The 144179-nt window shown below is 39.1% G+C and overlaps 2 protein-coding genes across 5 annotated transcripts; one reads left to right on the forward strand and one right to left on the reverse strand.

The window, feature by feature from the left end:
• Positions 1–16283: 16283 nt before the first annotated feature.
• On the reverse strand, positions 16284–35055 carry Fancb (FA complementation group B). 4 transcript variants are annotated; one of them, XM_013116392.3, is made up of 10 exons: positions 34774–34892; positions 33048–33217; positions 30738–31745; positions 27646–27798; positions 26671–26763; positions 23395–23523; positions 22299–22462; positions 17859–18286; positions 17512–17746; positions 16284–17038 (listed from the first exon to the last, which is right to left on the reverse strand). In XM_013116392.3, the coding sequence occupies exons 3-10, from the start codon at positions 31674–31676 to the stop codon at positions 16630–16632; spliced, it is 2550 nt and encodes an 849-aa protein (XP_012971846.1). In that variant the 5' UTR covers positions 31677–31745; positions 33048–33217; positions 34774–34892; the 3' UTR covers positions 16284–16629. The 4 variants fall into 4 exon arrangements, with proteins under 4 accessions (XP_012971846.1, XP_021085225.1, XP_021085224.1 ...); XM_021229566.2 differs by lacking the exon at positions 23395–23523; XM_021229565.2 differs by lacking the exon at positions 33048–33217 and having other exon boundaries at positions 34774–34881.
• A 133-nt stretch (positions 35056–35188) lies between these two features.
• On the forward strand, positions 35189–77552 carry Mospd2 (motile sperm domain containing 2). Its single transcript, XM_040744066.1, has 15 exons — positions 35189–35342; positions 35496–35565; positions 49457–49612; positions 51798–51884; positions 53683–53837; positions 56718–56778; positions 59507–59545; positions 63321–63445; positions 66923–67099; positions 67811–67923; positions 70749–70845; positions 71649–71745; positions 72162–72291; positions 74993–75095; positions 75988–77552. The coding sequence occupies exons 1-15, from the start codon at positions 35334–35336 to the stop codon at positions 76123–76125; spliced, it is 1557 nt and encodes a 518-aa protein (XP_040600000.1). The 5' UTR covers positions 35189–35333; the 3' UTR covers positions 76126–77552.
• The last annotated feature ends 66627 nt before the right edge of the window (positions 77553–144179 follow it).

The raw sequence follows: 144179 nt of genomic DNA on the forward strand, positions 1-144179 counted from the left end.
AGAAATAGATTCATTGACCAAAGAAAATCTTAAGTCCAACACATCCCTAACACAAATGTCCAGAAAATATGGGACACCATGAAAAGACCAAACCTAAGAATAATACATATAGAAGAAAGTGAAGAAACCCAACTCAAAGGTGCAGAAAACATATTCAGCAAAATCATAGAAGAAAATTTTCCCAACCTAAAGAAAGACATGCCAATGAAAGTACACTAAGCTTATAGAACACAAAATAGAGTGTATCACAAAAAAATAGGCCCTTTGACACCTAATAATCAAAACACCGAACATAATCAAAGCACCAAACATACAGAATAAAGACAGAATATTAAGAGCAGCAAAGGAAAAAGGTCAAGTAACATATAAAAGCAAATCTAACAAAATCACACCTGACTTCTCCATGGAAACTCTGAAAACCAGAAGATATTGAATAGATATTCTATAAACAGTAAGAGACCACATATGATAGCCCAGACTACTATAACCAGCAAAGCTTTAAATCAGTATAGATGGAGAAAACAAACAAGGTATTCCATGACAAAACCAGATTTAAATGATACATATCCACAAATCCAGCCCTACAGAAAGTACTGGAAGGAAAACTTCAACCTAAGGAAGTTAATTACACTCACAAAAACACAGGCAATAGATAATACCACTTTACCAAAAAAGAAAAGAAAAAGTAGGGTAAATCCACACACATTATCACTACCAGCAACAAATACAAAACTAACAATAATTAACACTCAATGGTACTTAATTTCCCTCTATATTGTCTTAACATGCCTATAAAAAGCGATATGAAGAAAGAATGCATCATTCCGCTGCATAGAAGAAACACACATCAAATTCAAAGACAGAGGGTACCTCAGAGTAAAGGGATGGGAAAAGATTTTCCAATCAAATGGGCCCAAGAAACAAGCTGGTTTAGCAATCCTAATATCTAACAATTTGCACTTCAAACTAAAATCAAACAAAAGAGATGAGATGAAGAAGGTCATTTCATATTCATCACAGGAAAAAACTGTCAGGATGAAGTCTCAATTCTGAACATCTATGCCGCAAGTACAAAGGCACTCGAGTTCTTAAAAGAAATGTTACTAAAATTCAAATCACATATAAAACCTCACATACTTATAATGGGAGACTTCAACACCCCACTCTCACCACTAGACAGGACCACCAGACAGAAACTTAACAAAGAAACAAAAGAACTAACAGAAGTTATGATCCAATGGGGTTTAATAGACATCTATAGAACATTCCATCCAAACACAAAAGAATATAGATTCTTCTGAGTGCCACGTGAAACCTTCTCTAAAATCAACCATATAGTTGACAACATAGCAAACCTCAACAAATACAAAAAAAAATTGGAATAACCCCCTGTGTCTTATGAGATCCATGATTTAAAGTTAGAATTCAACAACAACACATATTGCAGAAACACTCCAAGCTCATTGAAATTGAACAATCACAATTTGCCTCATTCCTGGGTCAAGGAAGAAATGAAGAAAGAAATTAAAGACTTCTAGAATTCGGTGAAAATGAAGACACAGAATACTTAAACGTATGGGACACTTTGAAAGCAGTGCTAAGAGTAAAGTTCATAGCACTAAGTGACCACATGAAGAAACCGGGGAATACTCACATGAGAGAATTAACAGCACAACTGAAAGCTCTAGAACAAAAAGAAGCAAACTCACCCTGGAGAAGTAGACGCCAGGAAATAATTAAATTGAGGACTGAATAATAAAGAGAAAACAAAGAAAACAATACAAAGAATCAATGTAACAAATAGTTGATTCTTTGAAAAAAATCAACAAGATAGACAAACCTTTATCCAACTAAACAAAAGGTAGAGAGAGAACATGCAAATTAAGAAAACCAGAATTGAAAAGAGGGACATAACAACAGACACTGGGGAAATCCAGAGAATCAGCAGATCATACTTTGAAAACCTGTACTCCTCAGGAAATTTTAAGGAAATGGACAATTTTCTGGATAGATAACACTTCCCAAAATTAAATCGAGAACAGATAAGCAATTGAAATAGACCTATAACCCATAAAGAAATAGAAGGAGTCATCAAAAGTCTCTCAACCAAAAAAAAGCCCAGGGCCAATGGGTTTCAGTGCAGAATTCTACCAGAAATTCAAAGAAGAACTAATACCAATACTCCTCAAATGACTCCACACAATAGAAGCAGAAGGTTAATTGTGAAACTCATTTTATGATGCTATAATTACCCAAGCCACACAAAGACACAACTAAAAAAGAGAACTACAGGCCTGCATCCCTCAGGAACATTGATGAAAAAATACTCAATAAAATACTGGCAGATTGAATCCAAGATCACATCAGAAAAATCATCTATGATCAAGTAGTCTTCATCCAGGGCTGCAGGAATGGTTCAACATATGACTATCTATCAATGAAATCCACCAAAGAAAAAAACTAAAAAAGAAAAACCACATGATCATCTCACTAGATGCTGAAAAAAATCCCTTGACAAAATCTACCACCCATTCATGATAAAGATCTTAGATCAGGGATAATAGGAACATACCTAAACATAATAAAAAACAATATACAATAAACCAACATCAAACATCAAACTAAATGAAGAGAAATTCAATGCGATTCCGCTAAAATCAGGAAAAAGACAAGTCTGTCCACTCTCTCCAGATCTCTTCAATATTGTACTTGAAATTCTAGCTAGAGCAATAAGACAACAAAAGGAGATCAAGGGGCTACACATTGGAAAGGAATAAGTGAAACTTTCACTATTTGCAGATGATATGATAGTTTACATAAGTGACCTGAAAAACTCTACCATGGAACTCCTACAGCTGATAAACACCTTCAAATAAGTGGTGGGATACAGGACTAACTCAAAAAAATCAGTAGCTGGCTGGGCATTGGTGGCACAAGCCTTTAATCACAACACTCCGGAGGCAGAGGCAAGCAGATCTCTGTGAGTTCGAGGCCAGCCTGGTCTACAGAGCGAGTTCCAGTATAGCATCCAAAACAATACAGAGAAACCCTGTCTCTAAAAAGCAAAAAAAAAAAAAAAAAAAAAAAATCAGTAGCCCTACTATATACAGACAATAAATGGGTTGAGAAAAAAAATCAGAGAAACATTACCCTTTAAATAGTCAAAAACGACACAAAAATATTTTGTGGTAACGCTAACCAAACAAGAGAAATACTGGTATAGCAAGAACTTTGAGTCTTTAAAGAACGAAGTTAAAGAAGATACCAGAAAATAGAAAGTTTTCCCATGTTCTTGGATAGGTAGGATCAAGAGAGTAAAAATGGCAATCTTACTAAAAGCAATCTACAGATTTAATACAATCCCCATCAAAATACTGTCACAATTCTTCACAGAACGTGAAAGAATAAGAAGACTGCAGATAGATCCATGTCTATCACCATGCAAAAAACTTAAGTCCAAATGGATCAATGACCTGAGCATAAATCCATCCACACTGAACCTCTTAGAAATGACACTTAGAAGTACCCTTGAATGAATTGGCTCAGGAGACTGCTTCCTGACTGTAGCACAGACACAGATCGACAATTAGTAAATGGGACCTCCTGAAACTGAGAAGCTTCTGTATGGCAAAGGACACAGTCAACAAGACAACATGGCAGTTCTCAGAATGGGAAAAGATCTTCAACAACCCTCCATCTGACAGAGGGCTGATCTCCAAAATTTACAAAGAACTCAAGAAGTTAGTCTCCAAAACACCAAATAATGCAATCAAACAGTGGGGCACAGAACATAAAGAGAATTCTTAATAGAGGAATCTAAAATGGCTGAAAGACACACAAGAAAGTGCTCCACATTCCTAGCCATCAGGGAAATGCAAATCAAAACCACTCTGAGATACTATCTTACTCCTGTAAGAATTGCTAAAATCAAAAACAACAATGACAGTTTATGCGAGAGAGGTTGTGGAGAAAGGCAAACACTCTTCCACTTTGTAAATCAGCATGGTGGTTCCTCAGGAAAATGCAAATCAGTCTACCACAATATCCAGCAATTCCACTCTTAGACATATACCCAAAAGATGCACATTTATACAACAAGGACATCTGTTCAATCATGTTCATAGCAGCATTATTTGTAATAGCCAGAACCTGGAAGCAACCTAGATGCCCCTCACTGAGGAGTGGATAGATAATATGGTACATGGATTTACACAATGGAGTACTATTCAGAGGAAAAAAAACAATAGAATCTTGAAATTTGCAGACAAATGGATGGCACTAGAAGATACCATCATGAGTGAGATAACCCAGTCACAAAAAGACAAACATGGTATGTACTCACTCATATATGGATTATAGACATGAAGCAGAAGAGTGCCAGCCTGCAATCCTACTGCCAGTGACTATGGGAAACAGGGAGGTCCCTAAGAGAGATATGAATGGTTCCCAGAGAAGGGGAATGGGAGTATGGGGGAGAGGCAGGGTGCTGGGATAATGTGAGGGGGAGAGGAGAAGGAGAGAGGAGCACATGGGGGAGCAGGAATGTTGAGTTGGGGGAAGAATAGAGGAGAGCTGGATGAGAGATACCATAGTAGAGGGAGTCATTATAGGCTTGAGGAAAGACCTGGCACTAATGAGATTTCCAGAGATCTACAAGGATGACACCAACTGGCAATCTAAGCAACAGTGGAGAGACTAATTTAAATGCCCTTCCCGGATATGGAGATTGACATCTACCTTGTATGCTGTCCTAGAGCCTTCATCCAGTGGCTGATGGAAACATAGGCAGACACGCACAGCTAAACACTGAACTGAACTCCTGGAATCCAGTTGTAGAGAGCGAGGAGTGATGAGCAAAGGTGTCATGACCAGGCAAGTGAAACCCACAGAAGGAGCTGACCTGAACAAGGGGGAGCTCATCGACCTCAGACTGATGGCTGAGAGGCCAGCATGAGACTGATCCAGACCCCCTGAACATGGGTGTCAGTGAGGAGGCCTCAGTAATCTTTGGGGCCTTGGGTACTAGATCAGTACTTATCCTTGTCATCTGAATGGACTTTTGGAGTCCATTCCACATGGGGGAGGGCCTAGGCCCTGCCCAGGACTATATGACAGACTTTGGAGATCCCCCATGAAGGACCTCAACTTCCCTGGAGAGTCGAATTGGGGTTGAATGGGGGGTAGGGGAGGGATAGTGAGCTGGGATAGATATGTGAAGCAAGCTTGTTTCTAATTTAAGTTAATTTTTTAAAAAGACACATAAGAAAGTACACAACATCTTTAGCCATTAGGGAAATGCAAATCCAAACAATTCTGAGATACCATCTCATTCCTGTCAGAATGGCTAAAATCAAAAACACCAATGACAGTTTATGTTGGAGAGGATGTGGAGACAGGGGAACACTCCTCCACTGCTGGTGGGAGTGCAAACTTGAACAGCCACTTTGGAAATCAGTATGGTGGTTCCTCAGGAAAACGGAAATCAGTCTACCACAAGATTCAGCAGTTCCACTCTTAGGAATATACCCAAAAGATGCACATTCATACAACAAGGACATCTGTTCAACCACGTTCATAGCAGCATTATTTGTAATTGCCAGAACCTGGAAGCAACCTAGATGCCTCTCAACTGAAGAATGCATGTGTAAAATGTGGTACATTTACACAATGGAGTACTACTCAGTGGAAAAAAAACACAGTATCTTGAAATTTGAAGTCCAATGGATGGAATTAGAAGAAACTATCCTGAGTGAGATAACCCAGTCACAAAAAGACAAATACGGTATGTAGTCACTCATTATGAATTTTAGACATAGAGCAAAGCCTACTATCTACAATGCAAGAGAAGTTATGAAACAAGGAGGACCCTAAGAGAGACCTACATGGTCCCCCAGAGAAGGCAAAAGGGATAAGATCTCCTAAGCTAATTGGGAGCATGGGGGAAGGGGAAAGGGAATTAGGAGAAAAAGAAAGGGAGAAGAGGGGGAGAGAGGAGGACAGGAGAAAGTAGTAAGATTGAGTTGTGGGAAGAATAGAGGAAACTAAGAAAAGAGATAACCATAACAGAGGGAGCCATTATAGGTTTAAAGAGAAATCTGGCACTAGGGAAATGTCCAGAGATCTACACAGAGGATCCCAACTAACAATCTAAGCAATAGTGGAGTGGTTACCTTAAATGCCCTTCCCCAGTGAGATTGATGACTACCTTAAATGCCATCCTAGAGCCTTCATCCAGTAGCTGATGGAAGCAGAAGCAGACACCCACAGCTAAGCACTGAGCCAAACTCCTGGAATCCAGTTGCAGAGAGGGAGGACTGATGAGCCAAGGGGTGAAGACCAGGCTGGAGAAACACACAGTAACAGCTGACCTGAACAAGGGAGAGCTCATGGACCCCAGACTGATAGTGGGGGACTAGCATAGGACCGACCCAGACTCCCTGAATGTGTGTGTCAGTTAGGAGGCCTGGAAATCTATATGGCTTCTGGTGGTGAATCAGTATTTATCCCTAGTATATGAATGGACTTTGGGAGCCCATTCCACATAGAGGGATACTCTTTCAGCCTAGACACATGGGGGAGGGCCTAGGCCCTGCTCCAAATGATATGACAGACTTTGAAGATCCCCCATGGAAGGCCTCACCCTCCCTGAGGAGCATAAATGTGATGGGATAGTGGGTCGGTTGGTGTCAGGGGATGAGATGAGGGAGGGGGAACTGGAACTTGGATTGACATATAAAGCAAGCTTGTTTCTAATTTAAATTTTAAAAAGGAACAAATAATGACAAATACTTCTGATACTGGAAGACTTAGGTGAGGTGCAAAAAGAAGTTACTTAAGGGTTAAAGATTTGACTCTCATTTAAGAAATTCCCAAATATGATCCAACAATACTAGTACAATTGTTCTGTAAAGTGATACTCCTAACAAAGACAACTGACATAAAACATGGCACTGATAGTCTGCAGTAGAGATATTGCTGGAGAGAAGAAGTTAAGTGAAAAAACTTGGGTGATTCTATCACTGAACCCTGAGATTATAACCACTGCAAGATTTATACACAGTCTACCTGTTTGCTCATATCTGAATTATATTAATAAAGGTATAGTTTTAGTGATTATGTATTTATAATTCCATCTTTTAAAAATAATAAATATAATTTGCCAGTAAAAACTGCCAGGTCATGACTGTTTTTACTAATAAACTGGTTACAAGCAGGAAACCACACTATTGATAGAGTAAAGGTTATGGCTACTGGAGGCTTAAAATATTTGGCTCTGTTCCTTACTGGCCATGTGACCTTAGGAATATTATTTCACCTGTGTTCCTTACTGGCCATGTGACTTTGGGAATATTATTTCACCTGTGTGTCAGTTTCTTTACAGGTAAACAAGTGTTAGTGAATAGTACACACCTTAAAGCAGCACCACAGCAGGAAACATTCTGTGACTGTGTCCTCCACTGTGCTGATCAAATGCTAGGCACTAGCCAGTAGCCAGTAGACACATGGGAGTATTAAATCTTGTTAGATCCAGTAAGAAACTCAATTTAAATTTTTTATTCTTTTTTAACTAATGTAAATTGGGATGGCAACACAGGGCTAGTGGCCACTCTCCTGAGAAGCAGTTTTAGAATGAACAAAGCATTTGGTTCAATAAATGGTATAAATATTACCCAGAAATTCATACCACAGAAAAGTGGTATGCAGCATGGGATAGTTTCTGCCAATCTTATTCTATGATTTGCTTTCAGACTAATATCCTTCTTGCAGGTGGCATGGGTTTCAGAAGACAACAGACTACTCGACACATCACCCCCACTTCTTTGGGGACCAATGTATATACCGCATAGTTCACCTATTTTAAAGGATTTTTCTACCAGTAATGGATCCTGGATCCATTCAGATTCTAACACTACAATGTTTTCTCTACTTTTATCATAATTTAAAAAGTATAAAATTATAGAATACATGTCCTATTTGGATAAAAAATTTACAAGAGGATTTTATTAATGCACTTGACATAAATTACTCAATCATTTCGTGGTTTAAACCTTAAAGCATCTCATATCCTCTCAAAATCACACTAACACCTTGCTTTATGAGAGAAATAGAAAAGGTTAGAAAGGGTTAATGTTTCACTCATTACTATATACTTTGGAAAGGGTGTAAGCTGAACATTAATAACCCTGCATCTATCTCAATATAGCAATGCCACTCTACTTTGTAAACTGTCCTATGACATCAAAACAGCTTTTTTTTCCAACAGACTCAGTGAACAACAAAAAGGATCAAGGTTTCTTCTTTTGTTACAGGACAGGTATAGTCCTTCCACTTAACATTCTGTATGCTAAAACAGGAAATACAGAGATATAACTGAAATAGTCTGACATACAGCGCTCCTCAGTGAGGATGGCATAAAGGAAACTGGCCTGCTGTAACAGAGGTAGCAGATGATATGGGGTGGTGGCCTACACATGTGATCTCAGGAAGCTAAAGGAGAGATCATTGTCTTTTAGTTTAAGGTCAGCCTGGGCTATGCAGCAAGCCCATACTAGTTTAGACCACACAAACCAGTCTCTGTTTTAGAGACTTACAGACAGACACAGACAGACAGACAGACAGACAGAGGCAGAGGAGATAATTAAATCAAGTTTTTCAATCACGTGCTGGTATCAAAGCTAGCAACTAGAAACAATTCAGCTGTAACAGAACCTTTTATTTTTGGCAAGAGGATTTTTTTCTGAAGTACTTGGCAGTGCAGTTAAAATAGCATTTGGTTTGACTGGAATGTAACAATTAAAATGCTGTCTACTTTTAATCTCATTCCAAGGCTTAATTTCCTGTGATTATAACTCTCAGCTTTGAAAATTAAGACTAGCCACTTCAAGCAAGATCTACACAGAGTCCTTTCCTCCATGGAGAACCAAGTTCTCTCTCTCTCAATCTGATTAAGTCTACCTCCCCAAACACTTCAACTGGGGGAAACAGAGCTTTCTAAACAAAAGAAAGCTGTGTTACAGCAAAAGGAGATGGGTATACAAGAAGTAGTTGATAGAGCACAAGGTACTTCTAACTCCTGACTGAACTCGGAAGGACTAAGGTTAAGCATTTTGATGACAAGTGCTGCGCTTTACTGACAGTTAAACTATTTATGATTTGTCCTAAGTGACTACTACTATGAGGAAATGAACAATTAAAGACAGAGTTAAAGGCGGGAAAGAATTTCTTGGCTGAACTAAGGGCCATGATATTGAACTACTTAGAAGCCCAGGTACTTTCTTTTTAAAATTTATTCTTCTTTCATACAATACATTCCAACTGCAATTTCCCCTCCATCCAATACTCCTAGGCCCCTCCCACACATACCGCCTCCGAAACACAAGAACTTTCATCCAGCAAAGTGTACATGGCCAATATCCAAACAGTGAGAGCACGGTGGGTGTTTGGCTTACTACCCTTACCAAACGTCAGTATCTAAACAGGACCTGGTCCCTATTGAATAAAACAGGCAGGATAGATTACCGAAATGACGTCCTAAAAGGGGACAAAGGGACTGAAGCCAGAGAATTTTTGTTTCAGTGGTACTGTAAGGATTCAGGCATTATGCTGGCCTGCCCCTGTCACCTGGCAGAATGCACTCAGGCAGTACCCTGGTCAGCCCAGGGTTCCATGGTTGCATAGTCTGTATACAGGTACAAAGGACCCGTTTAAGAGCAAAATCCCTACCCACTAACACTCTCTTTCCCACTGTTCCCCTGGGGCAGACAGAACTTTTCCTCTTTTCTCCCTCTTCTGTCCTTTCTCTGTCTTTGTCTCTCTTTACCTCTTTTCTCTTTCCTTTCCCTCTTTCCTTTTTAATAAAACTTCTCACTAAGCTCTATCTGCCTGGCATGTTTATCCTCTGCCTCTGTCACCCACTCCTGCCATGGAATCTGCCAAGGTTCACCATGAGCTTTACCATAACAGGCACAATGTTATCAGCATGTAAAATGCAAAATACCTATGGACTATAAATTAAGACTTTTCTTTTAATATACCAATAAAAATTAGAGGTATTTAGAATATATGATCATGCCATTAGCATTCCAATAATATAGACCAATGGGAAATAAGGCTTTTGTTGTTGTTGAGGCAGTAAGCAACTCAAATCACAGATACAGATAACTTCAAGTGGCAAACAGAACAAGCCCTTGGAAGAACTCAATGAAGTATAGTTTGTCTTTCTTCTGTATCAACTGTCCTTAAAAGTAAGCATGCCATGTTCTTCAAATGGGAAAAAATGACTGCGGGGGGAAAATGTGTGTATTCACAAATTCTAAAAAGAAGAGGTAATGTTTCTGCAGGTTAAACTTATAGAACATGGAATAAAAAGTACTTTCTCCATGTCTAGTACTGTACAAGAGGAAAGAGGAAGGGAAGGGGAGGAAGAAAAGGGAAAAACCAAAGATTTACTAGGTTTCTAGTTTAAATGGCTTTTTTATTTTATTAGGAGAAAAAGATGGACAGAGAAGTTGATTATATTTCTTTTTTTCCCCTGAGACTGGCAGAGAGGAAGCTTAGCCAATTCTAAATGGTATAAAGAGATATCAAGACAATAAAATATCCACTTGCATATTGTTAATTTTTAAAGTGTTTACAAGGGTGTAAGATCAAGATGTTTGTGTGTCTCACTCTAATTTGATTTAAATTTTCCCCCTAAGTAGGTGACAATACTAATTACTATACTTTATGAGTTTATGTGCAGAACTAACCCTATGTGGTCAGGCCAGGTAACACGAAACCAATAATTGCAGCCACTTGGGAGACTGGGGCTGGAAGATCATAAGTTTCAATGCCTACTAGGCTACAGAGTGAGTTCAAGATCATCAAGGTCCTGAGGTGCTGCCACAGGACCATTACAGAAAACCACAACTGGATACACTGCAGAGATCAACAGATCATGTGGTTCCCAGCCCCAACAGAGACAACTTCAACATATCTCCTGCACCTAGACTCTGGGAACATGAAAGATGGGACAGAAAAGTTGGAAGAGCCAGAGGGCCAAGAAGTCTCTTAGTCATGATTGCCTAAAAAATGATAATAACAACAGATACGCTAATGCAGAAAGGAGAAAATCTCACAGGAGCCCACCCTTAGACAAAGTACTATAGGCAAGTAGCCACTCCCAGAGATGAGTCCCCTAATGTGTTATACAAAACAGAGTAGTCAGGCCAGAACTCACATACACACAAACAACAAAAATAGACTCAGCAGGCTGTATTTATATCTTTGCTGTATGTGTGCTCACACACACACACACACTACCACCACCACCACCAACAACCACCACCACAGCTCTACCACCACCAAAAATAATTTTTAAAATAGAAGCCATCAGGTTGAGAGGGAGACAGGTGTGGGAACATAGGGGGGTTTGGGAGGAGGAGATATGGGAGAGGTTGGAGGAAGGAAAGGGAGAAGTAAATGATATAATTATATTTTAATTAAAAATATTTTTTAAAGTCAGAGAGCTGGGTATATATAGTTAAGTGGTACAGCATTTGCTTAGCTGATATAGGAAACTAGGCTTAACCCCTAATACTGAAAAACAAACTAACCTTATGTATGCACAAATATGCATAGAAGCGTTGTTATGATAATGCGAGAGGGGAACTTTGTCAGATTCCAAGGCAGGCAAGGGTTACATGCCAGGAAGACAGAGCATAAGTGAGAAGTTTTATAAGAAAGGGGAGGGAGATGGGAAGGAAAGAGAAAACAAGTAAAGAGACACAGAGACAGAGTGAGGACAGAAGAGAAGAGGGAGACAGGAAAAGTCCTATCTGCCCCAGGGGAACAGCAGGAAAGAGAGACAGCATTAAGTGGGCAGGGGTCTTTCTTTCAAAGGTGTTCTTTGCACTTGCATGCAGACTAGTAGTCATGGAGTCCTGGGCTGACCAGGGTACTGCCTGAGTGCGTTCTGTCAGGTAGCAGGAGCGGGCCAGAATAATGCTAGAATCTTTATAAATGTATGTATATGTACTTTGAGATTATTGGATAGATATCACTTGCCAAAACTCAATCAAGAACAGATAAACAATTTAAACAGACCTATAACCCTTAATGAAATAGAAGCTGTCATCAAAAGTCTCCTAACCAAAAAAAGCCCAGGCCCAGATGGCTTCAATGCAGAATTCTACCAGAAATTCAAAGAAGAGCTAATTCCAATACTCCTCAAAGTATTCCACACAATAGAAGCGGGAGGCTCACTGCCACTCTTTTTACGAGGCTACAATTACCTTGGTACCCAAGCCACACAAAGACACAACTAAGAAAGAGAACTATAGACCAATTTCCCTCATGAACATCGATGAAAAAATACTCAATATAATACTAGCAAAATGGGTTCAAGAACACATCAGAAAAATCATCTACCATGATCAAGTAGGCTTCATCCCAGGAATGCAGGGATGGTTCAACATTAGAAAATCTATCAGTGTAATCCACCATATAAACAAACTGCAAAAGAAAAACCACATGACCATCTCACTAGATGCTGAAAAAGCCTTTGACAAAATCCAGCACCTTTTCATGATAAAGGTCCTAGAGAGATCAGGGATAACAGGAACATACCTGAACATAACAAAAGCAATATACAGTAAACCAACAGCAAACAGCAAACTAAATGGAGAGAAACTCAATGCAATTCCTCTAAAATCAGGAACAAGACAAGGCTGTCCACTCTCTCCATATCTCTTCAATATTGTACTTGAAGTTCTAGCTAGAGCAAGTGTAAAGAGAAGCCTTTTCCTTGCCAGAGGCTTTGTTTTTCACCCGCCAGTCGCCTGGGCTCTGCCGCGTTGTAGTCCCCAAATAACACACAAGACACTGTTTTAATTATGAAACTGTTGGCCTTGCTTGTTTCTTACTGGCTAGCTCTGACTTAAGTATTTACCCCATAATTGTTAATCTAAGTATTTCTTTTACCGGAGCAAAGTTCCGGACATCTTATTTCTCTGGCGGGCTACATCGTTGATTCCGTGTGTTTCTCCTACCCAGAGTCCTCCTGGACTCCTAGTCCCACTTATCTTACTTCCCTATTGGCCAACAGTGCTTTATTAACATATACACAGGACTTCCCCAATCAAGCAAGAAGACAACAAAAGGAGATCAAGGGGATACAAATAGGAAAAGAAGAAGTCAAGCTAACACTATTTGCAGATGATATGATAGTTTACATAAAGTGACCCTAAAAACTCTGCAAGGGAACTCCTAGAGCTGATAAACACTTTCAGCAAAGTGGCAGGATAGAAGGTTAACTCAAAAAAAATTTGTGGCCCTATTATATACAGATGATACAGTGGCTGAGAAAGAAATCAGAGAAACATCACACTTTACAATAGCCATAAAATAAACAGCATCAAATTTCTGGGGATAACATTAACCAAAGAAGTAAAAGACCTGTGTATCAAGAACTTTGAGTCACTAAAGAAAGAAATCAAAGAGGATACCAGAAAATGGAAAGACCTCCCATCCTCTTGGATTGGTAGGATCCAAGGATAATAAAAATGGCAATCTTGCCAAAAGCAGTCTACAGATTCAATGCAATCCCTATCAAAATTCCATCACAATTCTTCAAGGACCTGGAAAGAATATTAATCAACTTTATATGGAAAAACAAAAAGCCCAGGATAGCCAAAACATCCCTATACAATAAAGGAACTTCAGGAGGCATCACCATACCTGACTTCAAGCTCTATTATAGAGCTACAGTCCTGAAAACAGCTTGGTATTGGCACAAAAAAGACAGGTAGATCAATGGAACTGAGTTGAAAACCCTGCTTTTAACCCACACACCTATGAACACTTGATTTTTGACAAAGAAGCTAAAATTATACAATGGAAAAAAGAAAGCATCTTCAACAAATGGTGCTGGCATGCAGAAGACTGCAGATAGATCCATGTCTATCGCCATGCACAAAACTTAAGTCCAAATGGATCACAGACCGCAACATAAATCCAACCACACTGAACCTCTTAGAAGAGAAAGTGGGAGATACTCTTCAACAAATTGGTACAGGAGACAGCTTCCTGAACATAACACCACTAGCACAGACACTGAGATCAACAATTAACAAATGGGACCTCCTGAAACTAAGAAGCTTCTGTAAAGCAAAGGACACAGTCAACAAGGCAAAAAGGCAGTCCACAGAATGGGAAAAGATATTCACTAACCCCACATCTGACAGAGGGCTGATCTCCAAAATTTACAAAGAACTCAAGAAGCAAGTCTCCAAAACACCAAAGGATCCAATTAAAAAGTGGGGTATAGAACTAAATAGAGAATTCTCAATAGAGGAGTCTAAAATGGCTGAGAGACACTTGAGAAATTGCTCAACATCCTTAGCCATCAGGGAAATGCAAATCAAAACAACTCTGAGATACCATCTTACTCCTGTCAGAATGTCTAAAACCAAAAACACCTAAGACAACTTATGATGGAGAGGATGTGGAGAAAGGGGAACACTCCTCCACTGCTAGTGGGAGTGTCAAACTGTACACCCACTTTGGAAATCAGTATGGAGATTCCTCAGGAAAATGGAATCAGCCTACCACAAGACCCAGCAATTCCACTCTTAGGCATATATCCAAAAGATGCAAATTCACACAAGGACATCTGCTCCACTATGTTCATAGCAGCATTATTTGTAATAGCCAGAACCTGGAAGCAACCTAGATGCCCCTCAACTGAAGAGTGGATAGAGAAAATGTGGTATATTTACACAATGGAGTACTATACCGTGGAGAAAACAATGGAATCTTGAAATTTGCAGGCAAATGGATGGCACTAAAAGAAACCATCCTGAGTGAGGTAACCCAGTCACAATAAGACAAACATGGTATGTACTCTCTCATACATGGATTTTAGACATGGATCAGGATAGTGCCAGTCTGCACTTACACTGACAGAGAGTCTGGGAAACAGGAAAGAACCCCAGAGAAGAGGAATGAGGCAAGATCTCCTGAACAGATTGGGAACAGGGTGAGAGGTGGGGGGAGGAGTGGGAGCTGGGAGATTACTGATAGGCATAGAGATACCTGTCAATATATATATTTCTTGATCTTTCACTAAATCTAGGCCCAGATCTAAACAAGTCTCACACCTCAAAATTTTTCTCTAGAGGATTTAGGCAAACTGACAGCTGTCAAGAAAATAACCTCTATTCTTTTCAAACTAGTTACATGCCCAGATCATTAGTTACAAGGAAAGTATCAGAGCAATTAGTACTTCATGCAAGCAAACATAAGGTAGCACTTTCTACAATCATCTTTAGCTGTTTCAACTAAATAGGCAATCAGCATCTTAGTCAAAAGAACTTTTTTTCACGGTTAGCAAGATGGCTCAGTGGGTATAGGCCCTAGCCACCAAGCCTGATGACCTGAGTCCAATCCCCTGGACTGACACATTGGAAGGAGGATGACTCCCAAAAGTGTTCTCTGAAGTTTACATGTATACCATGGCACTTGCATGCCCAACACATACTACATGTTTTACAATTCTTTTTCAGAAATAGAAAGTCGATTGAATTTTATATATTTCAAATGTCTCTCTCTAGATATTAAACATCAGTTCTTTAATGAATTTTCACTTATTTTAAAAGTTCTGTCTCAACTGAGAACCATATTCTTTAGTTAGAATTTTGTATTTCAGTTGTTGCCCACAGTTGAAATTTCAGAAGGCATCAGAAGCATTTGCAGTTGTTTTGCATGTGCAGTGTGTGTGCTCACAGGAACTTGTGTGGCACACCTTCCAACGTGTTTGAGATGGAGCTTCTTTTTGTTTGCCATTTCAAGTATCAAGCTACCCCAGTGAGCTTCCACGAATTCTCTCTCCACTTCTCATCTCACTGTAGAACTGCATTATAGCTGTAGGATCTCAAGATCAGAACTCAGCTCCCCAGCCTTGTAGGGCAAATGCTTACCCACTAAGATCTCTGCCCAGCCCCAGGATTTGACTTTTGATAGTATAATAGCTTGGGAGGTACACTTAGCCCTTTGAGAGAGATGTACTTTTAAGAAAAACATCCCAAGTTCTTTACATTCCTGCAGAGTTGTATAATTTCAGAGCAGCTGTCTAGTACAATATAACCAGAGCTTCACAAATTGGTCTCCCTCAACACTACATTTAATTTTCTCAAAGAGCTAGGTATATAAAGAAGTGACTGTTGACAACCCAATTTCTACATCCATTTGAAGTTGTTTTTTTACATACCATGTTTTACTAAGCAGAACAAACAAAAAGAATCAAGTTTTAAAATAGAGCAATATATTTTTTATTTAAGTGGTAAATTTAAGAAAAGATTTCTCAATCTAAGTTATTGACATTTTAGTTCTTTGGATTTAGTTCTTTGCTATGTGGGCCGTCCTTGCATAGCGAAGGTTTCATAGGACCCTGGCCTTAACTACACTGCAAAGGCAGGTTTGGAAAGTTATGGGCATCATCTAGTAGGTAGATGAGGTCAAAGATGCTGCTAAACCTCCAACTAACATAAAACAAAGCCCCAAACAAACAGCCATCCATTCCAAAGTGTCACTAACACAGATTCTCATTTTGTCTCACTGAAACCTTTTAAAACAAGATTTTTGAAAGTGCAATTAAAAATTGGCCAGTTTCTCTACAATAAGGTCTGATATCAACTGAGTCTCAGCTAATGCCAAAGTCATCTCCACATAACTGCCACCATTCACTTTCAGATTCAAGTCCTTTATCATTCTTTCTCTCTGTACTTCTCGCTTGTGCAGACAGATTTTGTCCTTTATCTCTGAAGCAGTTGCGTCACAACTATTTGTTTCACTTGTCTCACACTGATGCATAAATCCATCTCTAACATATTCAAAGGCAGAAGTAGAAAGAGAACAAAAAGTAACTAGTTCCTTCTCCAACGTGGATGACAAGCGATCAATTAGGAAATCCTCATTTCCTAATTTCAGATATTTGAAGAAACACTTTTCCGGGAGAACTTTGAACAGGTGATCAAGGCACTGGAACAAAACTCCTTGACTCCTGAAATAAAAATTTAAGACAAACAATGTTACACAACTGCAAAGGCACATAATAGTCACATGCAAAATATTAGAGCAGTTAATAGTCATTCATAATCATGAAGATCAATAGTAAAATACATGCTTTATTAATAAAATTCTGATAATATCAGTACACACATCCTGTACTAATTAACTTAGTAGCAGTCAGGTTACTGACCTGATTATGTATCTTTTGCTCAGTAATAACAACAGCATAATATTTACTGAAAATTCACTATAGGGAAGGGGCAAACTCTAAAATAACTGCAAGGCTCTAAAAAAGACAAAACAAAAAACTAAAGCAAATACATTAAATTTCTATCCATTCAAGCAATACCAGGCCATGACTGTAACATATCCTAGCACAGAGCATGGAATTCTACACAGAGATAGTTATTACACGACTCAGACACACAAACTTCTCTGAACAGGTTTGAACTGAATGTACATTACCTGCAATATACTGTTAAAATTCCTTCAAATGTTCTTCTTGGCTCCCAAGAGAAGAGTGCCCCACAATTTCGTAGCTTTTTATAAAGGTATATTTCTTGAAATCCATTGATTATTTCACATTTCATGTGTTTCAAGAGCCATACCTTCATTAAATTCAGGGTACCAGTAGGCGATGTGACATGAAAACAATATTTATGCAATATTGCAAGAAGTGATAAAAGATCTTCCATATGTTCTACAAGAAAAACACATCACAAATTCTGTCCTTAAATTCTACTATCAACCGATTTTCAAATCTTCTGATTCAATTAAGCATACAATAAAGAATTACCCCTGCCTGAAATTACCTATCGATTGCTTCGGGAATTCCAGTAGGTGGTTCATACTAAAAAGATCTTGTAGATTGAACTCAAGGTTGCCACATACGATGAAATCATGCACAGTATTTTCATCATTATCTCTGTCGTTAATGTTTAACAGCAAAGTGCAACACAATTTGTTGAATACTAAAAGTGGTGAAAGAGATGTGACAGCAGAAATTATGTGTGTGGATTCTGTCTTAGATGAGTGTTCACAAAAAGAGTTTTCCTCTTCCTTGCTACTAAAGGTCAACTTGATCCTTTTTATCTCTGGTCCTGTTTCCACTGGCATCAAATATGTTTCTGGAAAAGAATTCATACTCAGCCTAGTCACCTGACTTTGACACTTCATAAGGTGAAAGCTGGACCTGTTGCCGTGATCCATTATCAGTGATAAAGTCATTCCAGTAGGAGATCTATGGAAAAACAAGAACTTGGTTTATGTTGCACATTCTTTTAAAAGAATCAAATAAATGATTAAAGGTTTACAAAAACAAGAAAACCATTACTCTCTCCTTCCCTAGGAAAAATCATTTCAATGTAAAAAAAATGTAAAGAGTTGGGAGTAAAAGCCACACAGACTTGAAAAGGTCTGTGATGTCAGGCTTATCAACCACATTCCTGGTAGTCCACACACACAAGACGAGCTGACCAACACAAACTAGATTTCCAGGGTTTTAAAATATAAAAAGAGTCGGGCAGTGGTGGCACATGCCTTTAATCCCAGCACTTGGGAGGCAGGTGGATCTCTGTGAGTTCGAGGCCAGCCTGGTCTATAAGAGCGAGTTCCAGGACAGCCTCCAAAACAATACAGAGAAACCCTGTCTCAAAAAACAACAACAACAACAAAAATAAAATAAAATAAAAGGAAATAACATAAACTTGGGTAGGTAGGAAAGTGATGGTAGATTTTGGAGGAGGGTTAATATGATGAAAATACATATTAACGTAAAATTTAAGAAATAATTTAGAATAAAAAACCTCTGAAGCAAACTTCTGCTTACACTTCTCTAAGTAACTTAAAATGTAACTTTTTTTTGTTTTTTTTTTTGAGACTGACCTGAAACTTGCTCTGTAGACCAGGCTGGCTTCAAACTCACAGAGATCCACCTGCCTCTGCCTCCCAAGTGCTGGAATAAAGGCATGAGCCCCCAACGCCCAGCTTAACTTTTAAATATAGATTATTTCTTATCTTTTAGAAATTTTTCTCTGATTGATATTCCTCAGACTTGACAAATATGACTCAGATTTATTTAGGCACATTCCAACTCTATCAACATTATCAAGTAATGGTAATGCATCCCAAAGAGAGGAATTTCACTACCTACTGGGGTATACTAAAGATTACACAAAGAACTTTAAAGTAGGAAAAGAACTTTAAAGAAACAACTTGTAATAATCATACTGTTGATATTTTGATTCTGTGACTATCATATACAGATTGTAGAATGAAGAAAAGAGAAATATTGTTAATGTAACTAAGAACTGGGATTTGCAGCAAGGGGGAAGAAACCGAGATATAACACAAGTAGTGATAAGACTGCAAAGTTTTTACTCCAAATTGAAAGAATCAGCATGGATTTATGTTGGGTTTTATCACTTAGAATCAACCAACCAGCCAAAGACAGCTCCTATCTCTGCATTTCAAAAATACCCAGAAACCACAATCCACCCAGGTACGAACAAGCACCTTGTTATGACCAGGCTTTTGTTTCTAATCATGTATCACATGATTTACAGACATAAGTATATACCTACTGAAGAAATTCTCTTAACAATGCTATTCTAGCTGATAAATCCCAAAGCATTTTTACATGCTTCCTATGGGAGAAGTCAATATCTATTAAGTATTCTTTTAACATAAATTCAAACATTTATTCAATGACTCAGCCTTGAGATCTAGCTTCTGACTTAGGAGACATAAAGGTGACAGGGAAACATGTTAAGAGATATCATGGGATGATTTCAGCAAAGTCTATCCCATCGAACTTTACAGGAAAAAATGTTTAGGGTGTGTGTGTGTGTATATAAATTTATATACATACATACATACATACATATATATATATATGTAGTCAAGTCCAATTTATAAATATTATTTGGTCTATGTTTTAAATTTTTTAAAATTCAAGACAAGTGGTAAATATGAGCATTGTACAGGAGAATTACTGTTAATCTTTGAGAAGGGTAGTCACGCACAATTTTAATGTTCTCACTGTGTGAGTGTGTGGTGGAATACTTACAGATGACATACTTTTGCTTCAAAATAATCTGGGGAGTTCTGAATAAAAGTGCATATTTAACAAGATTAGCAATGATTTAATGATTATTGGAATTAAGTCATAAGAAGATGAGATTACCACACTGGTTATGTTCGAAATTTTCTATACATAAAAACATTTAAAATGTAAGTATGTTCAGCATATTAAGGAAATAAAAGTTTGAAAATTATGAGACAATCAAAATTGTCCAGGTGGACCTAGAAAGCGGTAAGTAGAACAAATATAAATGAAAAATGACAACTACAGAGACTGGAATAAGCAGTTGACTAAGAAACTGGAGCTAAAATGAGTGAATAGACTAGATCAGAAGACATGACCTAGGAGTCAACGAGATGAAAAGAAGGCATGGAGGTAAGCTATGAAACAGAGTAGAATGAACAAGTATAACACCACTTCTAGCCCCTTTCCTGGACTGCTTTAAAAACAAGTCAATTCTCAGAGTGTGCAAGTTTAGCAACCTAATTGAGAATATTAAGAAATCCACATCCAATCACACCTTGATGAAATAGTTAGAAAAATAATAACAGTATAAGAAAATGAAGGACTAGAATTTTTTTAAAAAATTAGAAAAAATTTAAAATCATAAATCATCAAAACAAAATTATTAGATTGAAAAGTCTAATAAAATGAATGAAATTCTGGAAAATTAATAATGAACAGATGCACAATTTTGATTGAAAAACTACTAACAACACAGTTGATAAATATTTATAACTATCAGCATTAGATTGCTATAAAATATAAGCAAATGATTTTGAAGAATAAAATCTGAATTATCCACAACTCATAAGAAAATGCCAGGTATCCACAGCTTTCCAGATGAGTATGACCGAATAGTTTGGATTTTAAACAATCTTCCATAGAACAGGAAAAACAAAACAAAAACAGCCCAGTTCCTAAGGAGGTTGAGCTGACAGGATGACTTGAGCTCAGGAATTCTGGGCCAGCCTTGGCAGCAAACCAAGACTCAACTCAAATAAATGAATGAGCTTTGGTACTAAAACCAAGAAAATATTATTGAGGGAAATTTTAAAGCTGACTTTACTCATGTTCACAATTGTGAATATTCTTGACCAAACATGAAACAACCAAATCTATCATTAATGCACCAAAATTATATAATGAATTTGGATTAAAAAACTCAGGATTGCAAAATTAGTTTTATATTAAAAAAAGCATTCACCTAACTCACCACATGAAACAAACAAGCCCAAAACCTTTAAGATACATCACCTAAAACACCTTAGGAAGTCGGTGAACAGGCAGGCATGGTAATACACTTGGTACCCTGGTGCTGGGATGGCTGGGACACAAGGATCAAGAGTTTAAGGCTAGGCTGGGCAAAACAGTTCTAGATTAACTTAGGCTACAGTGAGATATTTCATCATGAAATAAAAAGAAACTCACTGAAACAAGATCAAGTAGAAAGTTCAAATCACTAGGTAAGTTGTTTGAACTCCATAGTGTTATAGTCAAATAAACTAGTGGAGTCTCTCTAATTTGACTGCATGCACATTTTTGGTTCACTGTTTTGGTGGGAAATCTCTTTGCTAGGATTCAGACAATAGAGATGTTATTTTCCTCTCCATGATTTCAACAGTGCAAGGAGAAAAATCTCCTATCAGAGACTTAGTTACTTAACTAAACTTTCTCCAGTCCGTGCTATTTAAAGTTTCTCCATGCTTCCAATTCTTCTCAATGCTTTGATAAAAAAGTTGCATGTGCCCTTTAATTATCTCCATCCTAAGAACACCACCTTAACTTTGTAAGTTTCATACTCCTCAAATAAACTCAGTGCATTTGTATAAAATGGATACTTATAGAGCATTGCTAGCTAGTCACATATAGCTACTAAACAGTAGAAACGTGGCAAGTGGTAATTAAAATGTGTTAGACAATCGAAGTTTCAAAAACTCAATATGAAAACAAATATCTCATTAATACTGTTGATACTGATTATGTGTGGAAATCAAACTTTGGATGGAGGGTACCCAATAAAATATTGAAATTAAATGCACTTGCTTTTATTTCAGTTTGTAATATGGCTACTAGAATAATCAAAATTACCCATGCCTTTCATTAATTTCTATTAGACAGTACTGGTGTGCAGCATTAACATAGCATTATTATATTAAAGTTTACTCACGGTTTCAAAGATGTGACTTTCATTCCAACAACTAAGTCATCATCTAGCACATGACACCATGTCTGCTCTACAGTATGTTCTGGCTCTTGAAAATTCTCTGAAAGCTTTGCCTCAGGGGTATGGATACTGTTTTCATCTTCATCACAGAATGGAACAAGACAGTCCTTAACAACAAATATGTTAAAATAGGTGACTAAAAAATGCACTGAAACAACTAAAAGCATATAGGGAAATTAGCTCTGTGGCTTTATAGTGTAAAGAAGTATGCTCAACCTGAGACCCATAGACCACACACTTCCCAAGGTAGCTATGAATGCATTTGTAGATGATTATATAATGCTGATGTCAAAAGGCTCGACACTACAGAAGCATTTAAACATTATAATATGGTATAATAATGATAAAAGAATACAATAAAAAGTTATAGGTTACACATAACTTACTAAATTACATTCATGAAACATATATTCAGGTCAAGAATCATGACTGGAAGATTAGTTATCTGATATAGAACCAGTGGGAACAAAAATTGGATTTTAATAAAGACTGATAATATATACCGCAAGTATAATAAAAACAATCCAGTCTGGAACTTGCACTGAGCTCAAATCTAAACTTCTGCATTAATAAAATTGATTAAATTATAATTTTGCTGAAATGTTATTGTTACTGTCCAGGCCATTCTCATGTCATTACAATAAACACGGGATTATAGCAACAATAGAAGGCACGGAATTAGGGGAAATAACTCTATTGCTTATTGAATCTTTCCTGTTATGTCTAAATACCATTTGTACACCAATCCACTGAACCCACACAATAACCACAGCATTCTTTGTTGGTTGTATTCTTCTCTACATTTTACAGATAAGAAAAATGAGCTACAGAGAGGTTAAGTAACTCGTCTGAAGTCACACAGCTACAAAGTGGCAGAGCTGGTACTGACTCCTTAATCAAATGTTTTTCAATATTACAAAAGTCTATCATTTTTAATCCTGTAAGCAATATTTTCTACTTAATTCTAATTCAAATAACTTCAGCAGATTGCACACTGTCAATTGCTTAAATGATAAAATAGTCACATGATTAACTTTACCTCCCCATTACTTGACGTACTATCAAATTTCCCATAAATTGAGTTTAAAAAAGCCTTCCAAGAGTTTGCAATAATTGTATCCTTAAGTGAGATATGCTTCTGTAATTTGTTAAGAAACACAATTGAAGCCTGTAAAATAGGAAGAAAAAGTTACCAGAGACACTTTCAAATGAAATTGGACATATCATTAATTCAGGAAGTACTTTCTGCAGATAGGCTCTGCAGAGATCACTTTCAGAGAAAAGCTTTTTTGTTTATAGATTCTGTTTCTCTCACAAAAAGTGCCTTGGACTCACAGGAAGATAAGGAAGTAACTGCTAAGGGGTTTATCCACCAAACTGAGCATACGGATACATTAGTATCCATTCCAATGCTGAGTTAGATAACATGTATCACTATGAATAAAACTGAGGCCTTCCCCCAGAACATTGGCCACAATCTATTTTAGGGATTTTTTTCCTACTAAACTCTATTGGCAAAAAAAAAATCTACTGAAAACTATTGAAGGAACTAACTTTGGCTCAGAACAGGGAATAGAGCAATACATTTCTGTCACTGTACAAGACAATTAGATTTCAGTTGTAAGGATGAAAAAAAAATCATTGGATATATTTTGCTACTAAAAGTATAAATAGTCTTATTGAATTGACAGAAATTGTTTCATTTAGATAGACATGTGAGGCTGTTTAAATATTCATCCAGCTTCTAATAAAATGTCTTTCCATATTTAAACACCTTTTGGGTTCCTTTCTTTGGAAATAAACTTTTTTTAAACAATAAGTTGGAGGAGGAAAAGAGAATTATTTCTCTTACATCATTTCCAACAACGTGTAAAGTGTTGCTACTATTTTGAAACATCTCATGTCGGCCTCAATCTACTGGCTTCATTGTGCTCATTCCATTGCTCAAGTACATGTTTGCTTGTGATTTGGGTGGGAGTAGATGTGTCCACTCAGGGTGGACGGACTGAAAATGGCCTCTGGCAGTGCTTTCTCTTATCATGTCCCCTGTGCTCCAGGACAAAATAGCAAATCTCTAGTTTAAAATATTGTGAAGTTAGGTTATTAAATCATAAACTTAAAGCAAGCTCACTGTGAGGAATCTAGTCAATAAAGTATTCCCATCCTTTTCTTATATACATAGTCCGGTAACCAACAGATGGTTTGCCTTTCCAGACTTTCCCATGTATATTAAGAACTATTTTCATTCATCTCCTTAAAACCAGAAAACTTAACAAAAACCCAATATAGGGACAAACTGCCCTGCTCAACACTGAACCTTGCTTTAGTATTCCTTATTGTGAGTGCTACTATAAATGCCCCAAATTCTATAATCTGGAAAAGTTTGAAGACTAAAAATGATTTCAGCACCCACAAAAACTATATCCAAGTAAACGGAAGCACTCTAGGAGCTGCCTGGTAGGCCTAAATAATCACAAATGTCTTTTTCTAGCCGGAAGGCAACTCTACCTGGACTCTTAACTTCCTTGGTTGTCTTCTGAGTTTACCATTTTTTTCTACATTTTCCTAAAGGGTGTTTTTAGTTTTGTGTGTTTTCTGAACACTTCCTAAATTGAATCACTCTGTGTACATCAGATTTTGAAGTTAGCCATGTTGTCCCTAACAGCTGTATATCTTTTCTTTTCAGTGTTCTACAGCACCCCATCCCATGAGCACAATTCACTTCTGTTGATGAGCATTTGTGTTACATCTAGTTGTGGGGCATTACAATGATTATCATCAACATCTTGCTACATGCTCACAAGTTTCTTCAAGGTGTGGGTCTTCCATTTTATTCCCTACTAACTATGTTGATGCAATGAACTCCAAGGCACTTACTCTTTTTGGGTCTGCATATTTCATAATGTGCAAAATGAGGTGTGGGGGAGGAATAGTTAATCTCTAAAAGACCTTCCTGGCTTTTGTTAAGTTGACAAAAAACTAAAAAGTACAGTATCTGTGAGGGTATTTACAAAAATAGTACACTAAAGGGACAAGCCCCATTCTGGATGTGAGGCAGCATTCATCACCCCATAGACTAGGAGTATGGAAATTAAAAGGGGCAGAAAGACTCACATTAACACAAGCAGACTCTCTCTGCTTTATACCCTGAGATAACTCATGGCCACCATGACATGCACACCTGTGCTCCACCACACTCCTGCTGTCACGATATTCTGCCTCACCTCAAGTGCTAATCAACTGTGGCTGGCCAGCCAAGAACTGAAATGTCTGAAACTGTGATTCAAAAGAAATCCTTCCCTTAGATCAGTGGTTCTCAATCTTCCTAATACTGTGACCCTTTAATACAGTTTTTCATGTTGTGATGACCCCCAACCATAACATTATTTCGTTGCCACTTCATAGCTTTAATTTTACTACTGTTCTGAATCATAGTGTAAATATTTGATATGTAGGATATCTGATATGTAACCCCTGTGAAAGAGTCGTTTTACTTCCCAAAGGGGTCACATCCCACAGGTTGAGAAATGCTGTCTTAGATATTATGTTAGGAAATTTGTCAGTAATGAAAATTAATACAGTACAATACAGTTGGTATATTTAGCCAAAACCAATAAATCTTTTACGGAAATTTTCATGATCTTTCTGAGAAAGTCTCATCTATGCGGCTTGGAACTTGGTATGTATTAACTTTAAACTCTTGTTCCCCGCCAATGCTATGGTTATAGGCATGTGCCACCATGCCTGGTTTTTGTAGAGAAGTTTATTAGGGAAAAATTGAGAATAGATTGTTACATGTCTCTTAATGTGCTATACCCTATTATATCCACTGCCATTTTAAGAGAGATGATGTGACATATTGATTCTATAGGTCAGTATCCTTTTAAAACTGGGTTTCTGTTGTTTTCATTCATATAGCTTGTTAAGCCCACTAAATTCTACTACAAAAAGTTTTCATTTCAAAACAATATAGTTACATGTCACATCACAATAGTTTGGGTTATTATTTTTGAGACAGGTCTTGCTGTGTTGCCTGTCCTGTCCTGGAACTGTGTATAGCCAAAATTGGACTCTAACAACTGGCCTGCCTCAACCTCTCAAGTGCTAAAATCAGAGGCCCTGCAACAACACATTCACCTTCATAATATTAATAGTTTTTCACTGCAGTGCAAAAAACAGAGAGCTCTCTGAAACACCCCCTTTTTCCTACACACTGAGTTGCTGAATACTGTAAACATCCCTTTTCAATGTTATTTTACTCAGTCAGAACTTGTTAATCAAAAAGCAGAAGGAAACAGCAGACAGAGACACTAACTTCTAATTGAGCTTCTAGTGCTGGAAGCACCAAATAGTAATTTTCGTGCTCTTCTTCAGCAAAAGGTTCCTCACTGTAATCCAGTGGTTCGGTCTAATAACAGAAAAAATCAAGACAAATTTTGAAATAACCTGGAAATTCAGAGGATCAAAAAAATACAATCACTATTTGTGCAAAGGGCAGTTCTTTGTAAAAAAAAAAACAAATTATGTATTATCAACATCTGGGAATTCGGCAAGTATCACTATGTTACCACCTAAAATTTGTGTACTGTACCATTATTTTCTATAAAACACTAGAGCAAAGAGAAATCATCTTCATTTTACAAAAGAAAAAAATGGAGAGATTCTGATTCTACTTAGATCTGAAATTTTGGGGAAAATCATTTCTCGTATGATAAAGACTTCAAGAACACTTCAAGTCTTTCTTAGACTTTCAAACATGCATTACATTTCCTTTCTTCTTGGATCGGGAGTGTTCGGAAGCGTGTGTCCGCGCATGTGTGTGGAGGTCAGAGGACAACCTGGGGAAATCAGCTTTCTCCTTCCACCGTGTGGTTCTAGCCATACAACTCAGGTCACCAGGCTTGGCAACAAAGTACTGGTGCCACTGAGCCATTTCATGCTCACGTATTTCCTCTTTCAAGAAGAAGTTTCACCTCCTTTTATTCCTTAATTAATGCAATATTTACGGACATAAAATGATATTTCAGAAGCAACAAGAAAGTTCGCTTACAGCATTACCATCATTGGAGTGACCCTTAGATACACCACAATACAAGTTTCTATGAAAAGTATGGTCAATTTCTATAATATTTATTGAAAAGGACAATGTATACATTTAAAGGATTCAATCTATAAACTTTAAAGTTAAAGTATGAAGTCACTTAGATAGAGGATTTGGATAGAGAAAGAAACTGTTTAGATTGGGGGTCAAGCTTTTTAAGTACTAAAATGGCTCTTAAACAGAACTTACTGAATAGCTTATTCTAACAAAATCTGTTATTGCAAATGAAGTCAGCTGATCTGTGTTCAGAACGTCCTCAAAAATGACCAGTACTTGTTCAGTTCCAACTCCAACAAAGTCATTTACCAGGACTAAGCTAAGTTTTTCCCACTTAGCAACAACCTGAAAGAATGGGGATATTACAGGAGGAATACAGAAAGGAAAAATGTGAACCAAGTAGTAAGTCTTTTTGTTTCAAGCACATATAATCTGTTAACTTCATCCTTACAAATGACTGATGAATGTCATAATACAAAAGCTAAAGATAGAGCTACTATGCAATCTAAAACCATAAGGAACTATGACAATTTTGTAAACAGCAAGATATTTATGTCATATTTTATTAATGCTTATCTAGAGACTATCACAGTCCTTATCTCTGTATTCAAATCTTATGATCTATGTACAAATTCACACACTTCTCATCTAAAACTTTGGCAAGCCTAACATTTAGCATAAGTAAAACTCTAGTGAAGATTTTTTGTCTAGCATGGATAATTTAAGGATGACCCTATTCCTCATAAGCCTCAGTGGACATGCTGTTTACAATTAGACCAACTACCCAGGGAATTCAGTGGCACTGGATAACCAAAAGGTACCAGTACATGTTTCAAGTCTTCTCCAAGTAGAATAAGCTCAAGATGAATTTAATAGCTTAACTCCGGTGATGGTGGTACAGGCATTGTTATCAGGGACACAAAGGGAAATGAATGGATCTTTAAAAGCAGAACTCCTAGAAACATTCTACTTAAATAGAAGGATTTGTTAAGTTTATAATAGAATAGGAGACACAGAGTTTAAAATAGATTCCTTAAAGATTCATAGAGCTAAAGGCTTTTAACACAAGTATCAGATCACCACCTTAAGGCAGAAGAGCTACATTCCCACTCAGAATACAAGGATCAGACTCCTTATAGAGATTACACAGGAAGGTTGCTTATACTTTGGAAAGACTGTAAGTAAGGCACTTATTTCAATCTACATAATAAAATATCAGTCCTGGCCCTACAAAATTAATTCCTAGAGTTGTGATTCTTTACTTTTACAGGGAGGGAGGATATCTGAAAACCCATATGTCTCCCGACAATTGTGGGGCATAATGAACTACAAGAGAGGAGACACTGGTCATCAAAATGTGCTTAACATGATCAACTCATGTTTAAGGAGTCAAGTTGGTGTAGCTTCTCACATTACTAGAACATGTAAAAATCAAAGAACTACGCATGTATCTACATGCATATTTGTAATTAATATCTTTCCAACAGTGCTATTTAATGCAAATACAAGTGAACCAAAAAAATGGGAAACACACATTCAACTTTAAACTTTCAGTAAAAATGTAAAAGTAATATAGTTATCTCTCAATGTAAGTGGAAGATTAGCTCATAGACCCTCTGTAGATTCAAGACTCTGTGGATGTTTATCATTTATATATAATATACAGCCAAGCACGGTGGTGCATGCCATTAATCCAGCACCTGGAAGGCAGAGGCAGGTAGATCTCTGAGTTCAAGGCCAGCCTGGTCTACGTAGTGAGTTCCAGGACATTTAGGACTATTACACAGAGAAAATCCATCTCAGGAAAACCAATAATAATAATAATAACAGTAATAAAAATGATTTACCCTTATTTTGCCATATACTTTAAAACAATCTCTAGATTATTCATAGTATCAAATACAATGGAAGTACAATATTACAGTAGTTATACTGTACTTGTTAGGGCATAAAGGTAAGGAAAAAGGTTGTGCATACTCAATACAAACCCCAGGCTTTGTCAAATATTTTAAATCTGCCGTTGGCAGAATCATTGTTTTCAGAACACTTAAATATGAAGGGCTGACTATTTAACTCAGTATGTCCAGAACATTGCCATTTCAATTCAATAGAATCAAATGAATCAAAATATTTTACTGCATTTTTACGAAATCTTTTTTTCAAAGACAGGGTCTCACTAGCTCTGCTTTAGTTTTCCCAGTGTTGGCATTACAATGCGGCACCATACTTTACTAAGTCTGAAATCTCAGGTCGACTTGGGATTTTTAATATATTTTAATTCAGACAACTCATATTTCAGATACTCCATAACTCCCTAAGTCTAGTAGCTATATTAACCAGTACAACCACAGAACATATGAATCTCTTGTATTGAAAACACAAGTATCTGTGCATGCCTGACAACGACCTCAAATTTGAAATGGTCACTAAACAGATTCTTGTCAAAACTTGCAGAGACAGTTTCTCCTTGACAGAAAGCCTAAAAGAGAATATAGCCCTATCACTGAATCAAATATCTCTGGGGCTTTTATGAAGGGCTGGTCTGGGAGCATGATGACTTAGATTTCCATTATTTACTTGAATTTACGCTTGCTTGGATTTTTGTAAGCTACCTCAATTCCTTCTTGGAATGAATGAGAATGAACAGATTCATAGCTTCCACAGAAAAAGATTGTTACTTTCTATATGGGGACCAAATTGACATTAAAATATTATTTTATTTAATAAATATTCATTCTATTATCTAAAACTTCTCACTGAAGTTCATCAATAGTATTCAATATTAGAAAATGTTTCATTCCATTTTAATTCCTACTATGTTTACTGGTTTGTCTTAACTGCTAAGTATACTTGTTCAAATATAATCACTGTACTTCTTGTAAGTTAGGTACTCCAATATGATTGCATTAATACAAACTCAAAAGTTTTATGACTTCAAACACCAAGGCTCCAAACCATTATCAGGTAGAATTCAGATACCTTCAAGAAAGAAAAACCAAAATAAAAACAAAAAAACAAACATACAATGAAACATCTAAAACATTAATGCTAAAACCTGACTGATAAAATAGGAATGCTTAGAAAGTCTAAAAATAGCTGGACACGATGCTAGCACAAGGCTATAATCATAGGACACAGGACAGAAGGTTGGAAAATTTAAAGCCATCTGAACTACATATAAAGATCCAGCCTTGTTTCAAAAACCAAAACAAAGCAAAACACAGAAAAAGAAAAGCCCAAGAGCAGCAACTGAATTACTATGAGAATGAGATGAAGCGTGGTACCTTAAATGTCTTTTCTGAAACAGCACAAGCCTTGGAGTTGAATGACACGATGAAATATCGGTTTCTTTTACCTGAATCTAGAATCTGAACTGAACATGGATCTAGAAATGGAAGCTGGCATACCCTTACAGGAATGCCATCTTGGAACAAGACGAGCTGATTCTTTCGTGTAAGGACAATCAGAGACATTCTTAACTTGTTGTCAACCATCTCAGCTGCATAGACATGCACATGAGTTACTACACTACTGTAAGCAAGAGGAATAAGATAATTATTGCTTAATATTTCTTGAGTTGTAAGAGCATATACACAAAGGTTGGAATTGGAAAATTCATAATCTGATTCTGAAAGCTTATGAGTACATTTAGCCTCAGGGGGTTCTGGTAACCCCAAAAATACTAAACCAAAATTTTCTACCTCACCTACCCACTCAATGGAGGAAAGATTAACTGATATATTAGTAACTTTCCCAAATTGGGAAGAGATATAGAAGAATTTGTTGAGATGTTGCCAAAAAACCATAGGGCCATCAAAGATCTTTAAGCTCTCATCCAATTCATAGTTGAGTTTAAAACTCAAATACTTTTCAAACTTGTTCGGATTGTGAAGAAACAGTATATAGTAATTGAAAGCTTTATTATTATATTTTGTATTTTGTATCAAAATGCAAGGGAGGTTAATTCTAGTTCTGAAATCTGACACACATTTACAGCACAAAATTTTTAAATGAGAAGCTTTCTCCTTAATGTTTAAAAATCCCTTGGATAGCAAAACAAATGTTCCTGTTTCTCTGTCAAATACCATCCTTTTGACATACAATACAGAGGTATCTGTACACATTTCAAAATCTCCTTTGGACAAATGAAAAACAAGGATTTCCCCATTATAACATAAGCATTTTGCTTGCTCATTAAATGGTATTGCTTGGTTGCCAGCCATACTAATATATCAGGTCTCTGAGTTGATCCAGTTCCAAATGCAAATGGATTACAGTTGAGGTCTTTAATCCTAAGGGGGAAAAAGGAAGAAAGAAAGACTAAATGGAACAGGCAGAGCAGAAAACCTATTTTGTTAGAAAATGATCACACACATTTCATTTTAAGTAAACATATTAAAAAATTTTATACAACTGTGACAACATTTCATGGAGAAGGCCTTGCTATATAATAGACCTTTGCCGTCCTAATAATCCCTCTGCCTCTGTCTCTGAAGTTCTGGGATTATAGGAATGTGTCATGTACCTGGTGACAATGCCATAGTTACTTAAACAATTCTAAAACTGTGAATAACTAAGTCAGAAAAGACACCTGCGTGTGCTATCAGCATGGCAAGCTTTATTTAGATGTTCTACTGAAAGTACCATCCATCAGGAGAGTAAAGGTGCTAGCTGTACAAGGCTGCACAAACTGGAGGACCAGACTTCAGGAAGTAAAAAGCAGCTTGATATAGTAGTATGCCCTGTAATCCCAGCATTCCTTTGGTGAGATGGGAAGCAGAGATAGCAGAACCTCCTGAAAGTCCACAAGCCATCTAAGCCTGGAATGTGCAAAGCAGCAGCAGCAACCAGACTCTGTCTAAGCAGCGTAGAAAGTAAGAAGCAACACCAGAAAACTGTCCTCTGACATTCATATGTACACCATAGGCACATACACACACACACTCACACACGCACACGCACACACACACACGCACACACACAACCATACACCATATTTAAATTAAAAGTACCTGGAGGCTAGATGTAGTAGACTGTACCTATAATGCCAGCATTCTAGGAAGATGGTGAGCTCTAGGCCAGCCTGGGCTGGAGAGACCCTGAGAGCACTAAAAACATGACTTCAGATATTTTTCTGGCTCAGGAAATTTTTTATGAGTTCTACATCTATCATTTTCTGACCATCTAACTAATCTCATCTGGGTTTATATTAGCATGTTTAGAATGACATTCAGTTAATCAATGGTTTACTTGTCTTGAAACTCAGACTTCCCTAAATATGTTGATTGTTTCCCACAGCTAAGGCACTTGGGCCCCTCCTTGCTAAAGACAAAGTTCATACACGATGCATAATTAAAGAAAACTCTTAAATAAAGCTTACAAATCTCTAGAAAAAAACAGAAATACTTATTTTACAATATATTTTTATGATCTGAGGAAAACTATTACTATTCAAAATAGGGGGATTAAGGGTGAATACAACTAACTATAATGTACAGAAGAATTAAGTAATTGCAATCAATCACTTGTGCTTAGTATCTCTGTCCATTACAATCCATGCACTGTATCATTTCTCTCAAAATAAACAATCTTACCATTGCTTTGTGTAAATCCAGATCCCTTCTTTAATGAAGGTAAACTGTCCCAAGGTTTCAGCATTAATCCAAGCTTATAATAGTAATCAGCATTGATGCCAGATTTAGACTAGAGTCACTTTGCCTCTTGAGCCAACCCTGTGAATCATATTGCCATGGCACGAATTTCCCTATTAAGTGTGAGAGAATGAGTAAAGTCGGTGCAATCAAAGGAACATCTGCTAAATTCAATAGGCACAAAAATGTTCTCTCTTTTTTCAGCGGCTATCCATACAGAGTCACTCTTTTAAGTGACTACAATACATGGAATGACTCAAAAATACAGAAATCCCAGAATGGTACCTCTGCACCTGAGTGACAGTATTGAAATATGTGAATGAGGAACAAAGTTCATGACTAGGGGATAATTAATAATTTATGAAAGAGAGAGGTGACTGTAGAATTTAATCTGGCAATAAATTGAAATGTGTATCTTTGGCAATTGCATTTCTGACTTGACCCCAGAGAAACAGAGCCACATATGGAAAGATACTCTAAAATATATACTGCACTATTATTTGCAATATAAAAATTACAAATTTGAACGATTAGCAGTAGGAAAATAAACAGATGGAATATCACACTGCAGTTAAAAGGAATGCATTGCATGTCATCATGGCTAATTTTTAATACGGAAAATGGGTACCAAAGTAGGGGAGTGGACTCTAGGGGAGCTTTTAGCTATTCAAATATTTGTATGAATATTTTCCAAACAAGTTTTAAACAATGTGTTCAATTTTTCTCATAAAAGTGTAAATATAGGACACGATGTGGGGAAAGATGCTAAGAGCCTTATTATGGTGAACCAGCTACAGATGAGGGATTTATGAGGGGAGAGTTGGGTTTCCTCTTTGGTGGAGGGGAAGGGCTGCTGGGGATTGAACATCAGGCCTCCAACACGCACCATGCCACTGAATCTTAGTCCCAATACCTAGGGTAACATTTTTAAACAATTTTTACAAGTAGTCTTCAGTATCTGTTATTTTTAAGAAAGGCAGCATTGCTATGTTCAACTAAACCACCAAAGCTAAAGTTTGTGCCAGTGCTTTATAAATCTAAACTTTTAGCAACCTTGGCAATACTTGCATTTTGCCCTGGATAAGCACTGTGAGTTGTCTTGCCAAGTTTGGCAGCATCCCTGGCTTTTAACCATTAGAAATCAGATGCACCCAAGCTGTGACAATCATAAATGTTACTTACGTGGCAGAAACAAAAGCCCTACCCCCACCTCATTAAGAACAAATACCTCAATATAACGCCTTTCCTTTTAACTTTCTTTTGCTGTAGTTGTTTTTGGAGAGAGTGTTTCTCTGTGTGTAGCTCTGGCTGTCCTGGAACTCACTCAGTAGACCAGGCTGGCCTTGAACTCACAGAGATCCGCCTGCCTCTGCCTCCCGAGTGCTGGGATTAAAGGCGTGCGCCACCACCGCCCGTTCTCCTTTTAACTTACTATACCCACTTGAACTTCCAATTCAAAGACATTTGCCTTGTATGCGGCTCACACTGCTCAACCGAGAGTGGTGGCTATACCTGTAATCTCCATCAGAGAGACAGCAATGGGAGCATGTCTGCTAGTTGAGGCCAACCTGGTCTACAGACCAAGTTTCAGGCCCGTCAGCACTATAATGAGAGACACTACAACAAAAAGTCCTAACAGAAATAATCGCTGGATATAGGGAGCACTCACAATCCACACTATCCGCGACGGGTCAGAAGAATACAAACAGTTCTCCAAGGCAGCCAAATCGCCATGTTCCAGAAGCGCCAAATGACTCCAAACCTCCCGCCCGCGCATTGCACGCTGGGACACCCAGCCTAATAGTTGAGTGAAAAGGAGGCGAAGCCTGATCCTAGCGGTTGCCAGGGGAGACCTGAGAGGGCGGAGCCTCCGAGTGCTGGAAGCGAATGACCTGCGGAGCTGTCAGGGGCTGTGCTGCAGGGGAATGCTCCAGATGGCTGAGGGCAGGGCAGCAGTACCAGGGACGACGTCGGAGGGCGGGGTTTCTCCTTAGAGAAGCAAGTGGGAGCCAGGGAGAGCACTTATTCCCGCCTCTACCCCGGACGACAGTATGGGATTGGACAGTATGGAGGCACTTCCTTCTACCTTCCGGTGTCACGCGACCGCCTCCTCCTCCTCCCTCCCATCTCTGTCTACCTTTGGGCTGGGCTGGCCGGTGATGAGACACTTGGCTGCCGACTGTGGAAGGAGCGAACGCTACAACTACGATCAAGTCCACGACTGTGACTATGGCCGAGGTGAGCAGCACAGTAGCACTTCTGGGTCCCCAGACCGGGAAGCTTGTCTTCCAGGCCCAGGGCCCCTGCGCTCCGGTGCAGGTGCTCTGTGCAGAGAGTGATCTGAGTAAAAAGACCTTAAGCATCTAAGGTTCTGTTATGTCTCCCATCCAGAATAACGCTCAGAATAAAGCCAAGCTAATCTCTGAGACCCGGCGGAGATTCGAAGCTGAGTATGTGACAGGTGAGCATGTATTCTAGGGGTTGAAGCTGGGTGTTCAGTGAGCATATCCAACTTTTGCTGGGATGTTTGTGGTGTTTTTGCTGGCAGATGTTAAAGAACTTTCCAACCCTCACTGGAAAAATGCTGTACGTGTTTCAAGGGTTTTGCCATGCAGTTTTCATTGCTTCAGCTGGGCAGATGGTGTGCTCGCTTCTTCTTTTAAAAGGTTAATGTAAGTTAGAAATCAGAATGTGGAGCATCTCGTGTTCATAGGCCTGGCGGACGACTTGGTCAATGGCATAAGTGACACTGTGCAGTTCATGGTCCTTTGCGGGGCTTTCACCAGAAAATGAACCTGGAAGCTGTCATTGTACTTTTGCTATATACTTTGTAAGTAATTTGGCAATCCAGTTCCTTTTATTTAGCTTAATTCCGCTTCTTAAAACCAAAAGTGCCACTCACAAGTTCTTATCACACTCTGTACTTGAAAGTTTCTGTAAGTGCAGAATCGATTTATTGGCTGAACATTCAATGTCTCAGTGCCATAGATGCTTGAGTTGTCAAGTACTTATCTGATCAGTACTTCTAAACATTTAGAGTAAGTTATACAGAATTTTAAATGCTCAAGTTGCCATCTGCATTTGATTGATGCTAATCTAGACCCTTACAGTAAATAGTTTACTTACATGTTCTGAGTTCCTGTTTCCATATCTGTGAAATGTAAATAAGGTTAAAGGATTAAGTGAAGAAACATATATCAGATTGTCAAGTGTGGAAGTAAAAACTACTAGTTTGTCAATATAGATTTTGCCTCAGTCATTTGGTTGCTGTGGAAGGAAGTAAACATTTGTATTTTGGTTTTAGTGCTTACCAGAAGATTCCTATACCCTTCTACTCTTCTGTATTGTACATCAGTTGATGAACAAATAAGGAAATATGTTCCAAATAGCCTGGTCAGTAAATCTTTTTCTACCTCCTCTCCAATTTTCTTCACGCACCAAACTTTATACTAGAGAGTTGCAAAAGCACTCCATTCACTTTTAACACAGAGATCTCACTCATGCCTATTATCATATCCGGTTGTAGTAAGGAGATAATTCTAAAATAGCTTCTATATGAATAGAATCATTTATAGTATGTTAAGATGTAACTCATAACTAAGAATTGATGATTCTATAATAGTCATTTACTTATGCTCAAAGGATCAATCAGAAGATGGATAAGTTATGCAATCTCCAAAGTCTTAAAGGTCATCTTGATTCAGTCTTCTCATTTTTAAAATGAGGGAAGTGAAGTGTAGTAAGATTAAGCAATTTGCTCGGAATCCCTGGTGTTAAGAGTTATGGCCTGGCCTTTGCATTTCACTATAGTAATCTTTCAGCAACATCGAAATGTCAGATTAGATCATGTCACTCCCTAGCTTGAAACCCTTCAGTGTCTTTCCACTGCATGTATTTAGAATAAAGTTCCAGTTCTTCTTGATGGCCTACAAATGCAAGGCCATATATTGCCTAGCCCTTGGCTATCTGTCCATCCTCACTTGTTACTACTCTTCTTGCTTACTGCAGATTTGACCACTCCCTGCATTAAGAAACATAGAGATGGCAACCCAGTACGTACATACATACACACACACACACACACACACACACACACACACACACACACACACAAAGCAAAAGTTCATTAAAGAATATTTAGTCTAAAAATATGTGGCTGATGTATTTTCTATTGGACTTCCTTTTTAAAAATGCATTGACCCACAAAATTGACATCACACTCCAAAACATGACCCACAGTTTGAAAAATATATCTACCCTGCTTCATTTGTGTTCTTCAAACAGAATGCATCTGTTTGCATCTTGGGGTATTTCCATTTCTCTTAGCCTGGGATGCTTCTTACCAGTTAGTGTGTATGGTTAGGCCTATTTTGTTGTTTTGTTTTTGTCTTTTCAGGGTTAAAATGTATCTGAGAGACCTTCGCTGGTTATTAAGTAGCTTCCTGTCTAGCGTACTTTCCCTCCTACCCTGTAATTGTCCTGTTCTTTATTGTTCATTTCCTCCAGTAGATGATAGATGGGTTTAGTTAGTAGTAGCAGTCTGTAGAAGTTGAAGGCACAATATTCATGTATTTTTCTCACTCATCAATACCTTTCCTGCAGTTCAATACATAATCATTGAATTAATATAGCACTACTTGAAGATATGCATTAGAAGATGATTGGGAAAATTGACATTCCAATTTAAGAACTGACCTAACCAGTTCCCCTTTCCTACCAAAAGTCTGAAAGAGCAGTCTTTATAAAGACAATTTTTTTTCAGAGACAGGTACTGTATATGTCATGGTGTGGTTTTAACCTTAAATATATACACTTAGGTGTAGGTGAACTGGTATGTGAGTTATCTACACAAGAGTTGTAAATAGACTCTATGGGCAATGAAAGTAGAAACCACGAAAGACTTTCTCACCTGAAAGTTACAGGTGTACCCTGAACTCTAATAAGGCTTTTTAGTTTGTCTGTATTCTCCCCTGTAAGGTTGTTTTTTAGAAAATTAACCTTGGGAAAGCCAATGTGGTTCTTAGTGTATGTAATCCTAGAACTTAGGAAGTTGAGGCAGAAGGGCATTTGAATTCCAAGGTGGCACGATCTGTTATAGGGAGTACCAGGTAAGCATGAACTAAAAGTGAAATTCTGTCTTTAAAAATATAAATAGTAGTCGGGCAGTGTTGGTGGGGCAGGCCTTTATCCCAGCACTCAGGAGACAGAGGGAGGTAGATCTCTGTGAGTTCAGGACAGCCTGGTCTACGGAGTGAGTTCTAGAACAGCCAGAGCTACACAGAGAAACCCTGTATTGAAATATCAAAAATATTATATATTTATATACATATGCATATAGAGAGATAAAATAGATGAAAATTTAACTTTGTGTTTGGAACATCTACTTCACCTTTGTCTTTCACAGTTTCAGTTGTAATTAATATTTTTTTTCATAAAAGATTTAAGGCGTACAAGCTATAATGGTGTTTTTCCTGCAGAAAAATATTTATTATCCCCAAGTATCTCTCTTCAGACATTCATGTGAAATCAGATTCTTGTGAATTCCAAGCTCAGTTTTGGTTCCTGTAGAAAATATTACCAAATATGGGTAGGTTTTTGAGCAGAAAAGGAAGAAAGTACAGGTCCATAATTATGGTGCTTTTCTCTGTCATTGTTACTGTGGAAAGTTCCACTCTGAGTCTCAAATGAGAAACATTTCCTTCTCTTTTCTTCTTTTTCTTTGTGACAATAATTTATTCAGCTCTGAAAGTGCTCATTATGTGCTTAATTCTGGAAGTCAGGTTGTCAGTATTAGGGAAAGGTGAGTGATAGAGCCATTTTCCTAACTTGTACAATCTAGTGACAGCATTAGAACAAGGTGAACTGGACCACAAGGAATAAGAACCAAAGGAATCCGTTGGCATGGTGGCATACACCTATAATCCCAGAAAGCGGGAAGTGAAAGCAGGAGGATTATAAGTTAAAAAAGGTTAGCCTTGACTACCTAGTGATTTTTCAGTCCAGCCTATACATGAGACCCTTTCTCAAAGACTGATGAGTGCTCCCTCAGACAAAGAAAGATACTTACTTCTTGGTGATGGGGGTTAAGTATTGGGTTAAAGTCAATGTCATGAAAAGGCTCAGCAGCTCCCAACCCTTAGAAAACCTTGCTCTAAAACATGCTGCTATTGGGAAATAACAGATTCTTTAAGAGCAGGTTGCAGGCAGGCAGTGGCAGTGCACGCCTTTAATCCCAGCACTCAGGAGGCAGAAGCAGGCGATTCCCTGTGAGTTCAAGGCCAGCCTGGCCTACAGAGTGACTTCCAGGGCAGCCAGGGCTGTTAAGTCAGAGAAGCCTGTCTTGAAAACCCAAAACTGCCGGGTGGTTGTGGTGCACGCCTTTAATCCCAGCACACGGAAGGCAGAGGCAGGCGGATCTCTGCGAGTTTGAGGAGGGGCTGGACCGACAGCCTCCAAAACAATACAGAGAAACCCTGTCTCATAAAACCAAAAAAGAAAAAAGATAAAAGTAAACCCAAAACCAAAGCCAAACAAAAAAGGGGCTGATGACCTAGTAAGAGGTTTTGGGAATGGTGCCTTTAAAGATGATCCTCGAACCATGGTTCCTGCCTCTTCCTGTTGTTCCCTGGCCATGATGTTAGCAGCGTGGGCCTGCTACATGCCACCTGCATGATTCCCCTCCTCACCACAGCTTCAACAGCAACTGGGCCAACTGATCACAGACTGAACCTCTAACACTCTGAGCCAAAATAAACCTTTACTCTTTTGATCTCTGGTATTTGTTGTGGTGACAGAAAGCTGACTAACCCAGGTGGTATTTCTTATGAACTTAGGTGGAACTTGGCCAGATAGAGAAGGTGATCTAGGTGGGTCAGACAGTCTGAGCAAAGGCACTGAGGTGAAAAGCTATGCAGCATGCTCAGAAAGCATAAGAAACTTGCTGTTGTAAGCCTCAAAGAGACGTGTGCACATGAATGGAAACAGTAGAAGTGCAGTGTAGAGAACTGTGGAGGTCCAGGTGATGGGTTTGTACTTCAGTACGTGTGGAGAGCTCGCTGTGCTCACGGGGTTTGTCTGATCTTACAGCTATAGTAACATTTAAATAAGCTTAGTTGATGACAGAAAAGTAAAAAAGCCTCCATACCGTCTAAAAATAGTTAACAATGGTAGAGATTTTTCTAATCTTTTCTATATATCCTTATGAAAGCAAAAAAGACGTTCCTGATTACCATTTATATGTTACATTTCTATTGACAGGATCTTAGTTCCCCATTTTATAAAGTAGACAATACTGTATATATATTTTTCATATTTGGATTTATTAGTAAAAGACAATTGCCATTTTATTTACACAGTCCCTTTTTGGACATTTAGATTAATTCCATGTTTTTGTTAGTACAACTTTATGAAGCACTTAAGATTACTTCCTTTAGATTCATGTCTTAGAATCAAATTATTGTTTTCACAAGTAAATACTTGGGACCCATTTGATAGTATATATCAAACTGCCACCATACAAGCTGGCCCTGTTGAATAATGTTTGCCTCCTACACCTTATCCATGTTTAGTTTCATGATTTCTTAACTAATAGTTTTTTGTAGTTTGCATTCGATTGCTAGTTTGGCTAAACTACTTTCATATGATTATATTCATCTATACATATACCTTTTTTGTTTATGGCACTATTACTGATTTTGGCAGTTTCTTAATATATTCAAAATTACCCATTGTTTCATGGTTTCTTCAGTTTCTATTTACGTTGATTACTCTCACCCAATGACGTTTCTGCCCTCGTAATTTTTATTTTGTTTTAGTTGAATCTTGATGTTTTTAATGGACATAATGTATAAAGCATGAAAGAATGCACAACTGTGTATTTGCTATTCAGCCATATTATGTTAAATGCTTCCCATGCACTGTGACATTTGGGAGACACTTTTCCTGCATTTTGCTGTTACTTATTATCTTGTTTTTCATTAGTTTTATCACCTAAGAAATCTCCTCCATCAAAACTTTATTACAATTTTGTTTCATTTTTTTTACCTTTATATAAGGACTAGACATACTTTCTAATGATTTGCCTCAGTTTGGAACTCCTTCGTATTGTGTAATATAACTAATTTTGGAATTGTGTAATAGTTCATAGAATGTATAAACCAATTGATTAATTTTAGGCTCAATATTTGTATAGTGCTGCTCTAAACAAAGTCTATACATTTCTGCACACACAAAGATGTGGTCTTTTCATTAGCTTGAATTGTATTTTCCACAATGTATGAATGAGAACATTACATATGCCATAGATGTATATAATTATTTGTCAATCAGTTTTTGGAAAGGATATATTTTTATCCTTATGATAGATCTAAAATTACCAAGTCTGTGCTTTAAAGGACATGAAATGTGACTTTCTACAAAGGCTTGAGTCAATCTTGTGAGAATGAAGAATTGATAGTCCTGCTTACTTTTTAATCGATAGTCTCAGTAATGACCCTTCAAATATTCTTTTATCTTTCAGTGGGTTTTAAAAATTCATATCTCTATTTAATTTATCCCTAATCATATATCTTCATTCTTAATGTTTAATGATATTTGCAGTTTTAAGCCACCTGCTAATGAATCACTGCCAGTACTAGGCTAGCGATTTTGTTTTAGTCACAGCTATTTCAATAGCTTAGACAATAATAGTACAGTCTGTTTATCTAATTTATACTGTACTCTTCACTGTTTTGTGGTACTAGAGAGCCAGGCCCTTACTTGGACTACATCTTTGACTGTAACATGTGCTCTTTCTTGAGAATAGGATACAGGAGTGAATTATCATTACTAAAAATTTAATCACTAATAATAATTCTGATTATGATAAAACACCCTAACCAAAAGACAATTGAGGGGAGAAATTTATTTCATTTACAATCCAGTATTATGGGAAATGGAGATGTGAACTGCAAATAGTAAATCACACTACATCTACAATCAAGAGAAGAGAGAAATGTATGCATATAGGCTCATTTGCTTACTTGCATGTACTCCATTCCTCTATTCATTTAGTTCTGGACTTCTTGTCAAGGGAATGGTGCTGCCTTCAGTGGACTAGGCCTTGATACATCAATTATCTTGATTAAGACAATCCTCTGCAGACATGCCGACAGTCCAACACAATGTAGACAATCCCTCATTGAGACTCTTCCTAGATGGTTCTAGGTTGTATCTAGATGACAACTAAAGTTAACCATCACAATAAAATACCTGAAAAAAACCAAGTGTGGTAGCTCAAGTCTGTAATCCCAGCACTTGAGGTGAAGATTGGAAGATCAGGAAGTGAAGGCCATCCTCAGCTCCATATTGTGTCTGAGGCCAACCTGGGCTACGTGGATCCCTGTCTCAAAATCAAAAATAGAACAAAACAAAACACAAAAAACAGAAACAACAATAAACAATCTCTAGACTGTTGAATACAATCGTATAAAAATTCCTAATAACTTTTCTCCTTAAGTCACCATTTTACAAAGAATGAGAGAACATAAATTTGATACATGTCACTAAACAATGTTAGGAAATTTACGTTCATTGTAGAACTTTTTTTTTTTTCCGAAACAAGATTTCTCTCTGTTCTCTCTGGCTTTGGAGGCTGTCCTGGAACTAGCTCTTGTAGACCAGGCTGACCTTGAACTCACAGAGATCCCACTGCCTCTGCCTCCCAAGTGCTGGGATTAAAGGCGTGCGCCACTACCACCGCCTGGCTTCATTGTAGAACTTAATATCACCTACTTTTTCTAGTTGGCTATGGTTCTTTTTTTCATTGTACTGTTGTATATTTTCTTTTTTTAACTTATTTTTCAGTTTAAATTTAGATAAGAAACAAGGTTGCTTCACAAGTCAGTTCTAGGTCCCTCTCCCTTTCCCTCCCCTCCTCCCATGCCCTTCCCCCAACCCACCCCCATTATCCCTTCATTTCCCCAGGGAGGGTGAGGCCCTCCATGGGGGTGTCCATAGTCTGTCATTTCATCCAGGGCAGGGCTTAGACCCTCCCCCAAGAGTTCAGGGTGAGAGTGCACCTCACATTGTTGGATGGAAGTCCAAAGTCCGTGTGTATACTCTGGATGGGTACTGATCTGCTGCCCAAGGCTCAGTAGATTACCTAGGCCTCCTCACTGACACCCACATTCAGGGTGGGTCTTGATCAGTCCCATGCTGGATTCCCAGGCTGATGCCTGGGATTCAAGAGTTAACCTTTGTCAGGTCAGCTGTTTCTGGGGGTTAAACCAGCCCAGTCTTAATCCCTTTGGTCATCAGTCCTCCCTCTCTGTTACTGGCTTTCTTGAGTTCAGCTCAGTACTTAACCGAGGGAGTCTGCCTCTTCTTCGATCAGCCACTAAATGAAGTTTCTGTTTCTCAGACTCTCTGGCCATGAGATTGTAGGCTGGCACTCCCCAGATCTATGTCTAAAATCCATATATGAGAGAGTACATGCCAAGTTTCTCTTTTTGTGACTGTGTTACCTCACTCAGGATGGTTTCTTCTAGTATCATCCATTTGCCTGCGAATCTCAGGATTCCATTGTTTTTTTTCTGCTGAATAGTACTCCATTGTGTAAATGTACCACATTTTCTCTATCCACTCTTCTGTTGAGGGACATCTAGGTTGCTTCCAAGTTCTGGCTATTACAAATAATGCTGCTATGAACATAGTGGAACAGACATCTTTGTTGTATGAATGGGCCTGTTATATATTTTCAGTGAACAAGACATTAAACAACTCAAAAACTACTTAAGGCAATATGTAGCCTTCAAATGCAAGTTCTCAGAGTTATAAAAGAAACTCAGGAAATCTGTAAACATGTAAAGGATTCCATTCCAGCAAATTTCTTTCACAACTAGAATAAAGCAGGTAAAAATATCCTTACAATTTTAGATGTTAATAACACAGTGAACAAACTTGATTATAGAAACACAGATGAGTAGGTTTGTGTGTGTGTTTGAGTGTATAGGTTTTCCTACCCAAAAAGTAGAAAATAGATACTTTTAAAATCTATTTTTTACTTTTGGAGCTTTTGCAAGCACTTCTCATGTGATAAGTAATAAAAGAAGTCTTAGAAAATTCTAAAGCAGCTGGATCATAAAGGCCAGGTTCTCACACTATTAGGCAACTATATTTGGAGTCATAATAAACAGGTACTTAAAAGCAAATTAAATTTTAGGAAGCCAAAACAACTACCTCTATGGATTAATAACTTCCCAGCAATGTGTGTAATTCTTACTTCTGCTAAATAACCCGTGGTTTAATGATGGTATCACAATGGAAAGTACCAAAAAAATGTTAAAACTAATAGAAAGCTTTGTGGAAAGATTAGGGGTAATTTTAGTCAAAGCCAGTAAGCTAGGTTGGTTTTGTTTTATTAATTTTTTTTCAATTCTGGGTCTTTGCTGCCTCGGTATTTGATAACTTTATTTTCTGTTCTGTAAATTTTTAACTTTTCAAAAGGGCAAGAACAATGCAATCTATTATTGGAGATCTGGACTCTGAGAAATGTCAGGGTTGGTGGAGAGGGGAGCAGATTTACATGGGAATACTCATTCTGATTAAAAAATGTAATGCGACACTAGGGAGCCTAGGCCCTTACTTGAGCTAGGAAGGCACTGTACCAATAAACTACATCTCCAGCCCTAACATGTGCTCTTGACAATAGGGGAAGGAGCGATTTAGCAGCACAGTAGCGCAGCATTAGCCCCACTCCCGCATGCCCTCTCCCGCATTACACAGGGACTCTGACATTTGCAGCTGTGGTTTAAGGAGCTATTTCCTTAAAATGAATGTTTGTTGCTTATTTTTCATGAATAGTATTTCCCTATGGGTGTGTGTGAGAGAGAGAGAGACAGAGAGACAGAGACAGAAAGAGACAGAGAGACAGAGAGAGACAGAGAGAGAGAGAGAGAGAGAGAGAGAGAGAGAGAGAGAGAGAGAGAGAGAGAGAGAGAGAGAATTGGAGATTGAACCCAGGATTCATACAGGCTAAGCTATCACACTACCATTCTACCATTGAGTTGTATTACTTAGCCTTTCTTTTTCTCAGTTTTTAGTTTGAAAAAGTATCTAGTTAAGTTGCCTGGCTATCCTTGAATTCACTGTGTAGCTGGGGTAGGCCTTTAGGCCTTGTACTTGTGATCTTGCAGTCCTGGCCTCTGAATAACTGCAGTTACAGGCTTGTGTCACCAGGCTTGGATTTTTAATGAGGTGAGCCCCACATTGTCCCATTTGACTTGGACTAAGTAGAGCAAATGCCAAATTGTATATAATGAGTCTGCACTGAGGCCTTGACACAGGCCATAATATGTATGAATGGACAAAATCCATGAAGTCTGTTTAGCCTGGATAAACTGGTAAAAATTTAGTCTTTGGTGCTCTTGAAGGAAAGCAAATGAAGCACAAAATTCCACCTTCCCTGCAACTGACTAGAGATCATCCAAGGCCTGTTTCTATACAGCTCTCACCTGACAATTATTTTGGTTTGGTTTGTATTTTAAAGCGCTTTTAAATACACATACAAGGAATTGGCAACGGGGTATCTGTGTCCCTCAAGGTTTAAGATATTTACCATCTGACCCTACATGGGGTGGGGTGGTGGGAATTGCCAAACCTTGCAGCCAACCAGAGGTTCACTAGATATGGTCCTTATTCCAGCTTGCTGATTCTTGGATCTCCTCCAAAATTCACCATCTAGGTAGGGAACCCAAGAGTGCCTGTGTTAACAGCCCTTAGTGGTTCTGATGCATGCTACAACTCGAGACTTTGTTCATCATAGAAGATCACCTTTCACTCAGTCTTCCACATAGCTCGACGGAGGAGGAGAGATTCAGAGTAGATTGTGGCCAACTGCTAAGGGAGTGGGTTTTTTGTTTTTTCCCAATGACTTCCATACTTAACACATCCACAGTCTGTACTTCTCTCGCAAATCCCTGTCAGGACTTTCATCCGATCTGTCATAAAGATTCATGGGGGGAATCTAAGACCTATGTATGAAAACAGGAGATTGTGGAGGTTAGCAAAATGGCTTAATGGGTAAAGGTGTGTACCACCAATTCTGACAAACTGAGTTCACTTCCTAGAACACACATGGCAGAAGGAGAGGGCTAGCTCGAGAAAGTTGTCCTCTGACCACCACACATACACACGTGCTCACTATAAACATCCAAGTAAATAGATGAATAACATAATGATTTCAAAAGAAAAGAGTGGATTTTGTTGTAGTAAGTATAGTTAATGATGTCCCTTAACTGTGCGATCCAAAGCTACAGAATGGTGACTGTTCACCTTCTTCTCTGTTCTCGTTCTCCTCCTCCCATCTGCCTTATGTCCCACATCTCTCATCTTGTGTTCACCCCCTCCTTCCTCCCTTGGCCCTTTCCCTATTTCCTCTTGTTCTTTATCCCTGTTTCGACTTTTCTCCTGCCTCTCTCTGCTAAACCCTACCTCTTCTCCTCTCCAGCTATCTCTTTCTCATTTCTTTCCCTTCTCTGATTTCATTTCTGCTTGTCCAGGGCTAAATGGTTAAAACAGCAACAACAGCATTTCCTGTGTAAATACATTCCTATTAATAATAACGTTAATGGAAACTTCTGATTGCAGAGATTGGTATCCATGAAAACTATCACAGGAAGAGGGTGGTGGTAGTACACGCCTTTAATCCCAGCACTTGGGAGGCAGAGGCAGGCAGATCTGTGAGTTCGAGGCCTGCTTGATCTACAAAGTGAGTTCCAGGTCAGCCAGAACTGTAACACAGAGAAACCCTATCTTGGAAAACCAAAAAGAAAAAGAAGAAAATTCTAGTATGGGTCAGTGTCTTATGATAGTGTTACCAGTAGTAATAACTAATGTTAGCAATAATGGTTCCTCATTTTTATTTTGGTTATTTTTTACTGAGCATGTATCACTTACAAATGTCTTTCTAAGAAAGTACTTTTCAATATAGTCTAAGACCCAAGTGGATGCCCAAGACACTTCCAGAAACCTGTGAGGTCAAATGGCTTTCATTATAGTTCTAAGGTATCATTTGCTTTTTTTCATTGTGCTGACATGTGTACTGATTATACAAAAGCAATAGCAGGTAAAACTGCTGACTATGACCAGAGCCAAGAAAAGTATTCATTGTGCTTATCGTGCTCAGGAAAAAAGAAGAGAGAAAAGCCAGACTTATTTTAGAATGACTTTAATGATACAGTGTATTTTATTAACCATTAACCTTTGAAGACATGTGCCTTTAATCTTCTGTGAGAAAAAAAGGGGGTGTACGCGTATAACATACTAAGTGTGTTTGACTTGGGAAATTACTTGTTCCCTTTTCACTGACCACCATTTTTAATTTTTATTCGAAGAAGAACTGACAAATAAACTGTGCTTATGCTAACTTGGATATGTGGCAGACATTTTCCTGCAAGTGGATGAAGGCAGCTGTAATTTTAAGGAAAATATCCTATGGGTACAACGGCCAACGACATGATCCCTCCTTAATAAGACAGAGCCTATATTAACTCTTTTAAAGTCATCTTATGCTCTCAAATGTCAATTATAATTAAAGGAAAATGTGCTTGGAATACTAATGAATTTTCAAATTACAGAGCTAAAACTATTTCCTAAAGTTTATGTACTATGGAACCACTCATTTTATAGATTAGAAAAATAGGACCCATATATTAAAATCGATACCCCAGATGACATTCCACAAATGTGTGATTTATGATCTCATATTTTATGGTGTTTTAAATTTCCAAGTACTTCATACATTCTTTTTCATCTGACCCTCACACAGCCCTCTGAGTAGATAAAACAGTTTGCAGATGAAAAAAGGGGAGACCTAAATAGGTTAATTGTCTCAATGCACTTTGTACTTTTCCTGCCCTTTCATCTATTATCTAAGGGCCCTGAACTAAAGGCAGTGCAAGTGGAGAGGAGGTAGACACTGCACAACTTAGCAACTAAATACTTGCGAAAGAAAATGATTGTAGAAGCCAGAGAAATTTCTAAAACTGTTTGCTTTAGCACTGAAGAAGAAGCTAAAAGTAAAGACAGAATAGAGTCTGTCAATAACTGTTGTGTCATCTGCTCTGGAGAATTCATAAGATGTACAGGCTGTGAACCTTACTGTTGATTTGGGAAAGATGGAATGCATACCAGTAACTCGATTTCAAGATAAATATTGTTGAATGCCTTAAGAAAAACTTAAATGAAGATCCGTTGCTGCTCACTGAAGAATGACCTTTGGTCACAGGAAGTATTTGTGAGAAGAAGAAGTATCTGAAAAGAGTGCTGCTACATGTTTGAATTTGATGTGTAGGGGTGATTCCAGAGAGACAAGAAGAATTCACTTACAGTAAACTAGTGAGAATAGCATGCAAGGAAGAATATCTGGCAGAGAAGTTAGTGGGGAATATGACATCTGTATGAAAACACACAATTATAATTATTATTGGCAATGTTGGCCTCAGAGTCTGCAAACATGATGATGCTGCGTGTTATGGTTTAAATGGGAAATAGTCCCTGAAAAAGCTTGTGCGTTGAAGGCCTTGATCCCCAGCTGGTAGCAGATGAGAAGTGACTGGATCATGAGGGCACTGACTTCGTCAGTGGACCAATCTATCAATGAGTCCATAGCTGAGAGACAGCCTTGCTGGAAGAAGTTAGTCACTGGGAGGACGTGCAGTTGAATAGTATACCCATTCCCTGGCCCCTTGCTGGCTCTCTTTCTGCTTCCCGTCTGCCTTGTTATGAGTGGTTTTGTTCTCTAGTACCATTCTGCCATGACATACTACCTCATCACTGGTCAAGTTGGCACAGAGTAAAACATCTGAAACTGTGACCCCAAATCGCTGCTTCCTTAGCTGGTCTCCTTGGTGCACCCCTGTAATCCCAGTACTTGGGATACCAAGGAAGAAGAGCCACAAGTAGGAGACCACCTTAGAATTCACAAAAACTCTTTCCTTCTGGTAATGGACAGTTTTCCCCTTGACTTTTTTAAAAAACGACGTTCTGTGCCATGTACACAAGTACACACCTGTGACTCTAGCTACTAAGACTGAGGCAGGAGGATCGCTTGAACTCCAAGAATTCAAAGACATCCTGAACAATATAGTTACACATCTTCTCCAATCTGTAGTCTTTAGATAACTTTACTCTGTTCTCACTTAGGAATACAGTCAGTTCGTTAGATTGAGTTTTCACCTAAAAACATCTCCATGTGTGTCTTGGAGAAGTATGACTTTGTCTTCCAGATCTCTCTTCTCCTTTGCAATTATTTTTGTTATTTTTCGCAGCAGAATTAACCTGATTTAGCTATTCATTATTGTTTTTTTCTCTAGAAAAGTCAGAAAAATATGATCCACGTGATGTTGAAAGGCTTCAGCAAGATGATAACTGGGTTGAAAGTTACTTAACTTGGAGACATAACGTTGTGGATGAAACATTGAAGATGCTTGATGAGAGTTTTCAGTGGAGAAAAGAATTTTCTGTCAATGGTAAGCTATTGGACTTAACCTCAACAGGGTAATACCACCATCTGTATAAATGTTACTGTTAGACATTTGTCTGTATGTGTACACATCCTAGAATTCATCATAAACACTATAATATTACTTTTAGGGGCCTAATTATACGTTCAAAAGGACAGTTTATGACAAAATCTTAGAAGGAGAATCATTCATAAGAAAATCAGATGACAGGGAACCGAGTCACACACTATCACTAAAAACATGGTTGCCTAATCTGTGTTTGGTTTGATTCTATTACAGTAGCAAAATAATCTTCCCTATTAGGCCTAGAAATAAGAAGATATTGCTGTCCTGTTTTGTTTTTTCAGTTGTTGTCCATACCCTTACATATCCCCAGAGTGCCAAGTGCTTGTGAGTGTTCCATAACTGATTGAGGAGCCCAGCAAAGCAAGCTTGTCCCCAAGGATTCCTGTGGCAGCCTTCTCCAAATTCTTCCACTAGATTGAAATTCGTCATCAAAATGGGTGTTTGAAATCTTAGAGGGAAGTTTATAGTAGTTTTCAGATATATGAAGAATTCTGCAGGGAATGTTACCTATTGTCTCTCTCTAAAATGTTAACAAGAATAAGTAGACACGACTGCCCATTTCACTACCTATAAAGCATTGCCTGTCATAGAAGATTATGAACTCTGGAGTGACTGAGTCTAAAGACTTAATACAAAATGGCCAACAAGTCTAGAGCTAATTTTCTCCCCATTCTTTTTATTGGAGTCCACAAGAAAGGGCATACCTAAAATCTAAAAAGTAAAATGATACAAAATGTAAAACTGTAGGCAATTCAAACAAAGAAACATATATTACTCAAGAAAAGAAGCACATATCTGCAATTTCTAAATCACGGGCAGAATAAACTTATTCGGAGTAAAGTGTGTGTGGCTTTTTTCTTTTTTAGCTCATTGAGAATCTGGTACTAAATTCAACAATGTGTGTATGCTTGTACAGGTTGCTAGTTTCTGATGACACACAGGAAAGATATGAGGTAGGCAGAGGGAATGAGAGAGAAATTTTGAAAGTTCTCTGGGAAGTGCTGGCAAATGAAACAACCCCTTCCATGTGCTGCCTTGCCACATTGGTCCTCAACTTCTCTTAGAGACCAGTTAGGTCTGTTGTTTATTTTTCCCGAATTTCATATTGTTTCTTGAATTATTTTCCACCTGCTCTAAATAATTAGTTTTCTGTATATAAAACTTTGCACAAAATACCATCTTGGACGTAGGGAGGCAGCACAGTAGGTAAAATATCTGTTGCACAAGCTAGCATGACTAAGTTTAGATCTCTAGCACTCACTTCAAAGGGTAGGCATGGCAACATGCACTTGTAATCTGAGTGCTGACGGTGGAGAGTGGGGTGGACACAGGATCCCAGGGGGCTTTGCTGGCCAGCTACTGTATTAGTATAACCAAATCAGGTCAGCAAGCTCTAAACTTACTGAGAGACTCTCCCAAAAATAAGGTGAGAGTGATAGAGGAAAACAGCACACACACACACACACACACACACGCATGCACGCACACACATGCACACACATGCACACATGCATACATACATACATACATACATACACACACACGCACACACACACACATGCACACATACATACATACATACACACACACACACACGGTGTGGGAGAGCTAGAGAGGAAGAGAGGGAACAGAGAGAAAATGGCATCTTGCTAGACAAAACAGTGATGTTTCCCCCTTACATTCTAAGGTTGTGTGAATATTTTATTAATGTAGCTTTTGTTTGTTTAGAGGGAACCTAGGGATAGAATCCATGACCTTGTCTGTGCTAAACATGTACCCTTCTACCACTGAACTACACCCAGATCCCCCCAGCATTAAATCAAATGGTCTCTTAGTGTTAACATGTATTGATAATATCAAATCATTATTTGAAAACCAACCAAATCTGCAAAGGTATCCACGAAAATAAGGGAGTTTTCCCAGTTCTTTCCAGCATTTGTAAATATTTTGTCAGTTGTTTTCTCAGTAGGAAATATCTTTTGTATTACCAACTACTCTTTCTAATTTTTTTAAATAAGTTATATTTTATTCAAGATTTAAGTAAGTTGAATCTTGTTCAAGTTTGAGTAAGTGATGGTAGAACTGTTATGTGACATTACCTTTACAGTGTGAGTTTTCTTTCTAGATCTCAGTGAATCCTCTATTCCAAGATGGTTATTAGAACTTGGTGGTATTTATCTCCACGGTTATGACAAAGAAGGCAACAAATTATGTAAGTATATTCAATTCATACCCCAGCTTCTCAAGACTTGAAGATGTATGTCTGTGTCTCAATTAGTAATCACAGAACTTTTCCATATGCATATGCAACTAATGTCCTGCAACTAGAAGTATGAGGCCATCTTTACCTCTGTCAAATAATAACAACGCATGGTTTGCATTATCTCAAACTAAACAGCAAACACAGACACTATGTCTTAGTTGCTTGTCTATTTCTGTGATGAGACATTTTTTCCAAGGCAAGGCAACTTAGTAAAAGAGTTTGTTTGGGGCTTATGGTTTCAGAGGATTAGAGTCCATGACCATCATGGTGAGCAGTATGGTAACAGGCAGGCAAGTAGGCATGGCATCGGAGCAGTAGTCAAAGTCATTTCAGTTAGTCATTATCTTCTTTCTCGCTGCTGTTAGCACTCCACCTTATATTTATTTTTTATGGAGAATCTTTTGACAGTTGCTAAATATGCAAAATGGGCTTTTAAGTCTCTCCTGGTCTCCTCTTAGCTTTTTCTGAAATATGGGTAGTAATGGGAAGAAGAGTAGCAGTCATCAGTTGTTCAGATGACTTTCTTATCCTCCTTTCCACTCGCCCAAATATAGCTTGAGTTGGTGCTAAGGGTAGGAGAGCCTATGTACATGTTGCTTGCCTTTTCTTTAGCTTGTGAATTGCACTATATTTTGACGGTACAGTGCATATTCCTCTTATTCCTGCCTCTTCTTTTTCAGTCTCCTTTTCTCAAACATCTTCTGTGGTTTGCCCCTGAAACATGTTTCCCAAAGCCTGTTCTTTTCTTGGTTTCTTATACTTTGCAGCTGATACTGTCCCGTGGGATCATCTCAGACACACCAGCTTTGGCAACTTCCCAACTCACAGTGCGGATTCCATGCAATTCCCAAGCTACTTGCCTCATACCCAGCTGCCTGCCAGCTGGTGTCTCTTGACTGTGAGCTGCCTTCAATATAATCTACAACTCACACTGGTGTCCTGTCACTCACATTCCTTCTGGATTGTTCAGCTCTGGTCCATTTCTCGACTCCCTGCAATTTAACTTCCTTTTGATGCCGTTTCATCTTCACAAGTCACTTCCTCAGTTCAGTCCTGCCTATCCTGCTTCCCTATTGTCAGCTCCTTCCCAGGTTGTGACCAGATAGGTTTCCTCCCTGGCCTCTTCCACTCCAACCTCTATGGCACTACCCAAGCTAGGTTTTGAAACAGGAAAACCAAAATGAAGCTAGGACTCCAAAGTCATCTAGGCGTCCCCTGCCTCTGTCTGCTTTTCTTCTCAGCAACCCATTCCAGTCTTAGCTGCCACCACCTGAAGTGTTTGCATGTTCCACTCCCCTTAGTTGCCACCACTGAAGCTTCTGTGGCTCCCACTCCCCTGCATGGCACTCCCCCAGGCCTCCCTCCTGTTTGTCTTGTGTCTCTTTTGGGTGGAACATGTTTTCTAGCGTTTGATCAGACCAGTGGCTTTCCTCTTAAGCATAGTGAAGAGCACTTCTAGGTTATTGCAAAATGGTGTTTGTTCGCCTGCATTCTCTCTTCAGCTCACTTAAAAGTGATGTCTATTTATTTTCTAAAGGAGAAAAAACTAGTGCGCCTCTCTTCTACTCTTTAATTTAAAGGTCCCAAGTGTGACCATTTCTCATTTTAAAGAGGGGAGAGATGTTTTTATTCAGAACAAGATGAATTATAAATGGGGGAACATGCCAAGGGAAGGATATACATACATATATACATAATGAAATGCCACCAATAATATGCGTATTTTTATCTGTTGTTCTGCTTAAAGTGTGGATCAGAGTGAAGTATCATATAAAAGACCAGAAAACCATAATGGACAAAAAGAAGCTTATAGCATTCTGGTTGGAACGATATGCCAAGAGAGAAAATGGGAAGCCTATCACAGTGATGTTTGACATGTCCGAAACTGGACTCAATAGCATGGTAAACATTCTTCATTAATTGTAAATCATAGTTTGCTCTGGTTTCCTCTGTTTTCCCTGTATTCTTGCCAACCAAATATTGTTGTAAAATGAAGCTAGCAGAAGGATTATTTTTCTCCTTGAAGTATGTGTGAAGTCAAATGTGGAACAGGTTTGCAGAGAATTAAATTTGCTTCAGTATTTGGTACAGATGCTATATGTCCTAGCAATGTTCCATGTTTGGTGTAAAAGATGGAGAGGTAAGACATGGAGGCTGGCAGGGCATGAGTCATTGTGATGAACACTGAACTTTTTTATCATGCTAATATACGCCAGCACCAACCCCCATGCCTTGCACAGAGTAACACAGTCACTAAATATTGAATAAACACATGGCGTTTATATGTTTTGCCTTGTTTTGAGGGTACAAGATGTTCATGTGAGTTTGCCTCATGCCATGCTCTGTGTTTTTGTTGGGCACTTGGGTATACTTCTTGAATGTTTTTTATTTATTTTATTTAGTAAGCTTGGGGAACCAGTTTTCTTCAGATGATATTACCAACCTGAAAACTTTGTTAAATCACTAGCTACCAATAACAACAAATTATTCTATGTGCACCAATAGCCACACCTATTTATGAAGGTGAGATATAAAGATCATTTAAGCCTAGGAGTTCAAGGATAGCTTGGAAAGCATAGTGAGACTGCCTCAAAGAATACTGAAAGATTAGGAAAAAGTCTAGATGTCCAACATGGCAAGATGGTAAATTATGTCATACCTACTTGATAGAGTATATGTAATTACATATTTGTGGGAAACTTGTAATAATATTGGCGAATACCTGTATAAGATTTTTTAAAAAAAGAACTGTTTTACTATAGTATGTAGCTGTGTAGTCCAATGTCTTAGATTTAAACAACAACAAAACCAGGTTAGAGAGAACAATTAAAAAGAGCTTTAGGAGGGAGATGGCAGAATGTTTTCTCACATTAAGAATCTAATACCCTGTATTTTTAAAAAATGTAGTTTCCATTGAATGGATTATAAATTACAAAATAATATATTTTATATTCTAAATGAAGCTAAAATTATTTAGGTAAGTCAACATTCAATAAAGGTAGATTATGATTCTTTTGTTCTTTAGGTACCATAGTTACCTATTTTTTACCTCGCAACCATGAGTAATGTATGCTAATGTTTTCTGTTACCTAATGTAGTGAATTGACAGGAGCTATCTGATGGTTTTTCAAGCAACTTATATAATGTCATTTCTAATTTGTAAAGAAAGAGTATTGGTCCTGTTACATATTTCAGTCATTATTAGTGTTATATAGCAGCTGAATCTTTATTAAACAATTTATTTTTATGATTCACAAAGTCAGCCTATAAAGTTGCATAAAATATGCTTTAATATGAGTTGGACTACTATGTTGACTGTGGCCTTTCAGCTTCCTAGCTAAAAGAATGGAATCTTTTAATATTATACAAATAGCTAGACTTTAAATTATCAACATTTTAAGAGAAGTGTATCCAATCTCAGCAGTTGAAGTAGAAAGAAATATCTTATATGCCTCATCAGAGGATGGATACTTTATGTGATAAGGATACCATTCTGAAAAACACCCTGAGAGATTATACAACAAGCTGTCTCGTGGGGCTATGTTATTTAGTACCCAGTGTAAACACACACCACTGATGTCAAATCCCTGAAGTTGGCAGTAATGCAAATGCTTATGAACAAGGACATTCAGTTGAATAAATGATGGTAATGACTACTAGATGAAGACTAACTAGTAAGAGTATCGGAGAGTGGCCACGGCTTTTAAAATAGGTAACCAAAATTTTATACAGCTAGTTTTTATGCCCCTTTTCTGGCTCTTACTTAGCTATAGATTTTTGAAACTATGCCCAGTAGATATAATGGATATTAATAAAGGTATTATATGTATACTAGGACTTCTCCTGTATTAAATTGTTATAGCTGGTGATGCTTACTTTCAGTTTACTGTAATTAAAGGTATTGCAACTCATATGTTAGGAATGACTTTACAGCCTGTCCTATCTAGAATAAGCAGCTGTTTAGTAGCTATCCTGGCTTTCAGCTTGTCTGCTTAGCTCTTCAGACTAGCAGTATTAGAAGGTGGCTGAGCAGGATTAATGAAACCGCCTGCAACATGGAATAATATGAGGAATGAAACATGGATAGTATCCCTAATGACCTAATTTCCTGTTGTTATAAATGAAGCAAGAGAGCTAACCAGACAGCTGCTTAATAAAGTCTCCTAACAACTGGAACAAATGAACAGCACGTGATTATAAACTAAAAAACAAAAACAAAACTAATCTGAGTTCTCTTAAATAAAAATTACCTGGCAGGCTCTATCAGTGGGATCACTGTGTAAAAAGTTAATACAATATTTTTAGTGAAGTTCTTATAATGCAAAAATTAGACTTGGGAAGTAAATACTAAGCCATACCATGTATATGTATAGTTACAAATGAGTGCATATATATTATTTCAGTTAGTCCGTTATGAGCTATATACCCTTTTCAATAATTTTTTAGTTGTTCAGTAGAATTTTAGAGTGCCTGAGTGAGGATCACTTTTATATACATTGCATATCCCATGGCTCTTGTAGCCTGAAGCATATAACTAGTTTGAAGTAATACAGATAGTTTTTAAAATACCAGTATTAGTCTGATTTCTTCACCTCATTTTCAGAGCCAATTCTTAGCTTGATGACCTAAAACCTTAACCCTTGGGGCTATAGATACTTAGATTAGCTTATCTTTTCAGAAAAATCATCATCTCACTTGCATTTAATAAGTTATCACCTTTTGAAATGTATAATTTGAAGTTCTCTAATTTTGACAGTCTTAAAGCTTTAATCTTTATTTTAGGACATGGACTTTGTACGCTTTATCATCAACTGCTTTAAGGTGTATTACCCCAAATACCTCTGTAAGTAACTTACTCCTTTGTAAAATTATAATATGTTGAAATTATAGATGATGTCTAAATATTATAAAGCTTTATATTGTAGACTCTCATGTCTGAAATTGTTTTCTGATGAAGCATGTTAAATGAATTCCTAGGTAGACATGTAAATTCTTATCGTAGTAGATACACAGACAATTTTTTGAAGTAGTTTTCCTTTACAGTTGATGGCGCAAGTGAAGTTTTAAATGCCAAAACATCCTGTAACATCTAACACACAGCTGTGTGCAATTATATATTGAATTGCAACATGAACCCATTTGTACTGATCTTTCCTTAAAATTATATTTAGTATATGGAACCTGCTGTATGTAAGAAGAGATAAGCAGTACTGATAGGGTACATTTTACAAAAAATAAATACAGTATGTTACTAATTGCTGTTTTAAAATTGGCGCTAAGAAAATACTGAATCAGAATGTACTATATTTGACTCTGGTGTTTAGAGAGATTCATACTGTTTTGTTTTATTATGGTGCTAGAGATAGAACCCAGGGCCTTGCACATGCCAGGCAAATGTTCTACTACTGAATAACATACTCAGCTTTGTTTTGTTTGTTTTTACTGGTAATTCTCCCATTAATGACACAAACAATGAACTCTTCCTAAGCCTTTTATGCTCATTTATGTAATGGGTTCCCTATGGGAAAATAAATGGCCAACACATAACAGTCAAATATTTTTAACTCCAGTTTGGTAAAACTGAAAAGGCAGGAGATGCAAAAGGTTATCAAAATGGAAATTCACAAAACTGCCTGTGCACATTCCTGTGATACCACAATTAGGGTCTCTTGGGTAATTAAAAGTGTAATGGATGTCTAGAATCAGCACCACCTACAACCTTATACTGCAATTCCTTTAGAGACCGTTTGTGAGTGTTTGTAAAGAGAATGACAAGGTCCAGGTTGGGAAACTTGACTGATCTACTGTTCCTTGTGTATGTGGCTCATTTCCTGACTTATTAAATCTTGCTGAGCAGTGCCCATCAATGGACACTGTAGGATTACTACTTTGTGTTATTAACATGCTTCTTTTATGACAAAACAAAACTGAAATGCTTGTTTATTGAAGGATCTAAAGGACATTGTGTTGATGAGCCATGTAATAATACTGATATAAGTGTTATTTTATAAAATACATCCAGCCTTCTAAAATATCTGTCGACTGAAATCCTTAAAAGCATTTGTGATGAGCCACTGAGAAAAAGTATAAGTATAGTTATTTATCAAATATTCCAGGATTATTTTGAAATGACTATTCTTGGATTTATATAAAGGTGAATGATAATATTGTTCATTTCAGTTAACTACAGATGATGTCTGTGTTCTACCAAAATGATGTGGTTTTGCAGACATTGGAATTTATAGCCTCTTAAACTGATTGTTCTTCGAAACCTGCCATGAACTATTATACCTTAATTATACCCCAGATGAATACAGAGCACCAGGCTCCCTCTTACTGCTACCATGTTCTTTTTGTGCACTTCACTTTGTGCTACTTTTGTGTAACATTCTATGGGGTTCTCTGCTCAGAGAAGAATAAAATTACATATTTGATTCATCTGGAATAGAAGAATGAATTGGCTACCACAAATCTCCTTTCTTCTTTCTGATTCCCCTCCCCACAGGTGTTGACAGCGCTACTTAATGTGCTCAGTTCCATCTGTAAAATAACAGTTCTGTGTACTTTGGAATTGTTGGCTTCCTGGAGCTCATAACATTTCAGAAAAAAGTAGTTTCTGTTTCTTAGAATCAGAATGAAGGGAGAGCTCTGTGACTAGTTTAACAATGTAATCTCAAGGAAATTATAAGTGAAGCCATAAATTAGACAGGTAAATAATGTTTTTAAAGTGCGGTAGCTTTCAGCACTGATCTGACATGTCACACCATGTCCCCTTAACAATTCTCTTATGTACCTTTGTTCAAGCAGCAAAATTAGTAAATGAACAAAGGAATGCTTTGTTTGCCAAAGAACAATGACCCTTCCCCACTGTGAGTTGCTGGTCTGTCCCAGCACCACTCATACTTCCCTGAATTAAAATTTGGTCAGTCAACTCAATTTTTCCTCACATAGTAGTTTTTTCTAGATCGGGTCAAACTGGTAGAATATTATAGAAGTACTAAATGTAGTTAGGCTTTTCTTTTTGGTCTTTGTTCTTTTCGGGATCCACCACCCAGCTGCCAAATAAATTACATGGAGGGTTATACTTTGTTATGAATGCCCAGCCTTAGCTTCGCTTGTTTCTAGCCAACTTTTCTTAAATTATCCCAAGTGCCTTTTGCCTCTCAGCTTTTTCCTTTTCTTTCTTCTGTATATCTTACTTTCACTCTTACTCCCTGGCTGGCTAGGTGGCTGGGTGGCTAGCCCTGAAGTCCTCCTCTTCTATGTAGATCATTCCCTTCTTCCATCTTTTTTCCCAGATTACTCTTCTATTTATTCTCTCTGCCTGCCATCCCCTCCTATCATTTCTCCTTCCTTACTATTGACCATTCAGCTCTTTATTAAACCATTAGGTGATTTGGACAGGTAAAGAACCACAGCTTCACAGAGTTAAACAAATGCAGCATAAAAAAAAGCAACACATCTTTACATTGTTAAACAAATGTTCCAGAGCACAAACAAATGTAACACACCTTAAAATAGTATTCTACAACATACTAACTTGATTTGAGTGACTTTTTTCTGTCTTTCAGCAAAAATAGTGATCTTTGATATGCCTTGGATATTGAATGGTGAGTGTATTATTTGTGTTTTCCTAAAGCGCTTGGACTTTCATTTGTCTGTCTTTGCTGATTCAGCCATGTTTCTACAGCTATTTAGAAAAATGTATTTTACTTGTGTATTCTTAAAAGACTAAAAAATAATAGGACTGACATTCTCTCCTCAAACACTGAGAGTTTTCCACTAGTCTTTTCTAAAACCAGCCTCAAAATAATCTGCCATTTGGTCAAAACAATTACAAGAAACCTCATTCTGTTTCCTACACATAGGGTGTCTGACAAAACATGTATTGGCAAGGTATTCTCTTGGGTTTCAAGTGTTGAGGAACAAGGTGGGAGGGGTCTAAAGTCACTCTAAATCATTGTAATCATATAGCCCTTTTTGACAGTCATAATTTTGCCCTGAGTCTTTTGAAATGGCCATTAAAAATTATCTAGGGGTTTAAAATGGAATGCTGCTTCTTCACATTCTGTTTTCGTTGCTGTTTACATAAGTCCCATTGTTGCAAACAATAGGGTAACTATATAAACTGAAATTCAGTTCTATGAAAAGTTCTTTATTGGCAAACCCTTTAATACTGGTAAAGAATAAGCAAACACTTAGTAAAATGTTAAATCAAAAACAAGTCACTCCTGACTTTATGGAATTAAAAAATAATTATAGCAATGAAATTGGAAAACCAGATGAAAATGATAAATTATTAGAAAGACCTGGACTACTGAAACTGACTCAAGAATAATCAGAAGTAGTTGAGGTACCAATTTTCAATTCACCCTCATAGATCCTTTCATACTGGCCAGCCCCGAGGGTGATCTCTCAGGGTCTTCTTTCTTTCCCGATCTTGGTGGGACCTCCATTTGTGGTGCCTGAGCCATGAGCAAGTCTAATGCATTGGGCGAAAGCCTGGAGATTTAAATGAAAGACAAGACATCTAGCCATTTGTGCTAAGAGAGTGTGTGAGTGAGTGAGTGAGTGAGTGAGTGAGTGTGTGTGTGTGTGTGTGTGTGTGTGTGCATGAGTATGAGTGTGTGTGTGTGTGTGTGTGTATGTGTGTGTGTGTCTATTGCAAGGAGGGAGCAGTCTTATATACAGACTTACAGCACAATGGAGAAAAACCAGGTATAAGAGCTTGTGTTTTCATAATTAGAGGTTGATGCCAGTGGGGCAAGGCTGGGGCTGTAAGCCAGGACTAGAAAACAGGATGTACCTATGGTGTTGGCTGACACACAACTCACAGAGACCCCCATGGGGGCTGGGGCCCAACATAGGCCCTGGTGGCTTTTCTGGCAAATTCTATGTAATAGTTAAAGGATAATTTGCCTTGATGTTTTGTAAACATTTCTAAAAGTAGGCTAATGAGGACTGCTTGTAACTCATTGATGAGTAAATACAGGCCTGAAACCAAGCATCAGATGAAAAGAAAGCTACAGACTGCAATCCCTTACAACTATACCTGCACCAATCCTCTGAAGGTACTATGGCTAGGGGTACAGCTCAATGAGTTAGCACTTGCCTAAACTGTGTGAAGTCCTGAGTTCCACCTCTAGCACTACAGAAGGACAAAACTAACAAAATGTAGCCAAATAAATACAAAAAGCATTACAAGCTAAGGAGATTTCAAGTACTTGAAAATTGAGTTTAGTCCCCAAGAACCTGTGTAAAGAAGCCAGTTGTAGTAGTACCATGTGCCTATGCCCGTGGCACTGGGAGTGAAGGGTGGGGATACCAACAGGCAGAACTCTGGAGCTGACTGGCCAGCCAGTCTGATCTAATGAATGAGCTCAAGCCAGTGAGAGCCTGTCTCAAAAAGACAAGAGAGATAACTCTTGAAGAAGGACCTCTAAGATTGTCTTCTGACTCCCAGATGCATGCATACACATTCACACACACACACACCAAAAAGCATTACAAACAATGACAAAGAAGGATTTGTCTTAGGAATGCAAAGTTGGTTCGAGTGGGAAAATCAGGTAATATAACATATTAATAAAATGAAAAAGGTGACAAAAATCTAATACTATCTCTGATAAAAAATAACTTAAAAAGTAGGACCAGAAAGTTCTGTTGAAAAAGTAGATTTTATAGGGATCCTAGCAGTTCACATAAGGCTACCTTCCACAAATTCCACTTCCCTAAGTGCCTTTCATGTTTGATCACTCACTCAGACTGCTAGAACTCACTGAAAGCAATGATGCTCACTTTTGTGATTTATTGCAAGGAAAGAATTCAGAGAGATGTTTCAAATGTGAAACAGATCTCTCTTTCAGCATCAGTGTGAGCAGCACACACGTAGTATTGCCAACTAAGAAAATTCATTGATGCTTTCGTGCCTTGGTGCTCAGAAACTGTCTTGGAGCTCCATTATGTAGGCATTGGTTTTTGCCTGTGGTTAGTCCCTACTGATGATACTCTATGGCCCATTTCCTCTACCATAAATCACATGGTGGTTTTCTAAGTCCCATCCTAAATCTGAGATACTATTCCTACAAATCTAAGGTCCCCAAGGCTAAAAAGGACAATCCTACCAAATAAGAAGGCTACCTCCCAGAATCTGGGAGCAAAGGCCAGACCACTATTCAGGTAAGGGTAATTTTTAACTGCCAGAACAGCTTTTTGGCATTTATGATAACCCACAACTAAAATCCTTTGTGAATTATTTTAATAAAGCTGGCATGAAAAAAATCAGACTTAACACTTCATTTAATTCCAATAGCATGACTTCAATCCTGTCAAGTTACAAGCTGTTTTAAATTGAAAAGGAATATTTAAATAGTATTTGAACAAAATCGTAAATCATAGTGAACCAGAAATTTAAAAAGCAAAACAAAACATGATTTTCTGAACCATGGTTTAATGTTTTCATTATTCTTATTTCCCCTTATTTCTGCTATCATTTTTGAATATTTACTGCAGCATTCTGCTTTTAGTTTTTTCCAAATGGGTTAAAAATGCCCCCATGAAGCCGGGCGTTGATGGCCCATGCCTTTAAGCCCAGCACTTGGGAGGCAGAGGCAGGCAGATCTCTGTAAGTTCAAGGTCAGCCTGGTCTACAGAGTGAATGCCAGGATAGGCTCCAAAGCTATATAGAGAAACCCTGTCTCGAAAAAACCAAAAAAATAAAAATAAAAAAATAAATGCCCCATTAGAAATACCTTTTAAAATTAAGCATTAAACAATTGGCATAACACAGGACAGAATTGTAAATGTCAAATAGCTATGTTTGATAGTAATTTATTCTTGTAGAGTCTTTCTCATGGTTATATAAAATGTGAGGCCTGGGAAAAATGCCGTTTTGAGTCAGGAAGGAAGCTGGTCCTGGCTCACAGCCATAATGAGCTGGGCCTCTTCCTCCTGTTTCTGCCTTTCTCTTTGAGAAGGGTTTTCATATTGAGGGTTTATCAGAAGAAACACAAAGTAAAAGATTCTTCACAGATTCCTTCCTGAGTCATAGAGCAGTTTGGTTCATTGTCTAAAAGTCATAGTTGTTGAGGCCACTGATAGATGTGGTCAGAGGTCAAAACCCTGAAAAGCTGCTCAGTGAACATCAAGGTAATTTAACCTTCCTGAATCCCGGGGGAACATTTGAAGCCTGTGAAGGGCATGCATACCCTAAAGCCTCCCTCCTGGAATTAAAGAATGGTATGTGCCCCGCCTCAGGAGATTTTCATTTAATTAATGGCTCCGCTCCTAGTTCAAATTGGTTTCAGAAGACTTGGTTTGGTTAGTACATAGAGTAAAGTGCTTGACAAAACAAGTGACAGTTCTGTCTTGATTGTATTTCCTCAGCTGCTTTCAAAATTGTGAAAAGCTGGCTTGGGCCCGAAGCAGTAAGTTTGCTGAAGTTTACAAGTAAAAATGAAATCCAGGAGTATGTCAGTGTGGAATACCTGCCTCCCCACATGGGTGGGACAGTAAGTACAGTCTTCGAAACTTGTGGAATAACACTGAATAATAGTACTCTAAACTATGTACTCAAAAGGAAAAAGCCATATCTTTTTAAATGTTTTTATTTCTTCTTGTTTTTTATATTCTTCTTTTAGTACATTCTAACCATAGCTTTCCTTCCCCCACTCCTCCGAGTCCCCCCACAAACTCTCCTCTCCCCTAGATCTACTCCTCTTCCATTTTCCCCCAGAAAAAATCAGGCCTCCCAGGGACATCAACCAAATACAGCATACTATACAATAAGACCAGGAACAAACACTCATATCAAAGCTGGAGGAGGCAACCCAGTAGGAGGGAAAGGGTCTCAAGGGCAGGAGAAAGAGGCAGAGACACCCACATTCCTACTGTTAGGAGTCTCACAAAGCACCGAGCTAAAAACTATAACATATTCAGAGGATATATCACAGACACATTCAGGCCCCATGCTTGCTGCTTAAGTCTCTGTGAGCCCCCATGAGCCCTGTTTAGTTCATTATGTGAGCTGTATTCTCCTGGTGTCCTCAACCCCTCTGGCTCCTGCAGTCCTTCCTCCCCCTCTTACACAGGGTTCCCCAAGCTCCTCCTAATGTTTGGCTTGGCTGTGGGTCCCATCTGCTCCTATCAGCTGCCAAAGGAAGCCTCTCCGATGACAATTGAACTAGGCACTGATCTATGAGTAGAGCATAATATCATTAGGAATCATTTCATTGGCTTTTTTTAGTTTGTCCTAGGTCTCTGGGCTATCCAGCCTTCAGTTCCTAGTCATCCAGGAAGTATTGGGCATGGACTTCCTCTCATAGTATGAGCCTCAAATTAGATTAGTTATTGGTTGACCATTCCTACAAGCTCTATGCCACCATGGCCCAGTACATCTTGCAAAGCAGGGCAGACTGTAGGTTGATGGTTTTGTGGCTGGCTTGGTGTTCCAGTCCCATCACAAGAAGCCTTATCTCGTGACAGAGGATGGTAGCTTCAGGCTCCATAGCCTCCATTACTTGGAGTCCTCGATAGGGTCATCCTCACAGATTCCAGGGTGTGTCCACTGCACTATGTTTCCCATTGGCCTCCAGATGCCCTCCAATTCCAATTATCTCTCCCCATAATTTCTCCCTCCATCCCTCCCACCTCATCACTCCAGTTCTCATCCCCACATACCCCCATTCAGCCTGCAAAATCTATATATCATAATGCCTAAGGAAGGATCACTGATACCCCCCAAAAAGGATGCGGTGCTATAGATACTTTTCACTGATTTTTGACTATATACATACATATATATATATATATATATATATATATATATATATATGATTCTAAACTGGAGTGGATTTAGGATTCAGAAACAAGTCTTTATAAATTTTCTTCAACTCTTGTCTCAACCACCCTTCTGCCTTTCATGACTGCATTTCTTAATTTCTAGGGATGAGTATTACACATGTAGGCAAGTGTACAGAAGCCTTCCTCCTACTCATCTCTTCTTAATAGGAGCGAGTGTATTTGTACAGTATTATACGTCTGTTTTTTCCTTCCTAACACAGCATAGAGGTCATTCCAAATCAGTGGTTGACAAGCAAACCTATGTATGCTGTGGTGTTCCAGTATCTAACATGAACCATAAGTTACTGAAATTGATTTTGATGTAGTCTTTTAAATTTGTAATTTATCCTTAAAATGTGCTGCCACAGTTTGAAAGGTGTTTTGCTATTGATTGATTTATTGTCCTTTATTTTGGGTGCTAAGGATCAAACCAAGGGTCAGATTCATGCCAGGCCAATGCTCTTGCCCAGGCCTCAGAATCTTTTGAACTGATTTTTATTACTTATCAACAGAGATCAGAAACGGGTGGGTGTGCTTGAAATTTTTAATGTCAGGGCCAGATGCGGTAGTGCACACCTATAATCTCAACATGCAAGAAGTTCTGGGCCAGCCTGGAAAATATTAGGTGATTCCCCATCTCAAGTAATTTTTTTAGTACTTGCATAGCTGTGAAAATGAATATGGAAGTGACTTTTCCTAAAGTGTGAAACCTATGTAAATAATTGTAGGTATATTTTGCCTGCCCAACCAAATTGTATTTAAAGAGAACGAAGGGCTGGCAGGATTAAATGTTCAGTGTCCTTCATTTTGTTTTCATTAATCAGAAGAGATATGAACTAAAAAATTTAGTTTGAAGTCTACACCTTTCCTATCCTGAAATGTTATAGTTTATATTTTAATCTAGAAAAACAGAATGTTGCTCATTTCAGATAATAAACTTAAAGTAAAACCATCGTTGCAAATTTCCCCTGCTTTGTTTACATTTTTTTGAGGCAGGGTCTCTTGTAGACTATAAAGTACTCTTATAGCCACATAACTATCATATATAACTAGTATGCCCACCTCATCATGTGTTTTGTTCACATGTTTTGTCTTTTTTAGATATTCATTCTCTCCCTTCCCCCTCTCTCTCTCTGTGTGTGCGTGTGCGTGTGTATGCGTGTGTGTGTGTGTGTGTGTGTGTGTGTGTACATGTACCCATGGAGGCCAAGTGCAGTTCTCTGTGCACTGCCTGATGTGGGTGCTGGGATCTGAACTCTGGTCTCTGATAGAGCAGGAAGCACTCTTCAGCACTGAAGCACCTCTCCAGCCCTTGTGCTTGCTTCTGTGTGGTGTATGTGTGCATGGATGTGCATACGTGCACATGTGGAGGCCTGGAGTCAACTTTTATTGCTGTCCACCTTATTTTTTGAGACAGGGTCTCTCACTGAACATGTAACTTACTGATTAACTAGTCTGATTGACCATTAAACCCTTAGTGTCCTCCTGTCTGTGCCCCCCAGTACTGGAATTGCAAATATTACCACATGTGGCTTTTCACATGGCATCTAAGTTCAAGTCTTTGTGCTTGTTCAGCATTCACTTTACCCATTGAGCCATCTTTAGCACTTTTTTGGTTTTATGGGTTTTTTTTAGTTATTTGAATGAGGTTTGTTTTATTTGTAGTACTAGACATTGAACCCAAGTTCTCAAACATGCAAGGGAAATACTCTATTGAGCCGCATTGAGAACCATTTGTCAGTATTATTGCATCATGTTCTGTGTTGTGTGTAGAAGATTTTGAGTCTGCCCTACTTGGATTTATGTTGATTTGTTTTATTCCTCTTCTGTTTTAATATATACTTTTATAGTTTAAAACACACAAAAATACACACACTACATTTAATGCTTTTAGCCATCTGAAATTATTTTTGCTGGGGTGTAAGCTGAAGATATAACTTGATTTTTTTTCTTGCATATCTTATAGTTATCTCTATTCACTGTTCTTTCCCTTTTTAGTTTGAAATGAATACCATTTTTCCTTATTTCACTATTTAAGCATATTTTCTTGATATTTTCTTGGCTAAAGTAATCAGTTTTTAATATACCAGGAGAATTATTTCTCTCCACATTAGTAGTAGACTGATAAGGAAAATCCTCTCCTTTAGGATCCTTTCAAGTATAGCTACCCGCCACTGGTAGATGATGACTTCCAGACACCACTGTGTGAAAATGGACCAATTGCCAGTGAGGATGAAACCTCCAGTAAAGAAGATATAGAAGGTGATGGTAAAGAATCCTTGGAAACAGTTTCTAATGAAGAACAACCAGCTCTGTCAGAAAAGGTAATTTTAAGAATAACGTCAAACAGAATCAAAAGTTGTCATCTAAAGCTTGGGATATAGCTTAGTGGTAGAGCACTTTGTTCAGCATGCATGATGCCCTAAGTTCAATCCCCAGCATGAGAGGGAGAGGCACTGCCATGTCTCCCCAGCTCTGCCTGTGCCCTTGAGATAATCCAGTTACCTTGCTTCCATGTCTTCCTTGAAAAATTGAAGGAGGAGAGATGAGGTGAACTGATTTGCAACATACTGTTTTTTCCATATAAAAAGAGCTGAGTCTATGCTCAGTGCAAAACTTGGCAAAGTACTTCTGGAAGGAATGTTTTTCTCAAAAATATATTTATTTGTTTAAGATAAAAATAAAACTGATTAATATAACACTTCAGCTGAATGAAGTTCCTCTTGATCTAGTTTTGAAGGACTTGTTAATTGTCACGCTTTACAAAACTTAGCAAGGGCTTGCTTGATACATACATTATAATTTAGAACAAATATCTTCAATAATGTCATGTTTATAAGAGAATCATATAATATTTTTTCATGGTCAAGTCAATATATGTTAAACGTGTCATCCAGACATGCTAAACATGTTAAAAAAACTATAGTTTTCATTGAGTCTAGATGTTTGTTTGTTCTCCCAATGACCTATCCAACTTTAACTACAGTGTCTTCATCTTTTCTCCCTTGTTTCTGTTTTTGTCTTTTAATCTATAGAGTAACCCAACTGAGTCTGCTTCCAAAACAGATGAAAATGAAAAAGTTGATTCAAAGATGAAAACTTTTAAAAAGCCTTTGAGTGTTTTTAAAGGGCACTTATTACACATCAGGTAACAGAGATTTTATTCACTGCATTGCTGTAACATATCTTGATCAACTTGGAGGTGGGGGAGAACTGCAAGAGTCAGAAACCTTCTTTCCTGTTGTTGAAACTGTTAAGAGTAGAGAGTACAATTTGTTGAGAGTACAATTTGCCTTCTTTTCCAGACTTAGTGAACATTTCTTTTTTTGTTCGTTTTTTCTTTTTTTATTTAAATTAGAAACATGCATGCTCCCAGCTCCCCACTCCCACCCCAGCCCAATCCCCACATCTTTCCCCAGGGAGGGTGAGGCCCTCCTTGGGGGGGAATCTCCAGAGTCTGTCATTTCATCCAGGGCAGGACGTAGGCCCTTCCTCATGTGTCCAGGCTGAGAGAGCATCCCTCCATGTGGAATGGGCTCCTAAAGTTTATTTGTATGTCATGGTGAACACTAATCTACTACCCAAGGCCCAGAGATTTCTGAGGCCTCCTCACTGACACTACATTCTTGGAGTTTGGATCAGTTCCCTGTTGGCTTGTTAGCTATCAGTCTGGGGTTCAAGAGCTCCCCCTTGTCCAGTCAGCTATCTTTATGGGTTTCACCAGCACGGTCTTGACCCCTATGCTCATCACTCCTCCATCTCTGTCACTGGGTTCCTGAGGGTCAGTTCAGTGTTTAGCTGTGAGTATCTGTCTCTGCTTCTATCAGTCACTGGATGAAGGTTCTATGATGTCATATAAGGAAGTCATCAACCTTATCATTAGGTAGGGACTATTAATGTAGTCTCTCTGCTATTACTTAATTTTCCATTTGGTGTTATCCTTGTAGATCTCTGGACCATTTCTAACGACCTTTTATTATTTGTTCCACTGAATATGTGTCAAAGCCCTCATCACACTTCAGATAGTAATATTGAATATTTACTTATTGATAAATCTTAAAGATGCATTTGTTTGTATTACTGGTACTTGTAAAAATAAGGGGATATATTTGTTGATTTGACCTTCTGAAAGCCCAGTGTGTTCTAGGAAAATATAGTTTTGACAAAACCCTAATTTCAGACATGTTTATCTCTGTTCCAGGTTAGTAATTCAAAAGACTAGGGATTGGAATCTGGGAGTACAAGTCATGGGTAAAATTGTGTAAAGCCCTGAGTTTTATCCCTAGCAATGAAAGAAAAAGCTCTGGACTATTTCCTGTATTGTTGTGTTCAATATTGTTATACCAACATGAGTTAGTGATGACCTAATGTGGCATTTTTGTCCCTTTCCTTAAAACCTTCATGTATAACTATACTTGGAGTATACTGGAGTACATCTTCCATCAACATTTATTAGAAGCTAGACTTCTAATAAGTGCAATCTGGAATTCTCTAATTGACAAGCCTGGTTTGTTTCCATGTGTGTTGATTCTTGTTGGGATAGAATTTGGATTTATTGCCACTGTCTGTGTACTTATGTGAGTAAGGGAGAGACACACAACATAAATTTCATCTCCCATGGTTTGTCTTTTGCCATTTTCCACCTTTGGAGTTTGTATGTTTGTACTTTTTCTTCTGCTAGTTTGGAAGTCAACATTTGTTTCACAGAAGGACCATCCAAAGCATAGATCCTAACCTGGACTTCCTGAGGTTAAATTGAGAGCAGCTGGAAAGGCAGGCCTGAATAGGGCAATTTCCAGGACTGCACTTTGAACATGGTCTCACTACCTGTGCCCCCATCAGAGTCACAGAAGTACTTCTTCACATGCACAAGGACCCCACCAATGTCATCTCCCCGAGCTGCTCCTGAATTTTATACTGTTTACTGAGTATACTCTGATATCTATACATTACTGTTTTTCTCATGTCTCCTGTTCCTCAGGCTCCAAAAGGAATTAAGCAATCATATATGTTTGCCATCTTGCCCTAAGGTGGGCAACTTCATCCCTAAATACATTTTTTCTCTAGATCAGTGAGTATCCTTGATGTGAAGACATGCCTTGTGTAAACTTATCTCCGTCTGGGCTTACCAGTGCAAGCCTTCAATTCCAGCAGTCTTCAAAAGCAAGAACACACTTGGAGACTAGCCTGGGCTACCTAAAGAGTCTCAAAACCTTCAAATGCATACATACATAAGTTAGGTGAAAAGTAAAACACTTAAGCTATTCACTTTTCAACTTCAAACAAAAACACTACCCAAAATTCTTCCTGTTGTATTGAGGCACCTGGCTAATGTTGTTAAACTACACAATTTTTCTGGAGAATTCATTTTTTCATTTTAGAGTATAGATATTACAGTAGCCAATAATAGCAAACCTGGAAGCTTGAGGCTTACTAGTTTTACTTCTTTAACTGCCCTCCAATTGCTACTCCAAATTTCTTTCTATGTCTGTCTCTTCTCTACTACTCAGAAAAACCATTGTGTGGTACGAAGTTATTCTGTTTCTTAAATATATCCCTAATGATCTTTCTGGGAAATTATGTTCTCTGTTGGTGTAAGAAGGGTGCTCAAGTCTAATGTGTTTGTAATTAGGGAAAGCTGTCTCATAATCCAAAAACCTCCCAAAGAGTTTACACAGATCCACCATAGACTGTGTTAATTACAGGGTTAATTGGGCATCCTCATAGTTCTTCTGTTCCTTTCTATTTTCCTTCTGACCTTAGGGAAAGCCATAGGGCTTCCTAGCTTGTATAGCATCAGGGTGCTAAAGTACAAAATTGTATTAGGTAACTGTTTTGTAGTCACCTTTTATAAGGACGTCTCTTCATACAAATGAGTATTAACTATCAGCCAAACATTTTTTCTGACTACTGATTATAATGCTAACAATTTAGTCTGAGTACTATAAATGATTTATTTGTTTATCTACCTAGCCCAGCTGAAGAATTGTATTTTGGAAGTGTGGAATCTGGAGATAAGAAAACTCTAATAGTGTTGACAAACGTCACGAAAAATATAGTGGCCTTTAAGGTAAAAACCAAACCACAACAAAAACTAACAGCCATAATAAATTATGAAAGTGAGATAATAGCAAGTGATTTGGGGCATATACTGATATGATAGAAAGAACAGTAGTCAAGCAATGAATAACTGTGTGTAAAATGTTCAGCATGTCCCTTTTTATTTCTAGTACTTTGAGCCATATTGTATTCCCTTCTAGTGGGGCTAATAGTGAACATAGTCCTCTATACTTCATATGTGGCACATTAGAATCCAACAGAAACTACACTTCAGGTTATACCAAATGTGAAGGAAAAGTCCCTTGCAATTTGATTGTTTTATCCTTCTGTGTTGTAAATTAGATGCTTCATCTAATGAAGGCTGTCTTCCGGCCTGCACATACATATGCACATATATGCTCACATACACACAATAAGAGGAAAGCTAGGGCCAGGTGTGATGGCACATGCCTTTAATCCCAGCTCAGGAGAGGCAGAGGTAGGCGGTTCTCTTTGAGTTTGAGGCCAGCCTAATCTACATATCCACCTTAAGTCAGCAATGGCTACAGAGTAACACCCTGTCTCAAAAAAAAAAAAAAAAAGAAAAAGAAGAGGAAGAAGAGGAAGGCCAAGTGTCAATAGGGCTTAAAAGTGGGTTTTTAAATAGCTCGGGATGTTTTCATCTTCTTGGTGAAGACAAACAACATTCTACAGGTAGCTACCAAGGTGGTTGCATAGACTTCATTCATTGTTACTAGATGCTCTTCTTTGAAGTCATTCTTAAACCATGCCTCCAGAAGAATGTGAGGTTACATGCTAACTGTTTGTACACAGGTAAGAACTACTGCTCCAGAGAAGTACAGAGTTAAGCCCAGCAACAGCAGCTGTGACCCTGGAGCTTCAGTTGATATAATTGTTTCTCCGCATGGAGGTGAGTTGTCTTTCCCTATCTTTTTCTTAATGTATTCTTATGGTTCATGTTCAGAAGTTTTTGACCAATCTGTAATGGACTCCACAGGATTTTTTGCATGCTTTTATTTGTTTACAGTTTGGTGGGGGTCTTTGTTTGTCTTGGGGGTGGTGTTTTATTCTGTTTTCTTGGGCTAGGGGTTACTGTTGCATTGGGGTTTCCTTTGTTTTTTGAGAAAGAACTTCCAGTTGGGTGGGTATGGAGGTAAGATCTAAAGGACTTAGGGGAGGGGACACATATAATCCAAATATGTTTGAATTATAAATTGTTTTAAATAATACAAATATTTTAAACAGTAATAATAACGTCTTGAGCCATATATATCGATCCCCAGGACAGATGGTGTTCATATGTCACATTCCTCTTTTGGAGTGCAGGCTTAAGAGTCTCTGCCCAAGACCGGTTTCTAATAATGGCTGCAGAAATGGAGCAGTCATCTGGCACTGGGCCAACAGAATTGACCCAGTTCTGGAAAGAAGTTCCAAGAAGCAAAGTGATGGAACACAGGTAAGTGCTTTTACTCACAGCAGCCTCTCAAATGTGACAGAAGACTCAGAATGAGAAATCCCTGGGCCAGGGCATTGTCCTTTCCTTACAACTGTCAGACTTTTGGGGTGCCTGGATAGAAAAGGGGGAGCCGCTCAAGGATTGACCAGTTGACAGGTACATATCTCTGACCCTCAAGTCTACCTTATCGGAATGCTTACTTGCTTCGTGGTTTGTGACAGTGTTGTCTGTAGCAGTGAAAAGGCAAAGGCAAGACTTGAAGGGCCACTGGCAAATTCTAGCTGAGATACGTTGGAACATGCCCTTGCTGTAGTACTCAGAAGCTACTCAGAATTCAGCCACTCTATTCCCATGTGAAGAAATACAGTGGATAACAATTAGAAAACTGCTCACAGAAACATGATACAGTATCCTATTTAAAAGGGAGTTCACAGTTGCATATATATATATATACACATATATATATATATATATATATATATATTATGGCCTCTATACCTGTGCCAAATGTCTTTAAATATATATAGGAAAGTAGAGAAAACTGCTTCCTACTTTTTCTTTACTCCTTTTAAGACGGGATTACAATTTATTGAAGTGACATCAGTTTTGCCCGCCACCCACCCAAGGACATTTGCCAATATCTAGAGACAGCTTTACTTTTCACAACTCAGGGATGGGTACAGTGGGCATCTAGCAAATATTCCTAAGTCTCCTGCAATGCGTTTCATGAACACTACTTCCCCAAAATCACAAGCCACCCACAAAACCAGTAGCACTGAGATAGGAAACCCTGGTTGATAGAGTAATTAAGGATGGTCTCTCTGCTGGCACACGGACTGGGACATGAAGGAAATGAAAGAGGAAGTCACATTCTGGCTGATCGTATCTGCACAAAGTGCTTTGTGGTGACTGGCAAGGCAAGTTTCGAGAGAAAAAATGTGCTTGGCTTACATGAAAACCAGCAAGGAGGCTTATTTTCCTTAACTGGAGGGAGGGTGTGTCCAAGAGACAGCTAGCCGAGCACTAGGTCATTGCTTATGAGGACTGTTGAATTTAGCCCAACCTAGCGGAGTATTTTGTGGTCAAGGGACAATTTTTCCAGGTCACTACAGTCCAGGGAGGAAGTGTGTCACAGAGAAGTGAGCAGTAGTAATACCAAGTACTGGCATGCAGATACAGATGAGGTATGGGCACTGCCCACTGATGGTCACTTTACTGAAGGGACTAATGACCTTAAAGAGTGCCTTCAGAATGCAGGAGCCACATAAGCCAGAGAGAGCCCATGCTGAAGAGACGGATGGGGACAACTGGGCTAGACTAGAGGTGTGGCAGATTATAGAGAAGCTATGAAGTTGATGAAAGGGGTCTTTGACTTCTATTTTATGTGGGTTTTTGTTTTTATTTGGGGCGGTGGTTTATTTTTGTCTTGGTATTGGAGGAGCTTATTGGCTTGGGGAGTGGCTTGTTCATTGAGACAGGGTGTCATTATATAGCCAAGCATTAGCTTCAAACTTGTAATAATTCTCCTGGCTCAGCCTTTTAAGTACTGGCATTACAAGTGATCTCCACTATGCCCACCCCATCTTGAGGATTTTAACATGAGAAATTTGAGCACTGTTTGAAGAAACAGGCTGGGAAGATAACTCAGGACTACAGTATGAGTAGTACTGTATGAGTATTATGTGTGCACGGTCCTAGGTTCCATCCCCCAGACAGCCAAACAAAAAAAAAAAAAAGAGGGACATGGCAATAGCGACCTATAATCCCAACACACAGTACTTGTAGGTTGCAGCAGGAAGATCAAAATTTGAGGCTAACATGGACTACATAAGGAAACAATGTTTCAAAGGAGGAAAAAAAAAGCTACCAGAAAACATTAGAGAAGTTAATGCAAGTCCAACCGAGTAGAGGTTCCACCTGTTTTTCACAAAATAATAACATACTTACATTTTCAAATTATACCATAGGAACAAAAACTGCATTCTGCCAGGTTTTGTTTGTTTTGGTTGAGTTTGCTTTGCACTGTTCATGAAACAGGGCTTTGCTATGTACTCCAGGGGTGAACAGAAACTCAAGCTCTTTCTGTTTTTGGTTAAAAGCATGGGAGATTTTTGAAAGGTTAAGAACGAGTGACACAAAAAGAATTGGAGATTAAATCAAAGTGCTTATGAACCACTCAAAATGAGGGGTTTCTTAAATATAAGTTGCTGTACTTCCTTTGCTTTGGGTTTTACCAGTTCCTAATGGCTGCCTGCTCCAGAGCCCTCAAGAGAGAAGCACAGCTTCCACCTAGAAGGTGGGAGGGATCCTGCTGGTTTGGTACTAAAAGCTCAATCCTCCTTTCTAGAAATTGGAAGATAATCGGGGTAAATTCTACCGAATAACATATGAAAAAGCTTTCTATTGAGTCCCCTGGGGCAGTGGGCAGTATGCACAGTCTCTTGTTCTTTATACACATTAGGTAGCTAAAAGGGGACAGAGGGTTAAACTCGGTAGTTTATAAGCAAGCACAGAGCCCCAGCTTTCATTTTCACTGGAGAATAAAAGACCCTGGAAGATAATAGATAAATATAGACTGAGCTACTTTCGGAACTGTGCCTAAGGAGGCGAATGAAACCTTTTGCCTCCAGTACACAACAACTTTCAGAAAAAAATATTTACTAAAGCTTTGAAGAAGTTATGTTTCCTTGGAATTTCATAGGTTAAGGTGCCATACTGTTGAGAGCAGCAAACCAAACACCCTCATGTTGAAAGACGGTGCTGCTAACATGTCAGATAAAACCAGTGAAGATCTGTATCTGCAAGTAAGTGTGCTTTCCTCCTGACTAAACGATGACCAGTGGTAACGGCACCACGAGGTCTTCTGTGTTCCATAGCATAAGGGAACCTTTTAACAGACACAATGAAAGTTTTCATTTTGATCTCTATCCCTCTCTTTCTTCCTCTTTTTGGTTTTGGTTTTACTTTCTTTGGGGGGGGTGGTTTAGGGTTCGTTTGTTGTTTGTTGGGGTTTCTGTTTTCTGCTTTGGGAGACAAAGATTCATCTTGAACCCAGGCTGGCCTGGAGCTCCTCATAGTCCCCCTGCCTCAGCCTTCCAAGTGCTAGAGTTAGGGTGTGAGTTAGCAAGCCTGACTTGGAAGTGTCCTTTTCTCTGTGAAGAGGCCAGTCAATAATGCTAAGTGGCAGGCTGCTTTCAGAAGGCCACAAGCGTTTAAAGACTGCGGCAATTTGACTGTGGAATTGGGGTCAAATGCAAAGCACTGGTCCTTGTTGCATACAGAAGCCTTCCCTCTTATATAAAAAGAGCACCAACTACTTACTACCTTTCCATTGGAAAGAAACACAGAGGCTTCGTGCATATACCTCAGTGGTGTAATTTTTACTTACTGTGGCAGTGTGTTAGGTGTGATGCCCAAAAGGAAAGAAAACAAAGAGACATAAATAGCCCTAAAGTGTCTGGACCTCTGTTCTGTTTCAACTAGAAAATAGGACCTTTCAGAGTGGAGCATGAAGGGCATACACGTCCATCAAACTTTATATTGGATGCCTCCTTAAATTTCTAGTCCCCAACCTTTCAAAGTAGATGGGCCCCATCCCTTTAGTGTTTGGAGTTCTGATATTCTAGTTTGGCATTCCCATGATTAATGATTGCTTCATTGATATCAATCTTTCATCCCCTTTTTCTTCCCATTCAGCTCAATCGTTTACTAGAAAGCAATAGGAAACTTGAAGACCAACTCCAGCGCTCTATCTGGTTCCAACAGCTGCTGCTTGCCGTAACAATGGTCTTGCTTGCTTTTGTTGTTTCTTTCTTTTATTCATTATATAGTTAGAGAAACGGTGCCTGGTCAGAAACGTAACTCCTTCAAGACATTATCTGGAGAAGGTATACAGACCCCATTCAGACTTCTCCACCCACCTTCTAGAACTACTGTAAATCTGGGCTTCCTGAAAGGAAATATGTAGCACATAGAAGGGTGCCTGAAAACAAGTTGTTTGGATAGAGAAATGTTCAAGGCATCGATTATTAGAGACTATAGCTTGTTAGAAAACTAAGTAAAGGCATATACATTGTGTAAATTAATAGCTTAAACATAATTTATTTTTTCTTTTTGATTTGAATGCTTTCAAAGCAAAGTTTTATCATGTAAATACACTAGCTGAGCTGAAAAGTCTAAGTAATATGCTTTGTTGTAGCCAAAAGATATAATATGCTTTTTTTAAATATAGAACTACTAGCTGAGCTGACTTATTAGCTTTTCTATACTATGTATGTAAAATGTGTATATTGAAAAGGAAACATACTTAAACAGAGTAATTTATGTAATCTTAACTTTGTAACTGAGAACTACTTCCAGATGATAGTCAATATTCTTTTTGGAATGTAGAGCTATTTAATGCCAAACCACCTTAGCCTTTGTTTCTCAGCATTGCTGAGCAGCCTGCCTCTTATTAACCTGGGCTCTTTAGTGAACACTTTGGTTTTGAACCAATATGGAAAGCTACATGTGGTTGAATTTTTGTTGATTTCTGGTAGCAGTGCCCAGAAGGAATGTCTCAAAAACAGCTCCCCTTTCTAGTCAATTCTATGCAGTTTCATGTCATTCACTATGTTTGGACACTGAACCTTTTTGACCAGTTTATTACAAGGGCCTACTCTTCCACCGTTACATCTTCACCTTCATTCCAGGGCAAAGGAGTCTCTTCTGTGGATCACAAATTATTTTAAGTGAAAAGCATTAGGTAGCATTGAAAATCTAGTTGTTGTAGCTCGTAAGTATACCTAACCTTGGGTTCAAAATGGTCCTTGTTAAAAATGTTGGTGAGAAGAAAACTTTGAAAAGACTGGAGTATCCATGTGTGCAAATATAAAAGTAAAACAAAGAGGCTTAGAGAATGGGAACCACCACTCCCAATGGGCTCTCTAAAACACTCGATACTCTGCCTTTGGTACATTCATGTGGTTCCTAAATTCCTACAGAGGTACACCTTGCAGAAGCAGAAGCTAATGAAATTAGTTTGTGTTATCATTAACATGACCAGTTTCAGTTGCGTTCGGTTCAAATGTATATCTACATTTGATGACAGAAAAGTAGTCTGCCTATCAAACAGATTTTTAGCCATGTTTGGAAATGTGTTGTTCTCAGGAGTAGAGTTGGAGACTTTCAGCTTGAAGAAGTTGATTCCAAAACCCAGTTTTGAGGAGTGATGTAACAGAGCTCCTTAAAAAGTCTGCTAGGGAAATAAAACCTTAAAAGGACACTAGAGTGATACTCTGTCTTAATGTGGGTTTTTCTGTTTCAGTTTGCCACCTCCAGATGTGAAACAGACTGCAGTCCACACTAAGTACTGTGCACAGTATCTATGTCCCTGTGTGCTCACAGTGACTTCCCAAGTGGTAGATTTGGGGGCCTTAATATAAGCTCATCCCAAAGTATTTGTCTGTGCTTTTCATTCCTCATCAGATAATGAGGACTCAATTAGCCAAGATGAGGAATATAATTGTCCTAACAGTGTCCCTTTAATGTTACATAAGCAAAACATGTTGACACACTAAATATCCTTCCTTGCTTAATGTCTGGTCAGTTGAATTTAGTAATACAACTTGTTAGCATTCATTGTAAAGTAACATACATGAATGTAACATACATACATTGTTACATCACTCCTCAGAACCATGTGGTGAATGTGACTAAACACAACTGCAGAAAATTAACCATAATGTCAAAGGCATCTAAACTTTTCTACTATTCTTTTTTAATCTATATATTTACATTTTATTTTGTTCTGTCTTCATTTAATTTAATCATATTTGCATGATTATTTCTGGTATTCTGATCAACAATTTTATCTTTAATCATGTCTTTGCCTTTTCATGATCAAATCGCTAGGGATTTTCATTTTGATTTTTGTTTTCACTTGCGAATGGAAATCAATACATTTTCCATGAAAACATTAATGAAAGATCATTAGCTTGATCTGCAAGTAGCCTAAAATGCAATTGCTGGTAAACCTAGTCTCAAATTTCATAAAACCATAACTTTTTATATCTTGCCACTAATTTTGACTGGATTTAATAGCACTTTATTGTATAATTATAAAAATATATTCCTAGAATTGTTGCCAGTGTAATTTCTCTAATGTTCTGGTGCTTTTCATATATTTTCAGTATTTTTATTACTATATTGGTATTTTCTTTGTATAAATTGATCAAAAAACATGTTTTCTATTTTAATATGTTTTAGAAAATAATTACATTTATGAAATAAATATCATCAGGAAAAAACTCTTGTCTCTAATTGATAAATCACTGTTTTAAAAAAATCAATGTTCAAACCATCTCTGCTCTTTTAAAGATCACCATGATTCGTTTGGATCACCTTTGCATTTTTATAAGGACACTACTTCAGGCTTCCAAAGATGAATCCCATGTCAAGTGACCCTATTCTCCAGTGTGTCCAGGTTCTCCTCGCTCCTGTGTCTATTTGAGGTTGCACACAGTACAGTTTTTGACATTAAACTCACTGCTTTGGCTTGAGGCTCTTAATGAAGCCCTCTCTGGAACCACATAAATTTGCATTGCCCCATGTACCAACTCCTTGAGTCTTTGCACCTGATGGCTGATTGGGTGATGGAAGGGCACAAGGACAGCCCAATCTGGTGACAGAAGAGGCCTTGAAGCTGATAGCATTTGTTCCCTCACTACTAGAAAACATAACTTTCAAAAAAAAGTGCCCCCCCATAAAAATCAAATTAATAACTGGTCCTCCTACATTGAAAAGTAGAGATACAACATCAGGTAGGAAAAAGACCCAATACATGTGATAAAAGAAAAAGAGACTTGCAATAACAGAATATTAACCTGCAGAGTAAAGGACCAACCTGGGATTCAGTGATCTTTCCTAAAGGAAGATTTTCTAGGCAGCAAGTTTCTTGGGCGAAATCTCCACTTAGGGGAGAGTTGATTACAGAAAGCTGCTCTTTCCCTCTGTAATTTTCACCACCCATTGGAAGGTTCACATCACTGGTAGCATGGGCCCTCCCAAACACTCAGGGCTTTTTCTCTCTCCAGAGCCCAAAGGAATTGGCTGGAATTCGTCCTACTTGTTCTATCTGAGGCAGTGATTAGGCAGACTGTCTGTGTCCTAGTCACCTCCCTAGACTTCCTATTTGGGGGAAAGGCAGCCCATTGTATCTTTTCCCTATTGGGTGATTATATCTTACACGTGATAGGTGTGACAGTGAGGAAATATTTAAGCTGTCTACTGAGCCTGGCCTCCCTGAAACTTCCTGGAACTGTTCATCGGGGAATATTTTGAAACATTATACCTCACTGAGGGACAAATGTCAGTTCTTCAAACAGGTGATAAAAAAGCTGAAAAACTGGTTTCTTGGGCCTGGAAAGATGGCTCAGTGGGTAAGAGCACTCGCTAAGTATGGAATCCAGAGTTTGGATCCTCGCACTCATGTTAAAAAGCAAGGTGTGGTCATCCCTGACTGCAGAGCTGGGAGAGACAGAGACGGGAGGACTGCTGGGGATTTCTGGCCATCAGCCTGGCTCCATGTTCACTGAGTTAACCCTGTGAGAGTTTTAGTTTGCGAAGCTACAGACTCTTCTGGGTGTCTTCAGTTCTTGTCTGCTTGAGTTTAGTCAAGAGCCATACACAATTTAAGCAGATATTTAGCAACGCTCAGCTAAACAAACACTCCCAAGATTGGAGCAGGTTGCCCCAGGGCAGGGAGCTGTCCAGTGGATTCTGGAGTGTGAATTATAAAGGAGTTCATATGACTATTTTTCAGTGGCTGGCATACTCATGGAGTAAGGGAATTCCTTTTTCCCTCCTGTTGTGATGGACTGAAGCTCCTTTGGGGGGTAATTCTCATGATATTCTAGAAAAGTCCATAAAAAATAGGGTAGGTGTCAAAAAACGTGGTATGTTAATGATATCAGATTTTTGGAGACTTCAGTCCCTTCATTAGTGCACATGTGTGGGAGAGTGCCCAGGTGCATTATTTCATTTGTTGGTGGTAGAGGGCCTTACTGTCAGCTCCTAGAAACTACTCTCTGGTCTTTGTTCTGTGGCCACCACCATAAGCCATTTACAAGAAAGCTGCCCTCTCTTCAAATGTCTTCTTTTCAATGAGGCCTGATTCCCTTTAAGGGTCTACCTAATTAGATCATTGCCCTACCCAGGGAAGTCTTCCGGGATTACCTCATAACTAGTTGCTTTGGAAGCTTAATTAAGCCTAAGCCTTGGAAGTCTCTGCCACATAGCATACCTTAATTAAGAGAGTGATGTAACATCACATTCTCAAGCCCCAGCCCCACAGGCAAGTAAATGGTTCATAGAAGGCTGGGTTGGGTGGGACCTACCTGAATGTTTCCCCAGGAAACAGGGTCAGAGCTCAACCTTGCCTCCTTTAATGGATGACCTTAAAAATATTCCTCACTTGAAAGAACATCAACTAGAATTTCTGCAATAAGCACCAAATGACAAGCTCTAGGATAGTTTATCTCTAGTAGCCTAGTCACAAAGTGATCATTTATGGCCAAATTCTTAAGAGAAAGCATGTGGCCTCCGCCTTCAACATTAATCCCATCATAAAGGCACTCGAAAAATATTCTGACAATGAGTTAATTTGCTAAGACAATTGTGTACTTTTCTAAATGATGCTCTAGTGAAACCAACTCAAATAAAAAAATGTCTCTTTCAAATGGATGGCACTAGAAGAAACCATACTGATCGAGGTAACCCAGTCACAAAAAGAGAAACATGGTATGTACTCACTCATTTATGGATTTTAGACATGAATCAGGGGAGTGCCAGCATACAATCCCACTGCCAGAGAGTCTAGGAAACAGAACTTTCATCCAGCTACTGATGAAAACAGAGGCAGATACCCACAGACAAACACTGAACTGAACTGAACTAGAATCCAGTGTCAGAAAGAGATAACTGATGGGCAAAGGAATTAAGAGTGGGATGGTTTAATCCACAGAAAGAGTTGACCTGAACAAGGGGAGCTCTTGGACTACAGATTGACGGTTGTGTGGAAATCATGGGACTGACCGAGCCCCCCCTGAATGTGGGTGTCAGTGAGGAAACCAAGGTAATCTATGGGGCCTTGGGTAGTATTTATCCCTGGCTTACAAATAGACTTTGAGTGCCCATTCCACAATATGGGAGGCTCTTTCAGCTGGGACTCTTGGGGGAAGGCCTTGGCCCTGCTCTGGATGAAATGACAGTTACTGGAGATCCACCATGGAGGGCCTCACCCTACTTGGTGATTGGAGTGGAAATTGGGTGAGGGACTGGGGGCCTGGTGGGGAGGGTGGGGGAGGAGGGGAAGGAGAGGGAGCTGGGATTGACATGTGAAACAAGATTGTTTCTAACCTAAATAAAAAAAAAATCCTTACCCTGAAAAAAATGCCTTTTTCCTTTAGGGAGAATCCATTCACTTCAATGGGTTTATGTAAATTAATTTTCTTAGACAGAAGAATTCTCTATGAAAATGTTAAAACTATAAAGGGGAAAAATAGGAAGAAAGGAAAGGAATGCCCATACCCTCTTTTTCCCATGACCTGCATGCAGTTTCTAACATTGAAGCTGTCCAGTTTGTTTCGAACCAAATTCTAATGCCTTACAATCTTTTTTTCCAGCAGATCCTCTGTGCATTTTCAAGTAGTTCTCAAGCTATGTGTGCATGTTGAAAAGCTCACTGTCTCCCTGATTCATTTTGGAATTTGTATTGTATAAATTGCTGACTGTGAGAGACTTCCCAAATTCTTGATATTGTGTCTGCTCCCTTTCCTTGCTGGAGCTGGGATTATAACGAATTAAGAAACAATTTGTTTTTCCCTAATGTAATAGTCACCTGTCCCTTTTGTGAACCAGGCTATCTTATGCTACCTCACAGATTCATTGAGTAAAATATGTTTGCAGTCAAATTTGTACTAGAATGTTCTCATCCTAGAACATGCAGATGTGATAGAGCAACATGAGTCAGAAGCCAAAAAAAAAAAAGGCCTGTTGTCAGCTGTCAACTAAATGTCAAAACAAAGGTGATTGCACTATTCTAACCCTGCGACTACAACCATTTCCTTTTACTGGTGGTGGGGACTATAGGAGGTTATTATTAGGAGACAATAAAAATAGTATGACACAGTCTAGAAAATGTACCTTTTTAATGTGACTGAACTGATAGGTGGTTGAAAGAGAAAGCTGAAAGGAAATTGTTATAAAAAGCCAACATAAATCCAGTACCTCTCTGAGATTTCTGAAAAGATTGAAGATCATAGGCATTAAAGGCAGAGAAGTCCATCTCACAGAAGTTATATTTTGAAAGTCAATACTTAGGGCAGAATTTATTATAGTCTGAATTTTCCTTAAACATTTGTAAGGACGTTGTTATAATAGAGACAGGCATAGAAATCTCTAAAGTGAGGAATGTGAACTTTCATTGTAATCACACATAAAGTATTTTTTATTTAATTTCTTTGTTTTAATGAAAGCACAGAGGTCATGTATCAAAAAAACATACAATATCTCTTTATGTATTGTTTATTGTTTATTTAGTGCTGACATTCAAACCCAGGGTTTCATGAATGCCACACAGGTACTCTGTCCTTAAGAATACCCCTAGTTCAGTAGTATGTCTTTAAAACTAGATGATAGGGCCCTGGAGAGATGGCTTAGCAGCAAAAAACACTTGCAGCTCTTCCAGAGGAACCAGCTTGGATTCCCAGCACCTGCATGATGACTCACAACTATCTGGAACTCCACTTTCTCTCCATCTGACCCCCTCTTCCGGCCTCTATGTGCACTGCACCTATTGGCACACATAGCATACATGCAGGCAAAACACTCATACATATAAAATAAAAATAAATACATATTTAAAATAAATGAGTAAATAAAACTTGATACTAGATTCTCTCGCTTTAAGAGCACAAAGAAATTAAGAGTGAATGAAAATTCATATATTTATCATCCTATGCAGAGGTGGACCAGACATTTGCCTTGGTTTCATTTCCAGTTACTAACAAAAGCAATTTAGGGGATGGGGGTCTTGATTTTAGCTTGCGACTCCAGGTTATAGTCCGTCATGCAGGGAAGTCACTGCTGCAGGGTCTGGAAAGAACTGCTTACACTACAACCACAGTCGGAAGGGAGCACTAGATTCATACCAATTCAGCTGCCTTTTTCCTTTTTGTCAGTTCAGGGCACAGCCCAAGAAATGGTGCCATGCACATTCAGGGGTCTCCACTTCAATTAACCAAATTAAGAAAATCCCTCATGGGCATGCCTAATCTAGACAATTTTTCATTGAGACTACCTTCTCAGGTGACACTAGACTGTATGAAGTTGACAATTAAAACCAATCACCACAGCTTTCTGTTGTCTATGTGGTGAGAGTCGAATCCAAGTAAGGTTGCTTACATTCTTATGGCCAAAGTCAGACTGACAAGTGATCATACTTTAGTCCTTGATAAAAGGATTGTCTCACTCAATTCTGAATCTATTCTCATCATTCCACTTACAGTTCTTGTCAAAAATCAGCAGTAACTGCCTTGTTTGCTATGACCCAAACTTGAAGTGAGTTCTTGTTACAGTATGTGGCTATATCAATAACACTAGGTTTCCGATATAACAGCAGTTTTCTTTCCACCATTAGCACTCTTTAATTTCCTTTACTGACACATATATATGAACACTAAAATTAGAAATGTATTCTCCTCCCTCTCTTTAGCTAAGCGTCTGCATAGCCATGGTAGCAGATACCATTGGTAAGCCATTATTCCTTATATATCTGTAGCCCAGATACACTATTGCGAGTTGACACACCTGTATGTACTATCAACTTAGGAGTTACAAGGGTCCATCACAAATGAGAAAAACAATTCGTGATCACCCATTTGAGTTTGCCATCTAGTCTCTATTTCATTGGATGCTCCATTTTAATGGATGATACCGCCCTCCCTCCATTTATACCACATATGAATTTGACTTCATCCTTGACATCTTCCCTTTCTCTGTCTATACATCTATACATCTATCTATCTATCCGCCTATCTATCTATCATCCCTCCATCTGCCCATCCATCCATCCATCCATCTATCCATCTATATTTCTATTTCCCCTCTCCCCTTCTACCATCCCTAAATAAGTCAGAGCTTCTCTCACCAGGACTCCTGCAAGAATCTCAAGTGATCTGGATAACTTCTGCATATTGACTCAGAAACTATAGATCTGGTGAGATTTGATAAAAGCCCTCAAAATAAAGCCAGCAAGATGGCCCAGTAAGTGAAAGTGTTAACTGCACAAGCCTGATGACCTGGGTTGGAATTTATAGTGGAAAGATGCAACTCCCAAAAGTTGTCCTTTGACTTCCACGTGTGCAGTGTAGCACATGTAGGCCTGTATTTACACATATGCATTGCACACATACAAAACAAAATATCAAATGGCTCTTGTGTCTTTTAGCCCATGAATAACTTTGTAACTTTCCTTCCCTGAATAACCAAGGCCTTATCTCTTTATGGCTCAGGCCCATATCTCTGCCTGACATTTCCTCCACCCTACTTTCCCTCCATCAACCCCTTCCCATTGGCTCTCAACTCATCAATGGCTCAGGACATTAAATGTTCCCTCAATTGACAGTACAAGGTTTTTCTTCATAACACACTCATAATACCTTGCATTTAAAAAAATCTTTATAATTTTTGTTAACAGTTCTCTCGCTATTAGATTCCAAATTCCACAAGAGAAGAGAAGATGTTCATCATGGAAGGAAAAAATAGCTAAAATTTTAAAACTAGAAAATTCTTAAGTTCTGTACTTCCATTCTCTCATTAGCACAGTTTTAGGCAAAGCATATAACAGTACTATAGAACCTAGATTGACTGGTAAGTGGAGGTAAGTAGGGCCATTATCTTTCTAGAAGATGTAAAGATGTTTCTTTCATCTTAGCTTCACTAGATTGGGAAAGTATTGAGACTTACCCAAAGCTTTGATGAGCAGGCAGTTTCCCAAGCTTTTAGACATTACTCATACCCTAGGAGGGAACACCATGACCCATGTAATATGGCATTAGAATACATCCTTATGTTCTATTTTCTAGCTCTATAAATCATCATTTCCACATGTAGATTCCTCCCAACACTACCTCCTCCTTAGCTCACACTGGGACAAAAAGTTGCTGTTTCATATAATGTTAAAAAACATAGCATTGGACACAATTGTTTCTCCCCCGTAGAATTTCTCAGAATCTGTTCTTTATGTTGTGGTATTAGGGATGGAATTCAGGGTCTTTTTTATGCTGGTAATTGCCCTACCATTTGAGCTACATCTCCATCTCAAATGTGCTAGAATTAATATGTGGTGATGGGCATAATGAATTTTTTTTAGAATAAAAGGCATTCCCTAAATTTGCAGACCTTTTGTTCAATAAAAATTTTAGGTGAATCTCACTTTTAAACTAATCTCCCACAATAGGCCCCAACAGACCAATCTTAAAAAATCAAAATGGAATCATTTAATCTAAAATTACCTTTTACCAATCTGAGACTAAGCTTTTTCTGACCTGAGAAATCAAGATTAGAAAGATACCACTGAAGTTTTCCATGTAGAAAAACTGCACCTAGCAATGGTGTTCTTTCTGCTTGCTTCGAACTGCAGACAAAAGACATAATGTGAAATAGATAGACGTTAACTGGTCAGTTACCTCCTGCTGTTCTGTCACCATGACCCCAACCTCACCATTGAGAAAAGTAACTTCAAAATGACCATTCCAACTGGGCCTACCACACACATGTTGCTCTAGGTAGCCATGAGAGTAAGGCTGGAGAAAGCTAGTCTTTGCAAGACTCAGTCACAAACCAAAGCAAAACACATGGAACTTTTTGTTTTGGTTCTTCTTTATTCAAGTTATTTCTCTATAAAGCCAACCTCATTCACTCAGACTGTCAGAATATTAAGAGGGTCAAAGTCAAAATGCCATGACAGTTGTAAATAAAGGAGGAGAGGGAAAGAGTTTTCTTTCCTAAATTTCTGAATGTCATTTGTAAAATTAACCAGTTTTGCCAAAGTGTGGGATTTACCAACAAGGACAACAACAAAACACACATGGAATCTCTAAGATCTTTCAATTGATTTGCATTCCTGTTTTTAATTTTCCTTACAATAGTCTATTGTTTAGTCATGGCCAGAGTACAATCTGTGTGTGTGTGTGTGTGTGTGTGTGTGTGTGTGTGTGTGTGTGTGTGTGTGTGTGTCCTTTCCTTCCTATTGGGTTCTTTCTCAACCACTTTTGTGTTTGTTATCTCTCTGTGGATTGGTTGAACACGGAAAGAGACTGAAATGCAAGGTCATCCTGTAAGCCACTATTGCTCTCTGCTTGCTGCTCTCCTGGGCTCTGACCAACCCACAGAGAGCTTGGGGCCCAAATTCCTGGCTGTTAGGCAGTTATTAGCAAATATTCAGTCAGGGTAAAGCCAAGTAGACCTCAGAGGCATTGTGAAAATCGTAAGGTTAGGGGATCTCATTACAAATACAACATGTAAGTATCCACACAACAAGTTTATTTCAAGTTTGTGCCATTGTCTTGATTAAACTACACACAATTTCATGACAGCCTGACTCTTCTTGTGTTTGTGACATTTCTTTTTTATTTTAATTTTAAATAGCTTGTTTTACATGTCAATCCCAGTTCCCTCTCCCTCCCCTCCTACCGCACCCCCCACCTTCCCCCCCCCCATCCTCCCACCCTATTGCCAATTCCTTCCGCATAGGGGATATCTAAAGTCTATCATTTCACTCAGGGTAGGGTCCAGGCACTTCCTTAAGAGTCCAGGCAGAGAGAGCAACCCTCTTTGTGTTATGGACACACGATGTCTGTTAGTATTCGAGGGATAAACACTGATCCACTGCTCAGGACCCCATAGGTAGCCCAGGCCTCCTCACTGACTCTCACATTCAGGAGGTCTGGATCGGTCCCATGCTGGCCTCCCAGCTGTCAGTCTGGGGTCCAAGAGCTCTCCCCTGTTCGGATCAGCTGTCTCTGCTGGTTTTGCCAGCCCATTCTTTACCAATTTGCTCATCGCTCCTCTCTCTCTGTCGCTGGGTTCCTTGGGTTCTGTTCAGTATTTAACTGTGGGTGTTTGCCTCTGCTTCTATCAGTCACTGGATGAAGGCTCCAGGATGGTTACAGACATCAAGTTCACTATCAGGAATGGTCATTCGAGGTGGTCTCTCCACTATTGCTTAGCTTGCCAATTGGTGTCATCCCTTTAGATCACTAGAGGTCACAATGGTGCCTGATCTGTCTTCTAACCTATGATTCCCTCTTCCCCCTATCCTACCCCCCCTAGTGTGACATTTCTTTATGTGTCTTCTTGCTAATCTATATTCCTCTGAGCTCTTCTTTTCATTCCAGTAGTATTTTCTTCTTCACTGACATTTTTAATTTTAATGATTTTGACACTGATCTTTGACTAATTGTTCCTATTAACCCTTCCATTTTATGGTTTAAAATCAATAAACATTTTATTAAAGGCTCAGAGAAAAGAAAAGACACTGTGAACTTGCTGTATACCAATGCATTTTATTTACCCCAGGTACATCTTTCAGCTACTTATTGAATCTAATGTTATTTAACTCGATTATAGGTAAAATTTCCACATCCCTTTTCTTGCCCATGGGACTCATTATTCAATATTGTATTTTCCTGCCCTCCAGTAAACAGCATACATAATAGTATTAGACTGTTTGGAAAGCCGTCCATAAGCAAGCAACGCTTGAATCAAATGGAGTGAAAGTTCAACGTTTTGTAGGTTCAAAAACGTATGAGGGATAGAAAAGTAGTTTGTCCTCTCTTAGTTCTAAGCCTGGGAAAGCCAACCAATCATAATGGGGTTATAGAAGCATCAAAGAAAATATCACTTCTTAAGCAGGGTTAAATAACCTGGAAGACAGATCAATAAGGAATCCTTAGACCTTTTCCAGGAGTGTTGAAAGGACTCATTGAATGAGAAGCCAGAGTGTGACTAAGAAGGGTTGACACTGGGCTGGTTTCTGCATTTCTGACATGCCAGCAATGCTGAGGTCAAAGTACCTGGATTATGCTTTGAGGAAGACTATGGAAATGTTAGAAAAGATTCCTCTGTTATAAATTATTTCTCATTTTACATGATAAACATTCCCCCACCTTCAAGAGTTGTGGCTAGAAACTGTTGTGTATGCTTTTTCCTGGGTTTCATAACCAAATACTTAATGCCTATTTATAACTAACTGTGTTATGTATGGATATTCTTCAATTAGTAAACATGTATTGAATGTTTTCTACATGTCAAGTACTATGCTTGGCACAGTGTCACAAAGAGAAACAAGACATAGCCCCTATTGTCAGAAAATCATAGAATCAGAGTAGGGTGATTGGTCTCAGTCCAGATTTAACATACAAAATACCAAATTGTTGTTTGAAGTACATGGGAGGATATCAAAAAACAAACTTTTTTTGCCATGAAGCATCTTCATTTTACAGTCGGATAATTAGAAGTGTGATATTTTTCAGCTGGCCATGCCCCAGAAATCTACAGATACCTGGTGGGATTATCATAACTAATAATAGTCAAATTTGGTGTATCTTAATGTAGGTGTTGTGTAGATAAGGACTTCCCATCAGGAAATACCATCAAGTAGCTCAATTAGCAAATCTACAAGGATTGGTGACAGAGCCATTTCTACTAATTTTCCTAGGGAGGGTAAAACTGGAATGCAAACCAGAATTCAATTATTCTTTTCCACATGCATAGGTGTGTCATGCTAGGAGCTAGCTGATAATATGCACAGTTTCCAAAATGGCTACTCCTAAGGTGAGTGTATAGGTAAAAACATGCTTGTCTAGAAAATAGTCCACCCTAATCCCACAAATGAATCCTGGAAATGAAGTATCTGAAATAAGACAGGAAGTTAGCAAATAAGAACTGAATAATGTATTCACTACTTGTCTGGTTGCTATTACAAAAACACCCCCCAAACAAAGCAACCTATGGGGAAAAAGGGATTCTTTGGCCTCATGTTTCCAGGGTAGAGACCATCATGATGTAGCAGCATGGAGGCAGGAAAGGGAGGTGGCAAGCAAACAGCATCCACAGTGAGGAAACAAAGAGGAATGCATGGTGGTACCCAACTAGCCTTTGCTTTTTCATTCAGTCAAAGATCTCAACTCATAGAATAGTGTCAGCCACATTTAAGATGGGCTTTCCTAGCCGGGGGTCGTGGCCGCACTCCTTTAATCCCAGCACTCAGGAGGCAGAGGCAGAGGCAGGTGGATCTCTGTGAGTTCGAGGCCAGCCTGGTCTACAGAACAAGTTCCAAGACAGTCTCTAAAACAATACAGAGAAACCCTGTCTTGAGAAACTAAAAAAAAGGAAAAAAAAGGATGTGCTTTCCTACCTTCATTATGTTAATCTAGAAAATCTTTCAGAGATAGTTTTACCCCTACCATGGGATTCCAAATCCCATCAAGTTGAAAACCAAGATTAGCCATCACAAATGAAAATGTAAACGTCTTAGGGCATATTGCTTGAAAGATGCATAATACATCCCTGTTTTATCTTGAAAACATTAATGATTAACAAAGTGTCACACTGTGGTTTGGGGGATATATCACTATGTACATTAACCTAACATTTAAAAAAATAGAGGGCATATGGTGACCTGCATTGGGTGGAGCCTAGCAGTTGCAACTGCTTGTATAACCACTAAGAGAAAATGACATTTTGACATTCAGCTCTGAAAAATTAATTCAGAGGTATAATGCAAATTAGCAAAAAACCCATGATCCAAACAGAACTTATTCTAGACACCAATTATTCAACACTGGAGATCTCTACAGAGAATGAGAGAGGGGGGAGAAAGAGAGAGAGAGGAGAGAGAGACAGAGGAAGAGAGAGAGAGACAGACAGACAGAGGCAGAGACAGAGACAGAGAGACAGAGAGAGACCTGAACAGGTATCATGCACAATTTCCTTTTGCATTATCCTTACAATAAGATGATCCTTGAACATAAGAAATACTTCCCAAACTCTCTCCTGAAAACTACCCTTATTAAGTGAATGGATTTCTTTTGTGTGCTCATTAAATGGATTTCGCATTAGTGGATCTGTGAAATCAATTCATTTCTTACTTAGCCCCTCTAGATAATGTATCTTCTAACTTGTCTCCATTTACTTTCATCCTATAGGGAAAAATGGTTCTCCCCTCTAAGGCTAGCTGCCAAACATCTTCGGGATGGGAGAGAAGGATATGTTTCTAGATGATGATTATTTCCAAAGAAATGTCACTGAAAGGTAGACGGGAAAAGCAGAGGGCTTTTTGTTTGTTTCTTTGGCACAGCATCTCTGCCTGCCACTCTTAAGGAGAGAATAAAAGGGCAAGTCTGCATCAACAAATAGTTTCTACAAATAGCCACCGCATTAAATCAGCAACTCTTCTGGGCTTTGCTGCCAATGGAGAGATTAGATTTTTTTGCTCCCAAATGAGGCAAGTGGTGGGCTGTACTAAGAGAGGGCTCTAAGATTAAACATTTCTTTGAATAGGTGATAGGGTCCTCATGATTTTCTATAAGGTATTTATTTGAATAGTTATGAAATATAAAACCCGTGAAATGCACACACTTGCACATCCAACAACTTTTCACAAATCATTAGAATGATGCGAGGATCATGACATGAGAAAATTTATTACGATAAGGGTTGGAGAGATTGCTTTGTTGCTAACAGCACTTTTTGCTCTCCCAGAGGGCCCACATTCAGAACCCAGCATCAGTCCACTCTCTAACAACCTGCAATAATTCCAGGTCCCTGGTATTGATGCCCTTTTCTGGCCACCATGGGCACTCACACACATGTACTCATAACCACACAAAGAGAGAAATAAATAAAGCTAAAAACAAAGTCTTTAAATTTTCATAATTGTAATTGTGTGAATGTTTGTGTGCATGTATGTGGGTGTACCTTGTGAATACAGTGCCCAAAGAGGCCAGAAGACAATGAATCCCTTGAATCTGGAGCTGCAAATGATAGATTGTAAACCACCATGTGAGTGCTGGGACCCAAACCCGGGTCCTCTGCAAAGGCAGCAAGTGATGTTAACCATTGAGGCATCTCTACATTCCCTAAAAATGCAATCTTAAAATAGAATGTGATAAAATTTATGTGAAGAAAGTAGACGGTGTTCATGTGTGTTTATCCATAATTAATTAGAAAACATAATCCAAAAAATGTTTAATCTTTCCAGAAAGATGGAATACTCTGAAAATATTCTTAACAGCAATTGTTCTGATAGTAAAGTATGGTTTTCTCCATTTTTCTCTTTCCTTATTTATTTAAAATCTCTGTGCATTTACTCTCTGTGTAAGGTGTCAGATCCCTGGAATTAGAGTTACAGTTGTGAACTTTCATGTGGGTGCTAGGACTTGAACCCAGGTCCTCTGGTAAAGCAGCCAATGCTCTTTATAGCTAAGCCATCTGTCTAGACTCTCCTTATTTTTTAAAATGAGCTTATGATATGCATGATTTTTATAATTGAAATTTGATGAAAGATGCTAAAAATTAATTATGAAAACAAATTTAATTACGATCTATCTTAGTTACCCAATTTCCTTTGATATATCAAGATTGTTTTAAACCAATATTAAAAACAAAGTGATGAAGCATTGCCACTGAACGCAACAGGAAACATGCTTTCCCTATCATGGTATCTTTCGAGTCACAGACATTCCATGTCTTTGTGTTTGGTCTCATCCGTTTTCAAACAGATATCTGGGCTCATTCTTCAAAGCAAAGATCTCAGAACCGGAGTTCTTTTTTCTTGTTTGGCTGATGGGCCATGAATAATTATAGCCTTCGTTCTCTCCAAAACAGCCCCATGGTAACTTGCTTTGTTAGACACTCATCTACATATTGCTTAGGATTTTAAAAGAGCTTTGCTTGCTCTACCCACAGCTTTGCTCTCTGTCTTGAGCGCACCCCACTCGTTGCATCTAACTTACTGTAGTTTATCCTTTCTACCTCCTCAAAGACTTAGGATAGTCCCCATTTTTTTCTGATACAACTTGGTCTATAAGGCAAAGGAATGTGAGAGCAGCTAGAGATAGTCATGGTTCAGCCAACCTTCAGTGTTCAAACATAATAGTTACCCATATCTGTGACAGCTTATATTGATGTTCAACATAATGTGGATTTAGAACTACCACGGAAACAAATGTCTGTACATGTCTATCAGGGAGTTAATGTAATGGTTTAACGGAGGTGAAAAGATTCACCCTAAATGTGCATGGTACCGTTCTGTGGATTCAGGTTCTGGACTGAATAAAAAGGAGAAAGTGAGCTGAGTGCCAGCATTCATCTTTCTATGCTTCTTGACTGTGGATACAATACAATCAATCACTTTAAACCCCTTCCACTATGACTTCTCCACCATAATGGACTGTACCCTTGAGCTTTGAATACAAATAAATCCTGTGTTCCTTAATTTTGTCACCATATTTGATCACAGAATAAAAGAAATGATAGCAGCAATGCTTCCAGCTTCTACTAAATCAATTCCCTGGGGCTTTTGTGAAAACTCAGATTATGACTCAGTAGGTCTACAGTGAGGCCTAAGATTGTGTATTTTCAGAAAGCACCCAGGTAATACTGATGTTGCACTACAGTGGTTGCCCCACTAAGTTGTTGTTGTTGCTATATTAGGATATCTCAAATGGATAATTCATAAAGGAAGAAAGTTGATTCTGTTCATGGTTCTGGGAACTAGAAATCCAAAATGGGGAAGCTGTATTTGGTGAAGACCCTTGATAGATTATAAAATACTGGAAAGTTGAGGTTAAATGGGCACATATGGAAAAGGTCAAACAAAGGGCAGCCTTAAGTTATAGCAACCCATTCTCATGTAACTAATCCAGTCCCTTAAGGAAGACGTTAAGGACCAGTGAGTAAAGGAACTTACCTCCGAGTTGAGGATCTGAGTTTGGTCTTTAGGACCCACATGGCAGAAAGAGAAAAAAAATGCCTGCAAGTTGAGTTGTCCTTTGACCACATGAGTGCCATGTACAACATTACAGGGACCAACATAGAGAGTTCAGGGTCAGCCTGGGCTACGTGCGACACTGCATCCAAAAAAAAAATGAGCTGTGATATAGCACGGTTACTCCTACAAGTCATGAAATAGGTAGAGAATGTTTGACTTTTGCAGATCTATGACCCTACCTTTATGTTACTAGAGAACACAATTTAAGTGTATTATTTGATACTTGATTGACTTTCCCAGCACAGGACCTAAAGGATGGTATGACACAGCTCTTTAGGGAAATGCACTTTCTTAGACAGGTTTCCTTTCATAGGAGGAGCAGTTCTAGTACTTATTCTCTTCTTGAATATCAGGGAAAATTATTCACACAAAAACAAACAGGAAAAACCTTCCCATGGTCTTAGGCACGGTTTCTATTGCTGTGAAGAGATACCAGGACCAGGGCACCTCTTATAAAGGAAAACATTTAATTGGTGCTGGCTTACAGTTCAGAGGTTTAATTCATTATTGTCATGGCAGGAAGCATGGCAGCAGACAGATGACTTGGTGCTAGAGAAGGAGCTGAGAGTTCTACATCTGGATTGGCAGGCAGCAGGAAGTGAATGTCACACTTGAGAATTTGAGACCTCAAAGCCCGGTCCTTAATGATGCACTTCCTCTAACAAAGGCACACCTATCCCAACAAAGCCACACACCTAATATCACTACTCCCTAGGAGTCTATGGGAACCATTTTCTTTCAAATCACCATACCCACGAAAATAAAAACAACCAACCAACCAAGCAATAAAAAACAGAACAAACAAACAACAACAAAGCACACCATTTCAACCATTTAATTCATATAAAGATGACAGAATGGCCTAAATTCAATCCCTGGGACCCACATGAAGGGAGAGGACTGACTCCCACAGTTGCTCCTTGACCTCCATATGCATGTGAGCACACTCATACATACACACAAATAAATATAACAAAGTTTTTTTTAAAGATGAAAGAATGGATGAAAGCAAGACCTAGTCTAGCTAGCATTTTAGTGAATCTGTCATTGAAAGAGAACCACTCCAAAGAAAAAAGGGACACGCCAAGTAGGGCTTCAAAGCTACAAAACACATTGCTTTGAGCAAAAGTAGACACCAAGTATCGCATATTTGGATGTACTTAAGGATTCTGACTTTAGTGGTTTCTAATCTGCCTATTCATCCAGGAAGAAGAGGAGGTCAGATGCTATCGAACTTCCACTGTGTTCAGCACAATCACCATGTTTCAAACCTATGCTATGACAGCGCAAAGAAGTAAGGCTCCTGTATCCAGTGCTAGTGCACCACCAACACTACGAATATCAAGGTCATATCCAAAGACCTTCAAGGAACAAAATAAACATAGCTGACATATTAGCTGACACTGCCCCATTATTTGTCCTGAACTGTTCCACTGTACTGCACTGTCATTTTCAGCAGAGTTCTGGCACTTTATCTAATCAGGAAGACCTCTGTGCCTAAACTGTGTGCAGTTAAGGAACAAGTACATATATTACATTTCCACAGAAATCTGGGTGCAGGAGCATGAGGGTCTGTAACCCCAGTGCTTCTACAAAGAGATAGGGTGCAGAGACAAGAGACTCCTCAGAGGCATCATCCAGCTAGCAGTCAACAACAAAGAGACTGTGTCTCAAATAAGGATGACTCCCAAGCTTGTCATCTGACTTCCATTCAACACCCATAGCATTGTACTTGTACTCAAATGCATGAACATACATGAACACACATCACACATACATGTGCTCACAAACTGGTTTCTCTACTGATAATTCTGAGAAACTTTGCTCTAAATCTTCCAATGTGGTTCAGATCATCTGAGGCAGTGGTGGTCCATTGATGGTTGAATGTGGAGTTGCTTGCACCTGGTAGGCATTTGGCAATGGCTGGAGATGTTTTTTGATTTTCTTAACTGGGAAGCTGGCTGGCTGGAAAAGGATAGTGATGCTATGAAATGTCACATAATGAACAGAATAGCTCTTCAAAGACTGTCCCACCGTCAAAGGTCAGTGGTCTGAGATTGAGGTCGATTTATCTGAGCACAGAAATTTACAGCCAACTCTTCCCCTCCCCACCCTCTCCACCCCCTTTTCTTCCTCTCCCATCCCACCCTCCCTCTCTGAATTGTTTTAGTTGATAAGTTGCTTCTTCCCATTAAAGCCACAGAGGTAAAGCTGCATGCTCACACGCTTTCACTGTTAGGTGTGATAAGAACTTTCTGTTCCTGATACCCTTGGCTTCTTCATGGAAGAGCAGAAAACGAGACCAGTATGATTATTTCAGGACATTTTCCTCTGTCATCTGACAGTTCTTGCTTTGTTTTTCCAGGCCCATATTTAGAAGGGAGTTTAGCACTGATTTGGAAGTGATGTTGAGGAATTCCCATTCCAAATATTTTTCTGTTCTCCCCCTTTCTTGCTGGCCTTGAAGTTGCGGTTCAAGATCCTTGAAAACTAAGTTTTCAAATGCATGCTAGATGGGCTCTACAAATTGCTGCTAAACAAAAAGATGTTGGAGGGGATGGTTAGTTTTCTTTGTCAACTTGATTGGATTAAGAAACACCTGACTCAGTTGGTAAGGTGCCAGCTATGCAATCTTGAAGACCTGAATCTGTATTCCTACCATGCATATAAAAGATGGGCATGCTGGAAGGAGGCAGAGACAAGCAGATCCCTGGAGCTCATTGTCCAGACAGCCTAGCCAATCAGTGATCTCCATGGTCAGTGACTGATCCTGTCTCAAAGCATAAGATGGATAAAAGTTGAGGAAGAGACTCAACAGCAACCTCTGTCCTCCAAATACACATAGATGCATTGCATATGTGCACACACATATACCCAGCGCACACAAAACAAAATAGGACATTAATGAAGTACAGTTTGGGTGTTTCCGTAAAAATGTTTCCAGATCAGTTTGGCTAAGGGGAGGAGATCAGTCCTGATGGTGTGTGGCTATCTATGAACTATGGCCCTGAACTGAATACAAACAGAAAAAGAAAATGCACCAACATTACCTCATTCCACCTCCTGTTTTACCCAAAAGTGAACAGGTTCCCATCACCAAAGCTGTGAGCTACTTTTGATACCATGTTTTTTGTTTTTTTTTGTTGTTGTTGTTGTTTTACCATAATGTCCTCTATTCCCTTAAAATGTGAGCCCAAACAAACCTTTGTTCCCTCAAGTTGCTTTAAGCAGGTATTTTATCAGAACAATGAGGAAAGCTGCTGTTACACAGGGCCTGGGGATGTAGCTAAGTTACAGACTCATGATTAACATACATGTGACCCTGACTTGAGTTCCATGCTCTCGGTACAGTCACCCCAAAGAGAAGATCACTGACCAGAAAAAAATGAGTTTGTCACACTGACTGCAGTATACTTAAGGGTCCAAGCAACATCCTCACGGCACTACACCATTGATTGTACCCTCAGCGCCTTCAGTTACTGTTTCTACCTTATAGGCAAAGTGACTTTGAAATGGCCAGTCTATTTTACTTGTTTTGTTTCTGCTTTCTCCTGTTCTGCCATACTCATGAACTCACCTCTTTTCAGCCCATCAGAACATTTATCCCATCACGCTGAATGAAGGATTGCCTAGTTCCACAAGAATTAAGATTGCTAAATTAGATTGTTATGTTTTCTCACATGACTGCAACTCCTGATAACAGCCCATAAGTCAGTCACACATTTGTTCCAGATAGCTTCAAGAAAGTTTAAATCCCCAAAGTTCAACGTTGATTAAATCCCCAAATCTGGATATGTCTTGCTGGTCATCACTAGGATGGGGAGTCACAGGTTCCCCCTTTGAGAAGAAATGGGGTGGACACTGAAAGCATTCATGCTGTCAATCTTTTCTCTTAATTTCCAAATGGTTTTGATGAGTTCCAGCTGTGCTGCAAGCACACTGTCCCTAACTGGTCCCTTTTGTTTTGTCCATTGTCTCTGAATATAGTAAACCCATTTCCTGGTTTAGTCCTATGCTTCAATTCCCAGCTTCTATCTGCAATGCCACTTGTAATCCTGCATTGTTCATTTATACCCTGTACAGGAGCAACCATAATACTGAATAAAGTCTCTTTGAGGAGCTCTTGCAAAGAAGAGGAAGACTTCTGACCCCAGTGTCATATTTCTGCCTGGAGAAAAAGGCAAACTCTTTCCATCTGTGTGGGAATTTAAGCTGTCCTTCCAGGATGAGGAGAAATCATTGGGTAGTGAATAATCTTGAAATTGGCAGAAAAAAAATCACACACCTGTGTTGAAGAGTCTACAAGGCTTAGAACTCTGGGCTGATGAGATGGCTCAGTAGGTAAAAAAGCTCAGTTCAATTCTCAGGACCCACATTTAAGAACTAGGCATGGTGACTGTCACTTAAACACTGTCTCAGGGGGAAACAAGCAATGTATATCCTTTCTCCTAAAGTTCCAGTACCAAAGTCTCAAAGGCAAACAGAGCCACAGTTCTGTCAAAGTTTACTCTGGGGGAACCACTGAGTTTATTGGGCTTCCACACAGAGCATAGGTGGAGGGGGTCAGTACTCCCCTTCCAACAGGCCACAAGGCCTGAAAAGCCTTACCCAGCAGGACTGAAGGTCACATGAACAACTTCCCCTAGGCTTCTCAGGCTTATGTGCTCTAGCCTTTCCTCCAGTCATTCACAAAGACATAGTTGCACACAACAGGTGGTAAGAAGCAGCTGGACACTCACATAGGGTCTTTTGACCCTCCCTTCCCCTCTATTTGGGGTCCAAACTGTCAACAAGTCCAAGTAGAATGCTCTTTTGGAGGAGGGCACATCTGAGAGGGCAGTTGCTTGCCTCAGAGAACAGACACACATGACATCTACATGCATATGTAATCCAAGTGATAAAGATGCAGACTCTAGGTGAATTCCTGAGACTCACCAGCTTGCCAGCCTTGTCTAACTGGCAAGCTCCAGGTCAATGGGGGATCCTGTCTCAAAAAGTGTAGATGATTTCCTGAGTAACAATAATCGACATTCTCCTCCAGTCTCCACATGTACCCAAATACCTACATTCTTACGCACATGTGAACATACACACATGCACACATAAAGAACTTCATGATTGTGGGTAGTGGGAATATTGCAAATCTAGAGCAAAATTATTTGGGCTATTTTTATTAATATTATTGTTGTTGTTAACATTGAAACAGGATCTCACATTGTAGCTCAGACTGCCCTGGAACGAATATGTAGACCAGACCAGCCTCAAACTTATGATAATCTTGCTGTCTCTGCTTTCTGACTGCTAGGATAACAGGTGTTAGCCATTATGCCTGGCTTTTGGACTATCTTCAGTCCTCTTAATAGCCATTCATTGTGGATCTCTGTGTCTGACGTAACATGCTTTTTGTTAGTCGGGTAAAACCTTTGAATGTATTTCCTCGCTTACACCAACCAAAAAGCTAAGAAGACCATCTGATAACATATGAGATGTATAACAGAGATTCCCCACATTGGATGAAATGCCTGTGTGCAGTCCCCATCAGTGTGGTTGGTGAATACCTTGATTCATGGCCTTCTTTTGTTCTGTGACTATAAAAGTTCCACATTGGAGCATATTACTCAGGGCCACTTGAATCTGGATTTCCAGGCTATTTTCACTCATACTTGGGTCAGAACAAATGCTCTCATTCGTTTGGAGGTAAGAGCTACGTTTCGCATCAATAGGAGAATCAATCCCACTTCTCAATGTTAAGGTGTCCATAATACTGTGACCTGAAAACCAAGTAACATTTTCTCAGTGACCAGCAAATCTCACAAGAACTTTGAAAAAGCATCATTTCTTTCCAAAGACAAAAATAAATTGGAGTGCTCTATAATATTAAAGGAATTTTGTTAATCATGTGGAGCTTCAAATTTGATAAAGAATCCAAGAAGGAAGGAAGATTGCTCAATTGGTTAAAGGTTTGCCTAGCATGCAATGAAACCCAGCAACTCATAAGCCCAGGATAGTTGCATAGGCTTATAATCCCAGCACTGGGAGGTGGAGGCAAGAGGATCAAAAGGTTAGGGCTAGCGTGAGCCATACGGGGAGTTCGAAGTCAGCCTGAGATACATGAGGTTCTGCCTAAGAAAAATAAGGAGAGAAAAAAGGAAATGAGAAAGGAGAGGAAACTTTGCACAGTTGCACACTTTAGAAATCCATTTCAATGTGGTTCAGTGTGCACAGTTGCACACTTTAGAAATCCATTTCAATGTGGTTCAGTGAGTCGCAGTTCAGTGTGATATCCAGGGGTTGTTCAGCAATGTCTAGAGATAATATTTGACATGGACATTGGAGATCACAGATGATGCTACATGTTCTAACAGTGCCCAGGGCAGCCCCACAGCAAGAAAATTTAAAATATTAAAAATAACAAATGTCAACAGCATCGAGGTTGAGAAGTCATTCCAGTTGGTGCTGGGTGTGTAGGGGTGCATTTATTTAAATCTGCATGCATTCATTTGTAGGGCAGAAATCAGTACTGCTTAGCATTTTGTTCCTTAGACAGTTTAAGTGATGATATGGAAGATTTACCTTGTCTCACCTTCACTGCTGCACCATTCCATCTCTAAACAAGGCTTTCATGAATTTAGAACACTGTGCAAACTCATGTGAATTTAATAACTTTAGTTCAGGGAAAATAAGATAAGATCCAAGCATGGGGAGAAGACATTATGGCTCTCGGGCTGTGGGACCATCACTTTCAGTCTGACATAAATATTTATAGCAACACATTCTGCCATGAAGGCATTTGTCTAGAACAAGAGTGCTTCATCCTGCTCTAATCAGAAGCAAGGCTTTCTAAATACAGCTGCTATTATTTGAAGGGAGTCGGTCCTACATTGGCTTCAGGTAGAAACAGTACATGAGTTTAATATTCAGTTAATAAACATGAGAAAGATAGGGATGAAGAGTAAGAAGTCCTTTGCCTGAAACTGTGATTTCCAAAACACGAGGCTTTTAATCATTTGTGTTTATTGAGCACTTTAAATGTGGTAGTTAAGTTGAGACATGATATAAATGTCAGAAATAGATGGGTTTTTCATTTCTTGTTACTTCTTATTTATTTGAGGGAGAAACACATTCATGTATGATGGAGGACAGATGACAACTTGCAGAAGTCAATCTCTTCTTCCTCCACAAGTATCCCAGGGACTGAACTCAAGTTGTCCGATGGCAGACTTAGTGCCAAGGCCTTTGTCCAGTGAGCCACTCTCCTGGCCTCAAATTGGGTTTCAAACACTTTATAAGAAAGGATACAAGATGCCTCAATAATTTCTACATTGTTTGACATTGAAGTGATAATATCTATGTTGGAGTAAATAAAATGGATGGTTAAAATTAAGTTCAGCTATGAGTGTGTGACTTTTTTTAAAGACAGTATCTCACTATGTAGCGTAAGCTATCCTCAAAGTCATGAACTTCCTGCCTCTACCTCCCCTCCGGAGTGCTAGAATTATAGACCTGTGCCACCATGCCTGACATCTTCTTTTGTTAAAAACTTATCTGTCTTTGTTTTACCTGTATGAGTACTCCTAACTGCTAAGCCATCCTCCAGACTCATCCTTTCTTAATAAGTGTACTAGAAAATTAAAATTTATGTATGTTACTTCCTTTCCACTCCTCCTGATCAGTGTTGATTGAAGAGGATACATTTCTCTCATTATTTTTTAAAACATGTGTTTATTTTTTCTAAGTGTGTGTGTGTGTGTGTGTGTGTGTGTGTGTGCGCGCGCGCGTGCGTGTGTGTAGATACCTATTGAGGCTAGAAGAGGTTGTTAGGTACTGCTAGAACTGGAGTTACAGGCAGCTGTAAGCCTCCTATTGTAGATGCTAGGAAAGGACCTCAGGTCCTTCCCAAGATCAGTACTTGCTTTTAATTGCTGAGCCATCTCTGTGCCTCTCTATCATCTTAAACATCTCACTGTGATGCTCTTTCTCATTACAAGCTATACAAATGACATTGGAGATCTTCTGTTTCATTTATAGATACATACTTTATTTATTATTGCATGTGAGTATGTATGAGCATACATGAGTGGATCATGCTGCATATCCACAGGTCAAAGGCCAGTTTACTGGAGTCAGTCCTTTCCTTCCACCATATTTGGTGGCATGTGCCTTTACCTAGTGAGCCATTTCACCCGATCTTGGGAGCTTTGTAAAAATTCTGGTGCAGGGTTGGATAGATGACTTAGTGGTTAATAGCATCTATTGTTATTGCAGAGAATCCAAGTTCAGTTCCCAGAGCCCACATGGTAATTCACTGCCCTCTCTAACTTTAGTTACAGGGGATCTGATTCCTCTTCTGACCTCCTTGGGCACCAGGCATATGCATAGTACACACACATGCATGGGCGTAAAACACTCACGCACATAAAATAAAAAGTGAATTTTAAAATGCCAATGTGTGGACATTCACAGACAGATAAAAAATACAATGGACATATACGCTGACTCTTATAAATAAATTACTCAAAACAGATATGCTTAAATGTGAAATGTGCCTAGCTATGAAGATGACACATTGAAAATGAGGGAAAGTTCTGCTGCTAAAGAAAGCAAAAGTCAATATGGCAGTGTTGAAATGAGTCTACAACCTCCACACCCAACACCCGACAAACAAAGAAGTCTGTCATCTTCTAGTGGCCAACATTACTAAGTCTGGACACAACCTAAATATCTTCAGGAGACAGCTGCTCCAGGAGAAATAGGTTTGGCCAATATACCATTATCAAGTGCTCTGTGATTCCTGACTCTGAGTTCACCGTGCATGTCAAAGCTAACAAGTACCAGACAACAGAGTAAACAGGCTGTGGAACTCTGCGACATGGATGCAGTCAAGGTCAATACTGAGATCTGGCCTGACAGCAAGAAGCCATCTGTTCTCTCGGCTACTGCTTGTGACACTTTCAATCTCAACAAAATTTAGATTTCCTAAACAGAGTTCAGTTGACTAATTCTAAACTTGAATTATTTTATCATTAAAAAATGAAATGTAAAACTATAAATCTTATAAAATATTAATTCTTTTAGAATTCCATACATGTATAGAATGCATTTTGATCATATCTACTCCCACTTCTAACAACTTCCAGTCTTTTATTCTTTTTAAAATCTTTATAACCCACTGAATCCATTATTACTGCTATTGAGCCACCTGCTGAAAGGAAAACATGGTGGGGGAGCATCAGGGGCAGATGCTGAATTCTTTGACTTTGTACCAAAAGCATTTTCCATTGAAAGAAAACAATCAGTAAGCTGGACTTCATCAAGACTGAAAAGTTATGTTTTATGGAAGCCCATGCACAAAGTATGAAAAGAAAATGTATAGTATAGGAAAACATATTTGTATTAGTTTTCTTATTGCTATGAGAAAATACCTGTTAAGAAGCAGTTTAAAGCTGGGCAGTGTTGGTGCACACTGCCTTTAATCCCAGCACTCCTGAGGCAGAGGCAGGTGAATCTCTGTGAGTTCAAATACAGCCTGGTCTACAAAATGAGTTCCAGGACAAGCTCCAAAGTGACACTGAGAAAACGTGTCTCAAAAAAAAGCAGCTTAAAGGAGGTATGTTGTGATTTCTTATTTTATTTTTTGTTTTATGCTCATAGTGCATCACACTGGGGAAGATGTGAGGGCAGAGGGCAGGGCAGAAGGCATCTGGTCACAGTGTTTCCATAGGCAGGAAGCAGAGATTAATGTTTGTACTTAGAGAGAAAGAGATGAATGCTGTGCTGTTAACTTTTTCCTTTATATGTTATGCAATACGGGATCTCAGCCCAGACAATGGCATATCCTACCTCGAGGGCAGGTGTGTATACCTCAGTTACCCTGACGTAGAAAATCCTTCACACACATGCTCAGAAGCTTGTTTCTTTGGTGGCTCTAGATCTTGTCAAAGTGGCATATTAACCAACACAGTATCTGACAAAGTATCAAGAAGATCTACAGAACCCTCTAGCTCAACAGCAAAACTACAAAGACTTTGTTAGCATATGGGCAAAAGACTCAAACAAATATCTCACCAAAGAGGATATATGGCAGCAAATAAGCATGTGAGAAGATGAACATTAAAGCTGCTGCATGAGAATCTAAAATTATGTGAATACATTTCCGGTTTAAAAACACACTGGGGCTGGTGGTAGAACTCAGGGAAGAGTATTTACTTACAACACAAGAGGTCTGGGGCTCAGTTCCCAGCACCAAAATAGACACACACACACACACACACACACACACACACCACACTCACACACACACAAGTACACACACACACATTCTTAGTATGAACTCTGCCCCTCCCTCTTTTCCCTGAGACACTGCTTTCACTGAGGTGGAGTGAGACCTGAGCTGTGAAAACCTGAAACCTCTTCTTGTGATTTTAATATGCAGCTGAGGTTAAGGCACAGTTCTCCCTGGATAAAGCAAATCTCATAATAGGAATTTATAAAATAGAGCCTGAAGGCAGGTGAGAGAAAATGCTGATCTGGGGCTTTCTGAATAAGGGTGATCTTCAATTTCAGTACATAAAATAAGCGAATGAATACAGCCTCTTCTGGGGATACTTCATACCTCAACATAATGTCAAGCCAGGGAGCAAGCTGTTTGGATTCACTGGACTTGCTCCAGCACTAAAAAACAAATTATTTATAAAAACAGAATTTGAGCAGTTGACCACTTGGACAAAATTGTTAATGATGTCTTCTTTCTTACATCCTCTTTTCTTTCTCCTTATAATTTCTTTTCTACCCATCAGAGGACTCGTTTTCAGAGCAGTCTGCACATTGAACTTACCCAGGAAGGTGATAAAATGTCCATAACTGAGCGACACACAGCCTGGGGATTCTCAGGTCACTTGTGTGGATAATAGCATGTGACTATTTTTAAGGACTCCCTGCTTCCAAGGGGGAATTCTAATATGCAACCAAATTTGAGGGGTGCTGTTTCAGACCACTGGCTCTCAACTTTACAGGCAAGTTGAAATTACTGGGGGGAGTTTTGTTTTGCTTGTCTTGTTTTTCATTATCCATTGCAGAGATCCAACCCTTTTGACTTTATTGACAAGTCGTGGGGATTTTTTTGAAGTTACCTAAAAGATAGAGGATAAGAGGGATGGGTGTGTGCACAGATACTTTGATACTCTGTATTTTACAGACACAATTGTACTTCATACAGTACAAAGGAATCTTCATATGCACGTTATTCAGAGGGTAATAGGAACACACTGGTAATGATTTGCTTGCTCTGAGTTAACACCTCTCCAGCCCAGATACCCACCCCCCCCCAACCTGGGAGTAGAACAAGATTGATACCGGCAGACACTAACTTAAATGCTTTACCAGTTAGAAACAGGTAAGTTAAGGGTGAGTAGTGTCTCTGATTGCTCCAGTTTCCCTGACTATTCTAATGCTTATAAGGCCAAGAAGCCTTTATGCCTTATCCAATTTCCAATGCATAGCACAATATCTTCTTTTCTTTACAGTTAGATTTGTCTATCTCAAGTTCACAAGACCCTTCAACTAACTTGTTGTGTAATTATCCAAGTAATAGCGCTCTCTCTCTCTCTCTCTCTCTCTCTCTCTCTCTCTCTCTCTCTCTCTCTCTCTCTCTCTCTCCAGCGATACAATGTGCTGGAATCCACCCCTATTCAATCTGATGTCATTGGTCTGGGGCATAACCTAGGTGTAAGTATGAAAAAATGTTCTTTCTCCTCCATTGAGATCCATTGTTTGAGCAATGAGAACAAACTGACAATAGACGGATTAACAGGAGAAATGGCATACGTGTAAGTTTTCTGTGCATGAAGATGCCATAAGAAAGTCACTATAGAATAACCAAATAAGATTCGCAAGTGGATATGCTTCCCTTTAAAAAACATTCATTTTGTTTTTAACTGTGTATGAGGGATAAATACATGTGAATGCAAGTACCCCTGGTAGCCAGGAGTGTCAAATCCCCTGAAACTGGAGTTACAGATAGTTATTTGTGAGCCTCCTGACATGCGTGTTGGAACCCAAATTTGGGTCCTATTAACTGCTGAGTTATGTCTATAGTTCCCCTATATCTTGTTTATAAGGAAGTGGATGATGTATGCCTTTTCTGAGGAAGTGTAAATGATTTTGAGAGAGATAAATGGGCCCATAGAGCAGACAATAGACTGGAACAAAGTTTCCTTGGGATCTGGGTATTCTTTGGATTCTAGTTCTTGGGTCTTTATGTAACATGGATCAGTCTCACCCAGTTGATTAGAACGTCAGAGAAAGCTTTTCCATATTTGAGGAAATCATTTCCTGATCACTGGGGTTTACTTTTATTACATTTATTTATTTAATTGTGTGTGTGTGTGTGTGTGTGTGTGTGTGTGTGTGTGTGTGTAGAGGGTGGGGCACAATCATGTACATGGATGTCAGAGGACTGCCTATGGGACTCGGTTTTCTTTCTCCACCATGTGGAATCTTGGAAACCAAGCCCAGTTCATCAGGTTTGGTGTCAGGCGCATTTGGATTTTTTTAAAAAGAGTCTTTAGTGATTCTAATATTCAGCTAAGTTAGAAAACACTGGTTAAAATGCTATTTTTAGTGATGCAAAACTGACTTTGATGCCACGAAGATCTTAACAAAAACAGTTAACAATTTAGGAAATAAACTTATAAAAAAAGTCTAATGTTCAAATGAGGTGCTTTCTACACACACAGAAACATTTGCAAGTGCAAAAGACCATGTTTGTAGAAGCGTAATTACTGGGAACACAAGATCCCAAATTCAAAGCATTGTCTCCTACAGTTAGGAGTCTCTTGTGCATCAGAATCTCTTGTGTGAACTAAGCAGAGTTCATAGGCATGCCAAGTCTCCAGATGTGCTGAAGGGAGAGCAGCTCTTCTGCAAAACACAGATTCTCAACTCATCAACTTGCTCCCACCTGGTGGGCCAACATCAAATGCAAATTAAAGATAAACTAATTTAAGCACTAACTGCTTTTACCTCATCTCCCAAGGAGGCTGGTGTTTGCGATCACACCTCCAAAGTGATGTGCCACCTGCAGACTGTCATTTTCATCAGACGTGCATAATTACAGAGCCTCGTTTTGAAGTTATTTGTCTACATTCACTTCCAGATTCTATAATTCTGGAAGATATCCTCCCAAGTGAAAACATCCTCTCCACCCCCATTCAGATGACATTTTCGAGATGAGCATCTGAGAGGAGTCAGCACCTCTGGCAGGGATCTTTAGGGAGATTTGGAAGAGAAAAAACGTTTAAATGAATCGGATGAGAGAGAATTGCATGCTTTGCACTATGACTAAAAGTCTCATCTCTTGCCAAAAGGAACAGATGCCAAAATATGAGTCACACTAGCAAGGGGAGTGGATGACAATGGCATAGAACAGTATGTAACAGAGGTCCTCTGAACTGTGGCTAAAAATTCAGGCAAACAAGTCTGTTGAAAGCTTGTTGTCCCAGATTTTCTTGGGCCAAGTGCTCAGGAAGCAAATGTTTAAGCATTTGGGAGACTCAGTGATGGGTTTGTACAGCTGAGTCTATTGGAAAGTTTCTCCACAAGCAGATGAAGATATGTAGTTAGAACTTAAATGTGGGTTAGAGTGAATGCTGGAATTCCTAAACTTCCCATTGGATTTGTATAGTTCTTTTTCCACATGAGGAACAGTATGGCATAGGGTAAATAAGTGACTATCATGGAGCAGTGTGACTCTGTTATGTTTGTCTTCAAAGCTCTGGAGATTCTGCCTGCAAAGCTATGTAACCAGGTCATGGCCAGAGGCAGAGGTGGGAAGCTCTGGCTTTTCATCCTGCACACTGGCACCTGCTGACCATTCGGATGTCAGATGCTACAAAAATTAAAAATCTGTACAATAAAAAAGCTGTACAATAGCCTGTTGAAACACAGCCCACAGTTTCTGGTTCTAAAAGTCTGGAGTAGGAGGAGGTAATTGAGAATTTGGATCTCCAAAACTCAGGAGATGTGGGATCAGCTACAAAGAGCTAGTGCTGAGAGAGTATCTTAATAATTATCCTAAATTAGTTTATGGCTACCTTATATTTATCTAAAGGAAAATCTGTACACAGTGTACCCAAGTAGCTTTATCATTTTGGTAGATATTTGGATGTCTAGCATGTTATATTAGCATGGGATTTGAAGTCACATGAAATGTGCTACATTTGGACAGTACTCATATGACTTGCAAGACTGGGACTTTTGGTTTCTCATACAAGACAGCAGCTAAATGCAATACAGGACAACAATGCAAAGAAAGCAAGAGGCATAAAGGAAAATACCAAACCCAAAATACAGAAAGCAGAGTAGGTCAAAGGGGAGACTGAGAAGATAGGGAAATACTACTTTGTGGATGAGATGCTCATGTTTTATCAGGGAAGACAGACTAGCCTTGAGAAAACAAACAGGGGCATTGGTTATTTATTTACTAATTTCATGATTATTAGTGTCCACAGGGTGCATGAGGTTGTGCTGAGTTGCACACCTGAAGGAATTTCCCAGTTGGGAGGTTTGTGATCATAGGACATGTGCCAGTGGAGGTGAAGTTCAGCTTGTCTGAATTTTAAGTTTGAAACTTGAGTGTTGTTTACTGGTCAGTCAGTGTTGTTTCTATATACATTCTCCTTAGATAAATTTAAAGTCCTCTCAGGTTCCATTTTCTTTTCATGTAAAGCAAGTAAATCCAGAAAAATTGACATTTCAAGGGAAACAATCTATAGTTTATTCTAATCTACTATCCCATTTGGAATCTGTAAAAGCTATTTCACAACTTTGAAATTTGTGGATAGCAACTAGAAAGAGCATTCTTTAAAATTTTTCCTTTCAGGTTTATTTTTATTTTGTTTGTGTGGTACTTATTGGGGTAGGTGTGGCCTTGTTGGAGGAAGGGTGTCATTGTGCTGACAGGCTTTGATGTCTCATATATGCTTAAGCTGCACTGTGGTAGATAGTTCAGTTCCTGCTGCCTGTGGATCAAGATGTAGAACTCTCAGTTTCTTCTCCAGCACCAAGTCTGTCTGTATGCTGCCATGTCCCACCATGACGATAATGGACTAAACCTCTGAAACTCTAAGCAAGTCCCGATTGCCTATCTTCCTTTAGGAAAGTTGCCATGGTCATGGTGTCTTTTCACAGCAATAGAAACTATAACTAAGACAGATTGTATGAGTGTTTTGTCGATAAGCATGTATGTGCACTATGTGTGTGCCTGGCACCCTCAGGCCAGATGAGGGAGTTGAAATCTCTGGAACTGTAATCAGGGATAGTTGTGAGCCACCATGTGGGTGCTAGAAACTGAAAGTGGATCCTGTGCAAGAGCAACAAGTGCTCTTAGCCACTGAGCAATCTCTCTAGCCTCAGCAATTAATTCTTGTCTATAGACTCATAAATTATGTTCTATGCAGGTTCATTCTCTTTCTTCTCCCACTGAGGGTATAGTTCGTTTGGTTTCTATATAAGATATAAGACAATTCTGATGCTAGCCATCTGTGTTAATGCAGACTCCACAGGTTAAAAGCACTCTCTCATCAAAAATAGCCCTAACTACAAAAGCCACATACAAATGTGACATTCTTCAGCACATGTGCAATTCTGACAGACTACTGTTAATTACTAAGCATATAACATGAACTTACAGATAACTTTTGCTAGAAATCCTAACTCTTCATTTTGCTACACAAATGTTCAATGGGTAACTAAATTAGCATCAAAACTTGACATCGCTGCCTCTATTTTGCACCTGCCTCCTTTGCTCTGAGTTATTTCCCTTGACTTTCAGGCGCAATAGATCTGACGGTTGAATATCTTGTGACAATAGTGGTACCTACCCCACAGGCAGCAATGGTTTTCTAATCACAATAGAAGGGAACACAACTGGCAATTCCAAAGATAGTGATCATCCAGAGCACATTGTGACCACGATGAACTGTATACACTTTTGCCCAGTTCCATGTCTGCTCCCATCCTATAATGTCTAGGAGTGCCTGTCAGTATCTTCAAACACAAGGGGAAGGCCATCCGTCATCTTGTTTTCCTGGTATTATAGCTATACTACCTGATGCTCCTTTCCTGTTTTTGTCCATTGGTATTTTCAGCTTTCATTTGTTTGAGTTATTGAACCTGATTTATTGGGGCCCTTAGGGTCATGCCTCTGGACTAAGACTCTGCTAATAGGCAGGCACTTACAAGGGTCAGCTTCTCTGTACAGGAAATGCTGCTGCCTTTTTATGACTTCAAAGTTATTTGTTGTTGTCCTTGCTAAAGGACTTCAGAAAACTAGTGAAAACTGGCTAACATTGCCACGCCACACTGACTCATTCTTTTAAAATTATATTAAATTATTTACCCAGGTGCGTGAGTATGATCAGGAACGTATCCCCTCTATATGTAATGTTGCATTTCCTATATGAATATGAATACATTTTCCAATAAAATCTCATTTTTTTTTGGCCAGAAGGCACCACTGATTTGAGAATTACCTTAAGTGCACTCTTAGTAGCTGCGAATAATAAATCTCTCCTCACTCTTTTTATTCTCTGGCTGTAGTCATATGTTTTGTACTCACCAAGAGATGAGCCTATTGCATTTACTTACATTACAAATCCAGGAGTTCCCATTACTTTCTCTCGTTTGGTAAGGCACTGAAATGAAACCTAGAAGAACAAAAGGCATGAAAACACTAGACTTATGGACATTGTAAGTCAAATGAAGGGGTTATTAGGATAAATACATAACTCCAGTGACTTTTCTCCCTAGATAAAAACAAAACAAAACAAAACAAGTGTTCACCAACCAAGAAACTCATCCTGGTGTTGAGTGGTTTTACGAGGACTATGTTGCACAGATGCAATTGACTTATCTTTGGCTATAAGTTTAAATTAACACCCAGCTTCCCTCCCCTCACCAGAGATCAGGCAAGTAGTACCTGGTACAAAGTTCCAGTTGTCTATTCACATGATTGCTTTTTCTAGCATGTTTAATGCCCATCCTTCAATATCTCCTTAACATGAACCCAAATGTACTCTATGGAACCACAATAAATAGTAGAGAGATACTGTAATCTCTCAGGAAATTCCAAAGGTTCCTAAACAGTACCTTCCAAGAACTAGTGAAATCAGATACCTACCAAATTATCAGACATTAGTTCCCACAAATATATAAGGCAGGAACTCACGAAGCCCAGGCTGTATTCAAACTCACTGTATAGCTCAAGATCACCTTGAAATCCTGCCTCCTCTTGGCCAGTACTGGGATTATAAGGACATGATACTGTACCTGGATTGCATTTTGATATTCTTGATCTATAAACATGTCTCACCCTCCCTGGGAAAGGAGTGAGGATCGGGGGACGGGGAAGCGCGGCATTGGTGGGAGGGCGTGGGAGGAAGGGAGGGTTAAGGATAGGGAGCTGGGATTGACATGTGATGCAACCTTGTTTCTAATTTAAATTTAAAAATAAAAGAAAAAAACATGTCTATATGCTATCATGATTTTTAACATGTTTGATTCCTAAGTTACATGGAGGCATAAACACATTAGTCCCCCAATATTTCCCTTTGACATACTGATTTTGAGAATTTTCATGACACAGGAGTTACTGCAAAAAAAAAGTGCTATTTGTAAAAGAAGTTTCTATCCCATTAATATGCTCAATTAATCTGTGCTAATAAAATAAATTTCCATCTATTATGTACCATTTCGTTAATAAAGATATCTGTTTCAAAAACAGAAGTGCAGTCTCACCTTCACCACTTGAGAGATACTCATCTGCATAACAAAATACTAGAGTTTAAAAACAAAATGTCTCTCACAGGCACATGCCCTGAATGATTGGTCCCCAGTTGATAGAATTAATTTGGGAGGTCCTGGAAACTTCAGGAGGAAGAGTCTTGGAGTAGATTGAAGGAGAGGCCTTGCCACTATACCACCCGCCCTATCCCCACACACAGGTGGAGGAAGACAGATGGACAGAGACAGACACATACAGAGATATGGGCAAAGGACTGCGTGATGTGTAAAGTATGTTCTGAGAGTTAGTATCAGTGATTAAAACTGACATAAAAAATAATCCGCTTGCTTTGGCCAGGGCTATCAAAGAAAGTGGGATGTTTTAGCAAATTACTATCATTGAAACAGCTGTAGCTGCTCCTAGTCCTGCCCTTGGCCCTGCCCCTGCCCCTGGCCCTGGTCCTGGTCCTGCCCCTGGCTATCAAAGAAATTTAGACTGTTTAGCAAATTACTACCACTGAAATAGCTGGTCCTGGCCCTGGCCCTGGTCCCTGGCTACAGGGCCTAGCCACTAAAGCCTGTCCACTAGAACCTGGCCCTGTGGACCACTAGGGCCTGGCCACTGACGCCTAGTCCTGTGGGCCAATAGGGCCTGGCCCTCTGGCCACAGGGTCACAGGGTCTGGCCAACTGGACACAGTGCCTGACCACTAGGGCCTGGCCCTTTGGCCACAGTGCCTGGCCACAAGGGTTTGGCCTACTGGTCACAGGACCTGGCCAGAGGCCCGTCCTTCAGTCACAAGGCCTGGCCACTAGTGCCTGGCCCTAAGAGCCACTAGACTTATCCACTAGTGCCTGGCCCTGTGGGTCACTAGAGCTTGTCCACAAGGGCCTGGCACTGTGGGTTACTAGGGCCTGGGCACTAGGGCCTAGTCCTGTGGGCTACTAGGGCCTGGCCAAAAAGGCCTGGTCATGTGAGCCACAAGGGAATGGCCACAAGAGCCAATAAGGCCTAGCCCTAGCCCTGTGGGCCAATAGGGCCTAGCCCTGAGGACCACTAGAGCCTGGCAATAGGGCCTGGCCCTGTGGGACACTAGGGCCTGGCCAATAGGGCCTGACACTGTGGGCTATTAGGGCCTGACCCTTTGGGCCAACAGGACCTGGCCACTAGGGCCTTGCTCTGTGGGACAGTAGGGCCTAGCCTTGTGGGCCAGTAAGCTGGCCACTAGGCACTAGCCCTGTGGGATAATAGGGCCTGGCCACTAGGGATTGACCAGAGGAACACAGAGCCAGGGAACTAGGACCTGGCTCTTGGGCCATAGGGTCTGGCTACAGTGTCTGTACAAAATGGCTTGGCTTTCTGGCCACAGGTCATTGACACTAGGACCTGGCCCTTCTGCCTCAGTGCCTGGCCAGAAGGCCTGGCCAGATGTCCTGGCCAGATGTCCTGGCAATGTGATCACTAGGGCCTGGCCCCATGCGTCACTAGGTCCTGGCCATTAGGGCCTGGACCTGTGGGTCACTAGGTCTAGCCACTGGGCCTGGCCCTGTGGGACACAAGGGTTGAGCCACAAGGGCCTTGTCCTGTGGGCCACTAGGGCTTTGTCACTTTGTCTTTGTGGGACACTATGGTATGTTGCTTTTGGGCACTATGACCTGGCCACTTGTGCCTGGGCCTGTGGGCAACTAATGACTGTCCACTAGTACTTTGTTCTGTGGGCCACTAGGGCCCAGCCACTAATGGCTGGCCTTGTGGGAGACTAGGGACTGAGCAATATGGCCTGGCAATGTGGGCAACTAGGGACTGGACATTAGGGCCTAGCCCTGTGTGACACTAGGGCCTAGCCACAATTGCCTGGTCACTAGGGTCTGGCATTATGGGCCACTAGGTACTGGCCACTGGGGCCTGGTCACTAGGCCCTGGTCACAAGTGCCTGCCCCTGTGGACCAGTACTGCCTGGCCACTATGTACTGGTTATCTGGTCAAAGGACCTAGCCACTATGAGCTGTCCAGATGGCCACTAGGGCTTGGCAACTAGTACCTGGCCGCCTGGCCACTAGGTCTTGTCCAGAAGGTCACAGGGCTTGGCTACAGTGCCTGGCCCTTTGGGCCACTAGGGACTGGCTTGGAGTTTGGCCCTGTGGGACACTAGGGACTGACTCTGTGGGCCCTAGGGCCTGGACACTAGGACCTGACATTGTGGGCCACTAGGGCCTGGTCACTAGGGCCTGACACTGTGGGTCACTGGGGCCTGGTCCCTAGGGCCTGGGCTCTAGGGCCTAACCACTAGGCCCTGAACTCTAGGGCCTGGCCCTGTGTACCACTGGGACCTGGCCAATCTGGTCTGGCATTGTGGACCACTAGGGCCTGGCTACTAGGTCCTGGCTATCTGGACACAGGGCCTGGCCACTAGTACCTTGTCATGAGCTACAGGGCATGACCACTAGGACCTGACTCTCTGGCCACAAGACCTGGTCACTAGGGCCTGGTCAGAGACCCACAGGGCTATCCAGATGGCCTGGTCCTCTGTCCACAGGGCCTGGCCACTTGGTCCTGGCCAGAAGACCACAGGTCCTGGCTATAGAGTCTAGCCCTGTGGGCCACTAGGGCCTGGCCATGTGGGCCAATAGGGCCCTACCAGTGTGACTTGGCCCTATGGGACATTAGGGCCTTGCCAAAGAGTCCTGGCCCTGTGGGCAACTATGGCATGCTACAGAGACCTGGTCCTGTGAGCCACTAGGGCCTAGCCATATGGCCTGGCACTCTGACCCGTAATCATTTCCCCTTTCCTTGGCCACTTTAGGAGGTGGTACTTATTGGATAAATAGGTGAGCTGGGCTGAGGTGATACTAATTGGATAAAGTAGGTGAGGTGGGGTGTGTCCTTTGCGATATCTTATCCCTGGTCCTTCCATTCTTTCTCTCTCTTTGATAATTACTCTGTGACTACAGCTAAAAATTAATATTAATCAATTCCTATTTATATTCATATTGTAATTATATTTACTTTATTATTGAATAATATTAATGATAATGTTAATTAATATTAATAATAATAACCACCACAACAACAATAACATGCTGTTGCCATCATGATGTTTTGCCTAAGCACATAGAGCCAAGCAACACTGCACTGAACTTTCTGAAACCAATGGGAATTTTCGTGTGGGCTTTTTCAGAGGATAAAAATTGTAGAGAATTGTTAAAATGAAAGTAAAAAGGTGCTGGATCTATGTAGTGCTGTAGTTAGTCCCGGCTGTCTTTCATGTCAAATAGTTTACAGCAGTACAGGGTTTTATTTGTCATCCCTAAACAAAGAAGGAACAAACAAACAAACACAGTCAAACTTGAAAAAGAACTAGAGGAATCATCAAGGGATGAGAATAGCTGTGCCTCTGCTCTTGTAACTTCAGAAAAGCAGTGCATGGGAGAAAGATGCCAGGAGACAGGGTTCAAGCCCAGGGATTTTTAACTAGGCAGAGAGATCATAAACAGGGCAAAGGGAAGGGGGAAGACCAGCCTCTGGAGACAGGAGCATAAGGAGAGAGGAGAAAGGAAAGCCGGGGAGAAAGGCTAAAATGAAGGGGAGTGAGAGGAAGAAAACCAGAGGGAGGGAGAGCAGAGAGAGGGAGAAAAAGAGAGAGAATGATGGACCAAAGTAAACCTTTCCCCTTATTAATTGTTAAGGCAGGGATTCTGTCACAGTGACACAATGTCTGTCTAATACACAACATGACCTTATATTCCCATACATTTTGACTCAGCATTCTAGAACTTGTTATTTTCAACCTCTAGAAGTCTTAAGCCCCATTTCTTTCTGTAGCTCAAGATGCTGTATGAGAGTCAATCCCCTGTCACTGGGCGGGGGGTGAGGGGCTTGCTGGGTATTGAGCTAAGGGCCTCAATGTCAGACATGGAATCCCCACACCCCCATAATCTTAGTCCTGGCCTTATTTTATGAATTTCATATTTGTATGGGACTCCCATGAAAATAGATGTAATTAATTTTTTTGGTTGTTGTTAATCCGTTTTATATCAGTTTCTTTCATAGTCCAGCTAAGGAACATAGAGCAGTAGAGAAAATAGATCCTCCATTATTATTTGTGACAGACAGCATTTAGAAAGTATCTTGTTGTATCTTTCCAACAAATGAAGTGCCCTTGGGCATTGCAGTTACGTGGGGATGACCTAGGTATGGGAGCTCAATTTCAGGAACTAATTTATCTGCTAGAATACCATGCATCAACATGGTCAGTCCTTTTGTTACTCTCCCTGCTTATTCCTGCATATGCCTCACTCCCTGATAAGAAAGCCATCCAAGCATTTATTTTGATCCCTGGTAGTAATCCCCTGTCTTTACTGACTGACTCTTTGCATCTGTGGCATGTACGACTTATTGCACTGGTATCTGGTATCTGGTATCTGGTATCTGGGCTGTGCTCAATAGAACACTGTGTGGAAGGAACTGAAGGATGTTTAAACTTTCTCTCTGAAGGCTCAATAATAGAGTCTGCTGAAACAACAGGGAAAATGCATACAAATGTATTTAACGTTAATGTGCATAGGGGAAATCACAGGCAAACGATTACTCAATAGCCCAGTGAGGTTCGGATGCTTCTTCACAGCAAAGAGGCTTATATGGAAATGTAATTTTGAGGTGTATTAGATGGTCTGGGGGGAGATGAACAAACCCAGGAGACAGAAATTACCTTGTAAATGACTCCCTTTCTAATTTGGAAGAGCTTAGAGAGACAGGCATTACCTTGAGACAAAGTCTATCCAGGTGTGGATTCATTCTACCTTCCTTCAGGGAAGGAATGAAAAGTAATTGCTAATAACTCTTTAGCAAGACAAAAAGGAAGCTCAGAGTGAGGTTCCTCGAGAATCTTCTGATCTCCAGGGGCTTTGGTTTTAAATAATCAGGATACTAGAGTACTGTATTTTGTGGTGACCTTACTAGTTCTTCAAAGAATGTGTTAGTGAATCACAGCGTGTAGCAAGGCTTATCGTTAAGATCAGGGAGTGCTCCTTTCTAAGTTACTCCACATTGGGTAAAACAGTCAGTTTTTTTCCAGAATGAGTCCTACAGCAAGACACTTCATTTTAGCACCTCTTGACTGTAGTTTTTTAAGCATTGAAATGTGGGATTATTTCTAAACCAAAGTATTGTACCTGTTGTGTGTTCATCAAAATGAAGAAGGAAAGTGATTAAAAACAAAATCATTTGAAATTCCTAGTTCAGTCCAAGTCTGTGCCAATCTGTCAGGAGGTGATGGTGGTGCCATGTCTTCGGGGAAGCACACAATTTTAAAGTCTAATATCTCCAGGCTTCACTGGATTGCTTATTGTCTGTCGATTTTTTGGACTGCAGTGATTTTCCTTGATATCCACCACTCCCAGCAGCCACTGGCCTATTGTTTTGCTTCAGTCTTGTGGAGATACAGGAAAGATGCTGAGTGTCTGTGGACTGCAACGTTTTGATTCCATCCAAGGAAAGTTTTGTTTTGCTCACAGTTTAGAGTTTTCAGTCCATGAATGGTTGGCCCATTGCTTTTGAGCCTGTGGCAAGGCACCACATCTCGTCAGCATTGTGGAAAACATTACATTGTGGTGGCGGGAAAGTGAAAGACAGAACAAGAGCTAGAGGCCCCAAATCCTCTTCAAGGGCACACCTTCAATGACTTAACTTGCTCTCACAAGACTTAACTCTCAAAACTTCTACTGCCTCCTAACTTTGAAAAACCCGAGGTTATCAGGCTTCAGGCTGAATATCCCGGTGACATCCCACGCTCAATAACCAGACAGTTGGATGCAAATCGCAAGAGGTTTATTGTTTACACAGGCGTCTGTGGGCGATTCAGCAGCCTTAGCTAACTGAGCACACTGGGCTTTAGGACAGTTTTCTTTTTATATACATAATTTTGGCAAGCAAAGCAATAGGGGTATTTTAAAAAGCAGAGCCACTGCAGGTGCAGATCTGGGCAAGCAATAGGGGATTGTAAGAAGCACGGGCATAACTCATCCTTCCTGGAGAAACCACAAGGTCAAGATTAAACTTATCTTAACAGCCTGCCGGTGTCCTGTATCAGCACTCTGGACCAGATGTTCTTTTCAATTCGATCTTCTTCCCTGTCTAGGGAAAGGGACCTTGGGGAATTTTCCACTGAGGCAACCTTCTGAGTCTCAAAAAAAGAGGGGGCGTATTGAGGTTTTTCAACTTCACCATGGGCTAGGAACCAACACCACACGGGAGCTTTTAAGGTATACTTATCCAAACTATACAGTGCTATTGAAAGAAATAGTTCTTAAGTTTAAGCACAAAATAACATGGATTTTTCAATAATATAAATCTTAGTGTCCAGATTATAGTCTAGACAAATTATAGTAGAGTTGCCTCAGGTGCACTCAGGCAAGCATTAACACATTTCATGATTAACACACCACACACCATTCCACTGTGTAGCCAAGCTTAAGAGGCACTTTTGCCATTTTAGATTATGTAAGATTTCCTTAGGGATCTGTGATATAGTTGGTTTGGGATGGACCTGAGATTCTCTTAAGCTTCCAGGATACTGATGCTACAAGGTACCTCAGGTGTAAGACAGCCACAAGGATTACCGGCAAAGATACACTGCACCAGAGGCAAACAGCTCCTTCTGAGACCTGCTGTTCCCTTCTGCTTGCCTGTAGTCTTAGCAGACATCACATAATGTCAAGAGGATGGAGAGTGTCTGTTATTCACTTCCTGTTCATAGTATTAATATCCCATCTCTGTTCAGGCAGTAAAGCGGCCTTATGAGATGGTTAAGAAATTCAGGAGCTGAGCTGAACACTTTGACATACTGAGTACTTTGAGCCAAAAAAGTAACCACATGTCCTGAGTCTTCCTGAACTTCATTTGTCCTCCCCATCTCTTGTCGCTCAATCTCTCGTGAAGTACAGGAATGGTCACTTTCTGAAGATCCTCTGTATTTAAAGGCCAGATCACCCAGAATATTTACTCATAGAAACACTGGAACTGGTAACACATTCAGAGTCCAGATGAAGTTTTTCCAAGGCTATCATCTGGTTTTTGTTTGTTTGGTTGGTTTGGTTTTCTGTTTTGTGGTGTGTGTATTTGTGTGTGTGTGTGTGTGTGTGTGTGTGTGTGTGTGCACATGCTTCATTTCCAATAAGAAAATCACTTAGTCTTGCTTTAAATGGTCCACAGCCTTCACCTATATGAAGAATGTATTTAAGTTTCAACCTTCTAGTCCTTCTTTGAATTTCGTATTTTTGTTAGTCTCTTGGGTCCTATTTTGGTCTTATAATAGTTTGTAAAATGAGATGGACAAAAAGCAGGTGCGTGCATTGCTCAAGGAAGCTCATCAAAGGAGACAAAAAAGGGATGATGGTGATGATGATGAATACTACCAAGTATTCAGCATACTAACTACATCATTTACTATTTAGAACAATTCTATTAGTAAGTATAATTTATAGCCTCATTTTGTATTAGTGTAAACAGAGGCTCAGAGAGATTAACTTGACCAGTCACCGGGTCTATTGCTCTCCACTTCATTTTTTTGAGACAGGGTCTCTCATTGGACCCAGAGTACACTGTATGGCTATGCTAGCTGGCCAGCAAGAACAAGGGATCCTCCTGTCTCTGTTCATCCAGTGCTAAGATTGAAATTGCGCACTACCATCCTGAGCTTTTTAATTTTTTAATTTTACGAATAAGAGTGTTTTCATGCATGTTTGTCTGTGTACCATGTGTGTGCCTGGTATCTGATGAAGCCAGAAGAAGGCATTGGATTCTCTAAAACAGGTGTTACAGACAGTTGTGAGCCACCTTATTGGGGCTGGGAAATCAACCTCAGTCTTCTGGAAGATAAGCAATGCTCTTAACTGCTGAGCTACCTTTTTAATACCCCACACATGCCTTTTTACATGAGAGCTGAGGATCTGAACACAGACACTAAAGACTACAGGACACACGTTTTATTATGGAGCCACCTCCTCAGCCCCCTGACATGAGGCTTTTAATCAGCATTATGAGTTTGATATTCACCCAGATTGATTCATGTGGCTTTACTGTATTTATTCTCTTGTCTATATAATATTCCGTTTTGAGGATACATCTATTTCCCCCTCTAGATGGCCCTCTTCTTTCCAGACACAAAACAGAGAGAGACAAGTTTCCAGGCTCTCATCTCAGCATTATGGAACCTAAAGACAACGGTTTTCAGGGTCCTAGCTTTATGCTAAGTCCTTCTATTAAGGTCTTTATCTTAGTATTTTATGAGCTCACCTCAGTTCTCATTTCCTCTTCATCTTGCTTCCCCTGCATCTTTCCTCCAACTTGTCTCTTCCCTCCCTCCCTCCCTCCCTCCCTTCCTCCCTTCCTTCCTTTCTCTTTCTTTCATTCCAGTCATGTAGTATATTTTAAAAACTCATTTCTGGATGAATATGCAATATATGACTTTAATCTCTACACTTGGGAGACACAGACAGATGAAGCCCTGTGACTTGAGGTCAGCCTGGTGGTATACATAGTGATCTGCAAACTAGCCAAAGTTACACAATGAGACTCTCTTTTAGCAACAGCAATAACATCAAGAACAATAACAACAAGACTTTTCTATCCCAAGATTGCAGACAACTTCTGATTTATGATTTAACTTCCAAGTTTTTGTGTTCAGTTTAATGTAAAAGTTATCCCCATTCAGTAGAAACAGTGCATCATATTTTAAACAATAATCTTTCTCCTGATCTGGTATGATATGATATGATGTTCTCCAAGTAAGCCACGCCTCCCAGGCAAGTTCATAGTCTTGAAGGGAAACAAGGGTACTCTAAGATGCAGTATGTTGTCAAGCAACAATGTTAAGGGAGATGGGTATGTATATTCAATGCAGTTTTGATTTTCAATAGGTTCAATTTACTATGAGTTTATTAGGAAGTGACCACCATCACAATTCATAGAATATTTGATTAATCAGGTGTGTTAGCCAAGGGAGTATATTTTTTTCTCCTCCAGTAAATAAGAGAAGTAATTTCTTGGGAATGAACAGAATAGTTTTATGAGACTTAAGATGTCTTGGAAATATGTGAAAAATATTTGCTAACTGCACTATCATTCTTTTAAATTTGAGATAGCCTTTTTTATATTTTCCAGAGGTCATGAACTTGGGATCCCCTTGCCGTGGCCTTCCAGGAAAGAAAGATTGTGAACACATGTCATGATGTCTAGCTTTAATGATAATTTCTACAATATCCAGAGAAATAGACTTCGGACAGTCTATATAATATTTTTCCCAAAATTTCTTTCATCCATTACATTCCTGTTACATACTGGTTTAGTCTACAGTTTTTTATAAAATAAAATGCAATAACATTTAATAAGCTGAAAAATTCTACCATATATCCATCAAAGTATAGTTCCAGAAGAATTATCTTTTGCCTCGTGTTGAGAATTAGAAAAACCAAGGAGAGAAGTACTAACTACATTCCTAGGCTAAACTGATGCAGGTCATAAGTGCTTTTGCTTTCAATCAAGGTTGGGGAAGCTAGCAGAAAAGACTGACTTGAACAGAACGATTTGAACTATAGAGTCTACCATTTTTTGGAATAAAATGGAGGCCAGACCTGAAGAATCTCTGAGCAGACAAAGCCAGTCTAGTCTTATAAGTGACCTTCATCTTGTTTAATTTGCAAACCTAGGTGAAAGCCAATTTAGAATAGTTCTTGCAAAACTGCATATATTAAGAAAAATAAGCATTGCTAAACAGTCAGAAGTCATGAATATCAAGAATTGGGGACTTCCCTTCAGCATAGACACATGAGGCATTGCATTACTGGTTGCTTTTGTCTCTGTCTTCTAGAGTTCTTTCCTTGTGCCCCCTTGGCAAAGACTCTGGGCCTCTTCTGGTTAAGGGCTGTGAGCGTTGTGTTCATACGAATCCTTTAACATTTTATCATGCCTCCTTTTATCCTTTCAGAGGCCATAACTTATATACATTGCATTATTGAAATTTCTTTCTTTTTTTGAAAAGATTTATGTTGCAGAATGTTATTTTAACTAGGTAAAGATGTGTTACATTTGTTTATGATGCAGAATAATATATTAACTGTGTAAAGATGTGTTAGTTTTGTTTATGCTGCATTTGTTTAACAATGTAGGAATGTGTGTTTAATTATGAAAAGATGTGTTGCATTTGTTTCACCTTGCCTGGCTATGGGCCCTGTTTTGTCTAATAAAGGGCTAAACAGCCAATAGCTAGGCAGAGAGAGGGATAGGCCGGGCTGCCAGGCAGAAAGACTAAATAGGAAGAGAAATCTTGTCTCAAAAAAAAGAAAGGGGATAAGGAGAAAAGGAGAGAAAGAGGGACATACCTGGGGCAAGAAGCCAGGCAGATACCAGCCAGAGAGACATAGAGAAGCAGCGAAAATATGATATACAGAAGTAGGAAAGGTAATAACTCCCAAGGCAAAAGGTAGATAAAGAGAAACAGGTTAATTTAAGTTCAAAGAGCTAACCAGTAAAGAGCCTAAGCTGCTAACCAGTAAAGAGCCTAAGCTAGGCTGAACATTCAAAACTAATAATAAGTCTCTGTGTTATGATTTGAGAGCTGGGCAGGTTTTGGAAGCAGCAATTTTTCACACATTAGTGAAAGATATCTACCTTTAATGGTCAGAGACAGGTGAGTTAACTTGCTATACATTATTATTTAATTCGTGTACGGTTTTCCTTTGAAAATGAAAAAATTTCCACTTAAGTTAATAGCAGTTTTTGTGATGTTAGGGTCTGAACCCAGGACCTCTCTCATGCTACGAAAGAATTCAACTCATCTGCAATGTGATCCTTCAATTAGTAACATTATAATATTCCATTACTATGCTCACTTTGTATTTCATGAATGCTATTTAAAGAATGTATTTGGACCATTGCATTTTCTTTTCACAAAAAATAAAACCTCATTTTCTCACTTATAATTCTGTCACTTTTAATGGATTGCCTCTGTCTTTTTTCCTTTTATTAAAAAACAGATTTTTTTCCATATAATAAATCCTGTTTACTGTTCCCCCTCTCTCTACTCCACTCAGTTTCTCCCCACCTCCTCTCCCATCTGGATCAACTCCCTCAATGTCTCTCATTAGTAAACAAACAGACTTCTAGGGGATTATAATAAAATATAATATGATATGAGTAAGATAAAGCAAGAACTAACACATTGGAATTAGACAAAACAAACAGAAGGAAGATTTCAAGGGAAGGCACAAGAAACAGACCCACTCCTTCACATACCCAGGAATCTCATGAGACACTAAACTGGAGTTGATAATATATGCACAAAGGACCTGGTGCAGATGCATTTCATCCCTGTGTATGCTGATGCCTCAGTCTATGTGAGTTCATATGAGCCATACTCAGTTGATTTAGAGGGCCTTTTTCTGATTCCTCCATCCCTTCTGGCTCTTAAATTCTTTGGTGGAGTTCCCTGACCTTTCAGGGTAGGGGTTTGATGGATTTATCTCATTTAGTGCTGAATGCTTCAAAGTCTGTTTCTCTCTACATAAGTCTGGCTCTGAGTTTCTATATCTGTTCCCATCTGCTCTAGGAAGAAGCTTCTTTGATGATGAGATTGCCTGGCCCTTATGAAATATTGGCCCTGTACATACACTCACTCTTTTGTAGCCCCTACTCTCCCGACTCTCCCCTCTTCCTCCTTAGATATATTCCCACTCCAAGCAGAAATACAGATCATGCTTCTAGCATCCAATTATGAGTAGATGATGAATGGATTCTATCAGATTCTACACTTCTCAACAAGTCTCTATATGCTTTTTTGCCATACTAAATTTGTATGAAGATATAATATTTCAATTCATTACAAAGTTTATTCACTGAAAAGAATGAGAAATGAAATTTCTGGCCCCTTTGAGTTAAAGTAGTATGTTAGAAAAAGTGGCTGAAGCCCTTCAGATGTGAGTCTTACAGGCATTTGCATTGAATATGGTGAACCTTTGAGTTTCAAAGACCATCTGTGATGAAAGGATCCTGCACTGCTGTATGACTAATGATGTACATCAAAGCATCCAACATTTACATTTGATGAAATCGCTAGGAGGAGAATGAAGATCATCGTTCCTTAGAAAGGCACTTCTTGCGTTCATAAGTTGCCTCCATTGTAGTTTTTTTTTTTTCGAGACAGGGTTTCTCTGTATTGTTTTGGAGCCTGTCCTAGAACTCACTCAGTAGACCAGGCTTGGTCTCAAACTCACAGAGATCCACCTGCCTCTGCCTCCCGAGTGCTGGGATTAAAGGCATGTGCCACCACCGCCTGGCTGCCTCCATTGTAGTTTTAAGTAATACCAGTGAGATATCAGTAACTGTAACCCTTGGTGCCAAGTTTCTAAGTGTTTTCTAAAGGAAACAGACACACTCCAGAAAGGATCAGAAGAAATAATTTCATTAGGTGTCCTTTATCTTTACAGATAGTTGCCAGATACTGTTTTCTATGGCTAAATACTAATATTTTAATTTAGTCCTAAAAGATTTTTAGCCCCCCAAAAATGATCAGAAATGTGTAACTTGCTGAGATTTGAGTTATGTTTTGATTTACATGATTATCTTTTTGCAAGTTCATATGCAACCACAGGAGACAGGGCTCCATATTAAAGTGAGTCCTCTAGAGGACTAATGGTGCACATAAATTCTCCCTCCCTCTTCTGATAGAATTCTTCAGAAGCAAATTACAAAGAGTGATTATAAAGACAAAGAATAGCTGAAGGTGCATCAAAATGGCCTTTTATAAGTCAAATATCAAAGACTATGGAATATGGAAGTAATTCTCCAAGATGAGACCTTTTGGCGGTGTTAGAAATGGAATCTGGGACCTTGTTCCACTACAAGGCTACATGACTAGTCTAGATTTTAATGAGAGTAGAGTTACGCAGTATTTTACATGACACAAAATACTTTGGGTAATTAAATTTCCAGTTTTTGGCACTTTAACAAGACACAGAATATCTACATATGAGGAATAAGATGCAAGAAGTAATATTAGTGCTGTTTTTTAAAAGGGTTTAATAAGTGAAATGACTGAATTCTGATGTGTTACTCAATTTAGTGTGCTGCCCTTTTTAATTTAATCTTACGCGTGGTTTCAGAGAAAAATATAATTTAGCTTGTCCTTGTACTTAGGAGAGATAAGATGGATTGATTGGCAGAGACTTCTAAGTAATAAATGGTTGCTAAGTAATTTCATTAAAAGTAATGAAAAGGAGAAGAAAATGTTCAAAGGAGAACATCATAGAAATTGAAATTACAGGTATGTTTAAAACTAAATAGATTCTAGTGAATTGCTTTAATCTTTTTCAATTTTATGTGTAAGCTAATCACTATGACTCACTAAGGAAATTGAGACCACAGGATGCATATAGATAAAATGCAGCTATTCATGCCTTCAGCAACTAGTGAGGATACACTAGATGAAAAATATCAACATTTCATATATATATATGTATATATCTTTTGCTAATTACTAAGCACAATGGGGTAATGCTGCATATTGATCAGGATATTAAAATAAAACATCTGGGGATGTGACTCATTGGAAAATTACTTGTCTAACATGTACAAGTCTATAGGATCTCTTCCCAGACTACAAATAAGCATAAAAAATAAAACACACTATTGTCTGTCTGTCTATATATCTATTTGTCTGTCTATCTATATATATCACAATATCAATTTATTATATGTATACATATAATTGCCAAGTCTTAATAAGCAGGAATAGCAATGAGTATTCTCTTGCAGCATTAGTAGAAATATACATTATAAAGTCAATTTGGATAATATTTGTGTGTAAAGCTGACAATGTGTACAGCCTATGAGACAATTTTATCCTTACATCTTTTCTGCCACAGAAATATGTGCTTATGTGCAACCAGGAAATATGTCCTAGCATGTTTACTATAGTATTGTTAAACAACACTCCTAATAGGAACAACTCAGTATCTGTAGTGATAAATAAATGGAGATAGACAGGATAGCATTCCATTCTCCTAGACAATGGATGAATTAGACCTCCCCATAACAACATGGATAAATAATAAATACAAATGAAAGGCTGAGCTAAAACTGTTAGACTATATACCAAATGATGTAATTGATACATATTTCAAAAATAGGCCACATGAAGTAATTTTCATTCAGTATGAAAGTCAAGATACTCAGTTTAGGCAGGAGGTATTTGGGATTATCATCAGGAAAAGACAGGTTAGCGACTCATAGGGACTCCAACATTCTACCATCACGACACAGAGGGAAGACACAAAGATGTTTTTCAATAATTTATTAAACTATATTCTTATGCATTATGATTGCACAAATACCAGACGATATATTAATGAACTAGATCTTAGTAGTATTTCAGAAATATAAACTTATTTATACCACAAATGGGTACTTACCTACAGAGTACTTTTTTTATTGTTGCTCTGGGTAGGGGAATACCTGCAAAGCAACATAAGGAAGGATTTGTTTTGGCTCATAATTTGGGGGTACAGCCTGTCTTGGCAGGGAACGTGTGCCGGCGGAAGAGTGAAGCAGCTAGTGACTGCGGTGCACTGTGACCACAGTTCATAGTCAGGAAGCCAAGAGAGATGAATGCTGGTGATCAGCACACGTTCTCCTTTTTATTGGGGCTGAGACTGTAGACCATAGTATGGTGCCAGACATATTCATGGTAGGGTCTTCCCTCTTCACTTCAATTAAACCTTCACAGACACATGTTGAAGTGTTATTTTTTTTCCTAGGTGACTCTAAATACTACCATATTGGCTCTGAAGATGAGCTAGCTGTTACACTGGGGCTCTGCTGCAGTTGTCTCATTATTTAAACCAGGCAAGCTTAAAGAGAACAACAACAACAACAATGAAACAGCAGAGTTCCATTTCAATTATTTAGTTAGTTATTAACTTGTAGTATGTTTGGGAAATGCCCCAGTCAAGATAAAGGGAAAAGTACGAGATAAAAACAGCCCAAGGCTAGAAATGGTCCTAGAAGTCTCTAAGAAATGGGAGGAACTGTATTTGCTAATGAATTTCTTTTTCAGGTTTGAATTATGCCTGCAAGCCTATTTGAAAATTGCTTAACTTTTCTCTCTCATACTTTATGATTTTCCTACATTGACTGTAAGATGTTTCGATTAATTTTCTTAAACTACTGACCAAGTACTTATAACATTTATTATTTGTAAGAATATAAAGAAATCAAATTCAATCATTTTGAAAGCCCCTGACTAAGTGTTGCAGCCTACGGGGTAAACACAAAAATCAAACTTAAGAACTTTTGACCTTCCTCTCACTGATGTATGTTAAAAGCAATTACATGAATTTGTATTCCTGGCTTGGAAAAAGGAAAAAACAGAAAGAAAACAAAACCATTTTCCAAAACCAATTTCCTACTAACAGCTTAACTGGGTCATTTTTGATAGAACTCTACTACTTTAATGTATAACTTTGTATGTGACAAGGTATTTATCAGCAAAGGTCATTAGAGTTAATAAATTTAGAATTTGAATCCCGAACAAGAGAGTAGGTCCTTATAAAGAGTATATTTATACCTCAACCAATATAGTACCCAAAAGAATATGGCACTTAACAAATTACAATTCACTAAAACATTATTATGAATGGCAAAGAAGGACAAATTAGAATGCAGATGAAATCACACAATCTATTCTTTTATTATTGCAACCAGATAAGGGTAAGCAATCCAGAAACTTTGACTAGATATTTATTGTCAGGAAGTCTATTACTACACAACAACATTCATATCTCCATTAGAAATGATGCTGTTTAAGCTTAATAACATTCATATCTCCATTAGAAATGATGCTGTTTAAGCTTAGATAGTAATTTCAAATCTCTTCAGAAATGTATATCTACTATCCCTATGAAACGCTTGGATCATCTGTAGTTGCTAGGAAACCAGAGCTTTAAATTAGTTCTACTATTAAAGGGCAAAGTTGGAACAAAATAATCACTCGTTCCTAATTGGAAAAAGAGATATGCAGTTTACTACTACATGGTATAAAATGTCACTATCTGTCTTGAGATTTGATTGTGTGTTACTGGAAATAATTTAGTCCACTAGTTCCTGGAAAATACTTTGCACTAAAGGAAGATTAAGAAGAATGAATGTCTATTCATTAAATATACAATGATAAGTTTTCCCCGTACTGATGTGTAGAAAGTTTCAACCTGTTAGTCTCATAGTTGCTTTCACTTTCTCACCCCAGTGGGCTTCACAGTCACAATATCTGCATGTTTTTCATTTCTAAATTTTGGATTCTGAAGTCCTTGTACCAGTCTATAATCCCTTTTTATCCCATTTCTCCTATGACAGGACTTGATGGAAGGTAGGTGGGTGAGAGACTTAATCACATTATTAGATTTGTCTTCAACATTTGGGAAGATTGTGGAAGACAACTATTACATTAGTAAATATTGAAAGAAACTCATATTGTAAAAGTTATGATGAATTTAATCTTAGCTACAAACTAGTTTAAAATCCCCATGAGACAATAAGCATATCTGGAGGACAGAAGAGAGAATAGGTCTGAGAACATTTATTTATTTACTTACACAATAGAGGGAGAGAACTGATTGCCACAAGTTGTCCTCTGACAGCCACACTTGCACCATCGCATGTGAACTCCTTCCCTACATAAATAAATAAATATGTATAGTATTTATTAGAATTGCCATAGGGGCAGAGAATACATACCCCACAGAAAGAGAGAACAATAGTTTTGAACGTAGTTGGTAACATGTCAGAATTCTGAAGACTGTTCAATGCATTTAGGAATGTGGAAATGACCAACTATCTTTCTTTAAGCAATTTTGATTCTAAAAAAGGAATCAAATTACATTGTGAATGTGAGAAGAAGTAAGAAAATGGACATTGTTAAGCATTCATTTGTGAAATTGGGTGAAGAAAAATGAGCATCAATCTGATAAAAAATTAGATAGGGTGGATGCTTGTCAGTTTAATAGAGCTTATGGAAGTTTAAATACTAGAGAAAGGAGGCCTGGTATTCAAATCATGGGGCTCAGAGGAGAAGACATTTTCTTTTGAAAATTTGGTTTTAAATTATTTAACTTCCTCTTTGAAATTAAAGAAAAATAATCTGTTGAGTTGGTAGTGGAGAGAGGGGTCTTTTAGGTGTGATTGAAGCAGCACTCTCATTCCATTTCTTTGTCATTCCATAACCACCACCCCTTCTCTAAGAATAAGCATTCCTTGCAAGCATACTTTCCCCTTGGTGGCAAAATGGTCATAGACATTCCAAGGTGCACATAAACTTACCATGACATGTCCTCACTAAAAGAGCCAAAATAAACACAAAAGTTCCACTGAAGAGTGACACTGGGTGGTTATGAAATGTGAAGTGAAAGATTATGTTTTTCTTCCCTGTCTTGTGTAGTTGTTTTTAAATACTATTTGGGGGTACACCACCTAGCACCCAAATAAATACATGGAGACTTATTCTTACTTATGAATACCCAGCTTCATGTTGGCTTGCTTCTAGTCAACTTTTCTAACATAAATTATCCCATTTATCTTTAACTACATTTTGCCTCTGGGCTTTTTACCTTTCTGTATTCTATATGTCTTTCTTCCCTTCTTACTCCATGGCTGTCTGTGTGACTGGATGCCTGGTCCCTGGTGTTCCTTTTCCTTCTCCTTTTATTACTCTTCCCTCTTCTCTCAAGCCTATTTATTCTCTCTAACTGGCAACCCTACATATTTCTTTCTCTGCCCAGATATTGGCTGTTCATCTCTTTGTCACACCAATCAGGCAAAGTTTTTTCCTTTAGATGATGTAAATTCTTTTTTTTTCAGTAATTCTTTTTATTCTTTTTTAATTTAAAATAGAAACAAGCTTGCTTCACATGCCAATCCCAGCTCCCTCTTCCTCCACTCCTCCCCTGCCTCCCTTCAGCATTCCCCCAAAACCCCCAATCCCCACTCCACTCTCCAGGGAGGGTGAGGCCCTTCATGGGGGATCTCCAAAGTCCTTGTATGCCATCCTAGAGTCTTCATCCAATGGCTGATGGAAGCAGAGGCAGACACCCACAGCTAAACGCTGAACTGAACTCCTGGAACCCAGTTACTGAGAGGGAGGACTGATGAGCAAAGGGGTCAGGACTGGGCTGGTGAAACCCACAGAAACAGCAGACCTGAACAAGGGGAAGCTCATGGACCTGAAACTGATGACTGAGAGGCCAGTATGGGACTTATCCAGAGCCCCCTGAATGTGCGTGTCAGTGAGGAGTCCTTGGCATTCTTTGGGGCCTCGGGCAATAGATCAGAATTTATCCCTGTCATCCAAATGGACTTTGGAGGGATGCTGTCTCAGCCTGGACACATGGGGGGAGGGCCTAGGCCCTGCCCCGGGTGATATGGCAGACTTTCATTTGGTAATTCTTAAAGGATAGCTCAGAGGTTAAGGGTGCACACTGCTCGTGCAGAGGACCTGCATTCATTTCTCAGCACCCTCACTGAGAAGCTCCCAACTGCCAGCAAGTCCAGATTCATGGTTATCTGGCCACCACTTCTTGTCTCCTTGGACGCTTGCACTCATGTCCACATATACACAGAGACATATATGTATACCCATAATTAAAAATATAAATAATCCTAAATGGGATCATTTTTAAATGAAAAATATGCATTGTAAAGTGTGCAAATTAACTCTCCAATGAATATTAGTGGGATTTTTCAGCTAAAATTCTCTTCTAAATGAATGAGAGGGAACCCTATTGTGGCGCCTGCACCACAAGCTAGGTCCGAGGTATCAGGAAAAGAGAGACCAGACGTACAAAATGTTTGTACTAAGAAAATGCATGTGCTGCCTTTATTGCCAGGAGAGAGTATGTGTGAGTCTTCATTGCAAGTGCTAAGAGCTCTCTCTTGTAGGAGGGAGGAGCTTTATATACAGGTTTACAGCACAGTGGAAAAACCCCAGGTAGAAGAGATCGTTGTTTTCCTCCTGCTGAATGTTGATGTCAGAGGGTCAAGGCCAGGGCAGTAAGCCAGGACTAGAAAACAGAAAGCACTTGCACTTGTAGGCTGACCAGCAACTCACAGAGACCCCATGGGGCTGGGGCCCAACACCCTATCTTGGGAAGTAGTGGCAAAAAGTATACACGCTGCATTTAGCACAGCTTCAGGGATAGACCTAACTAGGGTATCGAAGGAAGAAGAAAAGAGACTGACAGACACACAGGGAAAATCTGCAATAAGATGAACTGGCACCTCTAGTGGAGAAATCACAGCATTCTGGAAGCATGGAGTGTTTACTATTTATAGTTGAGCTGGAAGGCAGGGTTATCGCATACAGATAGAAAAGAATGTAGGGTTTATGACATACAGTGGAAACAAGTTTTGTTAATCTCAGTAGGACAGTCTCTGTAGGTAACATCTTCAGACCCTGAATATCAGGGCAGAGAGAGTTATGGTGGACATTCTCTGCATACACTGTGAACTGTCGCACTTGGACCCCAAGGAAGACTTCTGGCAACCCTCTGAGCCTGAGGCTATGGTGTCGTTGCCACACCCATGTCCATGTCAACAGCACATATACACTCAGGACTTCACTCATTCAGGGTTTTCTCCTTTCCCCAAACATGTCTTTTTGACACAGAGGAATCCTCTAAGACCAGCTTTTCTCTATGGGCTTGATGAAGAAGGTGCCATCTAATAAAGATTATCAGATTCATCTACTGAGTCTGTCTGTATTGTACTCCCATCTATATTTAAAGTAGAGAAGACAAATACCAATGTACAATATAGAATCATGGAAAGGCCAGTAATGGATTTAGATCCCATAGCCAGCCTCCTGGACCCCCTTAGTAGTTACTTGCACAGCCTTACATTGAGAGATTAAATAACTACACAGTGACACAGTTTAACTGTTTGGGGTCCCTTATTTTTTTCTGGAGAGTGGTATTTGATTTCAATTTTTTAACCATAATATTAATTGTGTATGTTTGTGGTTTGTATTATGTTTAGGTAAGTTCCTGTTATCCCAGATCTCTCCAAAACCTTTATCATGAAGAGGTGTTGGATTTTGTCAAAGGCTTTTTCTTTATCTAGTGAGATGGTCATTTGATTTTTGTTTCTTAGCTTGTTTATACGGTGAATTACATTGATGGATTTTCGTATGTTTAAGCATCCCTGAATCCCTACTTGATCATGATGAATGATTGTTTTGATGTGTTCTTGGATCCGATTTGCCAGTGTTTTATTGAGTATTTTTACATCAATATTCATGAGGGATACTGGTCTGAAGTTCTCTTTCTTAGTTGTGTCTTTGTATGGCTTGGGTATCAAAGCTATATACAGCAAACCAACAGGCAACATCAAACTAAATGGACAGAAACTCAACCTGATTCTTCTAAAATCAGGAACAAGACAAGGCCGACCACTCTCTCCATACCTTTTCAATATTGTACTTGAAGTTTTAGCTAGAGCAATACAACAACAAAAGGAGATCAAGGGGATAAAAATTGGAAAGGAAGAGGTCAAACTTTCACTATTTGCAGATGATATGATAGTTTATATAAGTGATCCAAAAAACTCTATCAGGGATCTCCTACAGCTGATAAATACTTTCAGCAAAGTGGCAATCTTTGAGGATCAACTCAAGAAAATCAGTAGCCCTATTATATACAGATGATAAAAGAGCTGAGAAAGAAATCAGAGAAACAGCATCCTTTACAATTGCCACAAACAACATAAAATACCTTGGGGTAAGGCTAACCAAACAAGTGAAAGACCTGTATCTCAAGAACTTTGAATCTTTAAAGAAAGAAATTAAAGAAGCCCTCAGAAAATGGAAAGATCTCCCATGCTCTTGGATAGGTAGGTTCGATGTAGTAAAAATGGCAAACCTGCCAAAAGCAATCTACAGATTCAATGCACTCCCCATTAAAATCCCAGCACAATTCTTCACAGACCTTGAAAGAACAATAATCAATTTTGCATGGAAAAACAAAAGACCCAGGATAGGCAAAACAACCTTACTCAACAAAGCAACATCTGGAGGCATCACCATCCCCGACCTCAAGCTCTATTATAGAGCTGTAGTCCTGAAAACAGTTTGGTATTGGCACAAAAATAGACATGTAGACCAATGGAATCGAATTGAACAACCTGATATTAACCCATACATGTGTGAACATTTGATCTTCGACAAAGAAGCTAAAAATATACAATGGAAAAAAAGAAAGCATCTTCAACAAATGGTGCTGGCATAACTGGATGCTGGCATGTAGAAGGATGCGGATAGATTCATGTCTATTGCCATGCACAAAACTTAAGTCCAAATGGATCAAAGACCTCAACATAAATCCAGCCACACTGAACCTCTTAGAAGAGAAAGTGGGTGGTACCTTTGAACGAATTGGTACAGGAGACAGCTTCCTGAACATAAGACCAGTAGCACAGACAGTGAGATCAACAATTAATAAATGGGACCTCCTGAAACTGAGAAGCTTCTGTAAGGCAAAGGACACAGTCAGCAAGACAAAAAGGCAGCCCACAGAATGGGAAAAAATATTCACTAACCCCGCATCTGACAGAGGGCTGATCTCTAAAATTTACAAAGATCTCAAGAAGCATGTCTCCAAAACACCAAAGGATCCAATTAAAACGTGGACTACAAAACCAAATAGCGAATTCTCAATAAGGGAGTCTAAAATGGCTGAGAGGAACTTGAGAAAGTGCTCAACATCCTTAGCCATCCGTGAAATGCAAATCAAAACAACTCTGAGATACCATCTCACTCCTGTCAGAATGGCTAAAATCAAAGACAACTTATGCTGGAGAGGTTGTGGTGAAAGGGGAACACTCTTCCACTGCCGGTGGGAGTGCCAACTCGCACAGCCACTTTGGAAATCAGTATGGAGATTCCTCAGAAAAATAGGAATCAGCCTACCACAATACCCAGCAATTCTACTCTTAGGCATATATCCAAAAGATGCCCATTCATACAACAAGGGCATCTGTTCCACTATGTTCATAGCAGCATTATTTGAAATAGCCAGAACTTGGAAGCAACCTAGATGCCCCACGGCTGAAGAGTGGATAGAGAAAATGTGGTACATTTACACAATGAGGTACTATTCTGCAGAAAAAAAGCAATCAATTCTGAAATTTGCAGGCAAATGGATGGCACTGGAAGAAACCATCCTGAGTGAGGTAACCCAGTCACAAAAAGACAAATATGGTATGGATTCTCTCATACATGGATTTTAGACATAGATCTGGGGAATTCCAGCCTACAATCCCACAGCCAGATAGTCTTAGAAACAGAACCTTCATCCAATGACTGATCGAAGCAGAGGCAGACTCCCACAGCTAAACACTGAACTGAACTCAAGGAACCCAGTGACAGAGAGGGAGGAATGATGAGCAAAGGGGTTAAAACTGGGCTGGTTTAACCCCCAGAAACAGCTGACCTGAACAAGGGGTGGCTCTTGAATCCCAGACTGATGGCTGGGAATCCAGCATGGGACTGATCAAAACACCCTGAATGTGGGTGTCAGTGACGAAGCCTAGGCAATCTATGGGGCCTTGGGTAGTAGATCAGTATTTATCCCTGTCATACAAATGGACTTTGGGTGCCCACCCCACAATGAGAGATGTACTCTCACCCTGGACTCTTGTGGGAGGGTCTAGGTCCTGCCCTGGATGAAATGACAGACTATGGACACCCCCATGGAGGGCCTTACCTTCCCTGTGTAAATGAGGTGGTATGGGGGGGTTGGAGGGAGGGCGTGGGAGGAGGGGAGGGAAATAGAGAGGGACCTGGGATTGACATGTGAATCAACCTTGTTTCTAATCTAAATTTAAAAATAAAAAGATTGTGTTTTGTATTACTTCTTAATATTTATGTGCTATGAACAGTTTATGGTCATTTTGCTCTCACATTCCTACTTCCTCAGTCACTCTCATAATTCTACTGTATATTTTTTTGTATGAGAAGTTGCCTTTTAGATTATAAGCTATTACTATGTACTAGGTCAAGGTACTGTCCTGAAATGGGAAAATACATTATAGCAAATAACTACATCACTGTCCAAACAAATATAAATTTTCAAAGCAATGTGGAATTTTATGATTTGACCAGTGCCTGCATTATACATCTCAACAGGGTTTAATTCTACTCTTCATTGGTCTCTTCCACTTAATGAGTATTTTAGTAGAGCAAAAAGGTAACCATGGTTACCGAAATAAAACTCCTTTCATGTGTGAAGGCAGAAGCTGAACATGTTTGAAGTGATACTCTTACCTCTGCATCTTAAGAGCATTTAATAAATTGGACTTGTCTTCCCTGTTCTGCTTCAGATGGCTTTTGCCATTATTTGAAAGGCATGTACTTCTTCATCTGAAGTACCTGCTGCTACTTCAATACTTGTAACCTGTCTGGATATCACAGTTAGAAGATATCCTCCTGCCCTAGTGCTTGATATTTTCCTCCCTATGAAATTCATTTTCAAGTAAATAGCCTAAGAAGTGGTTTTATGAGCATTAAACAAGTAATTCTTCAGTACATTAATTTTTAAAGCATTGGATGCCAGTGAGTACAAAGAAAGAACAAATTTCCAGGCTGACATTTTCTAGTCTAAGGACAAGAAGCATTTATCTGAAGATTTTCTAAAGCAGGCAACTGGACAGTCATTTAATAAAACCATAAACAACAACTATAAATGTAAGTACATTACACAAAAGGTATAATTTCCCCTTATAATACAGAAATTTCATAAAGGTTTTATCATCTCAATTAAGCATCCCAACCACTAAGTGCCAGACTCCAGAATTCTCCCCATTGCATCATTTGCTGTGTGCTTTTAAAAATAATTACCAATTAACAATTTTGTCAATTTTGAAGGCACTGCAATATTTTCTTCTAAAAGGCTGATTGTGGAGATTTTTGATATGTTATCTTCCAATGTTTTAGTAGACTTTTGCACATGATTTTTATCTTGCTTGTGAAATATAGGTGGAAATCAGAAGAATAGCTGTTGGTAGCCTCGATTTTGCTTCATTTCCTTCATAACTAATGAACTAGTAAATGTGTCTTGCTGTCATTTTTATGAAGGTCATATATCCAAGAACCAATATGATTTCCTTATAAAAATGATTATAATTGGTATAGTCATAGAATTTGGCTTACTCTAATCATTTCTCCTTAAGATGTCAAGGCAACATGAAATGATGGTGTTCCACAATTAACCCAGTAAACTTTGGTCTAGCTTACATCTCATCACATATAAAAGAGACAATATTTCCAACTTCACTAGATTTCATGAGATTTGGGGCAAGATAACTGGGCAAGTGCTCAATGGAAGCAGACATGCCCTTTACAAATGTGTATTAATTGCAATTGTGGCTAAATTTGAAAATACTTTTCTCCATTTTATTGTCTCTGAGCTACACATGATTGAATCACAAGTCCAAATGCTGGTAATTTCGACGAAGAGTCCCCAATCTGCTTTCCATGGAAAGCCACTATGCACTGAGCTGTTGATGTGATTCTAAAGAAACCATGAGCAGATTCCATTTGAATACAGTTTGAAAAAGAGATTCAAGGCTTTGAAAAATCATTAATGTGTTCTCCAATTCTAAAAATCTTGTGTTGTTCTTCTCTTTGAGAGTAAAATATTTTGGAGAAGGACAATAACTTGTGACAACACTACTGTCTAACTGCAGAGACCATGTAAAGAAAAGTTAAAAACTCCAAAGGATGCCAAAAGACATTAAATATGAAGCTTCTCTAAGCAAAGCTAATCCTCAAAGATTAAAAAGGCCAGGAGCTGTCAAAACTATCCATAAGGCAGAATTTTTTGAATTGTCCTCAGTCCCTGAGACAATGTATTAGGATCCGAATCTTGTCAACAATTAGACCAATGACAATTAAAAAAAAATCTGTTCAGCTTTCAACCTGGAATTAGAATGAATGTATGCCATAGAGAGCTTTCTTTCTTTCTTTCTTTCTTTCTTTCTTTCTTTCTTTCTTTCTTTCTTTCTTTCTTTCTTCCTTCCTTCCTTCCTTCCTTTCCTTCCTTCCTTCCTTCCTTCTTTCCTTCTTTCTTTCTTTCTTTCTTTCTTTCTTTCTTTCTTTCTTTCTTTCTTTCTTTCTTTCTTTCTTTCTTTCTTTCTTTCTTTCTTTCTCTCATATATTACATCCAGACAGCTATATCCCAACCTAAGCTTCCCCTCCATCTGCTCTTCCCACTACCCCACCTTCACCCCGAACACTGCTGCTCTCCATCAGATTCACTCCTCCTCCCTTCCCCTTCAGAAAAGTGAAGGCCTCCCAGGAATATCAACTAAATACAACATAACAAGTTACAATAAGACTATGCACAGACCCTCCTATAGAGGCTGGATGAGACTTAATAATCATTTAGGGGTTGTTAAGCTGGGTCAGGGGCTGGAATCAAAGGAATTTGTTCTTCTTTGTTCAGTTATTTATTTAATCATTTAATTACAGTAACAGGGATTGTGTCTATTTATTTATAGCTTAGGCTGTAATTTTATACTATTTCATTTATTTTGTTGCTCAAATTGTTTCCATTTTGGCAATTATGAAAGTCTCAGAGTGACTACTGAAATTGAAAATACTGTCACTGTGCTTTGGAAAATGAAAAAAAAGGAGTGTGGGGATGTTACCTGGAGAGAGAGGGAAACCCCCGACTGGGAAGCAGGGAGCTTCAATACTAGTCTCAGTTCTAAACCACTCAATTCTGTGACTTTAAGCCAATCATATAGCCTCTAAGGCATTGTAACTTATTAGTTCTAGACAAGAAGTGGAGCCAATTGCCTGTGCTTAATCAGAGTCAAAGCTCCTTCATTAACTATTGCAGTACCTTGCGTGAGTCAGTTAACCTCTTTGGGATTCAGCAGTCTTCTTTGGAAAGAAGAGATACACATAACTACTCCACTGAGTTATAGTGATGATTATTTGAGCTATATGACAGTATACCTAACCTATTTGGGGCTGTGCCCAGCAGATAATGAGGACAATAAAGTGTGTGTGTGTGTGTGTGTGTGTGTGTGTGTGTGTGTGTGTGTGTGTCTTTACCACTTGGGATACTCTGGCATATGGGAGTGGTTTGGGAGAAAATGCAAAAAACGCCATTAAGTTGTGCTGTTGTTTTTGTGAAGCTCCAAGTCTACATCACACTGCTATATATCTATAGTTCACTTTTACTGAGATTTCCTTTTACTCTTTCAAGTCACTTGCTATAATTTTTGAGATGAGGGACTTACTGTGTTGTCCAGGCTGGTCTAAAAATTTCTATGTCATCCAGGCTGGCATGAATTTAAAGAAATCCCTGTTTCAGCTTCTAGGGCACTGCAATTACAGGTGTGAGACACCACATGTGTCTCACTCTTTCATTGGTAACAAAACCTCAGACTTTATTTGGATTCCACAGATTTTTCCAATAATGACATTTTCTAGTCCATTACACCTTGTTGCATTGATTGCCGTGTTTCCCGGACTCTGTGTTCTGACACCTTTTTAGACTTTCCTTAATCTTAAAAGTTTTGAATATTATTGACTGTGTATCATATCGAATACCCCTAATTGGGGTTTATCTGGTGGTTTCTCATTGTTTGGACTTAGAGATTTTGGAGGAATAAACCCACATTGAAATGAAATGCTTTAATCACATCATATCAGGGAACACCAGTTTGCCACGTTTATCAGCTGAACTGTTATCACTTTCCTCTTATCATACTCTTAATAATACTAACCATACTCTCAATAAATTTACCAATGCTAGGTGAGAAGATTAAACTCCAAGTTTTGGAAACAGGGATAATCTAAATATTGTATAAAATAAATACATGGTTCTATGCCTCCTACCTTGGCTTCTGTTATGCTAAGTATGAAAATCCCTCACAGGTTCGTGTACTAAGGATTCAGTGGTATTTTGGGAAAGTGACTGGATCAAACTCTACCTTCATTCATGGATTGTTCATTTGATGGCATTATTCAGAAGTAATGTAATCTTTTGGAGGTGGCAGTGGCGGGGGGAGGGAACCTCTTGAAAAGTGTAGGCTTCTGGAGTACATTCTTGCTCTGGCCTCTTATTGTTGTACCTCTTTGTATCTCTTTCCAGTGAGACAATCAACCTCTACCACATGATCCCACTCACATGATTTTCTGTTTCACTAAGAACGCAGAAACAGGAAGTCAAGTGGTCATGCATTGAGCCTTCCAAAACTTTGGTCTAAAATAAGTAATTTGTCCTTTAAAATGCTTCTGTCAGAAATTGCTCACAACAATGCAAAAATAACAAGGATACATTATGATCAGATATTATATTCTATTGTTTAGTTTTGGCCAATGAGTCTCATATTAAGGTTGGCTTGTCTATCAATTTGGCAGACCTTACCATTTATACTTGCTTATTTTCGGGGGGGGGCCTGCAAAATTATTCTAGTTTTATTTTGTCCTACTGTGTCTTTCTGGATCTTACCCTAGAAGTGGTCATTTCTTTGAGAATTGCTTATGCCTTTAAATGAAAAAAGTGGATGGTTCTTGAATCAACATGGAGACAACATCCTGCAGTGTGAAGACGGAGTTTGAGTTTTGACTTCCTGAGCATAGCAGCTGCAACAACTCACCATAAACATAATGGTTTCAAACAACACAAACACAGTCTCTAGTCTTACATTTTTAGAGGTCAGAGGTCTGAAATAAGTCTTAGAGGAATAAAATCAAGGTGTTGGCAGATGTGAACTCTTCTAAGGGCTTCAGAGAATCCAATCGTCACCTTTATTACCTTCAAGAGGCTTCTCACATGGCTTGGGTCTTGGTGGCATAGATCTCATTTTGGTTTAATTCTCTAAAGTCCTGTCTCCCCCATTTTCCTCTTTCCTGTGTCTGACCAGCTTCTTCTGATTGCATTGACTTGGGTAACTCAGGCTATCTACTCATTTTAAGAACATCCTCAAAACTGTAGTTTTTGTAAGGAAAGTATTCACAGGTTCTAGAAATTCAGCTGGAAACATCCTTGTAAGCTATTATATAGCCTGTCACACAAAGACTAGTAAGAATATTATTAGTTCAGAGTTTGATTTTCCACATTAAAAGTTTAGGAGAAAAGATGACACTAAAAATAAAGAGAATGAAAACCCCCAGACATAAAATTGTGTGACAAAATTACTACGAGGGTTCGTAATTGTTTGGAGTTATCGCAGGAAAGCACCTGAATGTATTGCTATGATGTTGCTCACCATGTTTGGCAGCTCTGCTTTCAGAAGTTTCTCTCAGAATGAACTCTCCCATCTCCTTCACAAATTCACTCTCGCAGTCAATGCTTTTCTTCTTGAGTTCATGGTGTTTTTTTTTTTTTACTTCCAGCAAAGGATTGCATCATTCCTGAGATCTTGTATAATGTAGTTCTTGTCCAATCTTCTGGCTTTGATCTCTGCTAAGGTCTTGAGAGACACTCCATGCACTGGTCATGTTAGTTATTCTTTTTAAAGGTCTCATTACAATAAATTACTTATTGTGATATATACAAGTATTAATTATTTTAATCAATCTTTTTATAATGGCTTCATTAATATTGCCTCTCTTCTACTGAAAGCACATCCTTAAAGATAATCAATAGGTGCCATTAGTCAACAATGACAGAAGCCATTTCTTTTTCTCTGTGGACATTTGTTAATATAGATTTTGAGACTTCAGGATTAGAGAACATGATAGATTAGATTTAACAATAACCATTTCCCTTACATGAATTCTACAGAAAAAAGTAACATTCTCCCCATCTTTTTATTTATAAGGTTGGCCGATGAAAAGTGGGCAAAAAGGACAGAGTGAATTCAGTATCTAGATGTTGAGAAGCTCCAAGTGTTTTCGTCCAGACCATTAGGAGTCTCTAATTCTAATGAAGAGCCTGGGTGCATGAATGTATGGACTACAGACTAGGGTACGTTAACACACCTGATCCAACACCTTATAGATCTATAGCCTGATTCACACAGAGTATCCTATGTAATGTATATCTTGGAGGGGGCTCCTTGAAGGGGACTTCCAACTTCAAGAACCCGTATCTCTGCCTGAGAATCTCTGTGACCACTAGAATTCACTGTGCCCATGTTGATGCAGGCTGGTAATGCCAGGAAATTGACATCTTTCTGAGTAATGCTCAACCAGTGACTGACATGACTGCTGTATAATATTCAGTTCTTTAGACAAGACAATGAAAACACTCATGATGGGGAATGTTCTTCTGTATATATGTTTCTCTCATTGGTTAATGAATAAAACACTGATGAGCTGATTTGTCAGACAGGAAGTGACATAGCTGAACAGAATCAGGATATAAGCAGGGACAAACAGGAACTCTCTCTCTTCTCTGGGGAGACGCTGAGCAGTCATCATGTAGCAGGCAAAGGAGTTCCAGGTCCAACATTCTCCAGTAATCCAAGACCACATGGAAATACATGGATTAGTAATTATGGGTTAATAATTAAGAAAGAGCTAGTCAATAGGAAACTCTAGTCACCAGCCAACAATTTTATAATTAATATAAATCTCTGAGTGTTCATTTGGGACAAGGTGGCTGTGGGACCAGGTTGCCCATAACACACCCACATTCTAGAATGATTCTCAGAAGTTTCCTGGTAAGTTGAACTCCAATTTGCCCACAGGATCTCTCTCTTTCTCCTCTCTCTGCATCCCTGTTCATCTTCCCTTCCATGTCTCACATCCCTACTCTTTGACTGGCATTTCTTATCCAAGAGTTCTGATTCCAGTAATCATACTAAGCCACAATAGCATTTTACTATTGTGTTAATATACCACATAAAATGGCTACCTATCTACTCAGGTAAACCAAAACCCAGGAAGTATAGGAACTAAGAGGAAATTGGAAATAACTGATCTTAGGGTAACAGAGAGGTCCTTTGGGGGTACTTCATTCCCAAGGATTTATACCATCAAACTCTAGCTACACCAGAAATTCAACATCTGGATTCATTGAAGGTATTTTTTAGGGAGATCCATATATTAGCTAGTGACACTGTCATAGTCAAAGAGGACCATAACACTTTAAGTTAAGAGGTACTCTTTATTTTCCTCAGTACTTTTTCTTAGTTACTCTTTGCAGTTAATTCTGGAAATGGAATAGTGATAAGTCATAACTCAGAAGTGATCACCATCTGCCTCACCAGTAGAAAGCATTGTCCCACATTAAATTTGTTTTGGTGGCAGTTAACAGGTGACTTATATAAAAAGTCTGAGGTTGAAACTTGAACTTGAACCACCAGACTCTTCCAATATATCTATTAATAAGCAAGACACTATTTTCCAGAGGACAAGATCTTACAACACAATGTAGAAAAGAAAAATGAATTTAGTCATATTTATAGCCCCTCTCTGTCAGTAAACTGGTTATGGGAGTAAATTCAGAGATGAACACAATTCAAGCACTTGTTTGGTGGTAATTTTAATATCAAAACATCGTCTGTCTGAGGTTTAGCTATTAATATTGAAGCATAAATCCAGCCTTTTTTCTTACCATCTGCCATTGCAGAGTGCAAGTCAAAAGCTTGTCTATGATGATGGAATTTTCATTACATTGCAAGTTCCTGACACAAGCCTATGAGTCAAGGAAAGCTGTTTGCTGTAGAGAGTCCATTACCACAAAGTCCTCAGTGTTTTACTGTTAAGATATTTCAGTTCTTAGAGGTCAAAAATAAAATCCTCTTGGAAAAACAAGATGACACAGTGCCTGTGTCACTGTTCAGAATTCTTAAACTTGTGTAAGAATATTAAGCCTAGAGAGCTTAGAATGTTAGAGTTTAGTTGTTGTAACCTCCCCCCTACTATCCCTAGAAGGAGAGAGGTATAATGGGAGGATTGAAGGGGATAGACTTATCCATAATACACTATAAAGCGAGGGTTTCATAAAGGTTTTAACACAAAATGAGGCTTTTTTTTCAACAATGAAAAGAACAAGAAGTGAGAATTTGCTTCCAAAAGGATACAGTCCCATTGATGTACAGAATAAAATGTTACAGCGGCAAAGGACCTCAGAATGATCTCATCTAATTGTATTTTGCAAATCCAGAAGTGTATCCATTTGATGCCCAGAGTATTACTTTCATTATCCACCACAGTGTCAGTTCACAGAAAACATAGTCTTAGAATTGCAGCCTTATGATCATGCAACTAGGAATTCTCTGCCCTTGGGCCATGAGAGAAGCTAAGGAAATGACATTGGTGTAGATGAATCTTCTTGTATGCAGCCAGACTGCATGGACATTTCATTCCCTAAGGATGAGAAATTTTCACAGATTACACTCTGTGAAAAACTTTTTAAGAGTTGAAGGAAGGAGAGTGATGGTTGTTAAAGAAATGCCTTATTTTACCTTCTGGATATTTGGAGTTTGGAGAGAGGTAATTCTCAGAGAGAATTAGAAGAGAGAAACAGAAATGGAAACATTTAGGTTGATGGCAGTCTCAGTCATTGAACCTGTATGTATACACTCACTCATCATATCTGTTTCCCTGTAGCAAAATTAAGAAGTTATCCTTGAGTTATTATGCATACTGTACTTACTTAAGGTTAAAATACTGAAATCAGGGCGGCAGAGATGGCTTGGTGTTTGCTGTGTAAAAACAAGTACCTGAATTTGGCTCCCCAGCACCCATATGTTAAAAAAAATAAACAGAGCTGGGCATGGAAGTATGGGCCTGTAACCCCAGTGTAGGGGAAGAAGAGGAAGTGTGGATAAAGGCAGTTCATGGAAGCTTATTGGATAGCCTCTCTGGCTGAAATGGTAAGCTTCAGTTTTAGTGAGAAATGTCTCAAAAATAAGCCAGAGAGACTGGAGAGATGGCTCAAAGGTTAAGAGCCTTGTTACTCCTACAGAGGTCCTGAGTCCAACTCCCAGCAACCCACATGGTGGCTCACAACCATTTATAGTTCCAGACCCAGGGGATCAGGCATCTTCTTGGTAGCCACCAAGAAGTCACAGAGTGTACAAACAAACATGCAGGCAAATTACCAACCCACATGAAATAAAAATAAACAAGTCTCAAATGGTAACATAATGTAGAGAGGCCCTCATGGACTAGGCTGGTGAAAGACAGGCATGAGCTTTCCTGGGTCCTCACAACCTTGGAATTGACCAAAAATATCCACAGGCCCACTCGGCTTGAGACACGGGAGAGAAAGAGAAGTAGACCAGTTCATGTGCTGTGGAAAGAGGCAGTACTGAAGAAGTAAAGGTGGTGAGGAAAAGGATGATGTGGATGGCTTGCTTGCCATCCAGGGCCATGATGACATCCAGACTCAGGCTGCTGCTGAGGACCATGTCTGGGCCCATGGTCCTACCACAGCCAGGGTCTGTGTTGGCACCCATGGCCCATGTTCCCACCAAAGACCACATGGATGCCCCAGGATATGGTTCACCACCCGTGGTCATGTTGATGTTCAAGGTCTGTGCCACCTCAGGGGCCATACCATGCTGAGTGTCCTGTGTTGACATGGTGACATCTGGCCTGAGCTGCTGCCAAAGGCCATGTTTGGTTCCGTGGCCCTATAGCAGCCAGGGTCTAATTTGATATCCAAGGTTCCTGTTACCACTGAGAACCATGCAGATACCTGGAGTCTGGCCAGCCACCTGAGGATATGTTGGTGTCCTTGGGCCATGCTGTCACTGGAGCCATACAGATCTGAGTGACCTGGACTGCCACTGGGGCCATGGTGAACATCTGTGCCTGGGATGCTTCCAAAGGGCATGTCTGGGTCTGTGATGCTGCTGCAGCTAGGGTCTGTGTTAAACTCTGTGGCCCAAGATACCATACGGGGTCATAGGAACCATGTGTGTTGAAATAGAATGGTGATGCTAAACCAGCACCACCCTATGCTGAGAGAGCTGGCTATGCCCTGGATGACCACTGCAGCAGAACTGGTCC

This window comes from Mesocricetus auratus, unplaced genomic scaffold (assembly GCF_017639785.1).
Source record: "Mesocricetus auratus isolate SY011 unplaced genomic scaffold, BCM_Maur_2.0 Super-Scaffold_100003, whole genome shotgun sequence".
Classification (NCBI taxonomy): Eukaryota; Metazoa; Chordata; class Mammalia; order Rodentia; family Cricetidae; genus Mesocricetus; species Mesocricetus auratus.

Excerpts from the sequence above, each read along its gene's own strand:
- Fancb (XM_013116392.3), bottom strand. The coding sequence starts at position 31,676 with ATGGCTGGCAACCAAGCAATACCATTTAATGAGCAAGCAAAATGCTTA. Across the intron at positions 22,463-23,394 it reads GTACGTCAAGTAATGGGGAG|GACTGTCTTGTTCCATTCTG; the intron begins GTAAAGTTAATC and ends TTTGTTGTTAAG. Across the intron at positions 17,039-17,511 it reads ATTTTAACAGTATATTGCAG|GAGTCAAGGAGTTTTGTTCC; the intron begins GTAATGTACATT and ends TTTTTATTTCAG.
- Mospd2 (XM_040744066.1), top strand. Across the intron at positions 53,838-56,717 it reads AAACTGGACTCAATAGCATG|GACATGGACTTTGTACGCTT; the intron begins GTAAACATTCTT and ends TCTTTATTTTAG. Across the intron at positions 59,546-63,320 it reads TATGCCTTGGATATTGAATG|CTGCTTTCAAAATTGTGAAA; the intron begins GTGAGTGTATTA and ends GTATTTCCTCAG.